The sequence below is a fragment of the Saccopteryx bilineata genome, chromosome X (assembly GCF_036850765.1).
Source record: "Saccopteryx bilineata isolate mSacBil1 chromosome X, mSacBil1_pri_phased_curated, whole genome shotgun sequence".
NCBI lineage: Eukaryota > Metazoa > Chordata > Mammalia > Chiroptera > Emballonuridae > Saccopteryx > Saccopteryx bilineata.
Window position 1 is genome coordinate 15,539,056 of NC_089502.1, and position 114,614 is coordinate 15,653,669.

General features: G+C 40.1%; 2 protein-coding genes and 1 pseudogene across 2 annotated transcripts; 1 reads left to right on the forward strand and 2 right to left on the reverse strand.

Annotated features, from left to right (window-relative positions):
- Positions 1-1,368: 1,368 nt before the first annotated feature.
- On the reverse strand, positions 1,369-1,644 carry CCDC169 (coiled-coil domain containing 169). The gene has a single exon (XM_066250037.1). It carries the CDS (start codon positions 1,642-1,644, stop codon positions 1,369-1,371), a length of 276 nt encoding a protein of 91 aa, XP_066106134.1.
- Positions 1,645-36,465: 34,821 nt separating this feature from the next.
- On the reverse strand, positions 36,466-39,656 carry LOC136317382 (small ribosomal subunit protein uS5-like; annotated as a pseudogene).
- Positions 39,420-112,290, forward strand: ZDHHC9 (zinc finger DHHC-type palmitoyltransferase 9). The gene is made up of 10 exons (XM_066248868.1): positions 39,420-39,613; positions 42,622-42,925; positions 55,493-55,653; positions 94,753-94,911; positions 100,174-100,311; positions 101,226-101,272; positions 102,033-102,137; positions 105,071-105,174; positions 105,574-105,670; positions 110,751-112,290. The coding sequence occupies exons 2-10, from the start codon at positions 42,759-42,761 to the stop codon at positions 110,865-110,867; spliced, it is 1,095 nt and encodes a 364-aa protein (XP_066104965.1). The 5' UTR covers positions 39,420-39,613; positions 42,622-42,758; the 3' UTR covers positions 110,868-112,290.
- Positions 112,291-114,614: the final 2,324 nt, after the last annotated feature.

The following is a 114,614-nucleotide window of genomic DNA, read 5'->3' on the forward strand; positions in this document are numbered from 1 at the left end:
AGAGAGGGAGAGAGATATAAAGACAAAAAGGGAGAGAGATGAGAAGCATCAATTCGTAGTTGTATCAATTTAGTTGTTCATTGACTGCTCCTCATATGTGCCTTGACCAGAGAGCTCCAGCCAAGCCAGTGACCCTTTGCTCAAGCAAGTGATCATGCGATCATGTCTATGATCACATGCCCAAGCTGGCGACCTTGGGATTTTGAACCTGAGACCTCAGCATCCCAGGTCGACACTCTATCCATTGTGCCACCACTGGTCAGGCCATCATTTTTGTTTTTGTTATTGCAATAAATGATTTAATTTTCATATAAAACCTCATATGACAAATTATCTTCAGAGCTTAGAACTAGGTAAAACATTTTTTTTTTAAAATAAATATTTAGTAAGTATCCTTGATCTACACAGCAATCTCAAAGAAATAGATAAATATTCACAATTTTATAAATGATGTAAGTGATACAATGAAAAGTGATTTACTAAAAGTCAGAAATTTAGAAAGGGCAGAACTGTTATCAGAACACAGGTTTCCCATTTCTGTTCTTTACTGTACCCCACCAGTATTTTATCAATCTAACACAGACCTTTCCTAACATCTGGAAAATATTCCAAAATAACTTCTGTAGAACTAACACTTAAACATGATTGAGTCCCCATAATATGATGTGCAACTAATACACTATTGCAATAATTGGGATACTTTTTTTTTACAGAGAGAGGGAGAGAGAGAGAGAGAGAGAGAGAGATAGGGACAGACAGACAGGAACGGGGAGAGATGAGAAGCATCAATTATTAGTTTTTCGTTGTGACACCTTAGTTGTTCATTGATTGCTTTCTCATATGTGCCTTGACCTACTAACCCCTTGCTCAAGCCAGTGTCTTGGGTCCAAGCTGGTGAGCTTTTTGCTCAGACCAGATGAGCCCGTGTTTGAACCTGGGTCCTCTGCATCCCAGTCTGATGCTCTATCCACTGCACCACAGCCTGGTCAGGCTAATTGGGATAATTTTAAATGTCCCTCACTCAGGTTTCTTAGAATATTTTTAGAATTACAAATACTGCTATTAGAATTTTAAAGTAATCAAAATTACTTTCTAAAATAATTTCCATGACTAAACCAAATTATTAAGAAAATTACTTTCACACAAAGAAACAGACTTCTGAAAAAGGAACTTAAGAAGTTTAATAGCTTGTTCTTATTTATTTCACTCCCTGAAAAAGTGTGTCAAACATTAACTTCACAAGTTGAATATAACAAATGGAAAAGAAGAAATAGAATTCCACTCTGTTCTTGAATCATGGGTTGAGGTTGAGGTTTAGAAGATGTTTTGATTTCCTACTCTTTTTTGCTGAACTGCTCTTGGCATTTACTATTTTCTGATTAACTGTCTTGTCTTGTATCTTCCTGCTTTCACTGTATTCTCTTTCATTCTATGGAGTTCACCCATCTGTTGCCTTCTAGAAATTTGGTGTAAACCGGAGACCTGAGATAGTTCAGTTAGGCATATTTGGCATTCATCTTTGATCTTTTGATGAGCCTTTGCTACTTCTTCCAGTTTAAGTGAATAGTGTCTCACTTGATGTTCAGGATGACATTTTTCTTCTTCTAGTTTTTCAAGTAATATAACTAAGGATTTCACTGACATTCACTCATAGACACGGATGGGAGCTTGTCTATCTGAAGGATCGCCATGGAATTTTTTCAAATTCTTTTTGAGAATAGTTATTTGCCTTTGTAATTGATCATTCACTTCAAGTTGTATATCATAAAGGGTTTTTTCCATTAATTGCCTTTAATATCAATAGTGTGTTTGGCTTTCCGTTCCATTATTATGTGTCTTAGTTTAATTACTGAGAGTTGTACTAATTCTTTCAAATGGAGTTCTTCAAATCCCAGTTTCAGTTGTTCAGTGCTCATATTTTCAAAGAGGCCCTCTTTCATCCTCCATAGTGTCAGCTTAGAGACTTTCTCGCTCCTTTCCCCTCAGCACATCTTAGAAAAGACCTAAAGGGACCCCCAAAGCTGGGGAGAAGAAAGTGTTGTCATGAGCTGTTACTATCATGAACTGAATTCTAGAATTCTGAGTCCAAGTCCTCCCACCCAGCACTTTGTATATGTCATAACACTGACTTTTTGTCTCCATTTTTTCTTTTCTTATTTTCTTTCTTTTTTTCTTTCTTTCTTTCTTTCTTTCTTTCTTTCTTTCTTTCTTTCTTTCTTTCTTCCTTCCTTCCTTCCTTCCTTCCTTCCTTCCTTCCTTCCTTTCTTTCTTTCTTTCTTTCTTTCTTTCTTTCTTTCTTTCTTTCTTTCAGATTAACTGCTTTATATATTTATTTTTTAACTTTTTTCAATTGCAGTTTACATTCAATATTATTTTGTATTAATTTCAGATGTATAGCATAGTGGTTAGACAATCATATACTTTACAAAGTTTTCCCCTGATATTTCCAGTACCCACCTGACACCATACAAAGTTATTAAACCAGTGGTTCTGAAAGTGTGTGCCAGGGCGCACTGGTGTGCCCAGAAGATTTCCAGGAGCACCCTATGGTATTCCAGAGAAATATGTGCCTGTTGGGGACCAAAAATCCAACAGGGTTTTTGGAGTTTAGATTTTTGGGGGACAGAGGTGTGGGGAATTGGCTGTAAGCTGACAGTCTGCCCAACCCCCACCTCACTTTCCTGATTAGGTTGTAAAAGGCTGTTAAGCTGTGGTGCTGAAGTGCTTATACTACCCACCATGTTCCCCAGAAAGACTGGAGGCAAGTTTCTTGTATCCTTTCAGGGGTCCCCAAACTTTTTACACAGGGGGCCAGTTCACTGTCCCTCAGACTGCTGGAGGGCCGCCACATACAGTGCTCCTCTCACTGACCACCAATGAAAGAGGTGCCCCTTCCCCGGAAGTGCAGCGGGCCCGGATAAATGGCCTTAGGGGGCTGCATGCGGGTCTGCGGGGGGCCGTAGTTTGGGGACACCCGCTGGTGTAAAGTTAAGATAATATGTATGGTGGGGTTTTTCTGCACTTGATAAAATTCTTGGGTTGTCTTGGAAACATGATCAAAGATCTCATTGGTTTGCTAATGGCACAGATTGCCCTATAAATAAAGCAACATGTGGTTTTTGGGCGCACTTTGTTCCACCAGCAGCAATTACAGGGTTCTCCCGACCAGTATTTTCTTAATTCCACGTATTTTCTTAATTCTGCACCGTTCCCCTCAGGACCTGGAACTACTAGCTGCATTTGTTCATGGTATGTGCCCAGATATAAAAATAAATATAGTTACTCTATTATACCATTTCATTATGGAAATACCACTCTTTTTGTTAACATATCATTATTATATTTATTATTAACACATCATTATATTATTTTTAGATAAATACACCCAAATAAAATGGATAGAATTCTCAAAAAGAAGTGTGATATTAAAGAATCTGATTCTGGAAGTTAAGTGTAAATAAAATAGGACTTGAAGGCTGATGGGCAGAATTTAATTTATAGCATTTTTCATCACTTAACACTGAACAATACAATTGGATTAGAAACCCATTCATGGAAACTTCAAGTGATTTTGGTTTAACATTAACAGAAGAAGAAGAACTGGCAGCTATATCCACTGATCGTGGATTGATGATTAAACATAAGGAATTGTCTCTTGAAGCCTTTTGGATTTCTATAAAAGAAGAATATGTGGAAATATCTAAAAAAGCTTTGAACATTTTACTACAATGTTTAACATCCTATTTATGTGAATTAGGATTTTCTACCCTCAACACAAGAGTAAAAAGAGAGGAATTCTTCAATGTATTGATGAGGAAATGAGAGTTTGCCTTTCAAATATATGCCCAAACATTGACGAAATCTCTAGGACACATCAGGCTCATGTTTCTCATAAACACAAAATGAAAAAACTTTACACATTTACGCCGGGACCTGCCAAATTTACTAAATCTTACTAAGAATGTATCTATATGTATATGTATATCTATATCTATATAGGCATATAGATATATAAATAAAGATAACTTTTTTGTCATTTTTTTATTTTATAACCCCTCTTTTTTATGAATTATAAAAAGCATAACTCAAAAAATGTAACATAAAATGTTTTTAATGTCAGAATAAATTTAATTTTGTCATATTTATTCCATTTAATTACCATAAAAGCATGCTTGGACTTTACATATATTTTTCTTTAATATTTGGCTTAATTATTATAACATATTTCTCAGAAATTTGTATATAGTGCACCTACAATTATTTGTAGGATTTTAAATGTGCCCCAACTTCAAAAAGTTTGAGAACCACTGTATTAAGCCATTATTGAATATATTCCTTATGTTATGTTTTACATCCCCATGATTATTTTGTAACTGACAATTTGTACTTCTTAATCCCTTCACTCTTTTAGGTCCAGCTCCCAACCCCCATTCCCTCTGACAGGTGTCAGTTTGTTTCCTGTACCTTTAAGTCTGTTTTTGTTTTGTTTATTCATTTATTTTGTTCATTAGATTCCAAATATATATGAAGTCAAATGGTATTTGTCTTTCTCTGACTTACTGCTCACAAAAATTAGGGGATATTTCAAAAATGAATATGAAGCAGTAAAATATTCCCTTTAAGGGTGTATCCTAAAAGCTGCTAGTTCCCCTGATCTCTATTGGGCTTTCTCTGCCTCTTGGTGCCTTAAAAGCCATGCTCAGAAGATCTCGATGAGGGGTTTGAGGATTCTCATCTGCCTATGTAAACTTTTTTCGTATATCTGGAGCTATTTGGAAAAAGACAAAACAGTGTTATTAGCTGGATCAAATAAAAGAAAGTTTGCAGGAGAAAAAAATTTGGCGTCTCCTGTTCATCAGCATTCAAAAGAAATTTAAAATTTTTTAAGTAAAAAGCATGACATGGTAGACCCGTAGGAGTTCCAGGATATGACTCCACCCTTTAAAAAATTTTTAAATTGACCTTAAAATATTTGCTGGGTACACTTTAATAATACCTTGACTTTAAAGATTGTAAGAAATACTCATAATTTGAAAGGTTTGACAAAATACAGTAAATGCTTTTGCTACATATGCAGGAGCATTGTCCATTTTAACCAGTTTAGGAAATCCAATAATAGAAAAATGCATACAGACAATGAGCTATAACATGCTTAGCAGCCTCTCCTGTTCTGGCAGAGGTTACTATAAATCCAGAATAAGTATCCACTGTAACGTGGACATAGGACTGTTTGCCAAATGAAGGTTTATGAATAACATCCATTTGCCAAAGTTGTCCTGGTAGGGGTCCTTGAGGGTTAACTCCAAATGAAGGGACAGATTGTAGAATAGGACACCTTGGACAGGATTTACCAATCTGCCATGCTGCTTCCCGAGATAGTTGAAACTGTTTACAGAGGGCTGCAGCATTCTGGTGATGAATAGTATGAGACTAAATTACTCGATCTGTCATGGTTGCTCCAAATAATTTTCTTTTGGGTAGCTTGATCAACAAGGGCATTCCCTTGTGCTAAAGCTCCCGGGAGCATGAAGTGAGCTCAAGTATGTCCTATGAAACATGGAGCTCTATGTTGACATAGAAGTCTTTGAAGAAGGAGGAACTGCTGAAATAGTTCATCAGCAGTTGTCCCTAAGACAGCAGTCTTTATACTGGAAACAACCATAAGTAAATATTTGCTGTCTGTATATAGATTAAAGGAGGAATATAGCAAATGCTGAAAAGCCATGATAATGGCATATAATTCTAGTCTTTTTTTAAATAAATTTTTATTAATGTTAATGGGGTGACATCAATAAATCAGGGTACATATATTCAAAGAAAACATGTCCAGGTTATCTTGTCATTCAATTATGTTGTATACCCATCACCCAAAGTCAGATTGCCCTCCGTCATCCTCTATCTAGTTTTCTTTGTGCCCCTCCCCCTCCCCCTTCCCCCTCTCCCTTCTTCTCTCCCGCGCCACCCCTCCTCCCCAACCCCCAGTAACCACTACACTCTTGTCCATGTCTCTTCATCTTGTTTTTATGTCCCACCAATGTATGGAATCATGTAGTTCTTGTTTTTTTCTGATTTACTTATTTCACTCCGTATAATGTTATCAAGATCCCACCATTTTGTTGTAAGTGATCCAATGTCATCATTTCTTATGGCTGAGTAGTATTCCATAGTGTATATGTGCCACATCTTCTTTATCCAGTCTTCTATTGAAGGGCTTTTTGGTTGTTTCCGTGTCTTGGCCACTGTGAACAATGCTGCAATGAACATGGGGCTGCATGTGTCTTTACGTAATAATGTTTCTGAGATTTTGGAGTATATAACCAGTAGGGGGATTGCTAGGTCATAAGGTAGTTCTATTTTCAGTTTTTTGAGGAACCACCATACTTTCTTCCATAATGGTTGTACTACTTTACAGTCTCACCAACAGTGAACGAGGGTTCCTTTTTCTCCACAGCCTCTCCAGCATTTGCTATTACCTGTCTTGTTGATAATAGCTAATCTAACAGGTGTGAGGTGGTATCTCATTGTAGTTTCGATTTACATTTCTCTAATAACTAATGAAGATGAGCATCTTTTCATATATCTGTTGGCCATTTGTATTTCTTCCTGGGAGAAGTGTCTGTTCATGTCCTCTTCCCATTTTTTTATTGGATTGTTTGTTTGTTTGTTGTTGAGTTTTATGAGTTCTTTGTATATTTTGGATATTAGGCCCTTATCTGAGCTGTTGTTTGAAAATATCATTTCCCATTTAGTTGGCTGTCTATTTATTTTGTTGTCAGTTTCTCTTGCTGAGCAAAAATTTCTTAGTCTGATGTAGTCTCATTCATTTATCTTTGCCTTCACTTCTCTTCCCTTTGGAGTCAAATTCATAAAATACTCTTTAAAACCCAGGTCCATGAGTTTAGTACCTATGTCTCCTTCTATGTACTTTATTGTTTCAGGTCTTATATTTAGGTCTTTGATCCATTTTGAAATAATTTTAGTACAAGCGGGCAAGCTGTAGTCGAGTTTCATTCTTTCGCATGTGGCTTTCCAGTTTTCCCAGCACCATTTGTTGAAGAGGCTTTCTTTTCTCCATTGTGTGTTGTTGGCCCCTTTATCAAAAATTATTTGACCATATATATGTGGTTTTATTTCTGGACTTTCTATTCTGTTCCATTGGTCTGAGTGTCTATTTTTCTGCCAATACCATGCTGTTTTGATTTTCATGGCCCTATAATATAGTTTGAAGTCAGGTATTGTAATGCCCCCAGCTTCATTCTTTTTCCTTAGGATTGCTTTGGCTATTTGGGGTTTTTTATACTTCCATATAAATATGATGATTTTTTGTTCCATTTCTTTAAAGAATGTCATGTCATAGGAATTTTAATGGGAATTGCATTAAATTTATAAATTGCTTTGGGTAATATGGCCATTTTGATTATATTTATTCTTCCTATCCATGAACAAGGAATATTTTTCCATCTCATTGTAATTCTAGTCTTTGAGCTGATTTTAAGTTGACTGTTTCAGTATAAAATTGTCCATTGATTTGCAAAAGCGATTTGCCATTTAGTGGAAGTTTCCCATAGCCATTGTTTTTGATACTTTGAAAAAAGGAACAACAATAATTTTTTTAATAAATAAATTTTTATTTAAATGGGGTGACATCAATAAATCAGGGTACATATATTCAAAGAAAACATTTCCAGGTTATTTTGTCATTTAGTTCTGTTGCATACCCATCACCCAAAGAGAGATCATCCTCCGTCACCCTCTATCCAGTTTTCTTTGTACCCCCCCTCCCCCCTCCCTTCATCCCTCCCCCACCCCCCATAACCACCACACTCCTGTCCATGTCTCTTAGTCTCACTTTTATGTCCCACCAATGTATGGGATCCTGCAGTTCTTGTTTTTTTCTGATTCGCTTATTTCACTCCGCATAATGTTATCAAGATTCCACCTATCTGCTGTAAGTGATCCGATGTCATCATTTCTTATAGCTGACTAGTATACCATGGTGTATATGTGCCCCATCTTCTTTATCTAGCCTTCTTTTTTTTTTACAGTGATTAAAAGCCTTTAAGCAAACTCTTGGCCAATACAGCAAGAAAACATAAAAGAGTAGTGTCCTTAACATGTTCACCAAGTCCAAGTTGGCTCCATCACCATGTCAAATCCCTGAAAAATGCAACCCAACCACAGTTCAGTCTGTTAGGATCTGTCACAGGGAGCAGGAGTCCAGGAAAAGTCCACATCCAGGAAAAGTCCGCATGGCACTGGAATTGTTGTCACCATTCTATACTTTGAAGCTTATGTCCAGGTCCCAGTGACTGCTGCTTCTAGCTGGTAATGATTCACATAGACTGGAGAAGCCATTTGCAGCATGCGTGGATATGGAGCTTCTGTTCTCCTCTGCCTGGAGTGATGAGACCAGGTAGCTATTCCCTGGAGCTCTGCGACTGTGGCATGGTAAAGAGAACCTTGGGATACACTAAGCTGGGTGGCAAAGGTAGATTCATAATAGAAGTTGGCAAAAGAAGGAAAGAGAGCTCTAAAATAGGAGTAGGTCCCAGCCTGAAATATGAGTGGGGCATTGAGATAGGAGGGATAAAGGAAACACTATATATTAAGCAAAGCAGCAGAACATAGGACTATCAACACCCACAACAGAGATCTTTGAGGGAAGAATAAAAAACCTGACTATTCAGGCAAAACATAGTTAAGTGGCACTTGTGCAAATGAGATCAGTTTACTTGCTTCTTGGAAGAAATACCCTGGGCTCGTCCACAGTGTCGTAGATGGGGCCGATGGCCCTGGGCACCTTCAGCCTTCAGTGGCAAACCCCAGCTTTCTGGGCAAGGTTAGGTCATAGGTGGCTGGAGTAGGGCTGGAAGAGACTGAACCCTCCCTTAGAGGAGTGAGGGGGAAGCCTATCTTCCAGTGTCCCTGTTTCCTCACAGTAGAGGCATGTAAGCCTGGCAGGCTTTAGCTCAATGACCTTCCTTTCCACTATTGAAGCAGGACCCAGATGGCATCCTAGGAGACCCCTTTGGGGCATTGGAGCCTTTAAGGGCTTTAAATGCCCCAAAAATGCTACCAGCTTTAAAAGCTGGTAGTTCCCCTGATCTCTATTGGGCTTTTTCTGCCTCTAGGTATCTTAAAAGCCATGCTCAGAAGATCTCGCTGAGGGGTTTGAGGATCCCCATCCGCCTATATAAATCTTTTCCATATATCTGGAGCTATTTGGAAAAAGACAGAACAGTGTTATTAGCTAGATCTAATAAAGAAGGTAGTAGTTTGCAGGCGAAAAAGATTTGGTGTCTCCTGTTCATCAGCATTCAAAAGAAATGTAAAAAAATAATTTTTTTTAAAGTAAAAAGCATGATATGGTAGACCCGTAGGAATTCGATGATATTACTACCCCTTTTTAAATTGTTTTTTTTAAAATTGACCTTAAAATGTTTGCTGAGTACACTTTAATAATACCTTAACTTTAAAGATTGTAAGCATGACAAAATACAGTAAATGCTTTTGCCCCATATGCAGGAGCATTTTCAGTTAAGCCAGTTTAGGAAATCCAATAATAGAACAATGCATACAGACCATGAGCTATAGCATGCTTAGCAGCCTCTCCTGTTCTGACAGAGGTTACTATAGATCCGGAATATGAAGCCACTGTAATGTGGACATACGACTGTTTGCCAATTGAAGGTATATGAGTAACATCCATCTGCCAAAGTTGTCCTGGTAGGGGTCCTTGAGGGTTAACTCCAAATGAGGGGGCAGTATAGGACCCCTTGGACAGGATTTCCCAATCTGCCGTGCTGCTTCCCGAGAAAGTTGAAACTGTTTACACCAGGCTGCAGCGTTCTGGTGATGAATAGTATGAGACTGACTTGCTCAGTCTGTCATGGTTGCTCCATATAATTTTCTTTTGAGTAGCTTGATCAACAAGGGCATTCCTAGGCCCTGGCTGGTTGGCTCAGTGGTAGAGCATTGGCCTGGTGTGCAGGATTCCTGGGCCAGAGCACACAGGAGAAGCGCCCATCTACTTCTCCACCCCTCCCCCTCTCCCTCCCCTCCGTCTCTCACCTCCCCTCCCATAGCCAAGGCTCCACTGGAGCAAAGCCACCCCGGGCACTAAGGATGGCCCATGGCCTCTGCCTCAGTTGTTAGAATGGCTCTGGTTGCAACAGAGCAACATCCCAGATGGGCAGAGTATTCCCCCCTGGTAGGCATGCCAGGTGGATCCCGGTCAGGCGTATGTGGGAGTCTGTCTGACTGCCTCCCCATTTCCATCTTCAGAAAAATACAAAAAATAAATAAATAAAAGAAAAAATACAACAAAAAACAAACAAAACAAAACAAAAAAAAGAAAAGAGTAAAAAAAAAAAAGGGCATTCCTTTGTGTTAAAGCTTCAGGGAGCATGGAGTGAGCTTGAGTATGTCCTATGAAACATGGAGCTCTATGTTGACATATAAGTCTTTGAAGAAGGAGGAACTGCTGAAATAGTTCATCAGCATTTGTCCCCAAGACAGCAGTCTTTATAGTGGAAACACCATAAGTAAATATTTGCTGTCTATCTATAGATTAAAGAGGGAATATGGCAAATGCTGAAAAGCCATGATCTTTGTGCCCCTCCCCTCCCCCACGACCCTCCCTCTCCTCCCCCCACCCTGTAACCCCAACCCTGTTGTCCATGTCTCTGAGTCTCATCTTTATGTATCACCTATGTATGGAATCATATAGTTCTTAGTTTTTTCTGATTTACTTCTTTCGCTCAGTATGTTATCAAGGCCCATCCATGTTGTTGTAAAAGATCCTATGTCATCATTTCTTATGGCTTAGTAGTATGCCATAGTATACATATACCAAAGCTTTTTAATCCACTTGTCCTCTGACGGACACTTGGGCTGTTTCCAGATCTTTGCTATTGTGAACAATGCTGCCATAAACATGGGGGTGCATTTCTCCTTTTGGAGCCATTCTATGGTGTTCTTGGGGTATATTCCTAATAGCGGTAGACCTGGGTCAAAAGGCAGTTCGATTTTTAATTTCTTGAGGAATCTCCATACTGTTTTCCACAGTGGCTGCACCAGTCTGCATTCCCACCAGCAATGCAGGAGGGTTCCTTTTTCTCCACATCCTCGCCAGCACTTATTCTGTGTTGTTTTATTGATGAGCGCCATTCTGACTGGTGTGAGATGATATCTCATTGTGGTTTTAATTTGCATTTCTCTAATCATTAGTGATGTTAAACATTTTTTTCATATGCCTATTGGCCATCTGTGTGTCCTCTTTGGAGAAGTGTCTATTCATTTCTTTTGCCCATTTTTGGATTGGATTGTTTGTCTTCCTGGTATTAAGTTTTACAAGTTCTTTATAAATTTTGGTTATTAACCCCTTAGCAGACGCAATGTAAAATATATTCTCCCATTGTGTAGTTTGTCTTTTTATTCTGTTCTCATTGTCTTTAGCTGTGCAGAAGCTTTTTAGTTTGATAAAGTCCCATTTGTTTATCCTGTCTTTTATTTCACTTGCCTGTGGAGACAAATCAGCAAATATATTGCTGCGAGAGATGTCAGAGAGCTTACTACCTATGTTTTCTTCTAAGATGCTTATGGTTTCATGCCTTACATTTAAGTCTTTCATCCATTTTGAGTTTATTTTTGTGAGTGGTGTAAGTTGGTGGTCTAGTTTCATTTTTTTGCAGGTAGCTGTCCAATTTTCCCAACACCATTTGTTGAAGAGGCTGTCTTTACTCCATTGTATGCTCTTACCTCCTTTGTCAAATATCAGTTGTCCATAGAGCTGTGGGTTTATTTCTGGGTTCTCTGTTCTGTTCCATTGATCTATGTGCCTGTTCTTATGCCAGTACCATGCTGTTTTGAGTACAATGGCCTTATAATATAACTTGATATCCGGAAGTGTGATCCCTCCTGCTTTATTCTTCCTTTTCAAGATTGCTGAGGCTATTCGTGTTCTCTTTTGGTTCCATATAAATTTTTGGAATGTGTGTTCTATATCTTTGAAGGAAGTCATTCGTATTTTAATCAGTATTGCATTGAATTTATAAATTGCTTTGGGTAACATAGACATTTTAATGGTGTTTATTCTTCCTAACCATGAGCACGGTATATGCCTCCACTTATTCGTATCTTCCCTGATTTTTTTTATCAATGTTTTATAATTTTCTGAGTACAAGTCTTTAATCTACTTGGTTAGATTTATTCCTAGGTACTTTATTTTTTGGTTGCAATGGTAAAGGGGATTGATTCCTTGATTTCTCTTTCTGACAGTTCATTATTAGTGTATAAAAATGCCTCTGATTTCTGAGTATTGATTTTGTATCCTGCTACCTTGCCGAATTCATTTATCAGGTCTAGTAGGTTTTTGACTGAGACTTTAGGGTTTTCTATGTACAATGTCATATCATCTGCAAATAATGATAGTTTTACTTCTTCTTTTCCAATTTGGATGCCTTTTATTTCTTTTTCTTGTCTGATTGCTGTGGCTTGGACTTCCAGAACTATGTTGAATAAGAGTGGTGAAAGGGGGCACCCCTGCCTTGTTCCTGATCTTAAGGGGATTGCTTTTAATTTTTGCCCATTGAGTATGATGTTGGCTGTGGGTTTGTCATAGATGGCCTTTATCATGTTGAGGTATGTTCCCTGTATTCCCACTTTGCTGAGAGTTTTGATCATGAATGGGTGCTGGATTTTATCAAATGCTTTTTCTGCATCTATTTAAATTATCATGTGGTTTTTCTTCTTTCTTTTGTTTATGTGATGAATCACATTGATTGATTTGCGAATATTGTACCAGCCTTGCCTCCCAAGAATAAATCCCACTTGATCATGGTGTATGATTTTTTCATATATTGCTGGACCCGGTTTGCTAATATTTTGTTGAGAATTTTTGCATCTAAGTTCATCAGGGATATTGGCTTATAATTTTCTTTTTTTGTGTTGTCTTTGCCTGGTTTTGGAATCAGCATTATGCTAGCCTCATAAAAGGAGTTTGGAAGTCTTCCTTCCTCTTGAATTTTTTGAAATAGCTTGAGAAGGATAGGAGTTAGTTCTTCTTTGAATATTTGGTTGAATTCACTTGTGAAGCCATCAGACCCAGGACTTTTCTTTTTTGGGAGTTTTTTGATAGCTGTTTCAATCTCATTTGGTGTAATTGGTCTGTTTAGGTTTTCTGATTCTTCCAGATTGATTTTTGGAAGATTATATGATTCAAGGAATTTGTCCATTTATTCTAGGTTGTCTAGTTTTTTGGCATAGAGTTCTTCAAAGTATTTTCTTACAATATTTTGTATTTCTGTTGTGTCAGTTGTTATTTCTCCATTCTTGTTTCTAATTTTATTTATTTGAGTCCTTTCTCTTTTTTTCTTGATGAGTCACGTTAAAGGTTCATCGATCTTGTTTACCTTTTCAAAGAACCAGCTCCTGGTTTCATTGATCCTCTGTATTGTTTCTTTAGTCTCTATGTCATTTATTTCTGCTCTGGTCTTCATTATTTCCTTCCTTCTACTAGCTCTGGGCTTTACATGCTGTTCTTTTTCTAGTTCTTTTAGATGCAGGGTTAAATTGTTTATTTGAGCTTTTTCTAGCTTCTTGAGGTATGCCTGTAATGCTATAAACTTTCCCCTCAGGACTGCTTTTGCTGTGTCCCATAAATTTTGAGTTGATGTATGCTCATTATCGTTTGTTTCTAGGAATTTTTAAATTTCTTCTTTGATCTCAATGTTAACCCATTTGTTATTTAATAACATGCTATTTAGTTTCCAAGTGTTTAAATGTTTTTCAATTTTTCTATTGTGATTGATTTCTAGTTTAATGCCATTGTGATCAGCGAAAGTGCTCGATATGATTTCAATCTTCTTAAATTTGTTGAGACCACTTTTGTGCCCTAACATGTGGTCTATTCTAGAGAATGTACCATGAGCGCTTGAAAAGGATGTATATGCTACTGCTTTAGGGTGAAAGGTTCTGAAAATATTTATTAAATCGAGTTGATCTAATATGTCCTTTAAGTCTGCTGTTTCTTTGTTAATATTCTTTCTTGAGGATCTATCTAATGATGTTAATGGGGTATTGAAATCCTCTACTATTGTAGTATTGCTGTTGATCTCGCCCTTTAAGTCCATCAAAGTCTGCTTTATATATTTAGGTGCTCCTCCTATATTAGGTGCGTAGATATTTATAATGGTTATATCTTCCTTTTGGATTGCTCCCTTTATCATTATGTAGTGACCTTCTTTATCTCTAACTATGGTCTTTGTTTTAAAGTCCATTTCGTCTGATATAAGTATTGCTACCCCAGCTTTTTTTTCATTTCCATTTGCGTGAAATATTTTTTCCATCCTTTTATCTTCAGTCTGTGTGCATCTTTTGATTTAAGGTGTGTCTCTTGTAGACAGCATATGTATGGGTCCTGTTTTCTTATCCATGCAGCTACCCTATGTCTCTTGATCGGATCATTTAATCCATTAACATTTAAGGTTATTACTGATATGTAATTGTTTATTGCCATTTTTTTTTTAAACTGTATTCCTCTTTTGTTGTATTCTTTTTTTTCCTTTGATCTGTTTACAACAGGTCCCTTAGCATTTCTTGCAGCCTTGGTTTGGTTGCAGTAAATTCCTTGAGTTTTTTTTTTTTGTCTGTAAAGCTTTTTATTTCTCCTTCAATTTTAAATGATAGCCTTGCTGGATAAAGTAGTCTTGGTTGTAGGTTCTTGTTCTGCATTACTTTGAATATTTCTTGCCATTCCCTTCTGGCCTCAAGTGTTTCTGTTGAGAAGTCAGAAGTCATCCTTATGGGGGCTCCTTTGTAGGTGATAGTCTTTTTTTCTCTAGCAGCTTTTAATATTTTCTCTTTATCACTTAGCTTTGGTATTTTAATTATGATTTGTCTTGGTGTTGGTTTCTTTGGGTTTCTCCTTAATGGAGTTCTCTGTGCTTCCTGAACATGTGAAATGTTTTCCTGCCTTAATTGGGAGAAGTTTTCTGCTATGATTTGTTTGAACAAAGACTGTATCCCTTGTTCTTTCTCTTCTTCTTCAGGAACCCCTATGATGCGGATGTTGTTTCTCTTCATGTTGTCACAGAGCTCTCTTAGAGTTTCCTCAGACTTTTTGAGTCTCTTTTCTTTTTTCTGCTCTGCTTCTGTGCCTTTATTTATCATGTCCTCTAACTTGCTGATTCGATTCTCTGCTTCATCCATCCTGCCTTTAATTCCTTCGTTGTATTCTTTATTTCAGATATTGTATTTGTCATTTCTGACAGATTCATTTTTATTATTTCCTATTATTTTCTTTTTTATATTTGTTATCTCTTTATTTAGGTTTTCATAATGGCCATCTATGGTTGTTCTAATATCTTTGAGCATCCTAACAATCGTTATTTTAAACTCTGCATCTGGTAATTGGGTTATATCTGATTCCCTTAGGTTCTTTTCTGGGGATTTCTCTTGGTTTATTTGTGTTGTATTTCTCTGCCTCCACATTTTCTCTTCACGGTAGTGGCTGTGTACAAGCGTTGGTGGCCTTGGCCTTTGCCCCGCCCCCGTTTGTGACGTTATGCTCGGTCCTGAGGGCACTGGCGAGCACCTTTGCTCAGCTGCGGGTCTCCACCTATTTCCGGGCTTTCGCCCTGCCCTTGCAGGAGGAGCCCGCTTGAGGAACGGCTGCTAGCCTTGGCTCTACCACCGGGCAGGAATGCCGGAACAACAATAATTTTGAGGCTCAAAACCGATAAACTGTAAGGATCACCTATACCCCTTGATAATCAAGGAGGTGACAAGATCAAAATATGGAAGTGTATTCCATGGGCTATTAGATGGTTTGATGTGTCCAAGCTATAGCTGCTCTTGTACTAATTGAGCAGCTGCCCTAAGTTTCTCCTGAGAAAGGGTCCATTGGTCTACCCATATGGGATTATCTTATTTCCAAGTAATTGGGTCTGCACAATGCATTATTGGGGTAGCAGGAGCTACCAAGGCCCCTATGCTAAATTTTAATATCCTAATCCACACCTTCTAGTATTGGGAGCCACTTCTATGGGGGTAAGAATTCCTTGCTGTTGTTTCCCTAGTCCCTTAGTGGGCAAAAATACCCAATCAAGCATCTGAGTACTGACTAAACCCTTAGGACTGACAAGCAATGCTCCTGTATTTTTCAAAACATCTCTACCCCACAAATTAACTGGCCATCCAGGGAGCACATAAGGCTTAAAAAAAATCCAGAACGACCTTCTTAATCTTCCCAATGTAAAAAACTAGAACTTTGCTGAAGGGATTTACTCTGCCCTATACCTTGTAATTCTGTGGCTGCTGCATGAGTGGGCCAGGAAGGAGGCCAATGTAGCTTAGCAATAACAGATACATCAGCTCCCGTATCTAAAAGTCCTTTAAATTCATGCCCTTGTACTGTTAGTTCCATTTCAGGCCGTTCCTGACCTATTTTTTTAAAATCCAATTGGCAAAATCAGAGGAGCCAAATAACCAACTTTCTTGGGGCCCCTTTTGCAGGATGTGGCCTAAGAAGCAGAATTAGCATCCTTATACTATTCTTCTAACTGCCTGAATTAGCCCTGAGACAAATACTTTTTTCTTTTTTTGATTAATTTTGATGGGGTGACATTGATAAATCAGGGTACATATGTTCAGAGAAAACATCTCTAGGTTATTTTGACATTTGATTATGCTGCATTCCCATCACCCAAAGTCCAGTTGTCTTCTGTCACCTTCTAACTGGTTTTCTTTGTGCCCCTCTCCTCCCCCAACTCTCTCCCTCTCCTCCCCCCCACCCTGTAACCCCCACACTCTTGTCCATGTCTCTGTGTCTCATTTTTATGTCCCACCTATGTATGGAATCATATAGTTCTTAGTTTTTTCTGATTTACTTATTTCGCTCAGTATAATGTTATCAAGGTCCATCCATGTTGTAAATGATCCGATGTCATCATTTCTTATGGTTGAGTAATATTCCATAGTATATATGTACCAAAGCTTTTTAATCCACCTGTCCACTGATGTACACTTGAGCTGTTTCCAGATCTTCCCTATTGTGAACATTGCTGCCACAAACATGGGGGTGCATTTCTCCTTTTGGAGCCACTCTATGGTGTTCTTGGGGTATATTCCTAAAAGTGGGATAGCTGGGTCAAAAGGCAGTTCGATTTTCAGTTTTTTGAGGAATCTCCATACTGTTTTCCACAGTGGCTGCACCAGTCTGCATTCCCACCAGCAGTGCAGGAGGGTTTCCTTTTCTCCACATCCTCGCCAGCACTTATTCTGTGTTGTTTTGTTGATAAGCGCCATTCTGACTGGTGTGAGGTGATATCTCATTGTGGTTTTAATTTGCATTTCTCTAATGATTAGTGATGTTGAGCATTTTTTTTATATGCCTATTTGCCATCTGTATGTCCTCTTTGGAGAAGTGTCTATTCATATCTTTTGCTTATTTTTGGATTGGATTGTTTGTCTTCCTGGTATTAAGTTTTACAAGTTCTTTATAAATTTTGGTTATTAACCCCTTATCAGATGCATTGTCAAATATATTCACCCATTGTGTAGATTGTCTTTTATTCTGTTCTTATTGTCTTTAGCTGTGCAGAAGCTTTTTAGTTTGATATAGTCCCATTTGTTTATCCTGTCTTTTATTTCACTTGCCTGTGGAGATAAATAGGCAAATATATTGCTGTGAAAGATGTCAGAGAGCTTACTGCCTATGTTTTCTTCTAAGATGCTTATGGTTTTACGGCTTACATTTAAGTCTTTCATCCATTTTGAGTTTATTTTTGTGAATGGTGTAAGTTGGTGGTCTAGTTTCATTTTTTTACAGGTAGCTGTTCAATTTTCCCAAAACCATTTGTTAAAGAGGCTGTCTTTACTCCTTAGCTCCTTCATCAAATATCAGTTGTCCATAAAAGAGTGGGTTTATTTCTGGGTTCTCTGTTCTGTTCCATTGATCTATATGCCTGTTCTTATGCCAATACCAGGCTGTTTTGAGTACAATGGCCTTATAATATAACTTGATATCCAGAAGTGTGATCCCTCCTGCTTTATTCTTCCTTTTCAAGATTGCTGAGGCTATTCGTGTTCTCTTTTGGTTCCATATAAATTTTTGAAATATGTGTTCTATATCTTTGAAGTAAGTCATTGGTATTTTAATCGGTATTGCATTGGATTTATAAATTGCTTTGGGTAATATAGACATTTTAATGAAGCTTATTATTCCTAACCATGAGCACGATATATGCTTCCACTTGTTTATATCTTCCCTGATTTCTTTTATCAATGTTTTATAATTTTCTGAGTACAAGTCTTTAATCTCCCTGGTTAAATTTATTCCTAAGTACTTTACTTTTTTGGTAAAGGGGATTGATTCCTTAATTTCTCTTTCTGACAGTTCATTGTTAGTGTATAAAAATGTCTCTAAATTCTGAGTATTAATTTTATATCCTGCCACCTTGCTGAATTCATTTATCAGGTCTAGTAGTTTTTTATTTTTTTATTTTTTATTTTTATTTTATTTTTAATTTTTCTGAAGCTGGAAATGAGGAGAGACATTCAGACAGACTCCCGCATGTGCCTGACCAGGATTCACCCGGCACACCAACCAGGGGCGACGCTCTGCCCACCAGGGGGCGATGCTCTGCACATCTGGGCTGTTGCTCTGTTGCGACCAGAGCCACTCTATTGCCTGAGGCAGAGTCTACAGAGCCTTACCCAGCGCCTGTGCCATCTTTGCTTCAATGGAGCCTTAGCTGCGGGAGGGGAAGAGAGAGAAAGAGAGGAAGTAGAGGGGGAGGGGTGGAGAAGCAGATGGGCGCCTCTCCTGTGTGCCCTGGCCGGGAATCAAGCCCGGGACTTCTGCACGCCAGACCGACGCTCTACCACTGAGCCAACCGGCCAGGGCCAGGTCTAGTAGTTTTTTACCTGCGACTTTAGGGTTTTCTATATACAATATCATATCATTTGCAAATAATGATAGTTTTACTTCTTCTTTTCCAATTTGGATGCCTTTTATTTCTTTTTCTTGTCTGATTGCTGTGGCTAGGACTTCCAGAACTATATTGAATAAGAGTGGTGAAAGGGGGTACCCCTGCCTTGTTCCTGATCTTAAGGGTATTGCTTTTAATTTTTGCCCATTGAGTATGATGTTGGCTGTGGGTTTGTCATAGATGGCCTTTATCATGTTGAGGTATGTTCCCTGCATTCCCATTTTGCTCAGAGTTTTGATCATGAATGGGTGCTGGATTTTATCAAATGCTTTTTCTGCATCTATTTAAATTATCATGTGGTTTTTCTCTTTCCTTTTGTTTATGTGATGAATCACATTAATTGATTTGCATATATTGTACCAGCTTTTCCTCCCAAGGATAAATCCCACTTGATCATGGTGTATGATTTTTTTTTCACATATGGGTGGATCTGGTTTGCTACTATTTTGTTGAGAATTTTAGCATCTAAATTTATCAGAGATATTGGCGTATAATTTTCTTTCTTTGTGTTGTCTTTGCCTGGTTTTGGAATCAGAATTATGTTCGCCTGATTGAAGGAGCTTGGAAGTCTTCCTTCCTCTTGAATTTTTTGAAATAGCTTGAGAAGGATAGGAGTTAGTTCTTCTTTGAATATTTGGTAGAATTCACTTGTGAAGCCATCAGGCCCAGGACTTTTCTTTTTTGGGAGTTTTTTGATAACTGTTTCAATCTCATTTGTTGTAATTGGTCTGTTTAGGTTTTCTGATTCTTCCAGATTGATTTTTGGAAGATTATATGTTTCAAGGAATTTGTCCATTTCATCTAGGTTGTCTAGTTTTTTGGCATACAGTTCTTCATAGTATTTTCTTACAATACTTTGTATTTTTGTTGTGTCAGTTGTTATTTCTCCATTCTTGTTTCTAATTTTATTTATTTGAGTCCTCTCTCTTTTTTTCTTGATGAGTCTGGTTAAAGGTTCATTGATCTTGTTTACCTTTTCAAAGAACCATCTCCTGGTTTCATGAATCGTCTGTATTGTTTCTTTAGCCTCTATGTCATTTATTTCTGCTCTGATCTTTATTATTTCCTTCCTTCTACTAGCTCTGGGCTTTACTTTCTGTTCTTTTTCTAGTTCTTTTATATGTAGGGTCATGTTATTTATTTGAGCTTTTTCTAGCTTCTTGAGGTATGCCTGTAATGCTATGAACGTCCCCCTCAGGACTGCTTTTGTTGTGTCCCATAAATTTCGAGTTGACGTATGCTTTTTTTTTTTTTTTTGTATTTTTCTGAAGCTGGAAACAGGGATAGACAGACAGACTCCCGCATGCGTCCGACAGGGATCCACCCGGCACACCCACCAGGGGGTGATGCTCTGCCCACCATGGGGCGATGCTCTGCCCCTTCAGGGTGTCACTCTATCGCGACCAGAGCCACTCTAGTGCCTGGGGCAAAGGCCAAGGAGCTATCTCCAGTGCCCAAGCCATCTTTGCTCCAATGAAGCCTCGCTGTGGGAGGGGAAGAGAGAGACAGAGAGGAAGGAGAGGAGGAGGGGTGGATAAGCAGATGGGCGCTTCTCCTGTGTGCCCTGGCCGGGAATTGAACCCAGGACTTCTGCATGCGAGGTCAACGCCCTACCACTGAGCCAACCGGCCTGGGCGATGTATGCTTATTATCGTTCATTTCTAGGAATTTTTTAATTTCTTTTTTGATCTCATTGTTTACCCATTCGTTATTTAATAATATGCTATTTAGTTTCCAACTGTTTGAGTATTTTTCAGTTTTTCTGATGTGGTTGATTTCTAGTTTCTTGCCATTGTGATCAGAGATAGTGCTCGATATGATTTTAATCTTCTTAAATTTGTTGAGACTGCTTTTGTGCCCTAACATGTTGTCTATTCTAGAGAATGTACCATGAGCACTTGAAAAGAATGTATATTCTGCTTCTTTAGGGTGAAATGTTCTGAAGATATCTATTAAATCGAGTTGATCTAGTATGTCCTTTAAGTCTGCTCTGTGTTAATTTTCTTTCTTGAGGATCTATCTAGTGATGTTAGTGGGGTATTGAAATCCCCTACTATTATAGTATTGCTGTTGATCTCGCCCTTTAAATCCATCAAAGTCTGCTTTATATATTTAGGTGCTCCTATATTAGGTGCATATATATTTATAACAGTTATATCTTCCTGTTGGATTGCTCCCTTTATCATTATGCAGTGGCCTTCTTTATCTCTTACTATATCTTTTGTTTTAAAGTCCAATTTGTTTGATATAAGTATTGCTACCCCAGCTTTTTTTTTTCATTTCCATTTGCATGAAATGTTTTTTTTTCATCCTTTTACCTTCAATCTATGTGTGTCTTTTGTTCTAAGGTGTGTCTCTTGTAGACAGCATATGTATTGGTCCTGTTTTCTTATCCACGCAGCTACCCTATGTCTTTTGATTGGATCATTTAATTCATTTATATTTAAGATTACTATTGATATGTAGTTGTTTATTGCCATTTTCTTCTTTAAAGTTGTATTCCTTTTTTGCTATATTCTTTTCCCACTTTGATCTGTTTACAACAGACCCCTTAACATTTCCTGCAGCATTGGTTTGGTTGTAATGAATTCCTTGAGTTGTTTTTTTGTGTGGGAAGCTTTTTATTTCTCCTTCAATTTTAAATGATAGCCTTGCTGGATAAAGTAGTCTTGGTTGTAGGTTCTTGTTCTGCATTACTTTGAATATTTCTTGCCTTTCCCTTCTGTACTCAAGTGTTTCTGTTGAGAAGTCGGATGTCATCCTTATGGGGGCTCCTTTGTAGGTGATAGTCTTTTCTTCTCTAGCAGCTTTTAATATTTTCTCTTTATCACTTAGCTTTGGTATTTTAATTATGATGTGTCTTGGTGTTGATTTCTTTGCGTTTCTCCTTAATGGAGTTCTCTGTGCTTTTTGAACATGTGAGATGTTTTCCTGCCTTAATTGAGGGATGTTTTCAGCTATAATATGCTTGAACAAAGTCTCTATCCCTTGTTCTTTCTCTTCTTCTTCAGGAACCCCTATGATGCGGATGTTATTTCTCTTCATTTTGTCACAGAGCTCTCTTAGAGTTTCCTCAGACTTTTTGAGTCTCTTTTCTTTTTTCTGCTCTGCTTCTGTGCCTTTATTTATCTTGTTCTCTAAGTCGCTATTTGATTCTCAGCTTCATCCATCCTGCTTTTAACTTCTTCCGTTGTGTTCTTCATTTCTGATATTGTATTTGCCATTTCTGACAGATTCATTTTTATTATTTCCTATTATTTCCTTTTTTATATTTGTTATCTCTTTATTTAGGTTTTCATAATGGCCATCCAAGGTTGTTCTAATATCTTTGAGCATCCTAACTATCGTTATTTTAAACTCTGCATCTGGTAATTTGGTTATATCTGACTCATTCAATTCCTTTTCTGGGGATTTCTCTTGATTCATTTGTGTTGCATTTCTCTGCCTTCTCATTTTCTCTGTGTAAAAGAAAATTTTGGCCACTGGAGTCCACTGGGTTTGGCCTCTGTTCCTTAGGTATGGTCTGTCTGCAGGCCCGCCACCCCCTCTTCTGTTGCTGCCTAGGGTGTTTGGGAATGGGCGTTGCTGGTGCCTGCCTACTGGGGCTGTTGCTTTGGTTTCTGCCTCTCCTTCACGGGAGCGGCTGTGATCACGTGCTTGGGTGTATAAGCCTTGATGGCCTTGTTCTTCACCCCGCCCCTGTGGGTGGCGTTATGCTCAGCCCTGAGGGTAGTGGCAAGCACCTTTGCTCAGCTGCGGGTTTCCACCTATTTCCAGGCTTTCATCCCGCCCTTGCAGGAGGAGCTAGCTTGTGGGATGGCTGTAAGCCTTGGCTCCACAGGCCAGGTGGGACTGCGTTCCCACTCTCAGTAGTGGTACTTCACCTGTCCTAGGCTTTTGGCTCCACCCCTGTGGGAGGAGCTGGCTCTCAAGTCAGGCCACAAGCCTTGGGTTGTGCTCCTGCGGCCTTGCTCAAGGGCGGGTCTCCCCTCAGGCTGGGCTTAACCACTTTTGCACGCCCCCTCCTTGCCAGCCAGGCAAGACTGAGCTCACACCTTGGCCCAGTGGTGGCCAGGCAGCTTCCGCCCTTGCCTACTGAACCATGCTTCCTAGTCCAGCCTTTTGGCAAGCCCTCAACCGTGTGGGTGGGGGCACTTTAGCTCATATGCTAATACTCACTACTGTAGCCTCCCTCCTTCTAAGTGACTTCTCTGAGTGCCAAGGGAGAGCATGTTTGGCTTTTTTTCTGCTTCCCTTTGCTGGTATTGCTGTTTCCAGGGGAAATATTCACTTCAGATTTGGAGAGTGACTCGTCCCAGGGGTTAGGGTGGCTGTCTTCCAAAATGTTTCTCCCTGTGCCTCCTAGATTACACTCTCTTCCTGCTACTCTGGTCCTCTCCTCTTTCCCTGTATCCCGGTGCCCCGGGTGAGTGGTTGTGAGAGAGGTGTTCTGCGCAGTCCGTTTAAGAAGAATCCTGGGTCTGAGAAATCAGTCTCTTTCTCACAAACAGTATTCTGTCTTGTTTCCAACTAAATACAGTTCATACACCTCTTCTAGGCTCTGGGGCTGCAGGTTGGGGCTTTGTTCCTGGGACTCAGGATCCTCCCCTCTCTGCTAAACTCACTTCCTACCATGCGAGTCTCTCCCAGCTGCCATTCATTCTGGGGAGCTGGGTAGCCCTCTCCACGTTTCTGCTTTTCCCACCATTCTCAGTGTGGCTTCTTCAGTGTTCCTTGGTTGAAGAGTTATCTTAGTTTAGTCCAAAGTTGGTTTTTCCAGATGATAGTTCCTAAAATTAGTTTGTAACCCACTTTGGTTCTGGGAGGTGGAAGTAGGTACGTCCGCCTACTCCATCGCCATCTTGTCTTCCTCCTTATGACTTCTTACTTTATTCAACATGTTTTAATCTATTACTATCATTTGCTGCGATGCTGAAATTTAGCCAGTGGGAGCCCTTTTAGGCTAGCTTCTGTGTTCTTTTGACATATCCCCATTATTATTTGAGCATTTCTTTACTTTTAAGGACAAATTTCAAGCTCATTTTATAGTTTATTTTCCCTTTTTCAAAATTAGATTTTTTTCAAGGAGCCCTGGTTCCTTTTAGTGGAGACTAGTATTTAGAAACTAAGATGTGTGTATTAGACATGTTCATTGTTATTAGGGTTGTTATGGACTGAATATTTGTGTCTCCACAAAGTTTATAGATGGAAGCCTTAATCCTAAATATGATGTTATTTGGAGATAAGGTATCTGGGAAACAATTGGGTTTAGATGAGAGCATGAATATGGGGCCTCCATAATGGAGTTAGTGTCCTTACAAGAAAAGGGAGAGACTAGAGTTCTATCTACCATATGAGGATACAGTGAGAAGGTGGCTATCTGTAAACTAGAAAGTGACCTCTCAGCTGAAATTGACCATGCTGACTCCTTGATCACACATTCTCAGTCTTCAGAACTGTGCGAAATACATTTCTATCATTTAAGCCACCTAGTTAATGTCATTTTGTTTTAGAAACTGGAGCCAACTAAGACAAAGGTATTCTGTTTCCAAGTTCTTTCAGTGGATTAACAGTGAGAAATCTCATTCTCATTTTTTAAAATATACAGTGGTACCTTGAGATATGAACAGACCAACATACAAATTTTTTAAGATATGAACTGCGACTTGATCTGTATTTTTGTTCGAAATCCGAGTGAAATTTGAGATATGAGTCATGATTCAGGAAGCTGCCACTAGTTGGCGTGTTGGTGCATGGGTCCAGTATCGGCAGTTTGATATACGAGCTAACTGACTTACGAGCTCAGTTATAGAACAAATTAAATTTTTATCTCAAGGTATCACTGTAATCCTCTTATATGTAACCAATTTTCTATGGTTCAAAATTATAATTTGTTATTTAATTTTATGCATATATTAACTATAATTATTTTAAAGTCTATATCTAAGAATTTTAATATCTGGATCTTCTGTAGGTCTATATCTATTGCCTCTTTTTCTCTTGATTTTCCATCAGTGGTTGTCTTTTTGTATTCTTCATTATTAGTGGTTGAACATTGGACACCATATAAAAAGATAAAGAGATAATTTGAGGTATTTGTTGATGCCATCTTTCTCCAGAGAGAATTTATTATTATTAATTTTTACTCTGACAAACACTCAAGATAAGAATAAATCACCTTAATCTGATTAGAGATTGAGACTAGGCTTCAGTCTTAATGAGGACTGGTCATTTCCCCTTCTCTCTTCTTCCTAGATTATGGCTCTTCAGCTGACATTCTGTGATGTTTCCCAGAGCTCCCCTTCATTCATGGACACTCAACTCCATTTTCCCCCTCTAAGTTTCATGAGATTTCTGAAAGCTCTGCTCACCTTCTCAGACTTTCAGCCACTATTTTCTTCTCAGGTTCTTAGCTTCTCAATACACAGCTTTCAAACTGGCAAATGCCTTAAAAGCAAAAATGTAGCCAGATGTTTATTTATCTTTCTATAGATTCTCCACAATCTTGGCCTCTCAATTCCTTGCTACCGAAGTGGCCCTTCAACAGGACAAATATTTTTAATAAGTTAATCATCCTTTATACTTATACATTATGGGATGGTTAGTCTGCCATTGACAGAAACAGATAATGTCAAAGAAGAAATATATAGAAGGGAACAAACCTGAAGAATTTTAAAAGCTAAAGTTTAAAGGGCTTGGTTTGATTTAATTTAGTGAATAAAGGAAGGAGAAGAGGCAAAAGTGATTTTCAGATTTCTAGCTTGAGTGATTGAGCAAATGCAGTATTACAACAGGTGAAGAATATGGAGGAGTATCTAGTTCAAGAGGGAAGATAGCAAATCCATTTTAAGTTGTATGTGGTACATTGTGATTGAGATGTATAGTAGACACACACATATGGGCAAAGATTCTTACCACAATAATTTAATAAAAGAGAAATAACAATAGAACCATAGGGGGACAACATGGCCATTTGAAGACTTAAAAGGGATCATCTAAAAACTCTTGGGTTAAAGTACAGATGAAATAAATTACATATTGTTTATAAATAAATAATTACAGCAAAAAGGGAAAAGAACCTATGCTGATGTTGTTATAGATAAATATCTTCATTTAGTAGACCTTTGTTATAGACTTAATGTTTGTATCCCCTACAAATATGTATGTTGAAATCTAACTGTTAAACTTATGGTCTCAGGAGGTGGTGCTTTGGGAGGTGCTTAGATTATGAGAGTGGAGTCCTCATGACTAAGATTAGTGGCCTTATGTTGTTTATAAGCCTCCTTGCCTCTTCTGCCATATGAGGACACATTGACAAGTTGCTAACTAGGAAGCAGTTTTTCTCCAGACACCAAATATGCAGACACTATGATATTGGACTTCTTAGCTTCCAGACCTGTGAGAAATAAATGTCTGTTGTTCATAAGCCCCTGGTTTATCGTATTTTAATACAGCAGCATGAACAGATTAAGACAACATCAATGATAACCATAGTTAGGATTCTGGTACACAAAATAGGCAAATAAAATGAGCCTTACCCCTTTTGTGATGCTACGTGAAGCCTGCATTAAGTTAGCAGTGCCATACATTTCATTTTAACTTGTATTCACTTATAACCTCTAGCAGCAACTCCCTCCCCCAACCCTTTGGTATAAATTGGATTCATGGTGTAATAGAACTTGGAAAAGTTGATATATTCAAACTTTGCTATTCCAATGTTTCCATAGTAACTAATGCACACCGAGGAGGAAAAGATGGAGAATAAATGGGAATAGCATTTTAACACAGTAAGTGTGGGGCGAAGAGGCTTTAGACATGTGATTACCTCTTGTTGAGGAATATGGAACTGACCATCTCCTTAATGATGGGGTTATAAAAGTTGTTACAATGAAACTTGTCAGTAGCCATTTATATTCCATTTTCTCTATAATCGTCACCATCAAAAGCATTTAAATGCTTCTTTGGCTAATAATACTGTAGAGAGTGAGTTAAAGGGAAATAGTTGCCATGTTTCTATAAGCCTACAATCAGCATGGGACAGGATATGCCAATGTTCATATCCCATCCTGCCAGGCAGGGCAAACCACTTTTCCCCCAGTGATTATTGGGAAGAGTTGGGCTTCAAAGAAGCCTATTCAATCTTTTGGAGTTTTCACTGATGCAAGTCTTTATTAGCAACTCAACACTCTCCTGGTTAATGACTGCCAGGATAGGGTGGTGCTGCTCCTCTTTTCCTATTTCACCAGCAGATTTTTTCCCAGTGCTCCCTAGCATTCTATTCCTTCTTCTCCAAGTACATTCTATGCACCATCCACACCAATTCCAAAACTGCTGTTCACTTTACGTCTTGGTCAGTTCTAAAGGCGTGTATATATGTAGGTAAATATGTGCTTTTTACATATATCTCTGATGTCCTGCTAATTTACTAAAGTATGAAACAGTCTGTTGCAGCGTTAAACCAGTGGCTATGGACTAAATTGTGTCCCCCATCCCGGAATTTATATGTTGAAGTCCTGATCACTAATGTGACTGTATTTGGAGATAAAATCTATAAGGAGGTAACAAAGGTTAAATGTGATCATAGGAGTGGGACCCTAATTAGCCTGATCTGTGGTGGTGCAGTGGATAAAGCATTGGCCTGGAGTGCTGAGGCTGCTAGTTCAAAACCCTGTGCTTGCTGGGTCAAGGCACATACTAGAAGCAACTAATATAAGTTGTCCTTCCCGTTCCTCCTCTCCCCCTGCTTTTCTCTCTCTCTTAACTTTCTAAAAATCAATAAATAAAATCCTAAAACATGTGGAACCATCATCTGATAAGACTGGCATCCTTAAAAGAAGAGGGAGAGACACTAGAGAGCTTGGTCCTTCCATAAGCCATGTGAGGTACAGTAAGAAGGCCATTGTCTGCAAGCCAGGGAGAGAGCTTGCACCAGGAACCAAATTGGCCAACAACTTGGTCTGGGACTTCTAGCCTCACGAACTGTGAGAAAATACATTTTTGTTGTTTAAGCTACCCAGCCGGTGGTATTCTGTAATAGCAGCTAAAGCAGATGAATATATCAGTGTACATACACAACCAATAAAACTATTATCAGCTAGGAACAGACTTTGTGAGGGTGGAGAGATGACTTTTTATGTTAGAATAACAGAGTTTGAATTTTACAGCTAAATATGATAGTTGATGGGATATTATTAAACCCAGAACAAAAGCATAGAGAGTAGAGGAACAGTGGTATACCGAATAGTATACCGGTAGATAGCCTTATTTAGCTGACTCAATTTAGTCTGATTCCTTCCTCATTTAGAAAAGGGGTTAAGAATCACATTTTTTAAAAAATATACTCACATCACTGTTTTGAAAATTAGTTTTCAGTTTACTTTCTGTGCAAATGAATTCAGAAATTAGAAGCCAGATATGATGGGAGGTGCCAGCAGAGTGAGGTTCATCAAAGGGAATGAAAGTCAGTTCCCTGGAGTTTCCAGAGGAAGATGCATTAGAATGTTGGTCATTTATCTTGAATGGTTAGGTCTGATAGACGTAATCAAGTTCAGAAGGGCCTTAGAGGTCAGATAAAAAGGAAGTATGTCTTCATACTAGATGCTCAGTTTGGGCAAGGGAAATGTTCATTTTTTGTTTTTCACTTGTGATGTTCAGTATTATAGTCACTGGGATAATAGGAAAATTTTGAGGAAATGGAGTTCTCAACAAAGCATTATTTTATCCCAAGAGATTTGGTCTTCATTATCATTATATCCAAATTAAAACAAGGCAGGGAACTATTTATTCCTTGATAGAATCATCTTCTTTTGTCATCTATAACATAGAAAGCTTAAATTTCCTGGTCAATCAATTATATATCATATTTAAATGTAATTAAAATTTTGGCACTATATTTTCTCAGATCTCCAATTATCCTTAGAATTGTGGCATTGGTGAGGTATATGGACATTATACTTAGATCAGTTTTCCTCTGCTTATTTCCATGCAACTTAAAGAAAATTATATCAATGGGATCATACCATTGCAAACATTAATTTATATTTAGTTTTGTTTTCTCAGTGTGGGATTCAGTCTAACAGAAGACAGACATATTTAATACCACAATTTTGAATATAAGAAAAGTGATAGTTTTACATCAATTGTAGCTGGGTAGAAGTTTGGGTTGAAATCCAAATACTGTAGTTTGTATACTACACTGACATAAAACTTAATGAATATTATTGTATAGCTAATATATGCACAATAAAACAAATTCCAAAATTACAAGAATTTACACTGAAAATTAGGTCTCTCTCCCCCCTTTATCTCCAAGTTCTCCAGTGTCTATCTCCACTGTTACCAATCTTGTGTTTCCTTCTAGAGATGTTGCACAGTGTGCAAACTCTGGAACAGGACCTTTCTCTCCTCCCTAGGAGGTTCTCAGTGTCTGGCAGTGTGAAAATATTGATCTTTGAGGCAAAACTAATGCTATGCACAGTAGCATGCAATAGTGACTACCCTTGCTTCTTCTCACACCTTTCCTTGGGTACCATATTCTCTAAATTTATCACCAGACATTTGTCCAAACCACTTCTAACTTGACATAATGCTAACATAGACACATTTATCATGAATACACAACAACTGAAATCTAACAGATTCATACATTAAAGAATTTATTTAGTTGTGTATGTGAAAAATTAAGTGGTTAGTAGGTTGTTGAGCAAGGAGGACGTTCTGTTTCTATGTAAGATAAAATCAGTGAGAAATTGTTCTCTCTTTTCTAAGGCATTGGAGATTTCATCAGAGAAATGCTGTGTTAATGACAGAAGGGAAAAACCTTGTCCCCAAAGTGCAGAAAAGACATTCCAGTTGTTTTTGGTTTGCAGATGGTCATCCTCCTGCTGTCCCTTCATGTGTTTGACCTTCTGTACACGAGCACCCCTAATATCTGTTCATCTTCTTATAAAGATACCAATCATACTGGTTTAAGACCTCACCCCAAAGGTCTCATTTTAACTTAATCACTTCTTTAAAGGCCTAATCTCCAAATACAGTTACATTCTGAGGTACTAGCAGTTAGGATTTCAATATATGAATTATTGGGGGAAAGTAATTCAGCTGCTAATGAGCACCTACTGGTGCCAGTCAATGTTCTAAGCACTGGGGATACAACAGTAAACAAAAAATGAAAATCTCCACTTTTACGGAATTTACATTCTAGCAAGGAAAGCAAAAATAAACATGGCAAATGATTAAAATATATAATATGTTAAAAGATGGTAAATATTATGGAGAAAAATAAAGCAGAGAAAAGAGATAGGGACTTCTGGATGGGAGGTTGTAATTTAAAATAGTGTAGCCAGGGCAAACTTCTTTGAGAAGAAGTCATGTGAATAAAGGCCTGAAGGAGGTGATAGAACAACCCATGCAGATGTGTGGGGAAAGAGATCATTCACATGAAGAGACAGCAGGAATGGCAGCTGGCACAAAGGGCCTGCAGGAGAAAACAGGTGTAGGCTGTTCAAGGAACAGCAAAGAGGCCACTGAGTCTTGTGCAGAGTGAGCAAGGGCCGGGGATGCAGGGATGAAGGGAAGGTGGGGATGATGATTGTGTAAGGTCTAGCAAGTTCTTGTAATGACTTTGGCTTTTCTGAGTGAGACGTTAGAAAAACTTCATTTTTTCCTGCTGTGTTTCTCCTTTCCTCTTCACTACTACCACACTCACAACACTTTTGATAGCAAATTATGTGAGGGATTTTCCCTACAATGAGCTGTTCTCTGTGACACCAGCTGAGTGTCCTACACTTTAACTCAATTCTGACACGATCAACCAGGAGATAGCATCAGATCCCACAGGTGAAGAGCTCATCTTGCCAGATGGTTCGTACCCTCACTTTAGATGCCGATGGCAAATCCAGGTTGTCTTCTGCGCTTCTGATTGATTGATTATAAATCTGAGGTTTTCATTACCCCCCCAGTGGCTCACAGAACTTAAGGAAACACTTACTTAGGTTTACTAGTTTATTAAAAGATATGAGAAAGGATACATAAGAACAGTCAGAAGAAAAGACCCAGATACCTAGGGTGAGGTCTGGAGGGTCTGGAGCACGGAAGCCTGTCTGCCTGTGGAGTTGGGGTGTGTATCCTCCAGGTACATGGATGTGTTCTGCAACCTGGAAGCTATCTGGCCTGACCACGTAGTGGCACAGTGCATAGAGCATCAGACTGGGATGCAGAAGACCCAGGTTCAAGACCCCAAGGTTGCCAGCTTGAGTGTGGGCTCATCTGGTTTGAGCACAGTTCACCAGCTTGGACCCAAGGTCACTGGCTTGAGCAAGGGGTCATTCAGTCTGCTGTAGCCCCACGGTCAAGGCACATATGAGAAAGCAATCAGTGAACAACTAAGATGTCACAACGAAAAACTGATGATTGATGCTTCTCATCTCTCTCCGTTCCTGTTTGTCTGTCCCTATCTGTCCCTCTCTCTGGCTCTCTCTCTGTTTCTGTAAAAAACAAACAAACAAAAAAACAAAAGAAAACAAACAAACAAAAAACCTGGAAGCTCTCTGAACCGTATACTTTGGGGAATTTTATGGAAGCTTTATCATAAAGGCATAATCGATTATTAACTCCATTTATAGCCCATTCTCAAGAGAATGGGGGGCGCAGAGCTGAAAATTCCAAGCTTCTAATTCCATGACTCGGTCTTCCAGGTGACCAGCTCTTATTCAGGAGCCACCCAGAGCTGCCTTATAAAGTGCTACTATCACCCAGAAAGTGACAAAGGTTTTAGGAGCCTTATGTCAGGAACTGGGGTCAAAGACCAAGTATTAGAACAAAAGATGCCTATAGTACTCCTATCACTTAGGAATTTACAAGAATTTTAGAAGCTCAGTTCCAGGAACTGAGGACAAAGTATATATTTTTTCACAGATGAGAAACCATTGGATAAGTCATGGGTGGCAAGATCTGAGTCAACTTTTTTTTTTTTTTTTTTTTTTTTACAGAGGCAGAGATAGACAGGGACAGACAGACAGGAACGGAGAGAGATGAGAAGCATCAATCATCAGTTTCTCGTTGCGCGTTGCGACTTCTTAGTTGTTCATTGATTGCTTTCTCACATGTGCCTTGACCGTGGGCCTTCAGCAGATCGAGTAACCCCCTGCTGGAGCCAGCGACCTTGGGTCCAAGCTGGTGAGCTCTTTGCTCAAGCCAGATGAGCCGGCGCTCAAGCTGGCGACCACGGGGTCTCAAACCTGGGTCCTTCTGCATCCCAGTCCGACGCTCTATCCACTGTGCCACCACCTGGTCAGGCCTGAGTCAACTTTTAAAAGAATCTTTCTAGCTGCTATGTTAATGGATCAAAATGGGCAAAGGTGGGAGCAAGGAGACCAGTATAAGAAGTATTGTAAATACTCCATTTTCTCTAAATGATATACCGATATTGCATTTCCTTGGTTAACTAGCTCTAGATATCATCCAGTGACTTCCTGGTCTAATAGATGGGGATTTAGCTCACTTACACTGCATCACCACCCTTTTTATTGCTCCTATTTAGTTCTCCTCCCCATAGGCAATCATTTTAATGTGAATATTAGTTATAAAGTTGGTTATCCTCATGCTTTTATATAAGACACACAAATTTCTATATTTTGTTCTATCATCTATGGATTGTATCTCCTGATTCTACACTTTCTAAAATTAGAATATTAGTGTCTCTATGCATCCTTGTACCACCCCTAATTTTGTCGACTTTCTAAATTTTGTACATCATGCTTTCACATCAAGTTTGCAAATTTACTTTATACTTTGTAATTATACTCAGTTTTCTTGTGACTTGTCTCTAGGTTGGATTCTAAAAGTTGAAAGCAATAAAAAATAGTGTTTACATTGTTATGATTATATAAATACTTTTTCAGTGTAGAGACAAGGAATAGGACTTGATTACATTTCTTTTTTATAGTTTCAATGTTACAACCTCCATTAATGGTTCTATATTATTCCAAATTCTAGTTGCCTTAATTACTGGAAAATGGCATTTTTGAACAGTTTAATATTTATTTTCCTTGAATTTCTGATAGCCTTTTTTCCCCCTGTAGGTAGAAAAACATATACCTTCTTTATCATATATCTGCTATCTTCCAGCTTCTTTATAATCTTGTCTATTCCTCAGAATAAATTCTATTCTTCTTGAGGCTCACTTCCTGTGTTAATTTGAAGCAATTCTTCACATTTGACCCACAGACTTCTTGTGCAACTTTTGTTTTTCCTGGCATTTCATTATTGCCCTTATTTGGTCAAATTTTGCATTTTTTGCCTTTAATGTATTCACAGTTTTCCTAGCTCTTAATCATACTGTCTCTTTTGCTGACTTCCTTTTTTCTGGAGTTGTCCTATGTTCTCTATAGTGTTTTGCAGTGGTGGTGGTGGGGCACAAGTCAGTTCCAAAATTGGTCTTAGTCATTGTGTGTTCAGTTAACACTCTTCCCTTCGATTTCTACCTTCCAGACATTAGTGCAATATATTGTCATTTGATATCACTGCTCATTAATTTATTGTGGGCTTTCACTTTTAAAATCTCTTTACTATAATTTTAATGGTGTCTTAGGAAGAAGAGGAGATGAATGCATATAGTTATTCTGTCATATTGAACAAGAGGTATAGATCCTCATAATAATTTTTTAAATCTTTATTTTTAAGCACTAAAATTAATAATGTTGTGACTAATTCAGATATTAAAAAAGTGTATAAAGTAAAACTTATTATTTGCTCATTACCACCACTCCTCAGACATAACCACTATTTGGTAAATATCTTTCCAGACTTTAAAAATATGCATCTATAAAATCACACACACACACACATTAGTTATAAAGTTGGATTTTATAAATGTTTACTCACTTTTTAAACTGAATATATATTGTGTCATTCTTGCATATCAGCAAATAAACTTAATTTCTTAAAATTGATCGAATTTATTGCAATGAAATTGATTCACAAAACCATACAGGTTTCAAGTGTACAACACAATAAACATCAAATGCTCATAGCATTGTTAAATCTTTATTGAAATATACACACGTACAGAAAGGTGACAGTCTATTATTTTCTGTGTATATACTATATTGTTATTCTTGAAAGCTGCATAGTACTCCATTATGTGAATGTGCAATAATTAATTAATGTTTTGTTTGATTACTTTTGCAATGATAAACAATGCTATAGCGAATATTTTTGAATATATATCTTCGAGCATTTGTGGTAGTGATTCTATATAGAAGTAGGATTGTTAGATCAATGTTAGATCATGTAATATAAAAATGTTAAGAGATACTACTAAATAGCTTTATTGAAAGATTTTTACCAATTTACTCTTCTACCAAGAGTATTTGAGAGGCTATAACCTTTTGAGGCAAGCTCTCTTTAAAAGATTGGAGAGGCCTGACCTGTGGTGGTGCAGTGGATAAAGCATCGACCTGGAATGCTGAGGTCACCTGTTCAAAACCCTGCCCTTGCCTGGTAAAGGCACATATGTGCCTGCTCCTCCTCTCTCTCTCTCCCTCTCTCTCACTCTCTCCTCTCTAAAATGAATAAATAAATACAAAAAAATAAAAAAAAAGATTGGAGAATCTGCTGTGTATAGTTGAAACCAGAATTCTACACTGCTTTTTATTTATCTTGACTTTAAATGAGCTGGTCTTTTTTCTCTTAGAATATTTTAAGTATCTTAGAAGCTGGGATCATGTCAAATACTTCTTGGTATTTTCCATACTGCCTAGTGCAGGCTGAACAAACTGTGGGTGCTCATTACATACTTAATAATTGACTGATAAACCTGCTCATATTTTTGGGCAACAACAATCCCTTGAGGTCAGCTCCTGGAATGAGAGGGTGGGGCAGAGTCTGAGACTAGGACTGTCTGGGTCAGTATCAATGTCAGATGCTTTCATTTGGACATTAAGTTTAGACCATAATATACGAACCAAATCTGAATAAATCACATAGTACAATCTCTGGCTCAGAGAAGGTCCTCAATAAATGGTGCTCTGCTGACTCTTATTTGGTTAGAGAGTAGTCTTAGGGTTAGTGTTGAGGGTTCAAGCACAGCACCTAAAACTAATCCAGTGGAACCAGAAACCTACAGTCTAAAGATAAAACAAAATTGAGAATCAGCAGGAGCAGGCAGGCATCAGAGGCAGAAACTGAGGCTCAATTTCAGAAATTCAGTTGCATTGTGATATTATCTTCTCTGCCACCCCAGGCAGTTTTCATTGGACATTTTGCATATTTGACTTTCACATGGTGGAATTTAAAAGATGTCTCTCAGTCTCTGATAGGAGCCAACAATCCCAGCACAGTGCTGTGAGCACAAGAGTTGTGTGATTAAAGAGATCCCATCCATCTCTCACTTGTTGAAACAGATAATGTGGTGGCGATGGTTGAGGATTCACCTGAGACAATTGTACTAGAGAACAGTCATTCGAATAGAATAAGATCATTTCTCAAGCTTTTTCCTTTCAGGAAGTGGGGTGCCTTTGGGATTGGGAAATTAAGCATTCAGTCAGATAAGGATTAACTTCAGAAGCTAATTTAGAGTCTGAAAACATGGCGACACAGATGACACAGGCTCAAAAAAGTGAAGAGTGGGTCTTCTTTTTACCTCTCTACTCCCAGTTGGCAGTGTAAATAAAGGAGGGAGGTGGGAGAGGCATTGACATATAGATGTCATCCTAACATACTGTATTGATTGTGTTTCTCAACTATGCCAGGCATTTAGCATGTACTCTCTAATCTCCTTGATAACTATAAGAAGTAAGCATATCAGACGAAGAAATAGGCTCAGAAAGGATCAATTACTTGCTAAAGTTTCCACAGCTACTAAGTAGCAGAACCAGGATTTGAACCTAGGTCTGTCTGGCCATAAAGTTTTTGTGCTTCCTATTATGTATACTCATCTTTGTCTTTTAAGTCAGCGATAGCAGCCCAGGCCTCTGGGAAATAACTATTATTTAAGAATGCTAGTTGATCATGTGTGGGCAGGGTGTCCCATGGTTCTTTCTTTTGCTCATGATTTCATTCTACAAATATATAGTTATCTATAGCCAGAAAGTAGGGAGAGGAGTTCAGGTCAGGTAAGTTGAGCTGGGGTGAGACACGTGTGTGTGGGAAGAAGGGCAAGGGAATATGGGAGGTTTGAGACTAGAGTAAATATTGATAGAAAGGGCCATCACGAATGCAAGACGGGGGTTGGTTTTGTGGGTCTGTCTTGCATGCAGTACAGAATGGGTCTCTGAGTGTTTGCAGAAGAGCTATCTGGAGCAACACTAACTGGAAGCTGCAGCCCAGCGGCAGCACTCCGGATCCGGGGTGCTCAAACAGCACTTGACACATATACATCAACAAACACATGCTCACACAAGAACCATTAACATAGATACAGGCATTTTTTTAAAAAAACAAGCTTAATTCAATTTAATTTTCTTGTATAAAATTATGTGGTGGCCACAGCTGGAGCCTGGGTCTTCTACACAGAAACTTTGATGTGGGTCTTTCCAAGATGGTCAGTGAATTCCTGATAAGGAGACTTGGTGAACACAGTCTCTTTCTGGAGATTTGGAGTGAGATAGCCGAAGGTCTTGGAGATGGCATCAAAGATGGCCTCGGCAAAGTTGCCCAGGGTGGCAGTGCAACCCTTGGCAGGGATGCAGCAATCATCGATACCAGTCATCAGCAGCTTCTTCAGCACAGGGGCTGAGACGATGCCAGTGTCCCTGGTGGTGGGGATTAAACACACCAACACAGAGCCACAGCAGCCAGTCATCTTGCAAGGGACTGCAAGGGATGATGTGGGACTTGCTGATGTTCTTCCCTCAGTAGCTTTGCTGCACAGGGACAATAGAGAGCTTGGCCAGGATAACAGCCCCAAGGGATGGCAGGTGCTACTTTTACAACACCCAGACTGATATGTCTGCTGTAGTCCTCAATGGTTATACACATCTTAAACCTGGTCTTCTGGCCAGCGTGAGTCTGCTTTTGCATCAACATAGTCTTTAAAATCTTATCCTTGAGAGATGCACCCAAGAATAAGTCAATGATCTCAGATTCTTTGGTGAGCATAGAGAAGAGATAGATCTCTTCCAGGGACCTGATCTTCATGTCTTTGACCAGGTGGCCCACCTTGTTGACAAGGATATACTCCTTGTCCTTGGTTTTGTCTCTGTGAGCTCAGTGACTGTGGCCCCAGGAACCACCCCAGCCAGCCAGTCATGACCTCAGTCCTGTATACCATTGCCAAATACTCTACGGAAGGCCCTCAGCCTCCCATTCCAGGGCCCTGGGCCTCCCGCAGCACCAGTGCCATCGGCCAACCTGTGTTTCCTAGGAGAAGAAGTCAGAGACAGGCATTTTTAAACAAGCACACCAAAATATATGCCATCACATAATAGAAGTCTATCATCCCTTTATTCCAATGGTATTGCTAGTGCTCACCACATGAGTATAACTCCCCTTGAAAGGAGCCCACACTGAATCGGGTGCATAAAGTCTGGAGGTTTATTGAAAGATGAAAGGAAAGAACGGAAAAGAAACAATCTCAGTTTATAGTCACAATTTAGTTGTGTGTATATTAAGACTATCAGAATTATATAAAATTATGTTAATTATATAGAAGGAAGTCCTATGGAATGCTTGTCCGTATAAATTTTCCTCATTTTTCTTTTAGTAGTGAAGACAAATAATAACATTGTATTAAAACAAGCCTGACCTACACAGCCACTTACTCCAGAGGGAATGTGACCCAGAGCAGGGAGGGGCAGAACTCAGGAATGTGTTGCCATGACACATCGATTCCAGGACTCCCCAGGCTTCACCTGCGCCTGAGATATGGACAAAGTATGTCTGGTGTTGCGGAGGTTTGTTTTTGACTGCTCCACAGTCAGGAGAATGGCAGCTGGGGTGGCCGTGGTCGTCTGAAGTACACAGGCTTAGGAATCCAGGGGTCTGACGGAGCTGAGAGTAGTTCCTCTCTCTTCCATACCAAGTGTGTGTAATATCAGCACTCTCCAAGATTCTAAGGGGAGAGAATTGGAGACAATGATATCGATCATACGGTTTATCAGAAATAAACTGATGATTGTAATCAGCACGAGCACTAAGTAAGGAACAATAGAAGCTTTATAAAAACATACTTTCTCCTACAAATTAATTATAACACATTTCTGTAATAAAAATTACCTAGTGATTTTTAAATTCTCTAATATTTTTCATGGAAGAGTGCCATGAAATTGGTAAACATAATTATCATTAAGTAGCTTTTTGCTTCATATCATGTGGGACCCAAGTAGTGTAGGGGAGAAATAGTTCTTGACAAGTATATGGTTCTTCAACTAACAGAAAACTGCCTTGGGAAGACCTTTGGCAGTCTCTTCTGTATTAATTGTAAATACCCTCACCCTAGAGAAATTTTATTTGTGCTCAGAAAAATAGCTGGCAATGTAGACACTCACCCCAACAGCGAGATAGGTAAGGAGAGGCCACCTTCAGTCCGTTCTCATACTTCTCCTTATGTTTGCAAGCCCAGAGTCATACTAGTGGAAACAGACTGAGTGCCAGTTAAAGTCCGTCGTATAATATCAATGTCGTGATTCTGAATTGTTTGACCCACTCCAATCTTGAACTTATAAAGGATGCGACTCACTTGGATCAGTAGCAGCGACTGATTATGGCAGTAACTGCGGTGGAGGTGGGGAACAGAAGAAAAAAATGTGTTTGGTGAGGATTCTGCATTAGATCCCGTCTTCCCCCTCCCCAGTTATCATGAACTCTCCAAAGCGAACATTCATTTCCAACTTCTTTTGGCTCATTATCTACTTGGAAGAATTTATGTTCTGTCAGTAGATTTTCTAACTTCCTAACAGTCAATTATTTGTTCTGCGTACTGCAAACATGATTCTGTATTCTTGGGGAGAGTAATTGCTTTGGAGTTCCCCTTTCTATTTGTTTGTTCTGTTCCGAAAGAGTAAAACCCCGAGTCGCGTTGTGTTAGTGCAAGTAGGGCATGAGAGGCCCAGGGCGGACCCAGTTTGGGTTGAGCACCCGGATCTGTGAGCCAGTGCTGCTTCAGCGCATTACCGTGTGTGGAGGGGAAGCTGGCCCCCAGTCCTCCCTTATCCTCTCGAACTACCATTCACCTTGGTCTCTGCCTAACTAGATTAATAGAAGGCGATACTTGAGGTACTTGCCATTGGACTCCAAAGGGAGGCCAGCAGCACTTGGCAGGTGGGCACGAAACAGGGAGATGGGTGGGGGAGTGGGGCGGAGGCACCGTTGAGTGGTGTTCGGAGTAGCTAATGATAGTTCGGGTTGGGTGGCAGGGGGCGGAGACACTTTGGTCTATCAGCCAATGCAGGGCGAGTAACTACTGGAACGAGCTGGTGACGTGAGGAGCGTTCCATTAGGCAGACAGTGGGCGGTTGCCACAGCTGTTTTAGGGCCCAGGTCATAGGGGCTCCTTGTCTGGCGGAGGCAGCCTCCGGGCTGGGGAGGAGCAGTCGCTGCCACCTCAGGCGGCCGACGCGATCCCTCGCTACAGTCCACTTCCTGCCCGCAGTCCCCCGCCGAGTTTGGGCTCCCAGGTTCAGGTAACAAGGGGTGGGGGTTGGGGTCTCCTGGGCTCGGCCGCATGGTGGGCTGCCAGCGCCTGTACTGCGTTGGCACTCGCGGACCTCGGCACCGCCCCGCCCCGCCCCGCCCGTGTCTCCTGCGGTGCCCCCAGCCGGGGTGGGTGACTACACGTGGCGGGGCGTGTGTGAGTGTGTACGAACGTGTGGAGGTGGCGCGCGTCCCGGGCTGCCTGGGGCGGTGGTCCGCTGCGTGGCGGAGGCAGGGCGGGCCTCCCGAGGCCGCGCCCGCTGCCAGCCCGGACTCGGGCCTTGGCCCCAGGCGGGTGGGCCGGTCGCTGGTTCTGGACGGATTTTGATCTTTGTTCTCCCAGGCCCGGCTATCCTTCCTGGTATTTTCTCCGGCTGGGCCGGATTATCAGGAGGAGATTGTTTTCCAGGTTAATTTTACACAAAGGAAGTGTTCTCTGCACCTTGGTGCCCCCCTTCCTCTTTCTCAAGCCCTCTGCCTTCTGTTTGCCGGGCTCATCACCGAGTCTCTATTTGGACCCTTGCCCTCTCCAGCCGGGGAATGATTTCCAGTTGGTTGTTTCTGATCAGTCAGCCCGGCTGCAGGCTTCCGAATCAGTAGTGCCAGCGTGGGGCATGTAGTGTCAGTAAATAGAGACCGCAGCACCACACCTGAGAGGAGCAGAAGTGTGGTAGTGGCTGAGATAGGCTGGGCCTGGAAATTCAGGACGCTAAGTACAGATGGTACTTATAAAATGTCCCAGAAAACACCTTTATGACTGTTTTTACTGCTGCCATCTCCCCCCTCCAGCCCTTCCAGAACATCTCCTGCTTAAGTCAGCCTTCCATCCACCTACAAGTCTGTGATGTGATTTCATTAAGATTTCCACAAATGTTCGGCTAGACTAGCAAAATTGGTTCATTTCCTGGACTCAGGAAGTTACCAAGGGTTTGATTAGGGAAAATCTGTTTTGAGTCAAGACAACCTGGATATGTGTCCAGAACCTCCTAGCCCTGCCAGAGGGTGTCTAGTTCCCTGATGTGATTCATATTTGAGTGGCAGATTGAAGAAAGAAGGTGAAGAAGTGGTGGAAGGGAGGGAATGGCTGCTTAAGGTCAGAGACTACTATTATTTTTAGTTCTCTTAATGATGATTATAGAACATGTGGTGTGGTGGAAAGTGCCCTGGACTGAAAGTCTGCAGACATGTTTCCTTGGCTTAACTTTGTGGTCGTTTAACCCTGAATAAGTGATTTTCTCTCTCTGGTCTTCACTGTACTCATTTCCAACCAAATAATTAGGGCTATCACCCATAAAAAAAAACCCCTTCAGATCCAAGGTTTTATGATAAACAGATCACCAGTATTATATTGGAAGCATGGGCTTTATTTAAGAAGATACACCAGCCGTCTTATCATTATTTTTTTAGGAACTGTTAACTTTATTTTTTTTTATTTTTTTTTTAAACTTTATTTATTTATTTATTTATTTATATTTATTTTTAACAGAGGCAGAGATAGACAGGGACAGACAGACAGGAAAGGAGAGAGATGAGAAGCATCAATCATCAGTTTCTCGTTGCGCATTGCGACTTCTTAGTTGTTCATTGATTGCTTTCTCACATGTGCTTTGACCGTGGGCATTCAGCAGACCAAGTAACCCCCCGCTGGAGCCAGCGACCTTGGGTCCAAACCGGTGGGCTCTTTGCTCAAGCCAGATGAGCCCGCGCTCAAGCCGGCGACCTCGGGGTCTCGAACCTGGGTCCTTCCGCATCCCAGTCCAACGCTCTATCCACTGCGCCACCACCTTATAGATATCTGTGGAAAGAATATTCCAGGTAGAGGCCAAAGTGACATTTTTGCCTCTCCTGTAAGCTTCGTGGCCTGATCCTCTGCAACTATTGAAAGAAAATATGAAAAGTATGAAATTCTTTAGATTAGATTGGGCTACTGATAAATCTATAAGGACCAAAATCTATAAGAAGGCTGGTTCCAAGAGCCATCTTTTAGGGCAGGGGTCGGGAACCTATGGCTCGCGAGCCAGATGTGGCTCTTTTGATGACTGCATCTGGCTTGCAGACAAATCTTTAATAAAAAAATAATAACAACATTCTCATGTATTACAATCCATTCATTTCCTACCGCTCATGTTCATGGTTGCGAGTGGCTGGAGCCCATCACAGCTGTCCTCTGGGACAACACCAAATTTTTATCGGATAATGCATAAACGTACACGGGTTGTCATATGGCTCTCACAGAACTACATTTTAAAATATGTGGCGTTCAGCTGTTGTTATTATTGTACGATTGTAATTATTTGCTTTCTAAGGTCTCTATAACTATTTCTATTTTCAAATGCATTCCCCAAGCTCACTTTTATTCTATCTTTTTTAAAAAATCCACCACTGGCCCTGGCCAGTTAGCTCAGTGGTAGAGCGTCGGCCATGGCTTTTTCAGCCAAAAAAGGTTCCCAACCCCTGTTTTAGGGACTTGTAAACACTGTGTATTTTATGTTTCACCACCACTACCACATAGACAATTCACAATTAAAACAATACTGAACCAAAATATAAAACTTCTAAGAATACTGAAATTAAAATAGCTTTTCTTACCTAGATTTGCAGAACTCGATAAATTCAGTGTAATACAGCAATTGAAAGTTTTAATTCAGGAAACCGGATGCTCTGGATCAATTCCTAATTCTATAATTTATTAGCTGTGTGACCTTGGGCAAGTTAATTATCAGTTTTCTTATCTATAAAATTGGGTAGTAAGAAGACCTTCCACACAGTATTTGTAGCAACAGTGAGCTTATGTACGTATCAAGTCCTTAAAATGGTGCTTAGCCCATTGTAAGGTTTCTGTAAATAGGAACTGTTAACTTTAGAGGACAAACATAGTTTGGAAATAAACTTATCCCACTTCTCACCCTCACCCTTTCAGGCTTATCTTCTGCCTCTGAACTAGGAGGATTGAATTGCATTTTCATGTTCCCATCTCATTTTTTGTCCTTTTTCTTAGGGTTGGAAATTGGACTCTTGATGATGTTTGACACAGCCGCAGCAATAGCAGGAGGCGTGATTTTAAAGCTGGGCGCAGCTTCCGTTTCTTCCACCTTATAATAATCACAAAGTGCATTTGGACCAGGAATTCCAGACATGTCTGTGATGGTGGTGAGAAAGAAGGTGACACGGAAATGGGAGAAACTCCCAGGCAGGAACACCTTCTGCTGTGATGGCCGCGTCATGATGGCCCGGCAAAAGGGCATATTCTACTTGACCCTCTTCCTCATCCTGGGGACATGTACACTCTTCTTCACTTTTGAGTGAGTTTCCATTGAGTCGCGTTGCCTGGCAATGATTACTTTGAATCTGGGGAAGAACCTTCTTTCTGGGGAGCTAGTGGGTGGTCCCTGGATGGTTGTCACTGTCCTCTTGATCAGTGTCTATAGATCATGCCAACCGAATTCATTGCTTTATGCTTATAGCAGAGTATGTGTTGCCTAAAAAGACCAAGACCTTTGATACCAATATTATAGCACCGATGTGTGACTACCCCTGGCATGCTTGAAAAATAAAGGAATTTGTCTTTGTTACTCACCTTCCCTTTTCAGTGGCTTCCTTAGGTGCTTAGTGACAGACTGCCTTTTTCCCACCTCTTCCAAGCTCAGGGGTCCCCTTTGTGGTCTTAACTCCACCCTACCATACCCACCTATTCTGTTATTCTGGGTCCTGTGTACTTAGGGTTTAGCTCTCAGCTACCTGTTAAATTGAAAAGGCACTGAATTGGGAACCTGCAGATTTGTTCCAGTCCTGCTGCGCTGCAAACTAACTGTGTGTGTGGCACATTTGTGATTATTTGTGTGTGTGAGTAGTTCTTTCTTTCACTCAAAATCACTCAACATAAACAACTCTCTATTTTGTGTGTGCTTGATACCAGCCTTAGAGTAATTATTTTCTGTGATGTAATAGCCAGCACTAGAGCCACTGTTCATAGTCTGTATAGGCCTCCTCCCCTTTGCTAGGGAGGTGGCCAGTTGGATTCTAGGGTACTGTGACATCACTGCTGGTCGCACTGAGAATGCTGTACACTCCGGGGATGGGAGTGATGCTAATTGGTTTGGGGTTATTATGAGGAGGGCCTTGAGAAGCTGTGTGTAGAAGATGTGTGTAGACAGTGAGTCACACTTGATTGAGCTTGCTGTGGTTCCTATACACAGGTGACTTAGAACTGAAGCTCCCATGCTGCGGCTTGGCCATGGACTGGAGGAGCGACTCCTTGGCCAGCATTTGTGGGTAGTTAAAATGAGCTTTGCTCACTTGGAGCTCATTTTTGTCCTTTTTCTGCCAGGACTTCGGATTTTCCCAGTGCATCAAGAGCGATTTTTTGAGCTGCCTTGCTAGACCTCTTGATGATTACATCTGGCTTGAGTAACAGCAGAGGGATAAAGGGGACCTAGTTTGTAACAGGACTAGGAAAGTAAGGTCAGAGGGCTCTTTCTCAAAGGCACGTCTGCTGCCACTACTGTTGACTCTGTGAAGTATTTGGCAAAGTCAGGCAGTTTGATCATGGATTCTTAGCTGCTTTGGGGTCTGAGTTTCATGGCTGAGTGAGTGTGTGTATGTGTGTGTGTGTATGTGTGTGTGGTACACTTGAGCATGTGCAGTCAGACAGGCACATGCATAATGTTTCCCCTTCTTCTGACCCATCTTTCCAATTTTCTTTGCTTTATTCCTGCCTTGCTTCTTTTTGCAAGTGCAGAGCCCAACTCTGCTGTCTATTATCCTCCCTGTCTTTTGCTTCATCCCTTGCCAAATTACTAGCTCTTTTTGGCCCCAGCCCCCTAGCCTTGGAGTTAATTTTTTGTGATTGAAATCACTCAAAACAGATATAAGATTTGTTTCCAGATCCTGAGCGAGCTGATAATTCTGACCCTAGAAAGCCTGTGGTTTGATTACCAGGGGAGCTTGACATTTGGAGCTATTGGCATTTGGTCCTTTTTGTATCTGTGAGCCAAACAGTCTTATTTATTTATTTACTTATTTATTTATTTAAGAGAGGAGAGAGGGAGAGAAAGGGTGAGGAGGAGTGGGAAGCATCCACTCACAGTAGTTGCTTCTTATATGTGCTTTGACTCGGCAAGCCTGGGGTTTCAAACTGGCGACCTCAGCATTCCAGGCTGAGGCTCTATCCACTGTGCTACCACAGGTCAGGCCAGAGTCTGATTTTGATCTGTACAACTTAAACCCTGAAGACTTCTGAAGAAAACTGCTTGTGGCATGAAGCTTATAATTAGCTAAGTTACGCTTTGACAGAGGCAAGTTATTTTCTATCAAGGTGACTCCCCCAACCCCCAAGTTGTTTCTCAGGCTTTGCTCTCAGATATGAAGGGTGAGGTCATTTGTAAACTACCCAGAGTTCCAGCTCTCTGTGCAATACAATAAATATTTTTGAAGGTAAGGCTGAGGGAGGGAGAAGGGAGGAGGAGAAGGAAGTAAATATATTAGCTGAAGAGTGGAATGGGGAAGTATAACTCTGACCAAAGGGGAGAGGGCCCTAGCGATGAATCCTTTGCACTGAGAGTGGTGGAATCTCTCTCTCTGTGTGTGTGTGTGTGTGTGTGTGTGTGTGTGAGAGAGAGAGAGAGAGAGAGAGAGAGAGAGAGAGAGAGAGAGAGAGAGAAATCCTAGGTGGTGACTACCTTTTGTCTCCCAATGACAGGCTGTACCAAGGAAACCAGCATGACTGAAGAAAGGAGTAGCTTTCTGGTCAATTGTTTTCTTCAGAGTCTGTCATTTACTACCAGCCACACAGTGGGGGATAAGATCTGGGGGGCCTAATATGGGCTCCTTAGTTTGTATTAGAACTTAAGGAAACCTCAGAAGTCAACTGATCTAGTCCCGTGTCTTCAGGAAGGTGAGGGTGACAAAGAGCTGTTCATTGTCATCCTCAGATTGTCCAGGAGTGCAGAGATCACTTCCTCTGGCTGCTGCGTATTTGCCTTTGGGAAGAGAGTCCAGATCCTGAGCCATATCTGGATCTTCATTTTAGTAACAAGGGCCTGCTTGCGCAGGTGCTTAGGAACAAGTGTGAGTTGATTTACTGCTGCCTGTGGCACAGCCATGGGTCGGCCAGGGGGCTTGAGAAATCTAGTCAAGCGTGTGGGCGCCCCTTGATGGAAAACATACAGTGCTAGTGGTGCCAGTGGACATCTTTTTATTTTTGGATTTTGCTTCTACACATTTAGATTTCTCAAATGAGGGACCTGTAATTTTCAGTGGAGAGAGAGTAGGTTGACTACATAGGATGAAAAAAGGTTGTCATCAGGAGCTAATTAAAAGTGTTAAAGGTGTTTCTAAAGAAGCTGGGTAGCCATCCCAGAGGGCTGCTGTCACAGAGTGGATTTTTGCCCGGGATGAGAAATCAGGTTAGATCGTCACTAAGCTTCTTGCAACTCTGAGAATCTGAAATTCTATATAACTATTGTGTCTGTCTGGAAGAGTCAAATACACACACAGAAAAAGAGAGGCTAGAAAATTACAGGTAGGTAACTATATTTAAATATGTCTATGTGTTTAAGTATACTGCTTACAAAAATTAAGGGATATTTCAAAACGAGTATGAAGTGATAAAAAAAGAAGCATTTGATTTTTTTTTTTTTTTTGTATTTTGCTGAAGCTGGAAACGGGGAGAGACTGTCAGACAGGCTCCCGCATGCGCTCGACCGGGATCCACCCGGCATGCCCACCAGGGGCGACGCTCTGCCCACCAGGGGGCGATTCTCTGCCCCTCTGGGGCGTCGCTCTACTGTGACCAGAGCCACTCTAGCGCCTGGGGCAGAGGCCAAGGAGCCATCCTCAGCGCCTGGGCCATCTTTGCTCCAATGGAGCCTTGGCTGAGGGAGGAGAAGAGAGAAACAGAGAGGAAGGAGGGGGAGGGGGGTGGAGAAGCAAATGGGCGCTTCTCCTATGTGCCCTGGCCGGGAATCGAACCCGGGTCCCCCGCACGCCAGGCCGACGCTCTACCACTGAGCCAACCGGCCAGGGCCTGATTTTTCTTTTTTATTAAACAAGAACATCAGAAAAGCAAACGACAAGTCAAAGAAAGTTGTTTGATTATGCAAATGAGATGCAAAACCAACTTTTATTTCATTGGTGAAAATGCACTATACAAAAGGCTGAAAGTACTGCAGTTTCTGCACATTCCCTGATCCCCTAAGTTTTGTGAGCAGCGTATAATTATATCTATGGTAAATGTATTTGAATTTAAAAGCAGAGTGAAAATTGTATAATGCTTAAAAAAAGGATTTCTTAATATATTCTTAGGGTGAGATAAGTAGGCAATATGTGTGTGTCTGCTAGTTTCAGTTTTGAGCACATGAATTATTCTCAGGCCAGCTTGTATGATAAACACATAGCCACTAGCTTGGCCAGGAATGTTAGGACCCTATAGCAGAATGACACTGACAACTTGTTAGCTGTCCAGCTACTGAAAGGTGATTGTGGTATTTAGTCTCCACTTCCTGATAAAACTTGGGAAAGGACCAAGTGCACTGTGTTCTGGAATTGGCTTCCTAGTTGCATCTTTTAACTTTGTGACAGATTGCTAGTGGGAACAAGGTCCCCAGACTTCTCTCATAGCAAGAATGACTGTGTGACTCTTGACCACTGAGGTAGAAGCAGTTTGCTGCTATGATTAGTACTTATGCCTCACTCTGCTATATATAGAAAAAAATCACATCAAGGCAATATCAAACCTCATTGGACTGACCCTCATCCATGCTTGTGACGTACAGAGGAGTCATGGAATGGGATGAACTGAAAAATGCTTTGTAACACTGCTTAGTAATTGTCCTGTTTCTAACCTCTCCAAATTCAACCTCTCTTTCAAGTCCCTTCTTGAATTTTCCTTTATGAAATCTTTCTGCATTTGGGGGACTAATTGTAACACATAATTATATGACATTTCTCTTTTCTTTTTTTTTTTATTAAGTGAGAGGCAGGGAGAAAGACAGACAAACTTCCACATGCACCCTGACCAGGACCCACCTGGCAAGCTCCTCCATGACGATACTTTCCCCATCTGGAGCCATTGCTCCATTGCTCAGCAATTGAGCCATTTAAGCGCCTGAGACAAGGGCATGGAGCCATCCTCGGCACCTGGGGCCAACTTGCTTGAACCTTTTGAGCCATGGCTACAGGAGGGGAAGAGAGACAGAGAGAATTCAAGCCATGGCTGCGGGAGGGGAAGAGAGAGACAGAGAGAAAGGAGAGGAGGAGGGGTGGAGAAGCAGATGGGCGCTTCTCCTGTGTGCCCTGAGTGGGAATTGAACCTGGGGCTTCCACACGCCAGACTGATGCTCTGCTACTGAACCAAACAGCCAGGGTCCATATGACATTTCTTATATTTCTGAATTCTATGGTTATTGTACTTTGAGCTCTTTCAAAGTCAGGGATTGTTTCCTGTGTCTGTATGGCCCCCGCAGTGTCCTCCACCAGGCCTTATATAGAGTACCTGGCCAAACAAATGTTGCAGAATTAATACTTCCTGGATGCAATTAAGATGTAGCAGTCTTGATTCACAGAATAATAGAATAATGGAGGTGGGAGGGACCTTGGAGATTATCCCTATCTTTTTGCAGGTGAGGAAACCAGGCCCGCAGAAGTGAGGTTTCTTCATCAAGATTGGCTAGCCATTGACTCTATGTGATATCACCTTTCATCTCATTGTTAGCTTTTGAATATGATATCCTGAAGATATTTTGGTTACTAAAGCTGTACATAGTGCTGAATGCTAGACTAGCATATTACAGTTCTTGGTAGATAGTGTTTTTTACCCTGTGGCATCTAGATTATTTGGACCTCTTCAGCTCATGCTCTTAGAAAATGAAGGCATCTTGGTGGAATTCTGACAGCATTCTGGCATTATATTTTGATAGCCTTGCAAGAGCAGGCAAGCCCATCTCTAAGACTGAACCTAGAAAGTAAGCTTTGTGAGTTATGAGGGATTTTCCCCTCTGTGGCCATCCTTAGTCCATCTTGGCCATCCTGCCAAGATGAGGACAGCTCAGAGAAAATTAAGCAACGCATGCTCCCTAACTTGTTACTCTGTGCATGATCCTGATGAAAGGGGCACCATGTTTCTGAGGGCAGATGGAAGAGAAGGCAATCTGACAACACAAAGTTATCAGGTTTGAGTAGACACAGGTCTGTGCATACCAAAGCCAAACTCTGAGATAACAGAATATCTGTGCTTATAGTGCAGGGGTTGAGAACCTATGGCTCGCGAGCCAGATGTGGCTCTTTTGATGGCTGCATCTGGCTCACAGACAAATCTTTAATAAAAAAATAATGACGTTAAAAATATAAAACATTCTCATGTATTACAATCCATTCATTTCCTACCGCTCATGTTCATGGTTGCGGGTGGCTGGAGCCAATCACAGCTGTCCTCCGGGACAACACCAAATTTTTATTTGATAATGCATAACGTACATGGGTGGTTGTGAGGTCAGGAAGTAAACTTCCTTCTTTTTAATCAAGTAGTCAGCTAGCTAATTGCAGAAACCCTTTTGATGAAGAAGATGGCTAAAAGAAAAAAAGATGAGGAGTATCGTACTTTTCAGCAGGAATGGACAGAGTATTGCTGTACTGACAATGTTTGGCTCTATGTATGCACGGGAGCAGTCTTTCTCACATCTAAAGAACATTAAGACCAACCTACAATCACGTTTAATGGATGGAAGTCTCAACGCCTGCATGAAGCTTAACCTCACCACGTATCAACCAGACTACAAAGCCATCAGCAAAACCATGCAGCACCAGAAGTCGCATTAATGGTAGGAAGTACTTTATTCATCATTGGTTAGCAACAGCATAACAACATTATTAAAAAGATTCAGAGACTTATTGTACTTTAAAAATGTTGGTTTTACATAAATTGCACACATTTACTTGTATTTAGTGTTAAACATATTGTATGGCTCTCACGGGATTACATTTTAAAATATGTGGCGTTCATGGCTTTCTCAGCCAAAAAGGTTCCCGACTCCTGTTATAGTGCAAGATCCAGGCTCTTGAAGTTCCTTAGGTGAGATTGGGAAGAGAAAAAAGTGACTATCATGATCTCTAACCAAGAAAGCATTCTCTAGAGAATTGCTCCTTAGAGGTTCAGTCTTTTGTTTCATCTAGCTTCAGATTCTGTCTGTAACTTGGCCAACCAAATAACAGTTTTAAAAAGGAGTAGTTACCTCTTTGATATCAATCTGTTACAATACTTAGCTAAGCTCAACTTCCTGATAAAGCATGTTCCTGGAGAAGGATTGGATTATGTCTCCTGAACATTGTGCTTTCCTTTAACAGTTCTTTGTGGTTCCGTCTTTCAGAATTTATCTGTATATTTCAGCCTCTACTAACTTTAATGATAATGAATTTCATGCTGTCAGTTTCCATTGAATGCATTTCCCATCTTTTCAAAATGAGTCTTAATTGAGTGTAGTGATCTTCTGTTTTGGGAAAAGCAAGAACAAAGAACAGGGATGTATCCTAGCACGCTGACATAAGTTGAGGTGTTTATAGAGGGAGAGAGAAGACCTCCTCTAAATCTTTCTCCTCAGAGAGTATTGTGTTTAAGAACAAAGGTATCTTCACAGCAAGAAGCTAGTGAATTCATAGTGCTTAGGGGGATACTTCTGGAATGGAGGAATGAGAAGGCAAGAACCTTATTATGATGGAATACTGGCCTGTTGAGTTTGGGGTTTAAATTTTTTTTAATTTTATTTATTTCTTACAGAGACAGAGAGTGAGTCAGAGGGATAGACAGGGACAGACAGACAGGAACGGAGAGAGATGAGAAGCATCAATCATTAGTTGTTCATTGATTGCTTTCTCATATGTGCCTTGACCGCGGGCCTTCAGCAGATCAAGTAACCCCTTGCTGGAGCCAGCGACCTTGGGTTCAAGCTGGTGGGCTTTTGCTCAAACCAGATGAGCCCGCGCTCAAGCTGGCGACCTCGGGGTCTCGAACCTGGGTCCTCTGCATCCCAGTCCGATGCTCTATCCACTTTGCCACCGCCTGGTCAGGCGAGTTTGGGATTTAATATAATAGGCAACAGGGTATCATTCTAAGTTCTTGAGCAGGAATATATTATAATTGAAATTCGTTATTTGTTGTATTTGTTATCATTGACATATGAAATTTTGTATTGTAACTGAAATTTGGCAACTACTTAGGTTTGTACAGAGACTTTGACCCTCCTCCATGAGAGGATGGCTCAGTGCTTCAGAGTTGAAAATGTCTCTCTCTGGTTAATTTTCCCCATTGCTACTGGAGCAAAACAGAGTTCTGCATTTCCATCTGACCTTCACATAGCAGTAAGTCTGGATGCTGGTTTTAAACTATGCTTTTAGTGTCCAAGGAAACTTCTCTCTCAGCAGACTCTGAGTGTCATCAGAAGAAACTTGAAACAGTCTTATGGGTGATTCTACATGTTTACAATGCTTTAGAGGTCGATAGTATGTAAGAGGCAGACAGCCATCCCTATCAGGGAGGACTTATAGCAAAGGCCTATTTCTATTAGGTGGGACCAAGGGCCATTGTGGGGCTCTCTCTAATTTATTGGGTGCTTCCTGCTGTTCCAAGCACAGTTCTTCCTTAAAACTACTCTTAATAGCTGCTATGGAAGTAGTTTCAAGCAGCCATCATCTTCCCAAGAGAGCTCTTCTACAACTGCTTATAGTCCTTGAGTCTGAAATACCATTTTAACATGTGATTATTGGTCTTATCTTATTCTTTAGTTGTTTTATATATTAGTTATGTTTTCCCAACAAAATTAGCTTCTATTTCTCTTGTTCGTCATTTGTTAGACCTGTAAATACTTGTTCGTTGATTGAGTGTACTGATCAAAGACAGCAGCAACAATGAAAAAACATAACAAGAAAGCTATTAAGGAGACTTAGAAGCAGAATGATATATAGATACTCAGGCCACACTGACAGTCTGTGAGGCAGAGCCCTGCCATGGAATCTGTCTAGTTTCTTACCAGCTCTAGTCATGAATCTCTTTTGAGGTTTTTCATGTGAATTGAATCCTACATCATCTTCATTGTCCCTTTAATGAACTAGCATGCTAGGAATGAGGGATGGTACATGAAACACCAGCCCAGCCTGGCACTGCTGGTTGCTGCTGGTCAGTACCACCAAGTGGTCTGTGGGACATGTGGAAGTCCAGTCATCTAGCCCAGCTAGGGAGGCCTAAGACCAGTCAAGAAGCTGGTCAAAGAGGACTTAAAATGATGATGCCTCTTTAGGTGGCAGAAATGAAGCTTAGTGGGCACATAGTTGTATATCTGAAATTCACAAGGGAGGAAAGCAACTTCTAACTCCCTGGAAAGGGGAAGGCCTCTTGGTACTTGGAAGACTATGGAGAATTCTATTTCCAGAAGTGTATGGATACCATTATTCCAAAGTGCTAGGGAATTTCAAAAACATCTTATATTTGTGAATGACAGGTCTAGTCTATCTTTGAGACAAATTAGGGAAGTCTGAATATACTCCTGACTTTTGAGGGCAATATTGGGAATTACCTCCCAATCTTCACATAGCTTATTCATGTCAGAGACAGATCTTTAGCTTACTGCACTGATGCGACTAACCCAGAGGGATATTTTTTATCATAACTATTAAAGACAGTTATGATGTGTTGTAGTTCACAACAGTCTTAGCTGCTGGCTTTCTGAGCTTTCTCTTATTCAGAGTAGAAAGGCCTGCTGGTCCCACATCTGCCTCCCCAGCCACACCCACTCACTAGTGACAACTGGCTGTCAGTAGTCTCATCTCTGGAGAACAGTACAATGGGCCTGTTGTGTACTTGTTGACATACAGAGTGGATTGTGTTAGCAGGTGCAGAAGATAATTTGTGTGGAGATTATAGATACTTTTATCCGTGATGGCATAGCGTAATTCAAATCTAAGTTGTCTTTTGTCTGATTGACAAGCAGGTGTTGGAAGTGGGCTCAGTCAAGCTTGGGAGAGTCCTGTGCATGGGGCAACATTAACTGGTGTGTGTGTGTGTGTGTGTGCATGCATGCATGTGTGTGTGTATCTGTGTATGTTTGTTCTACTCGGTCTGTATCTTTACCCTGTAATAAAACAACTTCAACTCCCTTTGGTGTCCAATCAGATGACTCCAATTATTCTAAGGCTTTGATTGGAGACTGTACACAAGAGCAGTCTGAGTCCTAGAGACATCTTTATTTTCAAGAATGAAAATCTTCTTAGGAAGACGGCTGGTTTCTGTTAGTGTGGTGATTTCACTTGGCCTGTTCATGGAACGGAGACTTATGTTTCTCCTGTGGCCTTTGGGCCTTTCATAAGTGAAGGTGACTTTCATTTCTGAATTTACTTCTTGATTATCTGTACCAGTGAAAGGGAACAATAGAAAGATGAATACTCAACAAACTCTGATACTCAAGGACCTTAATTACCCTGAACTCTGCCAGATCCTTCAGTTTTCCAAATAGTCCTCCCAACCCTTGGCATTTAGGAGAAAAAAGTAAATCATACAAAAGCAAGCAAACACCAAGGATTTTGTTAAAAACAAAGAAGCAGACAAACAAAAAGCCACAAAAATCATTTTGCAAGTTCACTACATATATTCACCTTCATAACAAATGAATGACTCGGCCTAATATTGCAGTTAGTTTTAACCTCCTGTGGAGCAATGTGTGTGGCAGGAAGGATCGCATGAGGGTTGATCCAAACCTGCAGTGAATGTACAACCCGGGGTTAAACGTTTGCTCGGAGTGGTCAGCAGCTTGCTTGATTCCCATGCCAGTGAAGTGAATCTCTTTTTTTCTTTCTTTCTTTCTTTTTTTTTTTTTTTTACAGAGACAGAGAGAGAGTCAGAGAGAGGGATAGACAGGGACAGACAGACAGGAACGGAAAGATGAGAAGCATCAATCATTAGTTTTTCATTGCGCATTGAAACACCTTCATTGTTCATTGATTGCCTCTTCATACGTGCCTTGACCGCGGGCCTTCAGCAGACTGAGTAACCCCTAGCTCGAGCCAGCGACCTTGGGCTCAAGCTGGTGAGCTTTTGCTCAAACCAGATGAGCCCACACTCAAGCTGGCGACCTCGGGGTCTCGAACCTGGGTCTTCTGCGTCCCAGTCTGACGCTCTATCCACTGTGCCACTGCCCGGTCAGGCAAATCTCTTTTTTTCTTAGCTTACTTTTCCCACTCTCCCTTGGCCCTTGCTTACTCTCTTACAGTCTGCCCCCAAGAGAAGATCTCTGTGTTGAAGGAGAAAATGTGCCAGGAGGAGGAGAGTAAAAATAGGTCAACGTTAACTTTCATCACACTCCCATTTATTTTGTTTGAAATTAAGTTTGACTCAACAGTATTTGTTGATGGCTGTACTCACATACTTGTATTTAAGCTCTGGGAGATAGAGAACCAAGATAATAATGTTAATAGCTGACACTTGCTTAGCATTTACTGTGTGTCAAGTGCAGTTCTAAGCACTTGGATTCATGCATTTGATCTGTGCCATGAGACCATGAGGTATTATTATTATCCTCATTTCACAGAGAAGGAGACTGGAGTTAACCAAATCACCCAGCTAGGAGCTGGTCAAACCAGAATTCAAATTCAAGCTTTCATGCTTCAAACAGACAAGGTTCTTCCTCCTATGAAGTCCATTTGGGGGAGATGAAGTCAATAGAGTAAAAACATCTACGAAACAATGCAAGGCTCTGGCAGTGAGGACAACAGACACAGAGAAGGGAGAGGTTAGTGCAGCTTAAGATAAGCCTTTTGGAGGAGGCAAGACCTCTCTAGATCCCAGATTCTTCATCTATCAAATGGGTATAATGGATTCTACCTTATAGATTTGGTGTGAGAGTTGAATGAGATAATGCAGATAAAGGGCTTAGTGCAGTTTCTGGCATGTGGTGCGTGCTCAGTAAAGTGTGGTTTTGATGATACAATGATGGCATTGATTTCTCTGGGACCTGACAGATGAGTAGGGTTGAAATATCCAGAGAGGAAGAGTTAGGGCTTTCCAAGTTAATTATGAAGAAAGAGGGGAAGCAAACATGATGTTGGGAAGGGATGGTCAGGGGGTCCAATTCTCTTATTTCCTTATGGTCACTAATCACCTAGTAGCTGAGCTAATTGAGGAGACAAGAAGAATGGGTGTTGCAATCTGACTTTGGGTGATGGGTATGCAACATGATTGAATGACAAGATAACCTGGAGATGTTTTCTTTGAACATATATACTGTGATTTATTGATGTCACCCATTAAAATTAATAAAAATTTATAAAAAAAAAAGAATGGTGTTGCAAAGTTAGTCAGCAATCCTGGAGCTTTTAACTGGCCTTGAAGCATGCTGGGGATACTCTGCGTTGGACACTGGACCTCACTCCCTGACTAGTCCACATCTTTCCTTTCGGCTCTGGAGTTTAGGCTTACTGCCATGTGGGTGAGTATGAAACACTCGAGATGTTCCCAGAGTGAGAGCAACAAGTCCAGGCTTGGTTGCTTTCCTGACCTTAACATCTGTGAGACTTTCCTGAAGCACAGAGGAAATGTGACTCCCAGAAGGCTGACAGGAGGAGCTGCGCTAGGGGGTAGGAGGATCCCTTGAGACTGTCTTCTGTATGTGTTATAGGTGGCACCAATTATTTGTTGAGCTCCCACTATGTACAGAATCACATGTTAGGAGTTTTGGGTAATTCAAGCAAGATAAAAAGGATGGTCCCTGCCTTCAAGGTACTGTTTTTTGGTTTTTGTCTATCTGTTTTTTGTGACGGATTGACATCCTGGTAATGATTTGTGGTCAGTGTAGGGTAGGCGTAACTAAATGTCCAATTGCCTGCTTTCTCAGATGCCGCTACCTGGCTGTCCAGCTGTCACCTGCCATCCCTGTGTTTGCTGCAATGCTCTTCCTTTTCTCCATGGCTACACTGTTGAGGACCAGCTTCAGTGACCCTGGAGTGATCCCTCGAGCCCTACCAGATGAAGCAGCTTTCATAGAAATGGAAATAGGTGAGTTTTCTAACCAGCAAGATGCTGTGCAGTGGGTGACTTTAATTGGTAAAGAAATAGGATCATAATAGTGGTGCAGATTGACAATCACTTCTAAGCTTTTTCCTCTGAGATCCTGAATGTGAGATCATGACCACTCTGTGAATCTGCTATTAAGGTATAGCAAGGTTTGAAAGTCATATACTTCCTTCTTCCCTATGTTGGGTTGCATTTCAGGAGGGATTTGTTACCAAGATCTGCTGCACTCTTTCCAAAAGAGTGGGTTCTTTTTTTTTAACTGGTTGGGAGTCATCAACTCATTTGCTTTTTTTTTTTTTTTTCTATCTTTCTGAGGCTGGAAATGGGAAGAGACAGTCAGAGAGACTCCCACATGCGCCCCACCAGGGGCAACGCTCTGCCCACCAGGGGGCGACGCTCCGCCCCTCCGGGGCGTAGCTCCTCCGCGACCAGAGCCACTCTAGCGCCTGGGGCAGAGGCCAAGGAGCCATCCCCAGCGCCCGGGCCATCTTTGCTCCAATGGAGCCTCGGCTGCGGGAGGGGAAGAGAGAGACAGAGAGGAAGGAGGGGGGGTGGAGAAGCAAATGGGCACTTCTCCTATGTGCCCTGGCCGGGAATCGAACCCGGGTCCCCCGCACGCCAGGCCGACGCTCCACTGCTGAGTCAACTGGCCAGGGCCAACTCATTTGCTTTTTTAAATTGAATTTATTGGGTGACACTAGTTAACACAATTATACAGATTTGAGGTACACAATTCTGCAGCACATCATGTGTACACTGTATTGTATGCTTACCACACCACGTCAAGTCTCCTTTCATCCTGTTTGTCCCCCCTACACCCTCATCCACCTCCCCCCAGCAATCACCACACTGTTGTTCGTGTCCATGAGTTTTTTCTGTTTCTCTTCTCTCAATTCCTCCACCTTCCCATCCCCTGACAGCTGTCAGCCTGCTCTCTCAGTCTCTATTTTGCTTGTTATTTTGTTCACTGGATTCCACATATGAATGAAATCACATGACATTTGTCTTTCTCTGACTGGCTTATTTCACTTACCTTAATGCTCTCATGCTGTCACAAAAGGTAAGAGTTCCTTTTTTTTTAATTATTCAACGGCTGAGTAGTATTCCATCGTTTAAATGTACCACAACATTAAAAAAAAATTTTTTTTTATTTTTTATTTATTTATTTTTTTTATTTTTATTTTTTTAAATAAATTTTTATTAATGGTAATGGGATGACATTAATAAATCAGGGTACATATATTCAAAGAAAACATGTCTAGGTTATTTTGTCATCAAATTATGTTGCAAACCCCTCGCCCAAAGTCAGATTGTCCTCCGTCACCCTCTATCTAGTTCTCTGTGCCCCTCCCCCTCCCCCTAACTCTCTCCCTCCCTCCCTCCCATGTCCTCCCTCCCCCCCCACCCTTGGTAACCACCACACTCTTGTCCATGTCTCTTAGTCTCATTTTTATGTTCCACCAATGTATGGAATCATGTAGTTCTTGTTTTTTTCTGATTTGCTTATTTCACTCCTTATAATGTTATCAAGATCCCACCATTTTGCTGTAAATGATCTGATGTCATCATTTCTTATGGCTGAGTAGTATTCCATAGTGTATATGTGCCACATCTTCTTTATCCAGTCTTCTATTGAAGGGCTTTTTGGTTGTTTCCATGTCTTGGCCACTGTGAACAGTGCTGCAATGAACATGGGGCTACATGTGTCTTCACGTATCAATGTTTCTGAGGTTTTGGGGTATATACCCAGTAGAGGGATTGCTGGGTCATAAGGTAGTTCTATTTGCAGTTTTTTGAGGAACCACCATACTTTCCTCCATAATGGTTGTACTACTTTACAGTCCCACCAACAGTGAATGAGGGTTCCTTTTTCTCCACAGCCTCTCCAACATTTGCTATTACCCATCTTGTTGATAATAGCTAATCTAACAGGAGTGAGGTGGTATCTCATTGTAGTTTTGATTTGCATTTCTCTAATAACTAATGAAGCTGAGCATCTTTTCATATATCTGTTGGCCATTTGTATCTCTTCCTGGGAGAAGTGTCTGTTCATGTCCTCTTCCCATTTTTTTATTGGATTGTTTGTTTGTTTGTTGTTGAGTTTTATGAGTTCTTTGTAAATTTTGGATATTAGGCCCTTATCTGAGCTGTCGTTTGAAAATATCAGTTCCCATATAGTTGGCTGTCTGTTTATTTTGATATCAGTTTCTCTTGCTGAGCAAAAACTTTTAATTCTGATGTAGTCCCATTCATTTATCTTTGCCTTCACTTCTCTTGCCATTGGAGTCAAGTTCATAAAATGTTCTTTAAAACCCAGGTCCATGATTTTAGTACCTATGTCTTCTTCTATGTACTTTATTGTTTCAGGTCTTATATTTAGGTCTTTGATCCATTTTGAATTAATTTTAGTACACGGGGACAGGCTGTAGTCGAGTTTCATTCTTTTGCATGTGGCTTTCCAGTTTTCCCAACACCATTTGTTGAAGAGGCTTTCTTTTCTCCATTGTGTGTTGTTGGCCCCTTTATCAAAGATTATTTGACCATATATATGTGGTTTTATTTCTGGGCTTTCTATTCTGTTCCATTGGTCTGAGTGTCTATTTTTTTGCCAATACCATGCTGTTTTGATTGTCATGGCCCTATAATATAGTTTAAAGTCAGGTATTGTAATGCCCCCAGCTTCATTCTTTTTCCTTAGGATTGTTTTGGCTATTCGGGGTTTTTTATAGTTCCATATAAATCTGATGATTTTTTGTTCCATTTCTTTAAAAAATCTCATAGGGATTTTGATGGGAATTGCATTAAATTTGTATATTGCTTTGGGTAATATGGCCATTTTGATTATATTTATTCTTCCTATCCAGGAACAAGGAATATTTTTCCATCTCATTGTATCTTTTTCAATTTCCCTTAACAATGCTTTGTAATTTTCATTATATAGGTCCTTTACGTTCTTTGTTATGTTTATTCCTAGGTATTTTATTTTTTTTGTTGCAATCGAGAAGGGGATTATTTTTTTGAGTTCGTTTTCTAATATTTCATTGTTGGCATATAGAAAGGCTATGGACTTTTGTATGTTAATTTTGTATCCTGCGACCTTACTGTATTGGTTTATTGTTTCTAATAATCTTTTTGTGGAGTCCTTCGGGTTTTCGATGTATAGGATCATATCATCAGCAAAAAGTGATAGCTTTACTTCTTCTTTTCCGATATGGATGCCTTTTATTTCTTTGTCTTGTCTGATTGCTCTGGCCAGAACTTCTAGCACCACGTTGAATAAGAGTGGAGAGAGTGGACAACCCTGTCTTGTTCCTGATTTAAGGTAGAAAGTCCTCAGTTTTATGCCGTTTAATAGGATGTTGGCTGATGGTTTATCATATATGGCCTTTATCATGTTGAGATATTTTCCTTCTATACCCATTTTGTTGAGAGTCTTAAACATAAAATTGTGTTGTATTTTATCAAAAGCCTTTTCTGCATCTATTGATAAGATCATGTGGTTTTTGTTCTTTGTTTTGTTGATATGGTGTATTACGTTAACCGTTTTGCGTATGTTGAACCATCCTTGAGATTCTGGGATGAATCCCACTTGATCATGATGTATTATTTTTTTAATATGTTGTTGTATTCGGTTTGCCAGTATTTTGTTTAGTATTTTAGCATCTGTATTCATTAGAGATATTGGTCTGTAGTTTTCTTTCTTTGTGCCATCCTTGCCAGGTTTTGGTATGAGGGTTATGTTGGCCTCATAAAATGTGTTTGGAAGTATTGCTTCTTCTTCAATTTTTTGGAAGACTTTGAGTAGAATAGGAACCAAGTCTTCTTTGAATGTTTGATAGAATTCACTAGTATAACCGTCTGGGCCTGGACTTTTATTTTTGGGGAGATTTTTAATAGTTTTTTCTATTTCCTCCCTGCTGATTGGTCTGTTTAGGCTTTCTGCTTCTTCATGACTCAGTCTAGGAAGGTTGTATTGTTCTAGGAATTTATCCATTTCTTCTAGATTGTTGTATTTGGTGGCATATAATTTTTCATAGTATTCTACAATAATTCTTTGTATTTCTATGTTGTCTGTGGTGATCTCTCCTCTTTCATTTTGGATTTTGTTTATTTGAGTCCTGTGTCTTTTTTCCTTGGTGAGTCTTGCCAAGGGTTTGTCAATTTTGTTGATCTTTTCAAAGAACCAGCTCCTTGTTTTATTGATTTTTTCTATAGTTTTTCTGTTCTCTATTTCATTTATTTCTGCTCTGATTTTTATTATCTCCTTTCTTCGGCTGGTTTTGGGTTGTCTTTGTTCTTCTTTTTCTAGTTCCTTAAGGTGTGAAGTTAAGTGGTTTACTTCGGCTCTCTCTTGTTTGTTCATATAGGCCTGAAGTGATATGAACTTTCCTCTTATTACTGCTTTTGCTGCATCCCAGAGATTCTGATATGTCGTATTTTCATTTTCATTTGTCTGTATATATCTTTTGATTTCTGCACTTATTTCTTCTTTGACCCATTCATTTTTTAGAAGTATGTTGTTTAGTTTCCACATTTTTGTGGGTTTTCCCCCCTCTTTTTTGCAGTTGAATTCTAGTTTCAAGGCTTTATGATCAGAAAATATGCTTGGTACAATTTCAATTTTTCTAAATTTGCTGATATTGTCTTTGTGGCCCAACATATGGTCAATTCTTGAGAATGTTCCATGTACACTAGAGAAAAATGTATACTCTGTCGCTTTGGGATGAAGTGTCCTGTAGATGTCTATCATATCCAGGTGTTCTAGTATTTCGTTTAAGGCCACTATATCTTTATTGATTCTCTGTTTGGATGACCGATCTAGAGCCGTCAGCGGTGTATTGAGGTCTCCAAGTATGATTGTATTTTTGTTAGTTTTTGTTTTAAGGTCAATAAGTAGCTGTCTTATATATTTTGGTGCTCCTTGGTTTGGTGCATATATATTAAGGATTGTTATGTCTTCTTGATTCAACTTCCCCTTAATCATTATGAAATGACCATTTTTGTCTCTGAGTACTTTTTCTGTCTTGTAGTCAGCATTATTAGATATGAGTATTGCTACGCCTGCTTTTTTTTGGGTGTTGTTTGCTTGGAGTATTGTTTTCCAGCCTTTCACTTTGAATTTGTTTTTATCCTTGTTGCTTAGATGTGTTTCTTGTAGGCAGCATATAGTTGGATTTTCTTTTTTAATCCATTCTGCTACTCTGTGTCTTTTTATTGGTAAGTTTAATCCATTTACATTTAGTGTAATTATTGACACTTGTGGGTTCCCTACTGCCATTTTATAAATTGCTTTCTGTTAGTTTTGTATCTAGTTTGATTCTTCTCTTTTGTTTTTCTATCATTTGTTTTTGTTTGTTTGTGTTCCATACTTCTTTCCTCTGTTGCTACCTTTTTTAAGTCAAGTGTTTTTGTGGTGGTTTTTTTAAGGGTGGTTACCATTAAGTAATGAAAAGGGTACCTACCATATTCATTGTAGTACCCTATCTTATAAGTATTTCTGCACTTCATCATCCTTTGCTACTGTTAATCTCCATCCTCTCCCCCCTTTTTTTCCTTTGTTGTCACAGTTTAAGTTTGGTTTTATTGTGTTCTTGGTGGAGCTGTTACTTGTGGTGTTGTTTTCTTTTGTTCTTTGAATCTGGTTGGAAAACCCCCCTTAGTATTTCCTGGAGTGGGGGCTTTCTGTTGATAAATTCTCTCATCTTTTCTGTATTTGTGAATGTTTTTATATCTCCTTCATACTTGAAGGATAGCTTTGATGGGTATAGTATTCTTGGCTGAAAGTTCCTCTCTTTCAGGGCTTTAAATATTGGGGTCCACTCTCTTCTAGCTTGTAGAGTTTCTGCTGAGAAATCTGATGATAATCTAATAGGCCTTCCTTTATATGTTGTACTCTTCTTTTCCCTGGCTGCCTTGAGAATTTTTTCTTTGTCATTGGTTTGTGTCATCTTTATTATGATGTGCCTTGGAGTGGGTTTGTTGGGGTTAAGAAAACTTGGTGTTCTGTTTGCTTCTTGAATTTGAGGCTTTAGTTCCTTCCACAGGCTTGGGAAGTTCTCGTCTATTATTTGTTTGAGTATATTCTCCATTCCATTTTCTTTCTCTTCTCCCTCTGATATACCTATTATTCTTATGTTATTCTTTCTGATGGAGTCAGACAATTCCTGTAGGGCTTTCTCGTTTTTTATTATTTTTGAGTCTCTTTCTTCTTCTCTCTGTTGTGCCTCAAGTTGTTTGTCTTCTATTTCACTAATCCTATCTTCAATCTGGGCTGTTCTGTTAGCTAAGCTTGTTACCTCGTTTTTCAGCTCGTGAATTGAGTTTTTCATTTCTGTTTGATTTGTTTTTATAGTTTCAATTTCCTTGGTAATATATTCTTTGTGTTCATTGAGTTGTTTTCTGATCTCCCTATATTGCCTTTCTGTGTTTTCTTGTATATCTCTGAGTATTTTTAAGATTTCTATTTTAAATTCTCTGTCATTTAGCTCCAAGGCTTCCAATATGTTAAGTCTTTTCTCCATAGATTTTTCCACATCTATTTGTGTTACCTCTCTTTCTTTTGTATCCATAATATTCGATTTCCTCTTTCTTATCGGCATCTGAGGGTGGTCTTATTGATAGCACTAATTAGAATTAATAAAGAGTAAGAAGAAAAAAAAAAAAAGGGTAAAACACCCCACAAAAAAAAACAGTAATAATTTAGTATTTCCCCCTTTTTTTCTCTCTTCTCTTTCCCTCCTCTCCCCTCCTCAGGGAAATATCGTGCCTATAATGGAGGGCCTGATTTGGGGTGAACAGTTCAAGGGGCAAAAAAAGGGAGTAGGGACCTATTAAATGCAAAAAAAAAAAAAAAAAGGAAGAAAATCTTAGACAAGCATAAGATGATTTGCTTGTAAGTGATGGTCAACTAAGAGATATAATGAGAGGGATAAGAGGGAATCAGAAAAAAGGACCAAAAAAGAATAATAAAGAAGAAAAAATAAAAATAATAAGTAAAAATCTGTTGTATTAAGTGGAGCGAAGACTAAATACAATGGAGACCTTGGGTTGGGAGGACCCAAAATGCAACAAAAATAAACAAACAAGAGAAAAAAAAATAAAAACAAAAGCAAAAAAGAGAAATAAAGCCAAAAAAAAGCCTTGAGTCCCAAATTAACTAATTTGGTCGTGATTGAGGATTATATGGGAGGAAAGTAAAATGAGAAAAGAAAAAACGAATAGAAAGGAAAAAATAAGAAAAAGAGAAAAACAAAGGAAGAAATAAAATAGGAGGAGAAAAAAACAAAATAAAGCAAGACAAAAAAAAACAAAAGAGGAGAGAGTGAGAGTTAAGTGTTTTGGAGTATAGCCTTAAAGGAGGGTGAGGATGAAGAAGAAAAATAAAATGCAACACTCATGGGTAGTGTAGTTCAAGAAAGGGGAAGCATAAGATGGGCAGAGAATAGAAGGAGCGAGGTGGAGGAAATAAAGGCAAAAAGATAGAAGAAACAAACAACAACAACAACAACAACAAAAAATTAGTGGATCAAGTTGTAAAGTCTGTGGGTTTTTCTTGATTTTGAGAGGTTAACTTCTTCCTTTTTCTTTTCTCTCCCTCTTCCTAGTCGGTGACTCTGTACCCCAGGCTCTGCCCCTGTGTCACTCTTAGGTAGGGATTTGCAGTTGATGGGATTCTATGGCAATGTCATATAATTGGCTTTAGTCTTGCTGGAAGTAAAGGCTTGTTGGCGTTTGCAGGGTCCAAGGATGAGAGAGTTTGCTTTCCTGGATTCTCTCTCCTAGTCCCCCCTTTCTGAATTAGCAGCCTGGTGATCCAGCTATAAGGCTGCAACTGCTTCTGCCTGGGGAGTAAGAGGCTCAAAGAGCTGGGAAATCCCCACTCTATCCCCACTCAGTGCAAGGCTTTGGGAAAGGCTCTGAGAGTCAGGGCCTCCAGTGTAATCAGGCGGGGGTGGGAGTCAATTGTTGTCAAGGTGACTGTTCAGCGCCTATCATTTAGTTGGACCTCTCAACCCAGGCTTTCCACACTTTGTAGCCTGTTTTTGCAGGGAAGAAGAGGCACTAGTCTCTGCTTACGACTAGTGTAGTATAGACCTTATTATCTGCCAAGTCCTTCTTGTTAGCGTTTATACCTGAATATGGAGGCTCTATCAATCAGAAGTTGCCCCCGCCCCTTTAGCGAGAGGCACTAAAAAATATCACGCCTCTTGTCTTGGATCGCTGAACTGAGAGAGATCTTATCAATTAGAACCGAGGGTGCGCAGATTTTATGGGTTAAGCTAATTTCAGTGATTGGGTCGCAGCTGTGTTTCTGAAGGTGTTTTAGGCTGCCTCTGCGCGCCCCTCCCCCAACGCTTGATTGTTAGCTTGAATGGCTGGGTGAGGTGCCCCGCCCATGGAGAGAATCTCCCAAGCCTCTCCCGCTCGCCCCGCCGCTGGCGGCTGGACTGCACCAGGCGCAGGATAATGGAGCCCCCTGGGTGTGCGGGCCAGTAGGGCACCCTGGGCGCGTGGAATGCCCAAGGCACGCGCGCGAATGGGGCACTCCGGGCACTGGTGGCCGGCGACCCCCACTCACAGTGTGCGGGCCGCTGGGAACGTCAGCGGTGCTCAACCGGACCGGGCGCGCGCGCGGCGGCTCGTGGCGGCCGCTTGCGGTGGCGGTTCGCGGGGGTTCGCGGGGGCTCGGGGCAGCTCGCGGTCGGCCGCTCGCGGTGGCTTGCGGTTCCCAAGTATATGGGCTGACTCACCGCAGGCGCACTCCCTGGCGGCTTGAATGAGTGTCGCTGTGGTAGCTTCCTCCACACCCTCGTCTCTCAGATTCAAGTGATAACAGTCCTTTTGCTTTCAGTTTGTGTGGAACTCCGGAATGCTCCGAGGATAAATTTTTCTGTTTCTAATTGATAAATTTGTTGTGATTTAGGGGAGAGCTGTCGGACGCGCTTCTCATGGCGCCATTTCCGTGACGTCACTCCAAAAATTTTTTTTTAAATAATTTTATTTTTTTAATGGGGTGACATCAATAAATCAGGTTACATATATTCAAAGATAACAAGTCCAGGTTATCTTGTCGTTCAATTATGTTGCATACCCATCACCCAAAGTCAGGTTGTCCTCTGTCACCTTCTATCTAGTTTTCTTTGTGCCCCTCCCCCTCCCCCTTTCCTTCTCCCTTTCCCCCCTCCCCCCATAACCACCACACTCTTATCAATGTCTCTTACCACAACATTTTTATCTCTCATCTATTGATAAGCACTTGGGCTGCTTCCAAATCTTGGTTACTGTAAATAATGCTGCAGTGAACATAGGAGTGCATGTAATTCTTTCAATTTAGTGTTTTGGGCTCCTTCGGATAAATTCCTAGAAATGGAATTGCTGAGTCAGAAGGCAGTTTCATTTTTAATTTTGAGGTAATGCCATACTGCTTTCCACAGTGGCTGCTCCAATGTTCATTCCCAGCAATGGTGACAAGGGGTCCCTTTTCCCTCGCCAACACTTATTTGTTGATTTATTGATGATGCCATTCTGACAGGTATGAAGTGATATCTCATTATAGTTTTAATTTGCATCTCTGATATTTAGTAAGCTTGAGCAACTTTTCATATGTCTATTGGCCATCTGTGTGTCCTCTTTGGAGAAGTGTCTATTCAAGTCCTTGGTCCATTTTGTAAATGGATCGATTGGTTTTTGTGTGTGTATGTTTTAAAAGTTCTTTATAAATTTTGGATATTAACCTCTTATCAGATGTATTGCTGATGAACATGTTCTTCCATTCAGTGGGTTTTGTTTTCATTTTGTTGATGGATTCCTTTCCTGTGCAAAAACTTTTTAGTTTGATGAAGTCCCATTTATTTATTTGTTTTGTTTCCCTTGCCTGAGGTGATACATCAGAAAACTATTGCTATCAGAAATGTATAATCTTATACTGCCTATATTTTCACCTAGGATTTTTATGGGTTTGTTTTTTTGTGTGTGACAGAGGCAGAGAGAAGGACACACAGGGACAGATAGACAGGAAGGGAGAGAGATGAGAAACATCTTTCTTTCGCTGCATCACCTTAGTTGTTCATTGATTGCTTTCTCATATGTGCCTTGAGTGGTGGTGGTGAGGGGTCTACAGCAGAGCGAGTGACCCCTTGCTCAACCCAGTGACCTTAGGTTTCAAGCCAATGACCTTTGAGCTCAAGCCAGTGACCATGAGGTCATGTCTATGATCCCATGCTCAAGCCAGTAACCCCGTGCTCAAGCCACATGAGCCCACGCTCAAGCCAGCAACCTTGGGGTTTTGAACCTGGATTCTCTGCGTCCTAGTCTGACGCTGTATCCACTGCACCACCACCTGGTCAGGCCAAGATTTTTATGGTTTCGAGTCTAACATTTAAGTCTTTAATCCATTTTGAGTTTATTCTTGTGTATGAAATAAGAAGGTACTCTAGTTTCATTTTCTTTTATTTGCAATTATCTGACCAATTTTTCTCATACTATTTATTGACTGGACTATCTTTACCCCATTATATGTTTTTGCCTCCTTTGTCAAATATTAATTGACTATATGGGCATGGTTTTATTTCTGGGCTTTCTATTCTCTTTCAGTGTCTGTTTTTATGGCAGTGCCATACTATTTTGATTACTGTGACCTTATAGTATAGCTTGATATCGGGTAGTGTGATTCCTCCAACTTTCTTCTTCTTAGAAAGATTGCTGTGGCTCTTTGGGGTCTGTTGTGGTTCCACATGCATTTTTTGAATATTTGTTGTAGTTCTGTGAAATGCACCATTGGTATCTTGATAGGAATTGTATTGAATCTATAGATTGCTTAGGGTAATATGGATATTTTAATAATGTTAATTCTTCCCATCCATGAACAAGGTATATGCTTCCATTTATTTATATCTTCTTAAATTTCTTTCTTCAATGTCTTATAATTTTCCTAGTACATGTCCTTTATATCCCTAGTTAATTTAATACAAGGTATTTTATTCTTTTTTTTTTACAAAGATATTATTTATTTATTTTACAGAGAGAGAAGAGGGGTGGAGGAATTGAGGAGCATTGACTCATAGTTGCATCATTTTAGTTGTCCATTGCTTTCTTGTTGCTTGTCATGTGTGCCTTGACTGGGAAAGCCCAGGGTTTCAAATCAGAGACTTGAGTGTTCCAGGTCTACACTCTATCCACTATGCCACCATAGATGAGGTGAGGTATTTTATTCCTTTTGAAACAATTGTGAATGGGATTGTTATTTTAGTTTCTCTTTCTGATAGTTCATTATTGGTGTAAAAATTGCAAATGATTTCTGGATATTTATTTTGTATCCAGCCACTTTACTGAATTCATTTATTAGTTCTAGTAGTTTTTGGGTAAAATCTTTAGGGTTCTCTATATACAATATTGTGTCATCTGCAAATAATGACAATTTTACTTATTCCTTTGCAATTTGAATACCTTTTACTTCTTCTTGTCTGATGCTGTGGCTAGGACTTCTAGTACTGTGTTGAATAAACATGGTGATAGTAGGCATCCCTGTCTTATTCCTGATCTTAAGGGAAACACTTATGGTTTTTGCCCATTAAGTATGATGTTGGCTGTGGATTTTTCATATATGACCTTTATTACATTGAGATATGTTCCCTCTATTACCACTTTGCTGAGAGTTTTTATCATAATTGGGTACTGGATTTTATCAAAAGCTTTTACTGCATTTATTGATATGATCATGTGGTTTTTATCCTTAATTTTTTTTAAGTGAGAGGTGGGAAGGCAGAGACAGACTCCTGCATGTACCCTGATTAGGATCCACCCGGCAAGCTCCCTACCAGACAATGCTCTGCTCATCTGTGCCCGCTGCTCCATTGATCTGTAACCAAGCCATTTTAGCACCTGAGATGATGCCAACAAGCCATCCTCAGTGCCCAGGGCCAACTTGCTCAAACCATTTGAGCCATGGCTGTGGCTGGGGGTGGGTTGAGAGAGGAAGAGAGAGAGAGAAAGGAGAAGTAGATGGTCATTTCTCTTGTGTGCCCTGACTGGGAATTGAACCCAGGACTTCCACACACCAGACTGATGATCTGCTACTGAGCCAACCAGCCAAGGCGTTAGCCTTCATTTTTATGTGACGTATCATGTTTATTGATTTGTGGATATTGTGCCAACCTTGCATCCACGGAATAAATGCCACTTGATCATGGTGTATGATCTTTTTAATGTATTGCTGGATCTGGTTAGCTGATATTTTCTTGAGGGGTTGAGCATCTATGTTCACCAGGGATATTGGACTATAATTTTCTTTCTTTGCAGTGTCTTTATTTGGTTTTAGAATTAGGATAATGTTGGTCTCATAAAATGAGCTTTGGAGTTTTCCTTCCTCTTGAATTTTTGGAATAGTTTGAGAAGGATAGCTATTCTTTTTTTTTTTTTTTTTTTTTTTTGCTATTCTTTGAAAGTTTGGTAAAACATCTGTGCAGCCATCCAGTCTAGGACTTTTGTTTATTGGGCATTTTTTGATTACTGCTTCAATTTCACTAGTTATAATCTGTCTGCCCAGATTTTCTGATTCTTCATGATTCAGTTTTAGAAAATCATGTTTCTAGAAACTTATCCATTTCATCCAGATTGTGCAGTTTGTTAGCATATAGTTGTTCATAATATTTTCTTACTATCCTTTATATATCTTTGGTGTCAGTTGCTACTTCCCCTCTTTCTTTTCTGATTTTATTTACTTGAGTCCTCTGACATTTTTCTTGATGAGTCTGTTTAGAGGTTTGTCAATCTTGTTTATCTTTTCAAAGAACCAGCTCTTGGTTTCATTGATTTTTTTGTAGTTTTTTAAAGATTTTATTTTGTTTATTTCTGCTCTGATCTTTATTATTACCTTCCTTCTATTCACTTTGGGCTGTGTTTGTTATTTTTTTAGTTTCTTTAAATGTAAAGTTAGATTTTTTCATTTGAGATTTTTCTTGTTTTGGGGATAGATCTGTAATGTTATGAATTTTCCTCTTAGGACTGCTTTTGCTGTGTCCCATAGATTTTGGGTGGTTGTGTTCTCATTTTCATTTGTTTCAAGGTATCCTTTGATTTCTTCCTTGATCTCATTGTTAACCCATTCATTATTTAGTAACACATTATTTAGCCTACATATGTTTGTGTGCTTTTTTTTATTTTCTGTTTGATTGATTTTTTATTTTATATCACTGTGGTCAGAGAAGATGCTTGATATAATTTCAATATTCTTATATGTACTGAGACTTGTTTTGTGTCCTAACATGTGGTCTATCCTAGAAAATGTTCCATGCAAACTTGAAAAGAATGTATATTCTGCTGCTTTGGGATGACATGCTCTAAAGATATCAATTAAATCCAGTTGATCTAATGTGACAATTAAGGCCACCATTTCCTTGTTGATTTTCTCTCTGGAAGATCTATCCATTGATGTCAATGGGGTGTTAAAATCCTTTGCTATGACTGTATCTCTGTTGATCTCTCCATTTATGTCCATCAAAATTTGCTTTACATATTTAGCTGCTTCTACATGGAGTACATAAATGTTTACAAGTGGTATATCTTATTGTTAGATTGCTCCTTTTATCATTATGTAATTTCCTTCTTTATATCTTAGTATAGTTTTTATTTTAAAGTTTATTTTGTCAGATATAAGTATTACTACCCTAGGTTTTTTTTTTATTTCCACTTAATGAAATATTTTCCCCATCCTTTTATTTTTAGTCTGCGTGTATCTTTTGTTCTGAGGTGGGTCTCTTTTTAGACAGCATCTATATGCATCTTGCTTTCTTTTCCATTCAGCTATCTTATGTCTTTTGATTGGAGCATTGAAGCCATTTATATTTAAAGTGATTATTGATAGGTATGCAATTATTGCCATTTTATTCTCTTAATTATCTTCCTCATTTTTTTAAAAAAATTGCTTATTGATTTTTAGAGTGATAAAAAGAGAGAGAAAGACAGAAGCATCAGTCTAGTTCTGTTTGTGCACTGAGCAGGGATCAAACCCACAACCTTTGTGTATTGGACAGTGCTCTAACCAACCTAGCTATCTGGCCAGGGCTATGTTCCTTTGTTCTTAATTTTCTTTTTTTTCTTCTTAGAGCAGACCCTTTACAATTTCTTATAATACTGGTTTGGTGATAATAAAGTGCTTTAGTTTTTTCGTGTCTGGGAAGCTTTTAATTTCTCCTTTAATTTTAAATGATAATCTTGCTCAGTAAGGTAGTCTTGGTTGTAGGTCCTTGCTTTCTGCACTTTCAATATTTTATGCCAGTCCCATCTGGCCTGAAATGTTTCTGTTAAGAAATCAGCTGGCAGTTATATAGGAGCTCCCTTGAAGGTAACTGTCTTTCTCTTACAGGTTTTAAGATTCTCTTTGTCTTTAACCTTTTGCATTTTAATTACAGTGATGCCTCGGTTTTCGTAGATAATTCTTCGGAAAACAATTGGCAAAATCCGAAACAGAGGAAAACTGAGGCAATTATTTCCATATGAATCAATGTAAATCCAATTAATTTGTTCTAGATACCCCAAAATACATACAAAAGACACATTTTATAGAGAATAAATGAAGTGTTTAATACTAAGGTGACCAACATTTTTACAATGAAAAGGAGGACAAAAATAAATTGAAGAAAACAATATCGTAAATAAAAGAAACATTTTATTCATTGCAACAGTAACACACTATAATATGATAAATGTATAATAAAAACATTTGTAATCTTTTATATTGTAATTATACTTACATGCCTGTTAATTTTTAATAATTGTAAGAAAAAAGTACTCATTTATTAAAACTAAGTATCAAACAAAACCACTAATTTGGAGTGATATTTGGGTGTATTTATCATTTTCTAATTAAAAAACGTCTGTTTTATGCAACTATTTAATCAAAATGCATTATTAGTAGATATGGTTTGAGGTTAGATTTCCACTTTAAAACTTAAATTTAGAGAAAATACTTGTAAATAAAATTATACGTATTTGGAAATTATTAAATAGATAGTGAATTAATAAAATGTGAATTGTGCTTACTTGTCTATGATTGAATATTCACTAAGAAAAAAATAATCGTGAATCTACAATGTCCTATGTGCTGTGTCATGTTTCTGTAAGAAGTACACAAAGCCATTTGTGCGCTTGGTATATCGTTCGCTCTCTCAAGGTCTCCCGTGCGGAGTGCATGCGTCTCATAATCGCAGCTCATTGCACTGTACTGATCCTTGACAAATCATCATGCCAAATACAAATACGTCACATCACATGCAATGGATAGACTACATCGATCGAACACGGACATTTACAGATTAGTCTTCCAATATCAAAAAGGAGGACGTGTAGGAGGACACTTTTCAAGGAAGGATGGAACTTACAAAAGAAGGGCTGTCCTCCCTAAAGGAGGATGGTTGGTCACTTTATTAAAACTAAAAACAATAATTAGTATAAAACAAATATAAAAGACTAATGTAAAGAATAAGTGAACTTCTAGCATGGCATTTTCCTTTCTGAAGACTCTTCTTGGTGATGGAAGATGGTGAGGAGGGGAGAGAGAGGTACAGATATTACTGTTTGGAAGGGGAATCCTTCTCTATAAGGACCTTAGGTATCAAGGTACTATCTGAGGTTATTTCCTTTTCTGGTATTTTGGTACAAGGACCAGCTTCAGAGTCAGTGGACCCATGTTACACAAGAAAGCTGTCCAAAGAGGTCTGTTTCTGCCATCTTTTTAAGATTTTCTTGAAATGAGGCAATACATTGTCATCAAACAAGTTGCAGACACGGCCTGCAACAGCTTTGTCTGGGTGATTTTTCTCCACAAACCGCTATACCTTACTCCACATTCAAAGATGTCCTTAATCTCTGAAGAAGGCACATTCTCCCCTGTCTCTTCCTCCTCATCTGAAGCAACTTCTTCACCTGCCGTCTGCTGCACTTCTAGGTGAAGGTCTTGCAGCTCTTCAGTGATGAGTTCTTCACTGTGGTCATCCACCAGCTCTTCCACATCCTCACCACTCACCTCTAAACCCATGGACTTCCCCAAATCAACAATGGACTGCACCACATGTGTAGGGTCATCAGGGGAAGGCTCAAACCCTTCAAAATCTCTCTCATGCACACATCCTGGCCATAATTTCTCCCAGGCAGAATTCATCTTCCTGGATGTCACTCCTTGCCAAGCCTTATCTCTGAGGCTAATGCAGTTGGGAATGTTGAAATGTTTTTTCCAGAACTCTCTTAAGGACAGTTCTGTATCTGATGTCATCTCAAAGCACCTTTGCAACATTGCTTTTGCATACAGTTTTTAGAAATTTGAAATGACATTCTGGTTCATGGGCTGATGAGTAGTGTGGTATGAGGGGGCAAGAACTTCACTGTGATAAAACTGAATGCCTCCAACAATGTGTCTTCCACACCTGGAGGATGTGCAGGAGCATTGTCCATTACCAGGAGGCATTTGAGGGGCAACTGATTATCCTGGAGGTATTTTTCACACTTGGGCCAAACATTTCTCTCATCCACTCAATGAAAATTGGCCTCGTGACCCATGCTTTCTTGTTTGCCCTCCACATCACACACAATTTACTTTTAATCACATAGTTTCTGCTAAATACTCTAGGAGTTTCTGAATGGCACACCAGTAAGGGCTTCACTTTACAATCACCACACAACAAAAGAGTTAGCCTATCTTTCATAGGCTTATGTCCTGGTAGTTTCTTTTCCTCCTGTGTGATGAACATCCTCTTTGGCATTTTCTTCCAAAAAAGGCCAGTTTCATCACAGTTGAAGACCTGTTGGGGGATGAATCCTTCAGCCTCTATGTAATCTTTGAATTTGGACACAAACTTTTTGGCCCCAGACTTGTCTGAACTCGCACCCTCACTGTGCCTAGTAACACTGTATGCCAATGCACCTCTTGAATTTTTCGAACCAGCCTCTGCTGGCCTTAAAATCACTAAGTACACTAGCACTCATCCCAGGAATTTTCTTTTTTTTTCCAGGCATTTTCTTAATGAGATTGGCATACAACAGTCTGGCCTTTTCACATATGATGGCCCCCAAAACAGAATAGCCATCTAACTGTTTTTGATTGATCCAAATTAATAATAACTGTTCAACATCTCCAATTATTTGTGATCTGTTTCATTAGTACATTCATGCCTTTTGCTACATTAGGCTGCTTCATTGCTTCCTTTTTCACCACAATGGAACTTATCGTGGATGGTGACTTCCCGTACATGCGGCCGATTTCAGCAATCTTGAAGCCACTCTCATAGAGTATTTTTCAACGATTTCCTTCTTCAACTCAATCGTGTTCCTAGCCTTCTTCTTCTAAGGGCTGCTGGTTCTGGAAATTTTCTTTGGTCCCATGATGGAGCTAAAAGGGAAGGGTTAACTTATTAGCAAGGGAAACACTTAACAGGGACAATGAGATTTGAGCACATGTGATTTTATCTTATGTGTGTTATGTATATTTTGAAACTGAGAAGCTCAAACACATTACACCAAACACTGTATACGCAATAATCACTTACATGAAATTGTAGTAACTCTCAATCAATAAAAAAAGCACAGGCCCTGGCAGGTTGGCTCAGCGGTAGAGCGTCGGCCTGGCGTGCGGGGGACCCAGGTTCGATTCCCGGCCAGGGCACATAGGAGAGGCGCCCATTTGCTTCTCCACCCCCCCTCCTTCCTCTCTGTCTCTCTCTTCACCTCCCCCCAGCCAAGGCTCCATTGGAGCAAAGATGGCCTGGGCGCTGGGGATGGCTCCTTGGCCTCTGCCCCAGGCACTAGAGTGGCTCTGGTCGGGGCAGAGCGATGCCTGGAGGGGCAGAGCATTGCCCCCTGGTGGGCAGAGCGTTGCCCCTGGTGGGCGTGCCGGGTGGATCCCGGTCGGGTGCATGCGGGAGTCTGTCTGACTGTCTCTTCCCATTTCCAGCTTCAGGAAAAAAAAAAAGAGAGAGAAAAAAAAAGCACAAAAACACTGGAAAGCAATGGAATTGTTTGGTTAGACGAGTGGGGTGATGCTCACACAATGAGAAACACCACACTGAGCAGGAGAACGCGTGAGTTGTCCTCTGTTTTCACAAAATTAGCAGTGAAGTCATGTGGGCATGCCGAAGAAATCTGAGGCAACCAACAAAAACCGAGACAAATTTTTTGCACAAAAAATGGACAAAAATCAAAGCCGATGATAACTGAAGTCAACGGAAACCAAGGCATTACTGTATGAAGTATCTTGGTGTGGACCTCTTTGGTTCCTCTTCCCCCCCCCCTTTTTAAAATTAATTTTACTAGGGTGACATTAATAAATCAGGGTACATATGTTCAAAGAAAACATGTCCAGGTTATCTTGTCAATCAATTATGTTGCATACACATCACCCAAAGTCAGATTGTCCTCCGTCACCTTCTATCTAGTTTTCGTTGTGCCCCTCCCCCTCCTTCTTTTCCTCTCCCTCCACACCCCCCCCCCCGTAACCACCACACTCTTATCAATGTCTCTTAGTCTCGATTTTATGTCCCACCTACGTATGGAATAATGCAGTTCTTGGTTTTTTCTGATTTACTTATTTCACTTAGTATAATGTTATTAAGATCCCACCATTTTGTTGTAAATGATCCGATGTCATCATTTCTTATGGCTGAGTAGTATTTCATAGTGTATATGTGCCACATCTTCTTTATCCAGTCTTCTATTGAAGGGTTTTTTTGGTTGTTTCCATGTCTTGGCCACTGTGAACAATGCTGCAATGAACATGGGGCTGTATGTGTCTTTACGTATCAATGTTTCTGAGTTTTTGGGGTATATACCCAGTAGAGGGATTGCTGGGTCATAAGGTAGTTCTATTTTTAGTTTTTTGAGGAACCACCATACTTTCTTCCATAATGGTTGTACTACTTTACATTCCCACCAACAGTGAATGAGGGTTCCTTTTTCTCCACAGCCTCTCCAACATTTGTTATTACCTGTCTTGTTAATAATAGCTAATCTAACAGGTGTTAGGTGATATCTCATTGCAGTTTTGAACTGCATTTCTCTAATAACTAATGAAGATGAGCATCTTTACATATATCTGTTGGCCATTTATATTTCTTCCTGAGAAAAGTGTCTGTTCATGTTCTATTCCCATTTTTTTATTGGATTATTTGTTTGTTTGTTGTTGAGTTTTATGAGTTCTTTGTATATTTTGGATATTAGGCCCTTATCTGAGCTGTTGTTTGAAAATATCATTGCCCATTTAGCTGGCTGTCTGTTTATTTTGTTGTCAGTTTCTCTTGCTGAGCAAAAACTTCTTAGTCTGATGTAGTCCCATTCATTTATTTTTGCCTTTACTTCCCTTGCCTTTTGAGTCATTCATAAAATGCTCTTTAAAACCAAGGTCCATGAGTTTAGAACCTATGTCTTAGAATGTACTTTATTGTTTCAGGTCTTATATTTAGGTCGTTGATCCATTTTGGGGTTTTTTTTGTATTTTTTTTTTCTGAAGCTGGAAACGGGGAGAGACAGTCAGACAGACTCACGCATGCGCCCAACCGGGATCCACCCAGCACGCCCACCAGGGGCAATGCTCTGCCCACCAGGGGGCGATGCTCTGCCCCTCCAGGGCATCGCTCTGCCATGACCAGAGCCACTCTAGCGCCTGGGGCAGAGGCCAAGGAGCCACCCCAGTGCCCGGGCCATCTTTGCTCCAATGGAGCCTTGGCTGCGGGAGGGGAAGAGAGAGGAAGGAGGGGGGGTGGAGAAGCAAATGGGCGCTTCTCCTATGTGCCCTGGCCGGGAATCGAACCCGGGTCCCCCGCACGCCAGGCCGACGCTCTACCGCTGAGCCAACCGGCCAGGGCCCTTTGATCCACTTTGAATTAATTTTAGTACAAGGGGACAAACTATAGTCAAGTTTCATTCTTTTGCATGTGGCTTTCCAGTTTTCCCAGCACCATTTGTTGAAGAGGCTTTCTTTTCTTCATTGTGTGTTGTTGGCCCCTTTATCAAAAATTATTTGACCATATATATGTGGTTTTATTTCTGGACTTTCTATTCTGTTCCATTGGTCTGAATGTCTATTTTTCTGCCAATACCATGCTGTTTTGATTGGCGTGGCTCTATGATATAGTTTGAAATCACGTATTGTAATGCCCCCAGCTTTGTTATTTTTCTTTAGGATTGCTTTGGCCATTTGGGTTTTTTATAGTTCCATATAAACCTGATGATTTTTTGTTCCATTTCTTTAAAAAATGTCATAGGAATTTTGATGGGAATAGCATTAAATTTGTATATTGCTTTGGATAATATGGCCATCTTGATTATATTTATTCTTCCTAACCAAGAACAAGGAATATTCTTCCATCTCATTGTATTTTTTTTTATTTCCCTTAACAATGGTTGTAGTTTTCATTATATAAGTCCTTTACATTCTTTGTTATGTTTATTCCTAGGTATTTTATTTTTTTTGTTGCAGTCGTGAAGGGGATTATTCTTTTGAGTTCATTCTCAAATGTTTCATATTTGGCATATAGAAAGGCTATGGACTTTTGTATGTTAATTTTGTATCCTGCGACCTTACTGTATTGGCTTATTGTTTCTAGTAGTCTTTTTGTAGACTCTTTGGGGTTTCTTATGTATAGGATCATATCATCTGCAAAAAGTGATAACTTTACTTCTTCATTTCTGATATGGATGCCTTTTATTTCTTTGTCTTGTCTGATTGCTCTGGCTAGAACCTCTAGCACCACATAAAATAAGAGTGGAGAGAGTGGACAACCCTGTCTTGTTCCTGATTTAAGGGGGAAAGTCTTCAGTTTTGTGCCATTTAATATGATGTTAGCTGATGGTTTATCGTATATGGCCTTTATCATGTTGAGATATTTTCTTTCTATACTCATTTTGTTGAGAGTCTTAAACATAAAATTGTGTTGTATTTTATCGAATGCCTTTTCTTCATCTATTGATAAGATCATGTGGTTTTTGTTCTTTGTTTTGTTGATATGGTGTATTACATTAACCGTTTTACATATGTTGAACCATCCTTGAGATTCTGGGATGAATCCCACTTGATCATGATGTATTATTTTTTAATATGTTGTTGTATTCGATTTGCTAGTATTTTGTTTAGTATTTTAACATCTGCATTCATTAGAGATATTGATCTGTAGTTTTCTTTTTTTGTGCTGTCCTTGCCTGGTTTCGGTATCAGAGTTATGTTGGCCTCATAAAATGTCTTTGGAAGTATTGCTTCTTCTTCAATTTTTTGGAAGACTTTCAGTAGAATAGGAACCAAGTCTTCTTTGAATGTTTGATAGAATTCGCTAGTATAACCGCCTGGGCCTGGACTTTTATATTTGGGGAGGTTTTTAATAGTTTTTTCTATTTCTTCACTACTAATTGGTCTGTTTAGGCTTTCTGCTTCTTCTTGACTCAGTCTAGGAAGTTTGTATTGTTCTAGGAATGTATCCATTTCTTCTAGATTGTTGAATTTAGTGGCATAAAGTTTTTCATAGTAATCTACAATAATTCTTTGTATATCTATGATGTCCATGGTGATTTCTCCTCTTTCATTTTGGATTTTGTTTATATGAGTTCTTTCTCTTTTTTCCTTGGTGAGTCTTGCCAAGGGTTTGTCAATTTTGTTGATCTTTTCAAAGAACCAGTTCCTTGTTCTATTAATTTTTTCTATAGTTTTTCTGTTCTCTATTTCATTTATTTCTGCTCTGATTTTTATTATCTCCTTTCTTCGGCTGGTTTTGGGTTGTCTTTGTTCTTCTTTTTCCAGTTCCTTAAGGTGTGAAGTTAAGTGGTTCACTTGGGCTTTCTCTTGTTTGTTCATATAGGCCTGAAGTGATATGAACTTCCCTCTTATCACTGCTTTTGCTGCATCCCATAGATTCTGATATGTGGTATTGTCATTTTCATTTGTCTGTATATATCTTTTGATCTCTGCACTTATTTCTTCTTTGACCCATTCATTTTTTAAGAGTATGTTGTTTAGTTTCCACATTTTTGTGGGTTTTTTTCCCCTCTTTTTTGCAGTTGAATTCTAGTTTCAAGGCTTTATGATCAGAAAATATGCTTGGTACAAATTCGATTTTTCTGAATTTGTTGATGTTGTTTTTGTGGCCCAACATATGGTCAATTCTTGAGAATGATCCATGTACACTGGAGAAAAATGTATACTCTGTCACTTTGGGATGAAATGTCCTGTAAATGTCTATCATATCCAGGTGCTCTAGTGTTTTGTTTAAGGCCACTATATCTTTATTGATTCTCTGTTTGGATGACCGATTTAGAGCCGTCAGCAGTGTATTGAGGTCTCCAAGTATGATTGTATTTTTGTCAATTTTTGTTTTAAGGTCAATAAGTAGCTGTCTTATATATTTTGGTGCTCCTTGGTTTGGTGCATATATATTAAGAATTGTTATGTCTTCTTGATTCAGCATCCCCTTAATCATTATGAAATGACCATTTTTGTCTCTGAGTACTTTTGCTGTCTTGTAGTCAGCATTATCAGATAAGAGTATTGCTACGCCTGCTTTTTTTTTGGGCTTATTTGCTTGGAGTATTGTTTTCCAGCCTTTCACTTTGAATTTGTTTTTATCCTTGTTGCTTAGATGAGTTTCTTGTAGGCAGCATACAGTTGGATTTTCTTTTTTAATCTATTTTGCTACTCTGTGCCTTTTTATTGGTGAGTTTAATCCATTTACCTTTAGTGTAATTATTGACACTTGTGAGTTCCCTATTGCCATTTTATACATTGATTTCTGTTAGTTTTGTGTCTTATTTGATTCTTCTCTTTTCTTTTTCTATCTTTTGTTGTTTGGTTGTATTCCATACATCTTTCCTCTGTTGCTATCTTTTTTAAATCATGTGCTTCTGTGGTAGTTTTTTCAATGGTGGTTGTTACCTTTAAGTAATGAAAAGGGTTCCTACCCTGTTCATTGTAGTGCACTATATTGTGAGTACATTTGCACTCCATCGTCCTTTGCTACTGTTGATCTCCGTCTTTTCCCTTTTTGTTGTTGTTGTTCTCACAGTTTAAATTTGGTTTTATTGTGTTCTTGGTGGAGCTTTTACTTCTGGTTTTGTTTTGTTTTATTCTTTTTATCTGGTTGGAAAAGCCCCTTTAGTAATTCCTGAAGTGGGGGTTTTCTGATGATAAATTCCCTCATCTTTTCTGTATCTGTGAATGTTTTTATTTCTTCTTCATATTTGAAGGATAGCTTTGATGGGTATAGTATTCGTGGCTGAAAGTTCCTCTCTTTCAGGACTTTAAATATTGGGGTCCACTCTCTTCTAGCTTGTAGAGTTTCTGTTGAGAAATCTGATGATAATCTAATGGGCCTTCCTTTTTTTTTTTTTGTATTTTTCTGAAGCTGGAAACGGGGAGAGACAGTCAGACAGACTCACGCATGCGCTTGACCGAGATCCACCCGGCACGCCCACCAGGGGCGATGCTCTGTCCACTAGAGGGTGATGCTCTACCTCTCCAGGGCTTCGCTCTGCCGTGACCAGAGCCACTCTAGTGCCTGGGGCAGAGGGCAAGGAGCCATCCCTAGCGCCCGGGCCATCTTTGCTGCAATGGAGCCTTGGCTGAGGGAAGGGAAGAGAGAGATAGAGAGGAAGGAGGGGTGGTGGAGAAGTAAATGGGTGCTTCTCCTATGTGTCCTGGCCGGGAATTGAACCTGGGTCCCCCGCACACCAGGCCGACGCTCTACCGCTGAGCCAACTGTCCAGGGCCTAATGGGCCTTCCTTTATATGTTGTATTCTTTTTTTCCTGGCTGCCTTGAGAACTTTTATTTGTTGTTGGTTTGTGCCAATTTCATTATGATGTGCCTTGGAGTAGGTTTGTTGGGTTTAAGAAAACTCAGAGTTCTGTTTTATTCTTGAATTTAAGGCTTTAGTTCTTTCCACAGGCTTGGGAAGGTCTCATCTATTATTTGTTTGAATATGTTTTCCATTCTATTTTCTCTCTCTTCTCCCTCTGATATACCTGTTATTCTTATGTTATTCTTTTTTTTTCAGATTTCACAGAATTTTTATTTTAGTTTTTCTTGTAATATTGGAAGACGTTTTATTTTTTTATTATTAAATTTAATACAGTGACATTGATAAATCAGGTTACATATGTTGAGAGAAAACATTTCCAGATTATTTTGACATTTGATTGTGCTGTATGCCCCTCCTCCAAAGTCAAATTACCTTCTATCACCTTCTTTGTGCTCCTCCCCTCCCACACCCACTCTCTCCTTCCTCGCCCCATTCCCCCTCCCCCTAACCTCCCACCCCCGTTGCCATCACATTCTTGTTCATGTTTCTGAGTCTCATTTTTATGTCCAATGTATGTATGGATTAATATAGTTCTTAGTTTTTTCTGATTTACTTATTTTACTCCGTATAATATTATCAAGGTTCATCCATGTTATTGTAAATGATCCGATCTCATCATTTCTTATGGCTGAGTAGTATTCCATAGAATATATGTACCAAAGCTTTTTAATCCACTAGTACACTGACGGACACTTGGGCTGTTTCCAGATCTTCCCTATTGTGAACAATGCTGCCACAAACATGGAGGTGCATTTCTCCTCTTGGAGCCGTTCCATGGTGTTCTTGGGGTATATTCCTAAAAGTGGGATAGCTGGGTCAAAAGGCAGTTCGATTTTCAGTTTTTTGAGGAATCTCCATACTGTTTGCCACAGTGGCTGCACCATTATGCATTCCCACCAGCAGTGCAGGAGGGTTCCCTTTTCTCCACATCCTCGCCAGCACTTATTCTGTGTTGTTTTTTTGATGAGCGCCATTCTGACTGGTATGAGGTAATATCTCATTGTGGTTTTAATTTGCATTTCTCTAATGATTAGTGATGTTGAGCATTTTTTCATATGCCCATTGGCCATCTGTATGTCCTCTTTGGAGAAGTGTCTATTCATTTCTTTTACCCATTTTTTTTTTCCTTGGACCATTTTTATAATAATTTTATTTTTTTAATGGGGTTTGGATTGGATTGTTTGTCTTCCTGGTATTACGTTTTACAAGTTCTTTATAAATTTTGGTTATTAACCCCTTATCAGACGTATTGTCAAATATGTTCTCCCATTGTGTAGTTTGTCTTTTTATTCTGTTCTTATTGTCTTTAGCTGCGCAAAAGCTTTTTAGTTTGATATAGTCCCATTTGTTTATCCTTTCCTTTATTTCATTTCCCCGTGGAGATAAATCAGCAAATATATTGCTCCGAGAGATGTCAGAGAGCTTACTGCCTATATTTTCTTCTAATATGCTTATGGCTTCATGGCCTACATTTAAGTCTTTTATTCATTTTGAGTTTATTTTTGTGAGTGGTATAAGCTGGTGATCTAGTTTCATTTTTTTGCAGGTAGGTGTCCAATTTTCCCAACACCATTTGTTAAAGAGGCTCTCTTTACTCCATTGTATTTCCTTACCTCCTTTGTCAAATATCAGTTGTCCATAGAACTGTGGGTTTATTTCTGGGTACTCTGTTCTGTTCCATTGATCTATATGCCTGTTCTTATGCCAGTACCAGGCTGTTCTGAGTACAATGGCCTTGTAGTATAACTTGATATTAGGAAATGTGATACCTCCCACTTTATTCTTCTTTTTTAAGATTGCTGAGGCTATTCATGTTCTTTTTTCGTTCCATATAAAGTTTTGGAATATGTGATCTGTATCTTTGAAGTATGTCATTGGTATTTTAATTGGTATTGCATTGAATTTATAGATTGCTTTGGGTAATATAGACATTTTAATGATGTTTATTCTTCCTAACCATGAGCATGGTATATGCTTCCACTTGTTTGTATCTTCCTTGATTTCTTTTATCAATGCTTTGTAATTTTCCGAGTACAAGTCTTTAGTCTCCTTAGTTAAGTTTAGTCCTAGGTACTTTATTTTTTTGGTTGTAATAGTGAAGGGGATTTTTTCCATAATTTGTCTTTCTGACTGTTCATTGTTGGCGTATAAAAATGCCTCCGATTTCTGAGTATTGATTTTATATCCTGGCTCTTTGCTGAATTCATTTATCAGATCCAGTAGTTTTTGACTGAGACTTTAGGGTTTTTTATATACAATATCATACCATCTGCAAATAATGATAGTTTTACTTTTTCTTTTCCAACTTGAATGCCTTTTATTTCTTCTTCTTGTGTGATTGCTATGTCTAGGACTTCCAGAACTATGTTAAATAAGAGTGGTGAAAGGAGGCACCCCTGCCTTGTTCCTGATCTTAATGGGATTGCTTTCATTTTTTGCTTATTGAGTATGATGTTGGTTGTGTGTTTCTCATAGATGGCTTTTTATCATGTCAGGTATATTCCCTGTATTCCCACTTTTCTGAGAGTTTTTTTTTTGTGTGTATTTTTTTTCCTGAAGCTGGAAACAGGGAGAGACAGTCAGACAGACTCCTGCATGTGCCCGACCGGGATCCACCCGGCATGCCCACAAGGGGCGAAGCTCTGCCCACCAGAGGGTGATGATCTGCCCCTCTGGGGCGTCGCTCTGCCACGACTAGAGCCACTCTAGCGCCTGGGGCAGAGGCCAAGGAGCCATCCCCAGTGCCCGGGCCATCTTTGCTCCAATGGAGCCTTGGCTGCAGGAGGTGAAGAGAGAGACAGAGAGGAAGGAGGGGAGGGGGGTGGAGAAGCAAATGGGCGCTTCTTCTATGTGCCCTGGCCGGGAATTGAACCCAGGTCCCCCGCACGCCAGGCCGACACTATACCGCTGAGCCAACCGGCCAGGGCTTCTGAGAGTTTTGATCATGAATGGGTGCTGGATTTTATCAAATGCTTTTTCTGCATCTTTTGAAATTATCATATGGTTTTTCTCCTTTTTGTTTATGTGATGAATCACATTGATTGATTTACAAATATTGTACCAGCCTTGCCTCCCAATGATCATGGTGTATGATTTTTTTAATATATTTTTGGATCAGGTTTGCTAATATTTTGTTGAGGATTTTAGCATCTATATGCATTAGAGATATTGGCGTATAATTTTCTTTCTTTGTGCTGTCTTTGCCTGGTTTTGGAATCAGAATTATACTCGCCTCATAAAAGGAGCTTGGAAGTCTTCCTTCGTCTTGCATTTTTTGAAATAGTTTCAGAAGGATAGGAGTTAGTTCTTCTTTGAATATTTTGGTAGAATTCAGTTGTGAAGTCATGAGGCCCTGGAATTTTCTTTGTTGGGAGTTTTTTGATAACTGTTTTGATCTCATTTGGTGTAGTCCTTCTGTTTAGGTTTTCTGATTCTTCCAGATTGATTTTTGGAAGATTGTATGTTTCACAGAATTTGTCCATTTCATCTAGGTTGTTTAGTTTTTTGGCATAAGGTTCTTCATAGTATTTTCTTACAATATTTTGTATTTCTGTCAGTTGTTATTTCTCCACTCTCATTTCTAATTTCATTTATTTGAGTCCACTCTCTCTTTTTCTTGGTAAGTCTAGTTAAAGGTTCATCAATCTTGTTTACCTTTTCAAAGAACCAGTCCCAAGTTTCTTTGATCCTTTGTATTGTTTCTTTAGACTCTATGTCATTTATTTGTGCTCTGATCTTTATTATTTCCTTCCTTCTACTACATTTGAGCTTTACTTGCTGTTCTTTTTCTAGTTCTTTTGGATGCAGGGTTAAGTTGTTTATTTGAGCTTTTTCTAGCTTCTTAAAGTGTGCCTGTAGTGCTACGAACTTCCCTCTCAGTACTGCTTTTGTTGTGTCCCATAAATTTTGAGTTTTTTTTATGCTCATTGTCATTCGTTTCTAGGAATTTTTTTATTTCTTATTTGATCTCATTCTTATCCATTTATTATTTAAGAACCTGCTATTTAGTTTCCAGGTGTTTGAGAATTTTTGAGCTTTTCCGTTGTGGTTCATTTCTAGTTTCATGCCATTGTGATCGGAGAAAGTGCTTGATATGATTTCAATCTTCTTAAATTTGTTGAGATCACTTTTGTGCCCTAACATATTGTCTATCCTAGAGAATGTACCATGAGCACTTGAAAAGAATGTATATTCTGCTGCTTTAGGGTGAAAGGTTCTGAAGATATCTATTAAATCGAGTTGATCTAGTGTGTCCAATAAGTCTGCTGTTTCTCTGTTAATTTTCTTTTTTGAGGATCTATCTAGTAATGTTAATGGGGTATTGAAATCCCCTACTATTATAGTATTGCTGTACTATAATGCAGGAGAAAATGTCACAAGTTCAAGAAGCACAGAGGACTCCATTAAAGAGAAACCCAAAGAAACCTACACCAGGACATATCATAACTAAAATACCAAAGTTAAGTGATAAAGAGAAAATATTAAAAGCTGCAAGAGAAAAAAAAAGCTATCACTTACAAAGGAGCACCCATAAGGATGACAACCGACTTCTCAACAGAAACACTTAAGGCCAGAAGGGAATGGCAAGAAACATTCAAAGTAATGCAGAACAAGAACCTACAACCAAGACTTTGGATCTCACCCTTTAAATCCAAAGTCTGCTTTATATATTTAGGTGCTCCTATATTAGGTGCATAGGTATTTATATTAGTTATATCTTCCTGTTGGATTACTCCCTTTATCATTATGTAGTGGCCTTCTTTATCTCTTACTATAGTCTTTGTTTTAAAATCCAATTTGTCTGATATAGGTATTGCTACCCCAGCTTCTTTTTCATTTCCATTTGCATGAAATGGTTTTTTCCATCCTTTTACCTTCAGTCTATGTGTATCTTTTGTACTAAGGTGTGTCTCTTGTAGACACCATATGTACAGGTCCTGTTTTCTTATCCATGCAGCTACCTTATGTCTTTTGATTGGATCATTTAATCCATTTACATTTATGATTATTATTGATATGTAGTTGTTTATATCCATTTTATTCTTTAAAGCTGTATTCCTTTTTTGCTATATTCTTTTCCCACTTTGATCTGTTTACAACAGGCCCCTTAACATTTCTTGCAGCATTGATTTGGTTGTAATGAATTCCTTGAGTTGTTTTTTTGTCTGTAAAGCTTTTTATTTCTCCTTCGATTTTAAATGCTAGCCTTGCTGGATAAAGTAGTCTTGGTTGTAGGTTCTTGTTCTGCATTACTTTGAATGTTTCTTGCCATTCCCTTCTGGCCTTAAGTGTTTCTGTTGAGAAGTCGGTTGTCATCCTTATGGGTGCTCCTTTGTAAGTGATAGCTTTTTTTTTTCTCTTGCAGCTTTTAATATTTTCTCTTTATCACTTAACTTTGGTATTTTAGTTATGATATGTCCTGGTGTAGGTTTCTTTGGGTTTCTCTTTAATGGAGTCCTCTGTGCTTCTTGAACTTGTGACAGTTTCTCCTGCATTAATTTAGGGAAGTTTTCAGCTGTGCTATGATTGAACAAAGTCTCTATTCCTTGTTCTTTTTCTTCTTCTTCAGGAACCCATATGATTCGGATGTTATTTCTCTTCATTTTGTCACAGAGCTCTCTAAGAGTTTCCTCAGACTTTTTGAGTCTCTTTTTTTTTCTTCTATGCTTTCATGCCTTCATTCCAGTTGTCCTCCATCTCGCTGATTCTATCCTTAGCTCTATCTATCCTGTTTTTTATTCCTTCCATTGTCGTCTTTATTTCTGATATTGTATTTGTAAAAAAGAATCCAACTGGTTCTTTTTTATACTTGCTATTTCTTTATTTAGGTGTTCATAATGACCATCCATTGTTGTTCTAAGATCCCTAATCATCCTTACAATCATTATTTTGAACTCCACATCTGGAAGTTTTATTATTTCCATATCACTCATTTCATCTCCTGAAGCTTTCTCTTGTGGTTTCATTTGGATTGCACTTTTTTGTCTTCTCATGGTGTTTTATTTGTAGAGTCTAGGCTTGGTGTTGTCTGCCTCCAGTTTTCAGTTGTGTTATTTCTAGGTCTTCTTGGGTTGGTATCTGCTATTATTTGTAATCTACTTTCTGATTTGGGCAGCTGTGAAGTCTTGATTTGTTTGTTTTCTTAACAGGTGATAGTCTTGTTTACTGATCTCAGCAGGGGGCTTCTTTGAAACTGTATCCAGAAATGCGATGGGTGTAACTTGAGACTCTGAAGGCCTCTTCCATCAACTAATCTCTCTGGGGGCAGGGTGTTTTCTCAGCTTCTGTAGGGGAGGTGTATCTCAGATCTCCATGGAGACCTAAGTTACTGCCCCTCCTCCCCACTTCTTGTTTTTAGCTGTGTCTTGTTGCGCTGATTAGATTTGGAGAGATGTCTGGAGATCTCTGATCCGGAAGCAATTCAGTACTGTTTTGTGGAAGGATCAGTCCCTCCCCCAGCTATGGCTGCCTCCAGCACAGATGAGTCAGCTTTTTTTAGGTTGTCTCCTGCATTCCTTAGCCCCTCACAGTCTGTCCCTCTCTGTCTCCTTTCTACTTGGGAGATAAACTGGTCTTTTCAACACACCTCGCTCCCTGGTCACCAGGCAAGTGGCTGTGAGCAGTATTTTCTGCTCTTTTCCCTGGAGTGAGATCCCCTCTGGGCTCTCAGCCTCACCCCCCCCCCATTCCTGTAAGCAGGGGAGATTCAGGCGCTCTCTACCAGGTTTGTTGTGGCTTCTTCTTTCCTCCTTGGTTTTTGAGAGCTGTTCTTGTAGTCCAGAGTTGGTTTTTCACACTGATTTTTTCTAAATTGATTTGTATTCCAGTTTGGTGGTGAGAGCTGGGCATCTGTGCGTCCGCCTACTCTGCTGCCATCTTCAGGTCTCCCACTTGAGGCCCTCTCACGACGACCATTTGAAAGGCAGTCAGTAGCCTGGCCGGTTGGCTCAGCGGTAAAGCATTGGCCTGGCGTGTGGGGGACCAGGGTTCGATTCCCGGCCAGGGCACATAGGAGAAGCGCCCATTTGCTTCTCCACTCCCCCCTCCTTCCTCTGTCTCTCTCTTCCCCTCCCGCAGCCAAGGCTCCATTGGAGCAAAGATGGCCTGGGCGCTGGGGATGGCTCCTTGGCTTCTGCCCTAGGCGCTAGAGTGGCTCTGGTCATGGCAGAGCGATGCCCCGGAGGGGCAGAGCATTGCATTCTGGTGGGCAAAGCGTCGCCCCTGGTGGGCGTGCCGGGTGGATCCCGGTCGGGCGCATGTGGGAGTCTGTCTGACTGTCTCTCCCCGTTTCCAGCTTCAGAAAAATACAAAAATAAAAAGAAAAGAAAGGCAGTCAGTGAAGGCCAGTCTCTTATGTTATTCTTTTTGATGTAGTCAGACAATTCCTGTAGGGCTTTCCTTTTTTTTTTTTAATTTTTGAGTCTCTTTCTTCTTCTCTTTGTTTTGCCTCAAGTTGCTTGTCTTTTATTTCACTAATCCTACCTTCTATCTGGCCTGTTCTATTAGCTAAGCTTGTTACCTCATTTTTCAGCTTGGGAATTGAGTTTTACATCTGTTTGATTTGTTTTTATAGTTTCAATTTTCTTGGTAATATATGCTTTGTGTTTGTTGAATTGTTTTCTGAGCTCCATAAATTGCCTTTCTGTGTTTTCTTGTATATCTCTGAGTATTTTTAGGATTTCTATTTTAAATTGTCTTTCATTTAGCTCCAAGTTTTTCAATATATTAAATTTTTTCTCCATTGATTTTTCCTCATCTATCTGTGCTACCTCTCCGTCTTTTGTATCCATGATATTCAATTTCCTTTTCCTTAATGGCATCTGAGGGTACTTTTGTTGATAGTATTAATGAGAGTTAATAAAGAATAAAAAGTTAAAAAATAAAAAAGAATTAAAAATCATTATTCCCCTTCCCCTTTTTTTTCTCTCCTCTCCTCTCCCTTCCTTCTTGAGAAAGTCTTGTGGTGAACTGTGAATTATATTGTGCTAAATAGAACAAAAACTACTTAAAATGGAGGACCTGAGCTGGGGAGAAGTGATAAAGGGGCAAAAAAGGGGGTATGGACCCACAAAATGCAAAAAAGGAAAAAAATTGGATCAAGAATAAAATGATTTGCTTTTAGGTGATGGTTGACTAAGAGATATGATGAAAGGAATAAGAGGGAAACAGGAAAAAGGGGAAAAATTAAAAAATTACTATTGTATTTAGTGGAGCAAGAACTCGATAAAATGGAAATCCAGGGTTGCGAGCACTGCTAGTGAGTTAAAAAAGCGAAGTAAGAAACCCCTAAAGTGCCACACAGAAAAATTTGAGTCCCAGATAAAATAATTTGTTTGTAATTGAGGATTGAATGAGAGGAAAAGTAAAGGAGAAAAGAAGAAACTAATATAGAGGGAGAAAAGAAAGGAAAACACAAAAAGAAGAAAAAAGAATAAAAGGAGAGAGAGAGAGAGAGAGAGAGTTATGGGTTTTGGAGTGCAACCCTCATAGAGAGAAAGGAAAAAGAAAGAAAAGATAATGGGAGATGTAACACTTATGGGTAGTGTAGTTCAAGGAGAGGAGAGAGTAAGACTGGCAGAGAATTAAATGACCAAATTAGAAGAGGAAGAAAATAATCAAGACAAAAAGATAAGAGAAACAAACGAACAAATATAATAAAATGGGATAGATTATAAAGTCTGTGGATTATTCTTGATTTTGAGAGGTTATCTTCTTGCTTTTTCTTTTCTCTCCCTCTTCCTGGTCGGTGACTCTGTACTCCGGGTTCTGCCCCTGTGGCATGCTCAGGTAGAGGTTTGCAGTTGATAAGTCTCTATGGCGATGTCATATATTGGGCTTCAGTCTCGTTGGCAGTCGAGGCTCATTAGCATTTGCAGGCTCTTTGCGTTTAGTGTGGAGCTTCTGGAGGCTCCAAGGATAGATTTTTCTGTCTCTGGCTGAAGATCTTGTTGAATTTTGGGGGAGATTTATCAGTATCACTCCTTATGGTGCCATTTCTCTGACGTCACTCCTGGTTCCTCTTATTTCGGATTTTTTTTTTTTAACTTTCTGGACTTGTGTATCTTTTTTCCTTAACCAGGTTAGGAAAGTTTCTGGTTATTATTTCTTCAGTAAGTTCCTGATCCCTTGCTCTCTCTCTACTCCTGGTACCCCTATCATGTGGAAGATTTTATGATTCATGCTGTTTGAAAGGTCTCTTGAACTATCCTCATTCTGCTTACTTCTCTTTTCTTTTTGCTGCTTTGATTGTTTTTTGTACGTTGTCTTCCAAATCGTCGATTTGATCCTCTGCTTCATCCAACCTACTGTTTATTCCATCCAGGGTATTCTTCATTTCAGAAACTGTATTTTTCATTTCTGACTGGTCCTTTTTTATGCTTTCTATGTTTGTTTGGGTTCTTTTGTGACAGAGACAGAGGGACAGATAGGGACAGACAGGAAGAGAGAGAGATGAGAAGCATCAATTCTTCATTGCAGCACCTTAGTTGTTCATTGATTGCTTTCTCATATGTGTTTTGACCTGGGGGACTACAGCAGACAAAGTGACCCCTTGCTTGAGCCAGCAACCTTTGGCTCAAGCTGATGAGCATTGCTCAAACCAGATGAGCCTATTCTCAAGCTGGCGACCTTGGCATTTAGAATCTGGGACCTCCATATTCCAATCTGACACTATCCACTGTGGCATTGCCTGGTCAGGCTTTATGTTCTTTTTCATGCTGTTGAGCATTATTATAACTATTATTTTGAACTCTATATCTGATAAATTGCTTACCTTTATTTCATTTAACTATTTTTCTAGAGATTACTCCTCTTCTTTCATTTGGGGCCTATTTCTTTATCTCCTCATTTGGCTGCCTCTCTGTGTTTGTTTCAATGTATTAGATAGATCTTCTATGACTTGCAGTCTTCATGGGGTGGCCTTATGTGTAGGCATCCTGTGGTGTTCACTGGTGCAGTCTCCTTGATCACCTGTGCTGGGTGCTCTAGGAATGCCCCTTGGGTGTGTTATATGGCCCCTCCTATTGTAATTGAGTCTTTTTTTTCTTTTTGAGAGGAGAGGAGATTGTGAGACAGACTCTTGCATGCATCCTGACTGGCATCCACCCAGCAACCCCCGTCTGGGGCTGATGATCAAATAAAAAAAGCTATTTTTAGTGCCTGAGGCTGACTCTTGGACTAACCGAATTATCCTCAGTGCCCAGGGCTGATGCTCAAACTTGTCAAGCCACTGGCTGTTGGAGGAGAAGAGAGAGAGAAGGAGGAGAGAGAGGGGAAAGAAGCAGATGGTTGCTTCTCTTGCATGACCTGACTGGGAATTGAACCCAGGATGTCTATATACCAGGCAGATACTCTATCCACTGAGCCACTGGCCAAGGCGTAATTAAGTCTTGATTGCCATTGGCCCATTCGTGCATGGGATCGACCCTCAGACTGACTGACTGAAGCTCAACCCCCGATCATAGCGTGTGAGCTGCTGTGCAGGTGCTGACCACACAAAGCAGAGTTCATCTCAGCAGAGTTTGATGCTTGCTGAGATCTCACTTGGATATGCTGCTTGTGAAGCTCACTGGATCCTGCTCTGATGCGGTCTGAAGCTGGCCACTGGATGTGTTGGTTCTGGGCTCTTGGGAGGGAAACTGGTGCAGACCAATGTCAGGTGCTGCTTGTGACTGGCCTTGGGCAATCTGTTGGGAACTACAAGTTACCTACAGTTGTGGCTGCCTCTGTTGACCCTCAGTGCACATGTTAAGGCCCAAGCTGTGTACCACAGTTGGCTTTTTCCAACACCAGGCCTAGGGGCAGGTCAACAAAAGTCCCAAGCTACTTTGAGATCTGCCTCCATCTGCCTCTGCCTGCTATGTGTTAGGCTCAGTCACTGAAAGAGCCTCCGGCTGTATTCCTCAGTAGGGCATAAGTTCCACACGGTGGGATAAGAGGGCCTTCAGAAGGTGAGGCTATTGTTTTCCCCAAGGTTGTTGCCACATGGGAGTGTTCCACTCAAGAAAGATGGTATCTGCGATATGAGAGAATGACTCAGCACAAAGATGTTGTTTGCTGTCCCTTCAGCTGTCTGCCCAGAGCCACAAACCTGAGTCTTCTCACATGACTCTAGTCTGCTCTGCCACCCAGGATGACTGGCTGTGAATGAAATTTTGCATGTTGGCCCTTTAATTGTGTGCCTGCGTCTCTAGTGGACTCCAGTCTCCCTCTGGCGGACAGAAACCCTGATGCTTTTCACAGCCAGATGTTACATGTGCACCTTTTCCAGGCTCTGGTGCTTGGGGATGGAGAGCCCAGCTTTGGGTATAGACGCTACACTTCTCAGGGGAAACCCCCACAGCTGAGATATTCCTCTGGAACCTCAGCCACCGCAAGTGGCAGTGAGGTAGCCCTGTTTGCAAGTCCACCCTTAAGTCTTACCAGTCTCAATGCGAATTCTTCTGTAAATCACAGATTGTAAGACAACTCTTTAGCTAATCTTCATTTGGCTATTCAAGATGATTTTAAAAAATAATTTAGTTGTAATTCCAGTTTGGTCCTGGGAGGAGGTGATTGTAGCTTCCACCTACTCCACTGCCATCTTGGAGCCTCATTTGATTTTTTGATGAAAGCTATAAACCTTCTTTTTATGAAAATATTCTTACATATGTGCACATACATACAATTTTGGATGTAATTTCAAGGATTCATAGAACTTGAAGCACAGGCATGGGCACTTGAACATGATTCAAGTCCCACTTTAAAAGAACACTCAAGTTGAGAAAGGACAACTATGGTGCCAGGAAATACTGAGAATTCTACGAATGGAAAGGAAGCAGTTACAGGTTCATTACAGTGCAGTCTATAGATCAGGATAGGAGTCTTTGGGACAGAGATAAAGTGTTACACTACCCAGGAGCCTGGATGTCTTTATGAATTGGAGAACATCCCAGGGCTAGAGGAGGGGATATCCTGGGAGCCTTTGGTTTCTTCCCACCATTCGTATCCTTACCCCATCCATAAGTAGCTTGAGCTCAAATGTACACAAACCTATATACCCATAGCTGAACTAAAACAAGATGAAATTTTTCAAAAAGAAATTCACTGAGAAGCTAGAGAGAAACAAAGCTAAAATAAATACAGAAACATAGAAGCTTTCAAAGCACTCCAGAAGAGAATCAAATCAACATGTTGTACACCTTAAACTTACACAATGGTATGTATCAATTATATCTCAACAAAGCTGGAGGGGAAAAAAAGAAATCAAATGGAAACGGGAGAACATATTTCCAGTACAGCTGGGGCAGTTAGGAGCAAGATAGGGAGAGGTAGTTGTGAGTACTGTCTTTTTTCCACCGGGGTTATTCTTTTCTCATCCCCTTTACAGTCACATTGGGAGAAATTGAAGGTTATATGCAGTGCCTTGACTTTCTTGCATGTCCTGGCAAGGTTCGCTCTTTTGCTGTATCACTGTGCCTGGGGTCCAGGCTGGAACCATCATGTTTGTGACCTCTGCATTTAGCATTTTTCTCTCGATAGAAGAGTATTCTTGAGTTCATAATCATATGAATGTTTATTTTTATGCTAACAAGTTTTTGTGAACTTACATCCAGCCCTGTACAGCAGATCCTGAAATAACATCATTTTGCTCAGTATAGTTTCGTAATAACATGGGTGTGATGCCGTAGGAACTTAAGTCTTGTTTATAATTAATCAGTCTCTGCTGAAATTGTTTTCATTTTATGGGATTTTGATTTAAGTAGCAGAACCTATCGAAGACACTAAGTGAGGACTTACTGTATTGGGAATACGATGGGCTGGGGGTGCAGAGAAGACAGGTGACTTTCTTGCATCATAGCACTTCACAGGAAGACAAATCATGAACTATCTTCTAGGGGCCTTGATGTAAAGCTCATGCAAAGGAATATTAAGGTGGCATGCTGGTACTCACATTCTTTAATGAATAGCCATCTCTATCCTTTTAAGACTTGTGACACACTGTTATTGTTTGATTTCACAGCCTCCACCCCACTCTGCAAAAAAGGGAAAAAAGTTCCATATGGCAGATATTTTAAAAATAAAAATGAATTTTAATGAAAAATAGTCTGTTTTTAGAACTATCCTGCATAACAAGGTGCAATGAGACAGGCACTTTCTTATGCTGCAGATGGGCGGGCGTGCAAAGCGATACAATTGCTTGGGAAGCAGTTTTGCAATAGTAATATGGGCTTCAGGGTTCATACCCTTTGGCTCAGAAATTCCACTTCTCTCAGGTTTTTAAAAAGGAAATAAACAGAGATTTACACAAATTACTGTAGAAAGATTTTTAGTGCACCATTCCTTTCTTTTTAATATGAGCGTAGGTAGTAACAATCATGTAAAATATTTACTGTATAATCTTAACTGAAAAATACAGGGTACAGCATTGCATTTATAACATGTTCTCAGATTTTAAGAAATCATGAGTGTTGATGTGTTAAGAGAAGATAAAAGGAAACACACCAAAATGCATGAGTATCCTTGAGTTCAGTCTGTCAGTGATTTTTAATTTTTTATTATTGACATATTCTGTTTTTTCCCCAAAATTTTGCGATAAACATGTATTACTCTTAAAATAATCATTTTTCTGATTCTACATATTAGCAGCTTTCTTTCATGCATATATATTTTTTGCAAGATCATATCCTTTTATGCATACATTCTCATTTTGTAGTGTATGGTGTTTTCCTGTCATCATTTGTTCGTCTACACCATTAAAAATGGATTCATAAAATTCCATCCTTTGCGTGTATCATAATTTACTTAACGACCTCCTACTGTGACATTGTTTTTGTTCTTCCTATAGTAACATTGAAGTTACTTTTGAGTTTTTCACTATTAAAGGTGACTCTGTGACAAATATCCTTTTGCCAACCTCTTTTGTATATCTCTTTGTTATTTTGACAAGTTCCTAGAAGTAGAATTTCTGGGTAAAAAAAAAAAAAGACATTTAAAATTTTGGCAACCCAACAGATATATGAAAAGATGCTCAGCTTCATTAGTTATTAGAGAAATGCAAATCAAAACTACAATGAGATACCACCTCACTCCTGTTAGATTAGCTATTATCAACAAGACGGGTAATAGCAAATGTTGGAGAGGCTGTGGAGAAAAAGGAACCCTCATTCACTGTTGGTGGGACTGTAAAGTAGTACAGTCATTATGGAGGAAAGTATGGTGGTTCCTCAAAAAACTGCAAATAGAACTACCTTATGACCCAGCAATCCCTCTACTGGGTATATACCCCAAAACCTCAGAAACATTGATACGTGAAGACACATGTAGCCCCATGTTCATTGCAGCACTGTTCACAGTGGCCAAGACATGGAAACAACCAAAAAGCCCTTCAATAGAAGACTGGATAAAGAAGATGTGGCACATATACACTATGGAATACTACTCAGCCATAAGAAATGATGACATCAGATCATTTACAGCAAAATGGTGGGATCTTGATAACATTATAAGGAGTGAAATAAGCAAATCAGAAAAAAACAAGAACTACATGATTCCATACATTGGTGGAACATAAAAATGAGACTAAGAGACATGGACAAGAGTGTGGTGGTTACCAAGGGTGGGGGGGGAGGGAGGACATGGGAGGGAGGGAGGGAGAGAGTTAGGGGGAGGGGGAGGGGCACAGAGAACTAGATAGAGGGTGACGGAGGACAATCTGACTTTGGGCGAGGGGTTTGCAACATAATTTGATGACAAAATAACCTAGACATGTTTTCTTTGAATATATGTACCCTGATTTATTAATGTCATCCCATTACCATTAATAAAAATTTATTAAAAAAAAAAAATTTTGGCAACCACTGCCACATTGCTTCCCGGTAATGTAAAAACTACATTCTCCCTATTTTTGCCAAAACAGAGTATTTTCATTCTTTTTATTATTTGTTAATATAATAGGTGGAAGTGATTTCTTTGTGTTAATTTTTATTTCTTTGATTTTGAATTAAGATGGATGCTTTCATTTTATTATTGTTTTCCTTTGTAAGCAGCCAAAAACTTGAAGAAACACTTTTTTCACATGCACACAAAAGAATTGCATGACACTCCAGTGGAATCTGTGGGGGACACTCAGAGGTTGAGAATCTGGTTTGGAAGTGCTAATCCGGAGAGACAGTGGGCCTGAGGAACTTGAATTACTTCCATTGCTTTTGGAAATATGGTGCGACTTTTGGGTTCAGATAATGGCCAGCAGTGATGTTAACTGTCTTTATGATCTACAGAGGCTACCAATGGTGCTGTGCCCCAGGGCCAGCGACCACCTCCCCGTATCAAGAATTTCCAGATAAACAACCAGATTGTAAAGTTGAAATATTGTTATACATGCAAGATCTTCCGGCCTCCCCGGGCCTCCCATTGCAGCATCTGTGACAACTGTGTGGGTGAGTAAAATGACCGGGGAATTGTCTGGGGGGAAGGCTGAATTGAAAAAGAGGATCAGGGTAATTTTGTTGTTTTTTGAAAAATCAGTAAGGGTAGATAGGGAAGAGAGAATCAGATGAGAAACAAGTTCTGAACAATTGTATATCAACTGTACTTCTGTAGATCAAATTACAATTTAAATATTTCCCAGTTTTAAATTAAAAACACATGCGTGTGCGCGCACGCGCGCGCGCGCGCGCACACACACACACACACACACACACACACACTTTTTGGTAAATGAGGAAATAAACAACCTGTCTTTCAAATCTAGGTTTTCCTCTTCTGGATCTGTTTTAAGTGGGAACCCTAGTCCACTAGTGGGCAGCATCTGGGAAAAAAGGGCTTTGCAAGAAGTAGTCTTCCCCAATAGAAAGTTGCTAGCATTTATGAGTTCCTACTAGGAACTGTGTGAAATGTTTTCCCTTTCATTTAAAACTTATAAGAACCCCATGGGATAGGTATTATCCCCATTTTCCAGATGGGGAAATAGGTGAAACACCTTTGTGTAGTTCATATAATTACTAAGAGGTGAAGCTGGAACAGATATGATACCCATGCCCTCATTTCTTCTTTCTCTGCTACTGCTGCCAGGGCGGAGGCTATATGTGTGCATAATGTATCTGTGCTTTTAGCCACATCCATGTGGCTTAGTTGTAACCACTGTCGACTGTGTGATGAGCCCTGGGAAAGATCAAAGACAGTTAATAAATATGTCTACTGATTGGTATATGTGTACAATTCCTTATATTATCAATACACATACTTCATATAAAGATATATGCCACGGGACAAGCCTGAGTACATTGCTTTCCTCTTCTTAACCGGTTCCTTGGACAAAGGTTGAAAAATTGTATCTTACTTTATACAGTAAAAAGCTATATGTAGACAGGATTTTTATAAAATGAAACCCATTTTCAGTGATCCAGGGAAGTTGTTATTTCAAGAAGGTGTGATGTGAAGGTTTTCATAAAGAATTCCCTCTTCTTATTAATATTATTAAATATAAAGAACTCATACAGATAGGGCAAGCCAAGGAGAGAGACCTTTGAAGAAACGGACCCAGCTGACATCTAGCTCCAGAATTTTGAGAAAATAAATTTATCTTTTTTTTTTTATTTTTTTTTTATTTTTATTTTTTCATTTTTCTGAAGCTGGAAACAGGGAGAGACAGTCAGACAGACTCCCGCATGCGCCCGACCGGGATCCACCCGGCATGCCCACCATGGGGCAATGCTCTGCCCACCAGGGGGCGATGCTCTGCCCATCCTGGGCGTCACCAGGTTGCGACCAGAGCCACTCTAGCGCCTGAGGCAGAGGCCACAGAGCCATCCCCAGCACCCAGGCCATCTTTGCTCCAATGGAGCCTTGGCTGCGGGAGGGGAAGAGAGAGACAGAGAGGAAAGCGCGGCGGAGGGGTGGAGAAGCAAATGGGCGCTTCTCCTGTGTGCCCTGGCCGGGAATCGAACCCGGGTTCTCCGCACGCTAGGCCGACACTCTACCGCTGAGCCAACCGGCCAGGGCAATTTATCTTTTTTTTAAAAGGACTCATTCAAATCGACTTTTCAAAAAAGAAGCACTTGGCCCTGGCCGGTTGGCTCAGTGGTAGAGCATCGGCCCAACATGTGGATGTCCCGGGTTCAATTCCTAGTCAGAGCACACAGGAGAAGTGCCCATCTGCTTTCCTTCCACTCCCCTTTCTCTCTCTTTCTCTCTTCCCCTCTGGCAGCCATGGCTCAATTGACTCAAGCATGTTGGCCCTGCACACTGAGGATGGCTGTGTGGAGCCTCTGCCTCAGGCGCTTAAAATAGCTCAGATGCGAGCATGGTCCCAGATAGGCAGAACATCAACCCCAGATAGGGGTTGCCAGATGAATCTCCTTTGGGGCGTATGCGGGAGTCTGACTCTCTAGCCTGATAGCTCGGTTGGTAGAGTAGGGGTTATTGCTTTGATCTTTGTTCAGGGCACATACAGGAACAGATTGATGTTCCTGTCTCTCTCACTCTCTCTTTCCTTTCCTCAGAAAGTTGAGCATAGAATTATCCTATGGCCCAGTATTTCTTCTCTTGGTATTATCCTGCTTGGCTTCCATAACAAAACACACAGACTGGATGACTTAAATAACAGAAATTAATTTTTTCAGTTATAAAGTTTAGAAGTCCAAGATTAATATTGTGGCAGGGTTGATTTCTGGTGAGGTTTCCCTCTCTGGCTTATAGGAGGCCCCTTTTTGCTCTGTTCTCAAGCATCCTTTTTTTTCTCTGCTTGTGCCTCCTGGTGTGTTGTCCTCTCCTTATAAGGACACTAGTCTTATAGGTTTAGGGCCCCACCCTCATGGCCTCATTTAACCTTAGTTATCTCCTTAGAAACCTTACTCCAAATAGAGTAATACTGGGGTTAGTGCTTCAACATATGAATTGGGGGGGGCTTAATTCTGTCTGTGACAATACAAAAGAATGAAACCAGAGACTCAAAATTTTTGTATGTCACTGTTCATAGCAGCATTGTTCAGAATAGCCAAGAGATGGAAGTGACCCAAGTGTCCATCAAAAGAAAATGGATAAACAAAATATGGTTTATCCGTAGAGTGGAATACTATTCATCAATAAGGAGGAATGGAGTGCTGATACATGGCTATGACAGGAGACATGGATGAACCTTCAAAACATAGTGCAAAGTGAAAGAAGCCAGGCACAAAAGGCTACATATTGTATGATTCCACTTACATGAAATATCTAGAGGAGGAAAATTCATAAAGGTAAAGAGAAGATTAGAGGTTAGCAGGAGCTGGGGGAAGGGGAAGACAGATAATTACTGTTTAATGGATATAGAGTTTCTCTTTGGGGGTGATGAACTTTTTTTTTAGATTTTTTATTTATGCATTTTAGAGAGGAGAGAGAGAGAGAGAGAGAGAGAGAGAGAGACGGGGAGGAGCAGGAAGTATCAACTCCCATATGTGCCTTGACCAGGCAAGCCCAGGGTTTTGAACCTGTGACCTCAGCATTCCAGGTTAACACTTTATCCACTGTGCCACCACAGGTCAGGCTAGAACTTTATTAGAAATAGGTAGTGGTGATAATTGCAGATTGTGAATGTTTCTAATGCCACTTAATTGGACACTTAAAAATGGTGAAAATGGCAAATTTTATGTTATACCACAATAAAATTTAATAATAAAGTTATTGAACTTAAATTGATAAGCATATCTCTATTTTCTTATAAGAAATTACTGAAAATGGACTTCCTGTACTAAAGGGTTATGAGCATTATTAAGGCTTTTGATACATATTGCTAAATTGCTTTCCTGAAAGGGTTGCTCAGTTTATACTCCCACAAGCAGTATATTGCAGTGTTCATTATGCCCTGTTCTCACGAGCATTGGATAGTACATTTTGTGTGTGTGTGTGTGTGTGTGTGTGTGTGTGTGTGTGGCAGAGACAGAGAGAGTCAGAGAGAGGGACAGATAGGAACAGACAGACAGTAATGAAGAGAGATGAGAAGCACGAATCATCAGTTTTTCATTGTAGCACTTCAGTTGTTCACTGATAGCTTTCTTATATGTGCCTTGATGGGGGGGCTACAGCAGACCGAATAACCCCTTGCTCAAGCCAGTGACCTTGAGTCCAAGCTGGTGAGCCTTGCTCAAACCAGATGAGCCTGTGCTCAAGCTGGCGACCTTGTGGTCTCAAACCTGGGTCCTCTACATCCCAGCCCGACACTCTCTCCACTGCGCCACTGCCTGGTCAGGCTGGATATTACTTTTTATATTCTTATTTTGATAGGCAAAATGTGTCTTATAGTTATGCTAGTATTGCACTGAATCATCACTTAAACATTTAAATATATATTATATGATATTTATTAACTGTCTGTTTTTTACTTTTACTTTCTTGAAGGATTATTTGTATTTTGCTATTGATTTGTAAAGACATTTCATATACTAAGAAACAAAATTTACACACTTTCCTGTTGGGAGTTTTTCCTCTTTAATTTTCTTTTTATTTTGTGACAGAAACAGGGAGAGAGACAGAGAGAGGGACAGACAGACAGGAAGGGAGAGAGATGAGAAGCATCAATTCTTCATTGCAGCTCCTTAGTCTCCTTAGTTTTTCATTGATCACTTTCTCATATGTGCCTTGACCAGGGACTACAGCAGATCTAGTGACTCCTTGATCAAACAAGTGACCTTGGGCTTCAAGCCAGAGACTTTTGGGCTCAAGCCAGCGACCATGAGGTCATGTCTATGATCCTATGCTCAAGCTAGCGATCCCACACTCAAGCTGGTGACCCTGTGCTCAAACTGAATGAGCCCACGCTCAAGGCAGCAACCTTGGGGTTTTGAACCTGGGTCCTCTGCATCCCAGTCTGATGCTCTATCCACTGTACCACCACTTGACCATGCCTCTTTAATTTTCTTTATAGTATTTTTAGCATTTATAAAATATTTTTTAAAGTTTATGTAGTTAAGTCTATTTTCCTTTGTCTTCTGGGCTTTTTTCCCCCCCCCTATTACTATTATATTCAGAAAGTCCTCCATATGGAGAATAAATGTTCATCTATTCTTTGTGGTCATTTTATAGTATCACTTTGTTTTTACATTTAACCCAATAATTCATATGGAATTCCTTTTGATAAAGAGTATGAGTGGAAAAGAAATTTAACCCTATTTTGCACCATGTAGCTAATTTTCTCAGAGTTGTTTATGGAAAAATGCTTATTATCACTACTGGTTTTGTAATGCTGCCTTTATTAGACAGTAAATTCTTATATTTTATTTTCTAGAGTCTGTTTCTCAACACTTTATATTCCATTAAGCTATGCCACACCAATTTAAGTATTGTAGTTTATAGTTTATTACTAACTGGAAGTTAAGAAAAACCACACTACTAATTTTTCAAAATTTCCTTGGCAATTTCCATCTATTTTTCTTTGGATAAGCAAAGTTTCTGCTGTTAACTGGCAGTGAGACAGATCACGTAGCCCCTCAATTCCTTAGTTCCCACAGGGGTAAAATGAAGAAATGCACATTTTTGTTTGCGCAACTTCCAGGGTTATTGTGGGGCTATGAAAACATTGTGCAAAAGTGGAAAATGGAAACCGGTTTTTTAGAATTGAAAGAGCCAGTGATCCCAGAGTCTTTGAATTAGTTATTCAAATGTGAATGGCGCATTTGTACTGTGTTTTGGAGGCTTTGGCCTTAGATTCTCTCTTTTTCCCACAGAGCGATTCGACCATCACTGCCCCTGGGTGGGGAATTGTGTTGGGAAGAGGAACTACCGCTACTTCTACCTCTTCATTCTTTCTCTCTCCCTCCTCACCATCTATGTATTCGCCTTCAACATCGTCTACGTGGCCCTCAGTAAGTATGCAGGGCAGTGCCTATTGTCGGAGTGGGGGTGGGGTGGGGTGGGAGAAGCCTTTAGGACAGCTTAGGGGAGTGGTTGGTTTTCCTGGTGGGTCTTTACAATTGCAAAGCACCTTAGGACCAATTAGAAATGAGCACTAAAGCAGACTCCAAACCTCAGCTTGCATCAATCAGTATTTATTGCGTGTTGGACTTCTTACTGGTCCTATCTAGGGACTAGGGCCATAACGACCAGTCTATAACCAGAGTACTGAGCATCTCAGAGGTGATCTCAAAGGTTGGGGCTATATTTGGGCTGTCTGCATCTTCTCTTCTTCTGCCTTGTAAGACCTGCCCTGTGCCAGGTGGTAGAAGAGGTTATACCACAGAAATGCCTTTTAGTAGCTCATGGTTTACTTTGGGAGATAGAAAATACACACACATGTGTGTGCATGTGCACACATACATAAGCAATAGATAAAAAATAAGGGTAGGTGGAATGTGGAAATAAAGGAATGGTCTTGACCAAGGTAGCTTCCTGGGAAGGGCTGAGTTCTTAGCTGCATTCTGAACCAGGGAGGATACAGATTGGTGAGAGGAGGGCATTTTTTTCTGGGATATTTCTGGTTTCTTTCGTCTGTGAATGAATATTCCCCCTCCATGCCCATAGTTGCGAGCTAGGGAAAAAGGAGGGGGGCCAGATGCTTGGATTCTGCCCGACTCTAGACCAGTGTCAGGCCCTACCTTAGTGAGATGGACCCCTTAGTCAGGAGATGACATCTGGGGGTGTGAGCCCCTTGTCTGAGTGAGGGCTTATCTCTTGCCAGCTTGTAACAAGGAACAGGGAGGACAGGAAGTACTAGGACAAGTGTGCATTTTTTCACTAAAGTCACTAATTGTTTTCTTTACTTCTCTTTCCAATTTTATAGAATCCTTGAAAATTGGCTTCTTGGAGACATTGAAAGAGACTCCTGGAACATATCCTCCCCTGGCAGTGGTCCCTGTTAATCCCTTTTAAATCCATTTCCGTCATGCTTTCTCTTTGCAGCTCTTCCCTCATCTCATTTTTCAGACGTCAGAGAATGCCAAAGTCGAACAGGAAAAAAAAAAGGAGTCTTAGTGGTAGCAACCAGAATGGGATAGCCAGGACTTAAAGGCTGGTCTTCCCTTTCAACCCTTCGCTACTACTTCCCTTCCAATTCCTTCTTATCCCACACTTAGCCCTGCCTCCTCTAGTGGGCTGTCTTTGCCTTGATATACCTCTTCACTTGCTGGAAATCCACCTTCCTGTTGCAGCTCAGGCTTATTTTGTACAGAAGTTGCATTTCTGAACAGGAGATTCAGATGGGATTTCTAGAAATCACATCCTGTTTTTCCCATCAGTTTTTTCATTTATGAAGTTTATTTTTTGTTGGATTTTCCATTGGCAGTTGTGGCCAATGCTGTTCACCTTTGGCCCCCTCCTAAACATCCCCTTCAAAAAGCTAATGATGAACAAAACAGAAACACTGAAACACACTAGAGAGGATAGAGTGTTACACATAGTGAAGAGACAGGAGTCCTTTACCTGTCATAAATGATGTACCCAGCGAGTTTAGAATTCATCTATTATATATGGATACTTGGCTATTTGTGATACATTTACAGAGGTAAAGATGGTATGACTGGTGCAGTGAGAAGGGCTGAAGCACTGAGTCCACTGGTGTGGTTTCTTCAACCTTCCTTAACATCACCTCACTGTTCTAGAAGTGCTCATTTGCTTCTTCACACTCTGGTCCGTCGTGGGACTGACTGGATTTCACACGTTCCTTGTGGCTCTCAACCAGACAACCAATGAAGACGTGAGTCAACTTTCTCATCTCTTCATCACATACTCTTCTTTTCCCCAAAGTCTACTTTCTCATTACCTGCTAGAGAACTGAGTCTTCAAGGTCTGGGAGGTCGAGGCAGGCAGAAACCTGGTGTGGGAGATTGTTAAATCTGGTATCTGGAAGAGAAAGCAGACTATTTTGTTTGGAGCTGAATGCCTGTAGAGAATTAGGAAGAAGAGGTTGAATTATTGGAAGCTGGGTACAGGGTTTTCAGCTATTCGTAGATCTTTCAAGGCTAGTTGGTACCTCTGGATTTGGAATGGACAAGGACAGGTACACTGAATAAATCCTTGCTTTTTAAAAGCTACTAGTTAATCCATGTTCACTGCAGAAAATCAGAAAATACAGATGAACAAAAAATAGAAAGTAAGTCCCTGCAACTTTACCTCTTCTACATCACCATTGTTAACAGTATGATTTATATTATTCTAGACTTGTTCCTGTGTTTGTTTTTGTGACTATCTATACATATATATTTTTAATTTAGACAGTTAAATTGAACAGGGTGACATTTGTCAACAAGAGTACATAGATTTTGGGCAAACATCTCCACATCATTTGGACAGTCAATTATGTTGTATACCGAATACCCAAAATCAAATAATTCTCCGTCACCTTATATTTGTCCTTCTTTATACTCTTCCCCCCACCCCCAACTCCATCCTCCGGATAACCACTGCACTCTTATCTATATCCATGAATCTCAGTCTTGTTTCTCACCTATGTGTGGAATCATACAGCTTTTAGCTTTTTCTGATTTCCTTATTTTAGTCAGTAAAATGTTATCAAGGTCCATGCATTGTTGTCGTAAATGATACTATGTCATCATTTCTTATGGCTGAGTAGTATTCCATTGTGTGTGTGTGTGTGTGTGTGTGTGTGTGTGTGTGTGTGTATATATATATATATATATATATATATATATACACACACACCACATCTTCTTTATTAAATCCTCTGTCGAGGGACACTTTGGTTATTTCCATGTCTTGGCCACTATGAATAATGCTGCGACGAACATGGGGATGCCTGTGTCTCTTTACGTACCAATATTTTCAAGTTTTGGGGGTAGATACCTAGTAGAAGGATTACTGGGTCAAATGTTAATTCTATTCTTAATTTTTTGAGGAATCTCCATATTTTTTTCAATAGTGGTTGTACTAATTTACATTCCCACCAACAGTGAATGAGGGTTCTTATTTTTTCTTAATTTTTAAAAATTTATTTTAGAGAGGGAGAAAAAGAGAGGTTGAGAGAGAGAGAAACATTGATTTTTTGTTGCATTTATTTATGCTGTCATTGGTTGATTCTTATCTATGCCCTGACTAGGGATCAACCTTGGTTTATCGAGATGATTCTCTAAACAACTGAGCTATCTGGGAAGGGCTATATTTTATATTTTTAAATGAAAAGAAATACATATTGTTTGGTTATCTGTTTCTTTTTTCACTCTATTGTGGATATTTTTCCCATGGCTATGCATTGTATTTTTTATCTATGTGGTAAGATACTCATTATAAAAAGTGTATCATCTTACCTTGGCTGGATAGCTCTGTTGGTTAGAGCAGTTGTCCCCAACCCCCAGGCCGTGGACTGGTACCTGTCTGTGGGCCATTTGGTACCAGTTCGCAGAGAAAGAATAAATAACTTACATTATTTTTGTTTTATTTATATTTAAGTCTGAACGATGTTTTATTTTTTAAAAATGACCAGATTCCCTCTGTTACATTCGTCTAAGACTCACTGTTGACGCTTGTCTCGGTCACATGATACATTTTCCGTCCCACCCTAAAGGCTGGTCCGTGAAAATATTTTCTGACATTAAACTGGTCCGTGGCCCAAAAAAGGTTGGGGACCACTGGATTAGAGAATTGTCCCAAAGCACAGAAATTGCTGTTTTTTCTTGTTTTTTTTGTTTGTTTTTTGTATTTTTCTGAAGCTGGAAATGGGGAGGCAGTCAGACAGACTCCCACATGTGCCCGACCGGGATCCACCCGGCACGCCTACCAGGGGGCGATGCTCTGCCCATCTGGGGCGTCGCTCTGACGCAATCAGAGCCATTCTAGCACCTGAGGCAGAGGCCACAGAGCCATCCCCAGCGCCCGGGCAAACTTTGCTCCAGTGGAGCCTTGGCTGCGGGAGGGGAAGAGAGAGACAGAGAGGAAGGAGAGGGGGAGGGGTGCAGAAGCAGATGGGCGCTTCTCCTGTGTGCCCTGGCCGGGAATCAAACCCGGGACTCCTGCATGCCAGGCTGACGCTCTACCACTGAGCCAACCGGCCAGGGCCGAGGTTGCTGTTTTGATCTCCAGTCAGAGCACAGACAGGAATAGCTCAATGTTCCTGTCTCTCTCTCCCTTCTTTTCTTGCTAAAATCAATAAAATAAATAAATAAATAAAATGTATTATCTTAACCATTTTTAAGTGTATACCATATTTCCCCATGTATAAGACGCACCTTCATTTGAAAAATTTGGGGTCTAAAAATTGGGTGCGTCTTATACAGTGGTTGTAGAAGTGTGGCATTTCAAATGCCATAGATGGAACTGAGGACGAGGCAATATATGAAGACAGTGATTCATTATCAGACGCAGATGAGGACAAGCTAATGGATGGGAGTTTTGACAGTGACGAGGAGTTGTATGAATTTTATGATGAGTAAAACTTGAGTTCAATAATAGCTTTATGTACAACATTTTTTTTTAATTCAGGCCCCAAAATGAAGGCATGTTTTATACATGGGAGCATCTTATATGTTGGGAAATAGGGTCATTCAGTGGCACTAGGTACCTTCAAGTTGTTGTGCAGCCATTACCACCATCCGTTTCCAGAACTTTTTCATCATCCCACATGCCTGTATTTCTTTAGTGTAATTTTTAATGTAAGCCTTGGCTTTTATCTTGCAGATCAAAGGCTCTTGGACAGGGAAGAATCGTGTCCAGAATCCCTACAGCCATGGCAACATTGTGAAGAATTGCTGTGAAGTGTTGTGTGGCCCTTTGCCCCCCAGGTACGTGGGGGGCTAGAAGGTCTTAGGACTTGGGACGAGCAACTCAACCTGATACTGTCACCTGGTCTGATGTCTTCTTCTGAATGGGACCTCGTGGTGTTAAATAGGTCTTCCTAGGGATTGTCCCTTGGTGCCATATCTACATGGACCGTAGAGCACAAACTGGTTGTTTTGAAGGGATGAACTTTTATTCTTATTTCATTTGTTTTTTCATTGTTTAATGAGGTGTTCCCTGGTTTGTGGAAGAAACAGTGAGTGGAAGACAGGAGTCATATGCAAGGATCAGGCTAGACTGTCAAAGGGCAGTTTTCTGTTTTCTGGTACCCACAGCAGAGTTCAGCAGGCAGTGGCTGGAGGGGTGAATGTGAAGTGCTTTATTAACTGTCCTGTCTCCTTCAGTGTGCTGGATCGAAGAGGTATATTGCCACTGGAGGAAAGTGGAAGTCGACCTCCCAGTACTCAAGAGACCAGTAGCAGCCTCTTGCCACAGAGCCCAGTAAGTGTTGCTGACTTTAAGGCTAAGCTAGTAATGGAGGATGTATGCTAAATTTATACCTTAGAGACATTAGACTTATTTCATGTGCAGTTGCTCCAGCTGCCCTATCTTTGCTTCGACCCTGAAGTTGTCTCAGATCTTTGTGCCCTTGAGTAGATTAGGATCTAGTTATTTCTTCAACATTCTGTTCTAGCAACAGTGCATCATGAGGGATATACCAGTGAGTCAGGCAAACCCTGTCCCTGCTCTCAAGGAGCTCACTGTCTAGTGGGGACAAGAGACCAGAAAAACAGGCTGTTGCTCCATGTTGTGAAAAGTGCCTTGATGAGGGAAACAATGCTATAGGAGCAAAGCTAGGGGCTGGGGAGTGAGTTGGGGTTAGTGGTGTGGTTACCTTGGTAGGAAGTGGGCTTCCTCACTGGAGTGTACAGATGTTGTGGGAACTCTCCCAACCGTCTTGCACAAGATATACTTTATAAAGCAGTAGTTTTTGACCACTGGTCCATGGACTGGTGGTTGAAAACCACTGTTATAAAGTATGTTACTAAATATTTATTATTTGAACTTTCTTTTTTATAATAGTTTTATTGAAATATAATTTATATACCATAAATTCCTTATTTAAAATGTATGATTCACTGGTTTATAGTATATTTACAGTTATACAGTCATGTCAACAGTTAATTTTAAAACATTTCATTCCCCCTCAAAGAACCCTGTATCTGTTAGCAGTTACTCTCCCTCTCCTCCAGCTCTCCAGGCCCCACTTCTGGGCAGTTACTAATCTACTGTCTTTTTGCTATTGATTTTCCTCTTCTGTAAATTTCATAAAAATGGAATTATATAATATGTGGTCCTTTGTGACTGGTTTCTTTCACATAATATAATATTTTCAAGGTTCATCCATGTTGTAGCTTGTGGTAGTACCTCATTCTTTTATATGGCTGAATAAAATTATTTTGTTTACTGACTTTAGTGGAGTGGCATTGGTGAATGGAACCGTACAGGTCTCAAGTGTACAACCCAATAAAACATCTGCACACTGCATTGTGCACTCACCCAAAATCAAGTCTCTTTCTGTCCCCATCTATCCCCCTTTGCCCACTTCCACCTCTCTGGCTGAATAATATTTCATTATATGAATAGACCATATTGTACTTATCCATTCATCAATCAGTGGATATTTGAGTTGTTTCCACATTTTGGTTATTATGAGTAATGCTGCTATGACCATTTATGTGAAAGTTTTTGCATGCACATATGTTTTCATTTCTTTTTCTTTTTTACAGAGAGGAAGACAGAGACAGGAGGGGAGAGAGAGAGAGGATAGGAGAGAAGAGAGTGAGAAGCATCAACTTCTAGTTGCTTCACTTTAGTTGTTCATTTATTGCTTCTCATATGTGCCTTGACCAGGGGACTCAAACCAAGCCAGTGACCCTTGCTTAAGCCAGCAACCTTGGGCTTCAAGCCAGTGATCTTTGGGCTCAAGCCAGCGACTTTGGGATCATGCTGATGATCCCGTGTGGAAGCCAGCAACCCTGTGCTCAAGCTGGCAAGCCTGCATTCAAGCCAACCAGTCTGCTCTTAAGCTGGCGACCTCGGGGTTTCCAACCAGGTTGATGCTGTATCCACTGTACCACCACCGGTCAGGCTATGTTCTCATTTCTTAAAGCTATTCAGTATACCTGGGAGTGAAATTGCTGGGTCATATGGTGGCTCTGTTTAACTTTTTGATTCACTGCTGGACTGTTTTCCCAAGTGCCTGTGTCATTTTACATATCTACCAGTAGTGTATTAGGGTTCTAATTTCTCTATATCCTCAGCATCATGCATTATCTGACATTTTGATTCCTAGTGAGAGTGAAATAATATCTCATTGTGTGGTTTCAATTTGCATTTCCCTGATGACTAATGATGTTGAAAATCTTTTCATGAGCATATTGGTCACTTGAATATCTTCTTTGGAGAAGTGTCTATTCAGATTCTTTGTTCATTTTCGTCTTTTTTTATTGTTGAGTGGTAAGAATTCTTTATATGTTTTATACAAGTGTCTTATCAGATATATGATTTACAAATATTTTCTCCCATTTTGTGGGTCGCCTTTTTACTTTTTTGATGTTGTCTTTTAAAAGGTTTAAATTTTGATGACCAATTTATCTTTTCATTGTTGTTGTTGCTGTATGCTTTTGTGATTAGATCTAAGAGACCATTGGCTAATCCAAGGTCTTGAAGATTTATGCCTCTATTTTATTCTAAAAGTTTAATAGATTTAGCCCTTACATTTAGATCTTTGATTCATATTGAGTTAATTTTTATATACACTGTGAGAAAGGGGGTCCAAATTCTCTCTTTTCCACGTGGCTGTCCAGTTGTCTCTGCATCATTTGTTGAAAAGATTATACTTTCTCTATTGAATTGTCATGACCCTCGTGTCAAAAAATCAACTGACTGTAAATGTGAGCATTTGTTTCTGGACTCGCAATCTTACTCCATTGATCAATGTCTATTTTTTTTAGAGACAAAAACAGGAGAGAGAGAGAGAGACAGACAGGAAGGGAGAGAGATGAGAAGCATCACTTGTAGTTGAGTCACTTTAGTTGTTCATTGATTGCTTCTCATACGTGCCTTGACCGGTGAGCTCTAGCCGAATCAGTGACCCCTTGCTCAAGCCAGTGACCTTGGGCTCATGCCAGTGATCATAGGATCATGTCTATAATCATACTCTCAAGCTGGTGACCCCATGCTCAAGCTGATGAATTCACACTCAAGCTGGCGACCTCTGGGTTTTGAACCTGGGTCCTTAGTGTCCCAGGTCGATGCTTTATCTGCTGCATCACTGCTTAGCCAAACAATATGTTTATTTTTTAATGCCAGTACCATACTGTCTTGGTTATAGTGTTGTAGTAAGTTTTGAAAATAAGAAATGTGAGTCCTCCAACCTTATTTTTTATCTGCTGAATTGTTTTGGCTATTCTGGGTCCCTTGAATTTCCATATGAAATTTAGGGTCAGCTTATCAGTTTCTGCAAAGAAGCCAACTGGAATTTTGATAGGGATTGCTTTGCATCTATGGATCAATTAGGGGAGTATTGCCATCCTAAGAGGATTAAGTCTTCCAATCCATTAACAGGAACTGTCTTTTCATTTATCAAAGTGTTTAATTTCTTTCAACAATGTTTTTAGTTTTCAGTTTATAGGTTTTATACTTCTGTTACACTTATTTATAAGTACTTTATTCTTTTTTTTTCTTGTGGGAGAGACAGAGAGAGTCAGAGAGAGGGACAGATAGGGACTGACAGACAGGAAGGGAGAGAGATGAGAAACATCAATTCTTCACTGCGGTTCCTTAGTTGTTCATTGATTGCTTTCTCATATGTGCCTTGACTTGGGGGCTACAGCAGGCCTAGTGACTTCTTGCTCAAGCCAGCAACCTCAGGCTCAAGCTGGTGAGCCCTGCTCAAACCAGATGAGCCCACGCTCAAGCTGGTGACCTCGGGGTCTCGAACCTGGGTCCTCCACATCCCAGTCTGATGCTCTATCCACTGTGCCACTGCCTGGTCAGGCAGTACTTTATTCTTTTGATGTTATTATAAATGAAATTGTTTTTCTAATTTTATTTTTGGAGTATTATTTGGGAGTATATAGAAATATAATTTATTGCCTGACCTGTGGTGGCACAGTGGATAAAGCGTTGACCTGGAAATGCTGAGGTCGCCGGTTCGAAATCCTGGGCTTGCCTGGTCAAGGCACATATGGGAGTTGATGCTATCAGCTCCTCCCCCCTTCACTCTCTCTGTCTCTCTTCTCTCTCTCTCTCCTTCTCTCTCCCCCCTCTAAAAATGAATAAATAAAATGAAAAAAAAGAAATATAATTTATTTTTGTATATTGATCTTGTATCCTGAAACTTTGATGAACTTGTTTATTAGTTCTATATAATATATTTTTAGTAGATTTGAACTTTCTTTTAAAAGAGAGTCCTACTTTTGACCCTGGCCAGGTAGCTCAGTTGGTTAGAGTATCACCCCAAAACACCAAGGTTGTGGTTTAGATATTCAGTCAGGGTGCATATAGAAAGTGATCAATGAATGCACAACTAAGTGGGACAACAAATGAAAGTTTCTCTCTCTCTCTCTCTCTAAAAATTAATCATTAAAAAAAGAGAATCAGCATCAATCATCAGTTTTTCGTTGCAAGACCTTAGTTATTCATTGATTGCTCTCTCATATGTGCCTTGACCACGGGCCTTCAGCAGACTGAGTAATCCCGAGTAACCCCTTGCTCGAACTAGCGACCTTGGGTCCAAGCTGGTGGGCTTTTGCTCAAACCAGGTGAACCTGCGCTCACTCTGGCAACCTCGGGGTCTTGAACCTGGGTCCTCCACATCCCAGTCCGACGCTCTATCCACTGCACCACAGCCTGGTCAGGCGAGAATCCTACTTTTTTAAGTGAATGCTTTTTGTGAGGTAGGTAATTGTTCCTAAATTTTGAATTTTCTTTTTTTAGTTATGGCAAGCCCACTTTTATATATTATCATCATTTTGAAAACCATATTTCTGATAAGTCTGGTTTTAAATCATTGCAATTTAAGTTAGTGATTCTCGGTTGAATGTAAGGAAGGGTGATAAATTTAGAATAACTCTGAGGGCATTTTCAAACTACATATATCATCTGAAAATGTTGCCACTCCACCCTTTTTAGTTTAGAATCACCTTTCTAGAGAACTGAGTGTTAGGGGAGAAACAAAATTGAGAACCACTGGGTCAGGCCCTGTTAGACAAGTACATTATAATATTCTATTGTGAAGAAGAGCGGTCTGTTTATGTTCCCTATTATTATTATTATCATGAATAACGGAGCCTTTCTCCACAACAGGTAAGAATAGAACTGAAATAAATGGCAGCTACACTCTGCTGAGAAGACAATAGTGTGGTCTTGGTTCTGCGTTTGGTGTCAGTGGTTGCCTATCTGTAGCAGCCATGTGTTTGGTGGGTTCAGAGGAAGAGCTCAGTGTCTGCTGATTATCTCCATTTGGATTTTGAGGACAAGTTTTGTATTGAATTTGATTTATTTTCCTTCTCAGGCCCTAACAGGACATCTGAGCTCAAATGAGATACCAGAGGACACCAGCACTCCTGAAGAGATGCCACCCCCAGAGCCTCCAGAGCCACCACAGGAAGTGGCTGAAACTCAGAAGTAGCCTATGGAAGAGACTCTTGTTTGTGTTTAATTAGGGCTGTTAGAGGTTTAACAGGAGAAGATAAACCTGAGACAGAGAACAAACAAGTAAGCTGTTTTTCTTTGGTCTTTAATCACCTAATTGCACACTGGCATTTTCTTGATGCAAGTTTTGTTTTGTTTTGTTTTTCTTGGGCTCAAGGCAGTCACAGAAGATGTCAGTGACCTCTGGTAACTGGACAAATGGGCCTCTTGGGCCCCCGGCACTGGTTTTCCATGGCCTTAGCCACGGAGTCTCCTTGGACTCTTTTCTTTCCTCCAGATCCCAGCTCTCCTGCTTGAAGTGGTTGGTCCAATTCTGGGGTTAAAGGTTCTTGAGACTGGCTCAAATCCTCTCCAGCTGCTATGTGGCATGAGTCCAAAGGCGGGCACAGAGAACTCTGGCCAGGAATCCTAACTGGACTCTTGGGGCCTTCAGAATTGAAGAGGATGGAGAGTGAGGTTGGAGGATCCTCCTGGCTTCAAAGTGCCAACATTGCCAACCAATCCTTTCAGGAAGGGGCAGGTAGCTTCTACTTGTATTTATTCATGTAGCTTCTCCTTTGTCCCACACCCACTCTCTAAGCCCCAGGCCCCACCCTTTTCCAGTTAGATATATGTAAGTAGTTGCAATGTACATAACAATTTACATTTCTTGTAGACTACCTGAAAACTTTAATTCCTGTGCCATTCATGAGATGCCAACGGCATTGCCCCTTGCACTCTATCTCATCTCTCCTCCTTTCTCATTAGCCCCTTGTCATTGTTTCCTTCAGACTCTTGCTCCCAAGAGGAGCAGGAATGGCAGTAATAAAAGTCTGCACTTTGGCGATTTCTTTCCTCTGAGGAAGCCCTAGTGCTCACTTAAACACTAACCCCAGATTCCCTGTGTGAGGCCTGCAGAGGCCCTGAATGCACAAATGGGGAAACCAAGGCACAGAGAGGCTCTCCTCTCCTCTCCTCTTCCCTTATGTCCCCTCAAAAAAGAAAAAGAAAAAAAAAGACAACGAGTACTTCCATTAGGCCTCGGCTGAGTGAGGAGGGTGAGCCCAGTACAGCTGCCCTCCTGGGTAACCCACTCAAAGGCCTTGGCCCACCTAGGGCTTGGTAACTACACCAGGGGCTTCCACCAAGCCTCACTCTTCCAGCACTTCCACCGGCAGAGTCCCAGAGCCACTTTACCTGGGGGCTGGGCTGTGACACCCCCGCCCCCCAGTCAGCTCTTCTCAGGACCTGCTTTATTTCAGGGAAGAAGATTTATGTATTATATGTGGCTATATTTCCTAGAGCACCTGTGTTTTTCTCTTTCTAAGCCAGGGTCCTGTCTTGATGACTTATGGGGAGGGGGAAGTATAAATCAGAACTTTTAATCTATTTGAAGATGATTAAACTGTGTCTAATGCAAACTGCCTGCCTCCTCCTTCCCCCTTCCGTTTCAAGAATTACCATGGGGGCGTGAATGTCTTGTGCAGTAGGGTGGGGTTGGGATGGGAGTTGAAGGGTTGCTAGTTACTACCCATACTTCCATCCCACAGGGGACCCTTGGGTTGGAGAGATAGCTCTCCATTGATCTCTATTACATTCTGGGCCAAACTTACCTTATTCTGGACTATAAAGAAAGGGCTTTCAAGGCACTATACAGTGTTCGCAAGATCAGGATGGCTGGAGGGTATATTAACTTAAGAGAACAAGGTCTTTATTGAGGTACTGTGTTTATGCAGATGGATGCTGTTAATTATAAATGAGTCATGGTTATTAAAGCAGGCTCATCACGGCTTCCCCTGGGAGATAACTTAGTTAGTGACAAGGGATGGTATGATTTTCATTTTAAATGGTCTGTAATCAAGACTCCTTACAAATTCCTATCTTACTCTTTCCAGTTAATCAGGATTAATGAAATTTGGCTGCTTCCAGATGTTTTCTGTCTATTTTTCATATAGCAGGATTTGAATTTAGCAATTGAGAAAGAGAGAGAGAGACAGACTGACTTTGTCTCAGATTCCTCTCTTTGCCTCTACTTTAACACTGTCTTTCTAGCTTTCAGTTTGTCCTTGTATTAATAGTTTCGTTTTAGTTAGTTCAGAATAAGGCCATTCCTGGAGAGTTAACCTGACACTCAAAAGTACCCCTTTTTAGTCAGTTCTCAGCCCATCCTGTCTCTTTGATTAGGATGAATTTCTTTCTTCCCTTAACTGACCTCCAGCATTCTTCTGATGACCCTTAGGTCAGCCAGAGGCACTTTCTCTTTCTAAGGTGAAGGTTCAACCTGGAAATCTCTTATCTCTCCTATGAAATAATGTGTTTTTTTTCAGGTTTTTGATTTTTCATACTCACCTGCCCTCTTTCTTTACCTGCATAAATCTGTACTTAAGACCTTGGCCTGAGGCTATATTCCATTCATACCATGCACCATCAGGGTCTCTCATTTATCTGAGTTCTGATCAGAGGGGGGATTGAAGAATTGATCCTTTCAATGGCTTTCATTCTCTCTGCCTATTCCCTTTCTTTTCATTCCTTAAGTTACCTATTCACCCCATTTCCCCAGGTGAGGATGGTTGGAACAGGTCCAGAACCTCTCGGGGTTGGTGGGATGTGGCTATTCGGGGCCATTTCTTCATGTCCATTGGCTCTGGGGTTCTCCTCACCCCAGCAGAGACTATCTGCTCCCCCTTTGCTTTTTCTCCTGGTGGAAAGTGGTGGGTTCTAATTCCGTAGCAGATCAATTCCATTCTTCCTGCCATAACCCTCCTGCCTTTACCCCTAAGTCTCTTTTTCCTACTGACCAAATTGCTTTCCTTGTTGGAACAAGAAAAAGTATTTTGTTTTTAAATCTATTTTCTAACTTAAATGCAATTTAATATGTAAATCTCTGCACTTTTGTGTGAGCTTACAAATATGTATGTGTGATGGGTTTTTCACTCTCTGGTATTTCTTAATAAAGAAATCTTTCTTTTTAGGGGAAGCTAATTAATGAAGGAGACTTGAATGGTTTTAGAAATATAAGGATGCCTGCTTCTTTGTGTTTCTGCTTCATTTCTTTACTGGTGCCTAGCATGAGTGACTGGCCATCTTCCCCACCTTTTGAGCCCCTTCCTTTGAGAGGGCCCTCAGACTAATAGGACAGAGAAAGGGTCCTGTTCTGTGTCTGGTAGATTGGCTCAAATGGTAACTTAACAACTTAGCCCTCATCCCTCTCCCCCTGCCCTGGCCCTGTTAGTCCTTTTATTCCAACTCAGTTTATATGATACTCCTGAGGCTGGGGCCAGCCTAGGAAAAGTCACCAAGGGATCACAGAAAATATTTGTTTGTTTAATGATCATTTGCTCTTGTCCCTCGGTGCTATTAAAGAAGAGCAATGTTTCTAATAATTCAAAAAGCATTTGTGCCAGTTTTGAGAATACATTCTAGGAATCACTTGCTGTCTTTAGGTGAGAGGTTTTAGAGATAGTATCAAAGGCTAAAAGCTATGACTATCATTAGTTTTAAAGGATACAAGCCCAACTCACACAAAAAAAGGAGTCACTGTAGATTTCATGTTTTGAATAAATATGAAATGGGAATGGGAACTAGAAATCTGTATCTGTAAACTTTTGAATGGCATATAGGACATCAGTGTAACTGGAAAAACCTAGTATCATTAACTGGGCCTAATTATGACACAAGAAAATATGTATGTACAGTTTTAATATACACACTTAATTTACAGGGATGTAACCATTATGTAAATTGA

Excerpts from the sequence above, each read along its gene's own strand:
- CCDC169 (XM_066250037.1), bottom strand. The coding sequence starts at position 1,644 with ATGTCAGTGAAATCCTTAGTTATATTACTTGAAAAACTAGAAGAAGAA.
- ZDHHC9 (XM_066248868.1), top strand. The coding sequence starts at position 42,759 with ATGTCTGTGATGGTGGTGAGAAAGAAGGTGACACGGAAATGGGAGAAA. Across the intron at positions 55,654-94,752 it reads TTTCATAGAAATGGAAATAG|AGGCTACCAATGGTGCTGTG; the intron begins GTGAGTTTTCTA and ends TATGATCTACAG. Across the intron at positions 101,273-102,032 it reads CATTGAAAGAGACTCCTGGA|ACTGTTCTAGAAGTGCTCAT; the intron begins ACATATCCTCCC and ends TAACATCACCTC.